Here is a 112,134-nt window from a genome sequence, read left to right as displayed (position 1 = left end):
GTTTCATTTTTATTATTATTATTTTATGCTACAAACGGTAGCCAACGTGGAAGCGAAACACAGGTACGTCCATTTTATTGTTGTGTCGTATTTATTTATTTATTTCACAAACCAATAATTCGTTAAAATTTTATTGCGATTAAAATGTTGTGTACACCGGCTCTAAATACGGTGTTGAAAAGTCATAGTTTGAGTGACTCATTTTAAATACAGTAACTATAAACAAAATCAAACACTCAAACAATTTATTGCCACGTAATAATTTTCTCTTTAATTTCAATGAATGAAAGTGGCTTGCTCTAAATTTAATGCAAAGAAACATTTTTTTTTGGTTTCTTTTTTATTATTATTATTTTTTATGCTACAAACGGTAGCCAACGTGGAAGCGAAACACAGGTACGTCCATTTTATTGTTGTGTCGTATTTATTTTTTCATTTCACAAACCAATAATTCCTTTATTCCCTTCATTTGAAATAATCATTGTTTACCTCATCCTTATATCCATTTTTCCTGGCAAGAATGCTCTAAACCTCCTCGTGGTTCTTGCCGGACAAATTAGTTATTGACTAATTTGACCAATTAGAGCAATCCTTAAATATAACATTGTTGACTGTTTTTTACAGCCGTAAAATTATGTCGCTTGTTGTAATTTTCATGCAAATAAAGATTTTTTATTGGTGTTGTTTTTAATTTTTTTTAATGCTACAAACGGTAGCCAACGTGGAAGCGATATGAAGGTAGGTGTATTTTATTGCTGTGTCGTATTTATTTATTTCACAAACCAATAATTTCATAAAACTTAAATGCAATTAAAATCTTTAAATTCGGTGTTGAATAGTGATATTTTGAGTGACACATTTTAAATACAGTAACTATAAATAAAATAAAACACTCAAATAATTTATTGCCACGAAATTTTGCCTTTAATTTCAATGAATGAAAGTGGCTTGCTCAAAATTTAATGCAAATAAACATTTTTTTTGGTTTCATTTTTATTATTATTTTTTTTAATGCTACAAACGGTAGCCAACGTGGAAGCGATATGAAGGTAGGTGTATTTTATTGCTGTGTCGTATTTATTTATTTCACAAACCAATAATTTCATAAAACTTAATTGCAATTAAAATCTTGTGTACACCGGCTCTAAATACGGTGTTGAAAAGTCATAGTTTGAGTGACTCATTTTAAATACAGTAACTATAAACAAAATCAAACACTCAAACAATTTATTGCCACGTAATAATTTTCTCTTTAATTTCAATGAATGAAAGTGGCTTGCTCTAAATTTAATGCAAATAAACATTTATTTTTGGTTTCATTTTTATTATTTTTTTATGCTACAAACGGTAGCCAACGTGGAAGCGATATGAAGGTAGGTGCATTTATTTACTGAGGTATTGAATTTGATTTGAATTTGAATTGCCACATATTGAAACGTATTGTGTATTTTTTATTTTGTTTAATATTGACAAACGTTGCTTGTTGTAACTTTCATGCAAATAAAGATTTTTATTGGTGTTGTTTTAATTTTTTATTAAATGTCTTGCTACAAACAGTAGCCAACGGAGAAGCCATATGAAGGTAGGTGCATTTTTTTGCGTTTTATCTTGTGATGTGTTGAATTTAATAGCTTGTGTGCCATATATTATACCGTATTGTGTATCCTTTCTTCTGTATAATATTTATTAAAGATGCTTGTTGTAACTTTCCTACAAATTAATTTTTTTGTTGGTTGTGTTTTTAATTTATTTTTTAGGTTTTGCTACAAATGGTAGCAGATGCAGTACAAAAGGTAAGAGCATTTATTTAACGCAAAGTGAAAAAGGTTTGATTTTTATGTACTATTTTTTCATTTCACAAACCAATAATTCCTTTATTCTCTTCATTTTCAAATAATCATTGTTTACCTCATCCTTATATCCTTTTTTCCTGGCAAGAATGCTCTAAACCTCCACGTGGTTCTTGCTGGACAAATTAGTTATTGACTAATTTTTAATTTTTAATTAGTTATTGACTAATTTGACCAATTAGAGCAATCCTTAAATATAACATTGTTGATTGTTTTTTACAGCCGTAAAATTATGTCGCTTGTTGTAATTTTCATGCAAATAAAGATTTTTTCATTGGTGTTGTTTTTAATTTTTTTTAATGCTACAAACGGTAGCCAACGTGGAAGCGAAACACAGGTACGTCCATTTTATTGTTGTGTCGTATTTATTTATTTATTTCACAAACCAATAATTCGTTAAAATTTTATTGCGATTAAAATGTTGTGTACACCGGCTCTAAATACGGTGTTGAAAAGTCATAGTTTGAGTGACTCATTTTAAATACAGTAACTATAAACAAAATCAAACACTCAAACAATTTATTGCCACGTAATAATTTTCTCTTTAATTTCAATGAATGAAAGTGGCTTGCTCTAAATTTAATGCAAAGAAACATTTTTTTTTGGTTTCTTTTTTATTATTATTATTTTTTATGCTACAAACGGTAGCCAACGTGGAAGCGAAACACAGGTACGTCCATTTTATTGTTGTGTCGTATTTATTTATTTATTTCACAAACCAATAATTCGTTAAAATTTTATTGCGATTAAAATGTTGTGTACACCGGCTCTAAATACGGTGTTGAAAAGTCATAGTTTGAGTGACTCATTTTAAATACAGTAACTATAAACAAAATCAAACACTCAAACAATTTATTGCCACGTAATAATTTTCTCTTTAATTTCAATGAATGAAAGTGGCTTGCTCTAAATTTAATGCAAAGAAACATTTTTTTTTGGTTTCTTTTTTATTATTATTATTTTTTATGCTACAAACGGTAGCCAACGTGGAAGCGAAACACAGGTACGTCCATTTTATTGTTGTGTCGTATTTATTTATTTATTTCACAAACCAATAATTCGTTAAAATTTAATTTAATTTAAAATGTTGTGTACACCGGCTCTAAATACGGTGTTGAAAAGTCATAGATTGAGTGACTCATTTTAAATACAGTAACTATAAACAAAATCAAACACTCAAACAATTTATTGCCACGTAATAATTTTCTCTTTAATTTCAATGAATGAAAGTGGCTTGCTCTAAATTTAATGCAAAGAAACATTTTTTTTTGGTTTCTTTTTTATTATTATTATTTTTTATGCTACAAACGGTAGCCAACGTGGAAGCGAAACACAGGTACGTCCATTTTATTGTTGTGTCGTATTTATTTATTTATTTCACAAACCAATAATTCGTTAAAATTTTATTGCGATTAAAATGTTGTGTACACCGGCTCTAAATACGGTGTTGAAAAGTCATAGATTGAGTGACTCATTTTAAATACAGTAACTATAAACAAAATCAAACACTCAAACAATTTATTGCCACGTAATAATTTTCTCTTTAATTTCAATGAATGAAAGTGGCTTGCTCTAAATTTAATGCAAAGAAACATTTTTTTTTGGTTTCTTTTTTATTATTATTATTTTTTATGCTACAAACGGTAGCCAACGTGGAAGCGAAACACAGGTACGTCCATTTTATTGTTGTGTCGTATTTATTTATTTATTTCACAAACCAATAATTCGTTAAAATTTAATTTAATTTAAAATGTTGTGTACACCGGCTCTAAATACGGTGTTGAAAAGTCATAGATTGAGTGACTCATTTTAAATACAGTAACTATAAACAAAATCAAACACTCAAACAATTTATTGCCACGTAATAATTTTCTCTTTAATTTCAATGAATGAAAGTGGCTTGCTCTAAATTTAATGCAAAGAAACATTTTTTTTTGGTTTCTTTTTTATTATTATTATTTTTTATGCTACAAACGGTAGCCAACGTGGAAGCGAAACACAGGTACGTCCATTTTATTGTTGTGTCGTATTTATTTATTTATTTCACAAACCAATAATTCGTTAAAATTTTATTGCGATTAAAATGTTGTGTACACCGGCTCTAAATACGGTGTTGAAAAGTCATAGATTGAGTGACTCATTTTAAATACAGTAACTATAAACAAAATCAAACACTCAAACAATTTATTGCCACGTAATAATTTTCTCTTTAATTTCAATGAATGAAAGTGGCTTGCTCTAAATTTAATGCAAAGAAACATTTTTTTTTGGTTTCTTTTTTATTATTATTATTTTTTATGCTACAAACGGTAGCCAACGTGGAAGCGAAACACAGGTACGTCCATTTTATTGTTGTGTCGTATTTATTTATTTATTTCACAAACCAATAATTCGTTAAAATTTAATTTAATTTAAAATGTTGTGTACACCGGCTCTAAATACGGTGTTGAAAAGTCATAGATTGAGTGACTCATTTTAAATACAGTAACTATAAACAAAATCAAACACTCAAACAATTTATTGCCACGTAATAATTTTCTCTTTAATTTCAATGAATGAAAGTGGCTTGCTCTAAATTTAATGCAAAGAAACATTTTTTTTTGGTTTCTTTTTTATTATTATTATTTTTTATGCTACAAACGGTAGCCAACGTGGAAGCGAAACACAGGTACGTCCATTTTATTGTTGTGTCGTATTTATTTATTTATTTCACAAACCAATAATTCGTTAAAATTTTATTGCGATTAAAATGTTGTGTTCACCGGCTCTAAATACGGTGTTGAAAAGTCATAGTTTGAGTGACTCATTTTAAATACAGTAACTATAAACAAAATCAAACACTCAAACAATTTATTGCCACGTAATAATTTTCTCTTTAATTTCAATGAATGAAAGTGGCTTGCTCTAAATTTAATGCAAAGAAACATTTTTTTTTGGTTTCTTTTTTATTATTATTATTTTTTATGCTACAAACGGTAGCCAACGTGGAAGCGAAACACAGGTACGTCCATTTTATTGTTGTGTCGTATTTATTTATTTATTTCACAAACCAATAATTCGTTAAAATTTTATTGCGATTAAAATGTTGTGTTCACCGGCTCTAAATACGGTGTTGAAAAGTCATAGTTTGAGTGACTCATTTTAAATACAGTAATTAAAATAAAATCAAACACTCAAACAATTTATTGCCACGTAATAATTTTCTCTTTAATTTCAATGAATGAAAGTGGCTTGCTCTAAATTTAATGCAAAGAAACATTTTTTTTTTGGTTTCATTTTTATTATTATTATTTTATGCTACAAACGGTAGCCAACGTGGAAGCGAAACACAGGTACGTCCATTTTATTGTTGTGTCGTATTTATTTATTTATTTCACAAACCAATAATTCGTTAAAATTTTATTGCGATTAAAATGTTGTGTTCACCGGCTCTAAATACGGTGTTGAAAAGTCATAGTTTGAGTGACTCATTTTAAATACAGTAACTATAAACAAAATCAAACACTCAAACAATTTATTGCCACGTAATAATTTTCTCTTTAATTTCAATGAATGAAAGTGGCTTGCTCTAAATTTAATGCAAATAAACATTTATTTTTGGTTTCATTTTTATTATTTTTTTATGCTACAAACGGTAGCCAACGTGGAAGCGATATGAAGGTAGGTGCATTTATTTACTGAGGTATTGAATTTGATTTGAATTTGAATTGCCACATATTGAAACGTATTGTGTATTTTTTATTTTGTTTAATATTGACAAACGTTGCTTGTTGTAACTTTCATGCAAATAAAGATTTTTATTGGTGTTGTTTTAATTTTTTATTAAATGTCTTGCTACAAACAGTAGCCAACGTAGAAGCCATATGAAGGTAGGTGCATTTTTTTGCGTTTTATCTTGTGATGTGTTGAATTTAATAGCTTGTGTGCCATATATTATACCGTATTGTGTATCCTTTCTTCTGTATAATATTTATTAAAGATGCTTGTTGTAACTTTCCTACAAATTAATTTTTTTGTTGGTTGTGTTTTTAATTTATTTTTTAGGTTTTGCTACAAATGGTAGCAGATGCAGTACAAAAGGTAAGAGCATTTATTTAACGCAAAGTGAAAAAGGTTTGATTTTTATGTACTATTTTTTCATTTCACAAACCAATAATTCCTTTATTCTCTTCATTTTCAAATAATCATTGTTTACCTCATCCTTATATCCTTTTTTCCTGGCAAGAATGCTCTAAACCTCCACGTGGTTCTTGCTGGACAAATTAGTTATTGACTAATTTTTAATTTTTAATTAGTTATTGACTAATTTGACCAATTAGAGCAATCCTTAAATATAACATTGTTGATTGTTTTTTACAGCCGTAAAATTATGTCGCTTGTTGTAATTTTCATGCAAATAAAGATTTTTTCATTGGTGTTGTTTTTAATTTTTTTTAATGCTACAAACGGTAGCCAACGTGGAAGCGAAACACAGGTACGTCCATTTTATTGTTGTGTCGTATTTATTTATTTATTTCACAAACCAATAATTCGTTAAAATTTTATTGCGATTAAAATGTTGTGTACACCGGCTCTAAATACGGTGTTGAAAAGTCATAGTTTGAGTGACTCATTTTAAATACAGTAACTATAAACAAAATCAAACACTCAAACAATTTATTGCCACGTAATAATTTTCTCTTTAATTTCAATGAATGAAAGTGGCTTGCTCTAAATTTAATGCAAAGAAACATTTTTTTTTGGTTTCTTTTTTATTATTATTATTTTTTATGCTACAAACGGTAGCCAACGTGGAAGCGAAACACAGGTACGTCCATTTTATTGTTGTGTCGTATTTATTTATTTATTTCACAAACCAATAATTCGTTAAAATTTTATTGCGATTAAAATGTTGTGTACACCGGCTCTAAATACGGTGTTGAAAAGTCATAGTTTGAGTGACTCATTTTAAATACAGTAACTATAAACAAAATCAAACACTCAAACAATTTATTGCCACGTAATAATTTTCTCTTTAATTTCAATGAATGAAAGTGGCTTGCTCTAAATTTAATGCAAAGAAACATTTTTTTTTTGGTTTCTTTTTTATTATTATTATTTTTTATGCTACAAACGGTAGCCAACGTGGAAGCGAAACACAGGTACGTCCATTTTATTGTTGTGTCGTATTTATTTATTTATTTCACAAACCAATAATTCGTTAAAATTTTATTGCGATTAAAATGTTGTGTTCACCGGCTCTAAATACGGTGTTGAAAAGTCATAGTTTGAGTGACTCATTTTAAATACAGTAACTATAAACAAAATCAAACACTCAAACAATTTATTGCCACGTAATAATTTTCTCTTTAATTTCAATGAATGAAAGTGGCTTGCTCTAAATTTAATGCAAAGAAACATTTTTTTTTGGTTTCTTTTTTATTATTATTATTTTTTATGCTACAAACGGTAGCCAACGTGGAAGCGAAACACAGGTACGTCCATTTTATTGTTGTGTCGTATTTATTTATTTATTTCACAAACCAATAATTCGTTAAAATTTAATTTAATTTAAAATGTTGTGTACACCGGCTCTAAATACGGTGTTGAAAAGTCATAGATTGAGTGACTCATTTTAAATACAGTAACTATAAACAAAATCAAACACTCAAACAATTTATTGCCACGTAATAATTTTCTCTTTAATTTCAATGAATGAAAGTGGCTTGCTCTAAATTTAATGCAAAGAAACATTTTTTTTTGGTTTCTTTTTTATTATTATTATTTTTTATGCTACAAACGGTAGCCAACGTGGAAGCGAAACACAGGTACGTCCATTTTATTGTTGTGTCGTATTTATTTATTTATTTCACAAACCAATAATTCGTTAAAATTTTATTGCGATTAAAATGTTGTGTTCACCGGCTCTAAATACGGTGTTGAAAAGTCATAGTTTGAGTGACTCATTTTAAATACAGTAACTATAAACAAAATCAAACACTCAAACAATTTATTGCCACGTAATAATTTTCTCTTTAATTTCAATGAATGAAAGTGGCTTGCTCTAAATTTAATGCAAAGAAACATTTTTTTTTGGTTTCTTTTTTATTATTATTATTTTTTATGCTACAAACGGTAGCCAACGTGGAAGCGAAACACAGGTACGTCCATTTTATTGTTGTGTCGTATTTATTTATTTATTTCACAAACCAATAATTCGTTAAAATTTTATTGCGATTAAAATGTTGTGTACACCGGCTCTAAATACGGTGTTGAAAAGTCATAGTTTGAGTGACTCATTTTAAATACAGTAACTATAAACAAAATCAAACACTCAAACAATTTATTGCCACGTAATAATTTTCTCTTTAATTTCAATGAATGAAAGTGGCTTGCTCTAAATTTAATGCAAAGAAACATTTTTTTTTGGTTTCTTTTTTATTATTATTATTTTTTATGCTACAAACGGTAGCCAACGTGGAAGCGAAACACAGGTACGTCCATTTTATTGTTGTGTCGTATTTATTTATTTATTTCACAAACCAATAATTCGTTAAAATTTTATTGCGATTAAAATGTTGTGTTCACCGGCTCTAAATACGGTGTTGAAAAGTCATAGTTTGAGTGACTCATTTTAAATACAGTAATTAAAATAAAATCAAACACTCAAACAATTTATTGCCACGTAATAATTTTCTCTTTAATTTCAATGAATGAAAGTGGCTTGCTCTAAATTTAATGCAAAGAAACATTTTTTTTTGGTTTCTTTTTTATTATTATTATTTTTTATGCTACAAACGGTAGCCAACGTGGAAGCGAAACACAGGTACGTCCATTTTATTGTTGTGTCGTATTTATTTATTTATTTCACAAACCAATAATTCGTTAAAATTTTATTGCGATTAAAATGTTGTGTTCACCGGCTCTAAATACGGTGTTGAAAAGTCATAGTTTGAGTGACTCATTTTAAATACAGTAATTAAAATAAAATCAAACACTCAAACAATTTATTGCCACGTAATAATTTTCTCTTTAATTTCAATGAATGAAAGTGGCTTGCTCTAAATTTAATGCAAAGAAACATTTTTTTTTTGGTTTCATTTTTATTATTATTATTTTATGCTACAAACGGTAGCCAACGTGGAAGCGAAACACAGGTACGTCCATTTTATTGTTGTGTCGTATTTATTTATTTATTTCACAAACCAATAATTCGTTAAAATTTTATTGCGATTAAAATGTTGTGTACACCGGCTCTAAATACGGTGTTGAAAAGTCATAGTTTGAGTGACTCATTTTAAATACAGTAATTAAAATAAAATCAAACACTCAAACAATTTATTGCCACGTAATAATTTTCTCTTTAATTTCAATGAATGAAAGTGGCTTGCTCTAAATTTAATGCAAAGAAACATTTTTTTTTGGTTTCTTTTTTATTATTATTATTTTTTATGCTACAAACGGTAGCCAACGTGGAAGCGAAACACAGGTACGTCCATTTTATTGTTGTGTCGTATTTATTTATTTATTTCACAAACCAATAATTCGTTAAAATTTTATTGCGATTAAAATGTTGTGTTCACCGGCTCTAAATACGGTGTTGAAAAGTCATAGTTTGAGTGACTCATTTTAAATACAGTAATTAAAATAAAATCAAACACTCAAACAATTTATTGCCACGTAATAATTTTCTCTTTAATTTCAATGAATGAAAGTGGCTTGCTCTAAATTTAATGCAAAGAAACATTTTTTTTTTGGTTTCATTTTTATTATTATTATTTTATGCTACAAACGGTAGCCAACGTGGAAGCGAAACACAGGTACGTCCATTTTATTGTTGTGTCGTATTTATTTATTTATTTCACAAACCAATAATTCGTTAAAATTTTATTGCGATTAAAATGTTGTGTACACCGGCTCTAAATACGGTGTTGAAAAGTCATAGTTTGAGTGACTCATTTTAAATACAGTAATTAAAATAAAATCAAACACTCAAACAATTTATTGCCACGTAATAATTTTCTCTTTAATTTCAATGAATGAAAGTGGCTTGCTCTAAATTTAATGCAAATAAACATTTATTTTTGGTTTCATTTTTATTATTTTTTTATGCTACAAACGGTAGCCAACGTGGAAGCGATATGAAGGTAGGTGCATTTATTTACTGAGGTATTGAATTTGATTTGAATTTGAATTGCCACATATTGAAACGTATTGTGTATTTTTTATTTTGTTTAATATTGACAAACGTTGCTTGTTGTAACTTTCATGCAAATAAAGATTTTTATTGGTGTTGTTTTAATTTTTTATTAAATGTCTTGCTACAAACAGTAGCCAACGTAGAAGCCATATGAAGGTAGGTGCATTTTTTTGCGTTTTATCTTGTGATGTGTTGAATTTAATAGCTTGTGTGCCATATATTATACCGTATTGTGTATCCTTTCTTCTGTATAATATTTATTAAAGATGCTTGTTGTAACTTTCCTACAAATTAATTTTTTTGTTGGTTGTGTTTTTAATTTATTTTTTAGGTTTTGCTACAAATGGTAGCAGATGCAGTACAAAAGGTAAGAGCATTTATTTAACGCAAAGTGAAAAAGGTTTGATTTTTATGTACTATTTTTTCATTTCACAAACCAATAATTCCTTTATTCTCTTCATTTTCAAATAATCATTGTTTACCTCATCCTTATATCCTTTTTTCCTGGCAAGAATGCTCTAAACCTCCACGTGGTTCTTGCTGGACAAATTAGTTATTGACTAATTTTTAATTTTTAATTAGTTATTGACTAATTTGACCAATTAGAGCAATCCTTAAATATAACATTGTTGATTGTTTTTTACAGCCGTAAAATTATGTCGCTTGTTGTAATTTTCATGCAAATAAAGATTTTTTCATTGGTGTTGTTTTTAATTTTTTTTAATGCTACAAACGGTAGCCAACGTGGAAGCGAAACACAGGTACGTCCATTTTATTGTTGTGTCGTATTTATTTATTTATTTCACAAACCAATAATTCGTTAAAATTTTATTGCGATTAAAATGTTGTGTACACCGGCTCTAAATACGGTGTTGAAAAGTCATAGTTTGAGTGACTCATTTTAAATACAGTAACTATAAACAAAATCAAACACTCAAACAATTTATTGCCACGTAATAATTTTCTCTTTAATTTCAATGAATGAAAGTGGCTTGCTCTAAATTTAATGCAAAGAAACATTTTTTTTTTGGTTTCTTTTTTATTATTATTATTTTTTATGCTACAAACGGTAGCCAACGTGGAAGCGAAACACAGGTACGTCCATTTTATTGTTGTGTCGTATTTATTTATTTATTTCACAAACCAATAATTCGTTAAAATTTTATTGCGATTAAAATGTTGTGTTCACCGGCTCTAAATACGGTGTTGAAAAGTCATAGTTTGAGTGACTCATTTTAAATACAGTAACTATAAACAAAATCAAACACTCAAACAATTTATTGCCACGTAATAATTTTCTCTTTAATTTCAATGAATGAAAGTGGCTTGCTCTAAATTTAATGCAAAGAAACATTTTTTTTTGGTTTCTTTTTTATTATTATTATTTTTTATGCTACAAACGGTAGCCAACGTGGAAGCGAAACACAGGTACGTCCATTTTATTGTTGTGTCGTATTTATTTATTTATTTCACAAACCAATAATTCGTTAAAATTTAATTTAATTTAAAATGTTGTGTACACCGGCTCTAAATACGGTGTTGAAAAGTCATAGATTGAGTGACTCATTTTAAATACAGTAACTATAAACAAAATCAAACACTCAAACAATTTATTGCCACGTAATAATTTTCTCTTTAATTTCAATGAATGAAAGTGGCTTGCTCTAAATTTAATGCAAAGAAACATTTTTTTTTGGTTTCTTTTTTATTATTATTATTTTTTATGCTACAAACGGTAGCCAACGTGGAAGCGAAACACAGGTACGTCCATTTTATTGTTGTGTCGTATTTATTTATTTATTTCACAAACCAATAATTCGTTAAAATTTTATTGCGATTAAAATGTTGTGTACACCGGCTCTAAATACGGTGTTGAAAAGTCATAGTTTGAGTGACTCATTTTAAATACAGTAACTATAAACAAAATCAAACACTCAAACAATTTATTGCCACGTAATAATTTTCTCTTTAATTTCAATGAATGAAAGTGGCTTGCTCTAAATTTAATGCAAAGAAACATTTTTTTTTGGTTTCTTTTTTATTATTATTATTTTTTATGCTACAAACGGTAGCCAACGTGGAAGCGAAACACAGGTACGTCCATTTTATTGTTGTGTCGTATTTATTTATTTATTTCACAAACCAATAATTCGTTAAAATTTTATTGCGATTAAAATGTTGTGTTCACCGGCTCTAAATACGGTGTTGAAAAGTCATAGTTTGAGTGACTCATTTTAAATACAGTAATTAAAATAAAATCAAACACTCAAACAATTTATTGCCACGTAATAATTTTCTCTTTAATTTCAATGAATGAAAGTGGCTTGCTCTAAATTTAATGCAAAGAAACATTTTTTTTTTGGTTTCATTTTTATTATTATTATTTTATGCTACAAACGGTAGCCAACGTGGAAGCGAAACACAGGTACGTCCATTTTATTGTTGTGTCGTATTTATTTATTTATTTCACAAACCAATAATTCGTTAAAATTTTATTGCGATTAAAATGTTGTGTTCACCGGCTCTAAATACGGTGTTGAAAAGTCATAGTTTGAGTGACTCATTTTAAATACAGTAACTATAAACAAAATCAAACACTCAAACAATTTATTGCCACGTAATAATTTTCTCTTTAATTTCAATGAATGAAAGTGGCTTGCTCTAAATTTAATGCAAATAAACATTTATTTTTGGTTTCATTTTTATTATTTTTTTATGCTACAAACGGTAGCCAACGTGGAAGCGATATGAAGGTAGGTGCATTTATTTACTGAGGTATTGAATTTGATTTGAATTTGAATTGCCACATATTGAAACGTATTGTGTATTTTTTATTTTGTTTAATATTGACAAACGTTGCTTGTTGTAACTTTCATGCAAATAAAGATTTTTATTGGTGTTGTTTTAATTTTTTATTAAATGTCTTGCTACAAACAGTAGCCAACGGAGAAGCCATATGAAGGTAGGTGCATTTTTTTGCGTTTTATCTTGTGATGTGTTGAATTTAATAGCTTGTGTGCCATATATTATACCGTATTGTGTATCCTTTCTTCTGTATAATATTTATTAAAGATGCTTGTTGTAACTTTCCTACAAATTAATTTTTTTGTTGGTTGTGTTTTTAATTTATTTTTTAGGTTTTGCTACAAATGGTAGCAGATGCAGTACAAAAGGTAAGAGCATTTATTTAACGCAAAGTGAAAAAGGTTTGATTTTTATGTACTATTTTTTCATTTCACAAACCAATAATTCCTTTATTCTCTTCATTTTCAAATAATCATTGTTTACCTCATCCTTATATCCTTTTTTCCTGGCAAGAATGCTCTAAACCTCCACGTGGTTCTTGCTGGACAAATTAGTTATTGACTAATTTTTAATTTTTAATTAGTTATTGACTAATTTGACCAATTAGAGCAATCCTTAAATATAACATTGTTGATTGTTTTTTACAGCCGTAAAATTATGTCGCTTGTTGTAATTTTCATGCAAATAAAGATTTTTTCATTGGTGTTGTTTTTAATTTTTTTTAATGCTACAAACGGTAGCCAACGTGGAAGCGAAACACAGGTACGTCCATTTTATTGTTGTGTCGTATTTATTTATTTATTTCACAAACCAATAATTCGTTAAAATTTTATTGCGATTAAAATGTTGTGTACACCGGCTCTAAATACGGTGTTGAAAAGTCATAGTTTGAGTGACTCATTTTAAATACAGTAACTATAAACAAAATCAAACACTCAAACAATTTATTGCCACGTAATAATTTTCTCTTTAATTTCAATGAATGAAAGTGGCTTGCTCTAAATTTAATGCAAAGAAACATTTTTTTTTTGGTTTCTTTTTTATTATTATTATTTTTTATGCTACAAACGGTAGCCAACGTGGAAGCGAAACACAGGTACGTCCATTTTATTGTTGTGTCGTATTTATTTATTTATTTCACAAACCAATAATTCGTTAAAATTTTATTGCGATTAAAATGTTGTGTTCACCGGCTCTAAATACGGTGTTGAAAAGTCATAGTTTGAGTGACTCATTTTAAATACAGTAACTATAAACAAAATCAAACACTCAAACAATTTATTGCCACGTAATAATTTTCTCTTTAATTTCAATGAATGAAAGTGGCTTGCTCTAAATTTAATGCAAAGAAACATTTTTTTTTGGTTTCTTTTTTATTATTATTATTTTTTATGCTACAAACGGTAGCCAACGTGGAAGCGAAACACAGGTACGTCCATTTTATTGTTGTGTCGTATTTATTTATTTATTTCACAAACCAATAATTCGTTAAAATTTAATTTAATTTAAAATGTTGTGTACACCGGCTCTAAATACGGTGTTGAAAAGTCATAGATTGAGTGACTCATTTTAAATACAGTAACTATAAACAAAATCAAACACTCAAACAATTTATTGCCACGTAATAATTTTCTCTTTAATTTCAATGAATGAAAGTGGCTTGCTCTAAATTTAATGCAAAGAAACATTTTTTTTTGGTTTCTTTTTTATTATTATTATTTTTTATGCTACAAACGGTAGCCAACGTGGAAGCGAAACACAGGTACGTCCATTTTATTGTTGTGTCGTATTTATTTATTTATTTCACAAACCAATAATTCGTTAAAATTTAATTTAATTTAAAATGTTGTGTACACCGGCTCTAAATACGGTGTTGAAAAGTCATAGATTGAGTGACTCATTTTAAATACAGTAACTATAAACAAAATCAAACACTCAAACAATTTATTGCCACGTAATAATTTTCTCTTTAATTTCAATGAATGAAAGTGGCTTGCTCTAAATTTAATGCAAAGAAACATTTTTTTTTGGTTTCTTTTTTATTATTATTATTTTTTATGCTACAAACGGTAGCCAACGTGGAAGCGAAACACAGGTACGTCCATTTTATTGTTGTGTCGTATTTATTTATTTATTTCACAAACCAATAATTCGTTAAAATTTTATTGCGATTAAAATGTTGTGTTCACCGGCTCTAAATACGGTGTTGAAAAGTCATAGTTTGAGTGACTCATTTTAAATACAGTAACTATAAACAAAATCAAACACTCAAACAATTTATTGCCACGTAATAATTTTCTCTTTAATTTCAATGAATGAAAGTGGCTTGCTCTAAATTTAATGCAAAGAAACATTTTTTTTTGGTTTCTTTTTTATTATTATTATTTTTTATGCTACAAACGGTAGCCAACGTGGAAGCGAAACACAGGTACGTCCATTTTATTGTTGTGTCGTATTTATTTATTTATTTCACAAACCAATAATTCGTTAAAATTTTATTGCGATTAAAATGTTGTGTACACCGGCTCTAAATACGGTGTTGAAAAGTCATAGTTTGAGTGACTCATTTTAAATACAGTAACTATAAACAAAATCAAACACTCAAACAATTTATTGCCACGTAATAATTTTCTCTTTAATTTCAATGAATGAAAGTGGCTTGCTCTAAATTTAATGCAAAGAAACATTTTTTTTTGGTTTCTTTTTTATTATTATTATTTTTTATGCTACAAACGGTAGCCAACGTGGAAGCGAAACACAGGTACGTCCATTTTATTGTTGTGTCGTATTTATTTATTTATTTCACAAACCAATAATTCGTTAAAATTTTATTGCGATTAAAATGTTGTGTACACCGGCTCTAAATACGGTGTTGAAAAGTCATAGTTTGAGTGACTCATTTTAAATACAGTAATTAAAATAAAATCAAACACTCAAACAATTTATTGCCACGTAATAATTTTCTCTTTAATTTCAATGAATGAAAGTGGCTTGCTCTAAATTTAATGCAAAGAAACATTTTTTTTTTTGGTTTCTTTTTTATTATTATTATTTTTTATGCTACAAACGGTAGCCAACGTGGAAGCGAAACACAGGTACGTCCATTTTATTGTTGTGTCGTATTTATTTATTTATTTCACAAACCAATAATTCGTTAAAATTTAATTGCGATTAAAATGTTGTGTACACCGGCTCTAAATACGGTGTTGAAAAGTCATAGTTTGAGTGACTCATTTTAAATACAGTAACTATAAACAAAATCAAACACTCAAACAATTTATTGCCACGTAATAATTTTCTCTTTAATTTCAATGAATGAAAGTGGCTTGCTCTAAATTTAATGCAAAGAAACATTTTTTTTTGGTTTCTTTTTTATTATTATTATTTTTTATGCTACAAACGGTAGCCAACGTGGAAGCGAAACACAGGTACGTCCATTTTATTGTTGTGTCGTATTTATTTATTTATTTCACAAACCAATAATTCGTTAAAATTTTATTGCGATTAAAATGTTGTGTTCACCGGCTCTAAATACGGTGTTGAAAAGTCATAGTTTGAGTGACTCATTTTAAATACAGTAACTATAAACAAAATCAAACACTCAAACAATTTATTGCCACGTAATAATTTTCTCTTTAATTTCAATGAATGAAAGTGGCTTGCTCTAAATTTAATGCAAATAAACATTTATTTTTGGTTTCATTTTTATTATTTTTTTATGCTACAAACGGTAGCCAACGTGGAAGCGATATGAAGGTAGGTGCATTTATTTACTGAGGTATTGAATTTGATTTGAATTTGAATTGCCACATATTGAAACGTATTGTGTATTTTTTATTTTGTTTAATATTGACAAACGTTGCTTGTTGTAACTTTCATGCAAATAAAGATTTTTATTGGTGTTGTTTTAATTTTTTATTAAATGTCTTGCTACAAACAGTAGCCAACGGAGAAGCCATATGAAGGTAGGTGCATTTTTTTGCGTTTTATCTTGTGATGTGTTGAATTTAATAGCTTGTGTGCCATATATTATACCGTATTGTGTATCCTTTCTTCTGTATAATATTTATTAAAGATGCTTGTTGTAACTTTCCTACAAATTAATTTTTTTGTTGGTTGTGTTTTTAATTTATTTTTTAGGTTTTGCTACAAATGGTAGCAGATGCAGTACAAAAGGTAAGAGCATTTATTTAACGCAAAGTGAAAAAGGTTTGATTTTTATGTACTATTTTTTCATTTCACAAACCAATAATTCCTTTATTCTCTTCATTTTCAAATAATCATTGTTTACCTCATCCTTATATCCTTTTTTCCTGGCAAGAATGCTCTAAACCTCCACGTGGTTCTTGCTGGACAAATTAGTTATTGACTAATTTTTAATTTTTAATTAGTTATTGACTAATTTGACCAATTAGAGCAATCCTTAAATATAACATTGTTGATTGATTTTTACAGCCGTAAAATTATGTCGCTTGTTGTAATTTTCATGCAAATAAAGATTTTTTCATTGGTGTTGTTTTTAATTTTTTTTAATGCTACAAACGGTAGCCAACGTGGAAGCGAAACACAGGTACGTCCATTTTATTGTTGTGTCGTATTTATTTATTTATTTCACAAACCAATAATTCGTTAAAATTTTATTGCGATTAAAATGTTGTGTTCACCGGCTCTAAATACGGTGTTGAAAAGTCATAGATTGAGTGACTCATTTTAAATACAGTAACTATAAACAAAATCAAACACTCAAACAATTTATTGCCACGTAATAATTTTCTCTTTAATTTCAATGAATGAAAGTGGCTTGCTCTAAATTTAATGCAAAGAAACATTTTTTTTTTGTTTCTTTTTTATTATTATTATTTTTTATGCTACAAACGGTAGCCAACGTGGAAGCGAAACACAGGTACGTCCATTTTATTGTTGTGTCGTATTTATTTATTTATTTCACAAACCAATAATTCGTTAAAATTTTATTGCGATTAAAATGTTGTGTACACCGGCTCTAAATACGGTGTTGAAAAGTCATAGTTTGAGTGACTCATTTTAAATACAGTAATTAAAATAAAATCAAACACTCAAACAATTTATTGCCACGTAATAATTTTCTCTTTAATTTCAATGAATGAAAGTGGCTTGCTCAAAATTTAATGCAAATAAACATTTTTTTTGGTTTCATTTTTATTATTATTTTTTTTAATGCTACAAACGGTAGCCAACGTGGAAGCGATATGAAGGTAGGTGTATTTTATTGCTGTGTCGTATTTATTTATTTCACAAACCAATAATTTCATAAAACTTAATTGCAATTAAAATCTTTAAATGCGGTTTTGAAAAGTGATATTTTGAGTGACACATTTTAAATACAGTAACTATAAATAAAATAAACCACTCAAATAATTTATTGCCACGAAATTTTGCCTTTAATTTCAATGAATGAAAGTGGCTTGCTCAAAATTTAATGCAAATAAACATTTTTTTTGGTTTCATTTTTATTATTATTTTTTTTTTGGTTTCATTTTTATTATTATTTTTTTTAATGCTACAAACGGTAGCCAACGTGGAAGCGATATGAAGGTAAGTGCATTTATTTACTGAGGTATTGAATTTGATTTGAATTTTAATTGCCACAAATTGAAACGTATTGTGTATTTTTTATTTTGTTTAATATTGACAAACGTTGCTTGTTGTAACTTTCATGCAAATAAAGATTTTTATTGGTGTTGTTTTAATTTTTTAAATGTCTTGCTACAAACAGTAGCCAACGTAGAAGCCATATGAAGGTAGGTGCATTTTTTTGCGTTTTATCTTGTGATGTGTTGATTTAATAGCTTGTGTGCCATATATTATACCGTATTGTGTATTCTTTATTCTGTATAATATTTATTAAAGTTGCTTGTTGTAACTTTCCTACAAATTAATTTTTTTGTTGGTTGTGTTTTTAATTTATTTTTTAGGTTTTGCTACAAATGGTAGCAGATGCAGTATAAAGGTAAGAGCATTTATTTAACGCCAAGTGAAAAAGCTTTGATTTTTGTGTACTATTTTTTCATTTCACAAACCAATAATTCCTTTATTCCCTTCATTTGAAATAATCATTGTTTACCTCATCCTTATATCCATTTTTCCTGGCAAGAATGCTCTAAACCTCCTCGTGGTTCTTGCCGGACAAATTAGTTATTGACTAATTTGACCAATTAGAGCAATCCTTAAATATAACATTGTTGACTGTTTTTTACAGCCGTAAAATTATGTCGCTTGTTGTAATTTTCATGCAAATAAAGATTTTTTATTGGTGTTGTTTTTAATTTTTTTTAATGCTACAAACGGTAGCCAACGTGGAAGCGATATGAAGGTAGGTGTATTTTATTGCTGTGTCGTATTTATTTATTTCACAAACCAATAATTTCATAAAACTTAAATGCAATTAAAATCTTTAAATTCGGTGTTGAATAGTGATATTTTGAGTGACACATTTTAAATACAGTAACTATAAATAAAATAAAACACTCAAATAATTTATTGCCACGAAATTTTGCCTTTAATTTCAATGAATGAAAGTGGCTTGCTCAAAATTTAATGCAAATAAACATTTTTTTTGGTTTCATTTTTATTATTATTTTTTTTAATGCTACAAACGGTAGCCAACGTGGAAGCGATATGAAGGTAGGTGTATTTTATTGCTGTGTCGTATTTATTTATTTCACAAACCAATAATTTCATAAAACTTAATTGCAATTAAAATCTTTAAATGCGGTATTGAAAAGTGATATTTTGAGTGACACATTTTAAATACAGGAACTATAAATAAAATAAACCACTCAAATAATTTATTGCCACGAAATTTTGCCTTTAATTTCAATGAATGAAAGTGGCTTGCTCAAAATTTAATGCAAATAAACATTTTTTTTGGTTTCATTTTTATTATTATTTTTTTTAATGCTACAAACGGTAGCCAACGTGGAAGCGATATGAAGGTAGGTGTATTTTATTGCTGTGTCGTATTTATTTATTTCACAAACCAATAATTTCATAAAACTTAATTGCAATTAAAATTTTTAAATGCGGTTTTGAAAAGTGATATTTTGAGTGACACATTTTAAATACAGTAACTATAAATAAAATAAACCACTCAAATAATTTATTGCCACGAAATTTTGCCTTTAATTTCAATGAATGAAAGTGGCTTGCTCAAAATTTAATGCAAATAAACATTTTTTTTGGTTTCATTTTTATTATTATTTTTTTTAATGCTACAAACGGTAGCCAACGTGGAAGCGATATGAAGGTAGGTGTATTTTATTGCTATGTCGTATTTATTTATTTCACAAACCAATAATTTCATAAAACTTAATTGCAATTAAAATCTTTAAATGCGGTGTTAAATAGTGATATTTTGAGTGACACATTTTAAATACAGTAACTATAAATAAAATAAAACACTCAAATAATTTATTGCCACGAAATTTTGCCTTTAATTTCAATGAATGAAAGTGGCTTGCTCAAAATTTAATGCAAATAAACATTTTTTTTTATTTCATTTATATTATTATTATTTTTTTTAATGCTACAAACGGTAGCCAACGTGGAAGCGATATGAAGGTAGGTGTATTTTATTGCTGTGTCGTATTTATTTATTTCACAAACCAATAATTTCATAAAACTTAATTGCAATTAAAATCTTTAAATGCGGTTTTGAAAAGTGATATTTTGAGTGACACATTTTAAATACAGTAACTATAAATAAAATAAACCACTCAAATAATTTATTGCCACGTAATTTTGCCTTTAATTTCAATGAATGAAAGTGGCTTGCTCAAAATTTAATGCAAATAAACATTTTTTTTTGGTTTCATTTTTATTATTATTTTTTTTTGGTTTCATTTTTATTATTATTTTTTTTAATGCTACAAACGGTAGCCAACGTGGAAGCGATATGAAGGTAGGTGTATTGTATTGCTGTGTCGTATTTATTTATTTCACAAACCAATAATTTCATAAAACTTAATTGCAATTAAAATCTTTAAATGCGGTATTGAAAAGTGATATTTTGAGTGACACATTTTAAATACAGTAACTATAAATAAAATAAACCACTTAAATAATTTATTGCCACGAAATTTTGCCTTTAATTTCAATGAATGAAAGTGGCTTGCTCAAAATTTAATGCAAATAAACATTTTTTTTGGTTTCATTTTTATTATTTTTTTTTTGGTTTCATTTTTATTATTATTTTTTTTTAATGCTACAAACGGTAGCCAACGTGGAAGCGATATGAAGGTAAGTGCATTTATTTACTGAGGTATTGAATTTGATTTGAATTTTAATTGCCACAAATTGAAACGTATTGTGTATTTTTTATTTTGTTTAATATTGACAAACGTTGCTTGTTGTAACTTTCATGCAAATAAAGATTTTTATTGGTGTTGTTTTAATTTTTTAAATGTCTTGCTACAAACAGTAGCCAACGCAGAAGCCATATGAAGGTAGGTGCATTTTTTTGCGTTTTATCTTGTGATGTGTTGATTTAATAGCTTGTGTGCCATATATTATACCGTATTGTGTATTCTTTATTCTGTATAATATTTATTAAAGTCGCTTGTTGTAACTTTCCTACAAATTAATTTTTTTGTTGGTTGTGTTTTTAATTTATTTTTTAGGTTTTGCTACAAATGGTAGCAGATGCAGTATAAAGGTAAGAGCATTTATTTAACGCCAAGTGAAAAAGCTTTGATTTTTGTGTACTATTTTTTCATTTCACAAACCAATAATTCCTTTATTCCCTTCATTTGAAATAATCATTGTTTACCTCATCCTTATATCCATTTTTCCTGGCAAGAATGCTCTAAACCTCCTCGTGGTTCTTGCCGGACAAATTAGTTATTGACTAATTTGACCAATTAGAGCAATCCTTAAATATAACATTGTTGACTGTTTTTTACAGCCGTAAAATTATGTCGCTTGTTGTAATTTTCATGCAAATAAAGATTTTTTATTGGTGTTGTTTTTAATTTTTTTTAATGCTACAAACGGTAGCCAACGTGGAAGCGATATGAAGGTAGGTGTATTTTATTGCTGTGTCGTATTTATTTATTTCACAAACCAATAATTTCATAAAACTTAATTGCAATTAAAATCTTTAAATGCGGTATTGAAAAGTGATATTTTGAGTGACACATTTTAAATACAGTAACTATAAATAAAATAAACCACTCAAATAATTTATTGCCACGAAATTTTGCCTTTAATTTCAATGAATGAAAGTGGCTTGCTCAAAATTTAATGCAAATAAACATTTTTTTTGGTTTCATTTTTATTATTTTTTTTTTGTTTCAATTTTATTATTTTTTTTAATGCTACAAACGGTAGCCAACGTGGAAGCGATATGAAGGTAGGTGTATTTTATTGCTGTGTCGTATTTATTTATTTCACAAACCAATAATTTCATAAAACTTAATTGCAATTAAAATCTTTAAATGCGGTATTGAAAAGTGATATTTTGAGTGACACATTTTAAATACAGTAACTATAAATAAAATAAACCACTCAAATAATTTATTGCCACGAAATTTTGCCTTTAATTTCAATGAATGAAAGTGGCTTGCTCAAAATTTAATGCAAATAAACATTTTTTTTGGTTTCATTTTTATTATTTTTTTTTTGTTTCAATTTTATTATTTTTTTTAATGCTACAAACGGTAGCCAACGTGGAAGCGATATGAAGGTAGGTGTATTTTATTGCTGTGTCGTATTTATTTATTTCACAAACTAATAATTTCATAAAACTCAAATTTGTGAAATTTGTGACGTTTGTGAAATTTTTACTTGTCAGCCGCGCATCGGCACCACGTTTTTCTTCAATAATCTGAAATTTTAAATCCGCCAATAGGATTTCTTTTTCCCGTAAAACACTAGGGCCATCTATCCGCATCATCAGTAAAACCTAATTCAGTGAGGGCTCGATTTGGCTATATCCATGGGGGTGAAAGTGGGATACGCGCATTGGCAACACGAGAGTATAGGCGAGGGGGGTTTTGCACTCCCGGGGAGATGAAAAGGGACGACCAATGACGACTGCTTATTTTAAAACAAGCGCGTATTTATTAGGGATTTCATTAAATTATATTTTTTGACGTAACAATGACATCTACGCTTGCGCGCAGATCGCACCGAAAATATCGCGCCAAAAGTGTTGTTTTGTCACTCATCGTTCAACGTGTTACCGGAAGTATGTAGCAATTATTTGTTTAATCGTTTAATCAAAGCAAAAATTCTGATTACAGTTCGTTAGTGAGTCAATTCCTGGTGTTGAGCGCCGACCAAAAAGATAAGTATCTCTTATTTTATTAATATAACCTCATCTTTTTGATTGGTGTTTCTTTCTATTTTAAAGGCATTGGTCTGGAGTGACGGATTTTTGATTTCTACTACTCAACTGAACTTTAGTCATGGCTGGTTATCGCAAATATTCCTGCAAATACCCCGGATGCACCAGTGATTATGTTCCCAACAAAGGACAGTCCAATAAGCATTTCTTCACCTTCCCTAAGAATCCAAAGCTTCAAGAATTGTGGAGGAATGCCTGCAAAATTGAGGATCCTGTAAGTTCAAAATTTTGGCGTTTTCGCTATTTAGGGTATTTCAGAATTTACTTTTAAGTTTCTTATTTGCGCTCGAGTGTGTCAGTGCACTGCATGTACCTCCTCGTGGTCGTAGCGTGGGCAACTGTTTGCTGACAGACAAGGTAAAAGTCATTGCAAAGCAGACCTTATTTTGTTTTAAGTCTCGAGCAGACAGGCAAAACATGCCAACACTGACTGATTTAATTTTTTTATAATTTTTGTATAATTAAGAAATAATACAATACTTTAATTTTTTGAAAAATTTAATTTGTTATGTTACTCAAGTGTACAATAAAAATGTTAACAAAATCTGTGTTTTATTACCCCAAAACAACTTTTTTTGTAAGTTTCATTTCAAATTTTGTTTAAAATAAATATAAAACGTTTTCATTTTGTTTAAAATGAAAATATATTTTTTTATTTTAAACAATTTGCAATGAAACTTGTAAGATAAAAATAATAAAAAACAATATAAAAGGAATTTATTCAAACGTGGCACTTTACCGTGGTAGTAACGCACTTCAGCACCAGAGGCGCTGGATTCTCGTGTTGCCAGTGATTTACTAGGGAATTATCACTTCTTAACCCTTTCTGTTCTGTGGCTATATCAGTTCGGGATGCCTGATGTCATCTGTCGTTTTTCAAATCGTAATAACGTTTTTCCAAGATTTGTACGCTCTTTTCGAAATAAAAATGTGCGAGCCCTCTGTTTTCGAAGATTTGAAGACAAAATATCAACAGTTGCAAGTAGAATGTGAGCAGGTGAATCAGCACTTGCACGATTACCGCCGACAAATAAAAATAGCGCAAACGCTTGAGGCCGAATACCAGGAGGAAATCAGGCTTTTGCAGTCTCAGGGGACTCTCGAGGCGCAGAAACTGAAGGAGAAAGTGCACCAGTTGGAGGAGAGTATTGTGGAGCTGAAGTCGTCCCACAACGAGCGAATTGAGAACTTGGAAAAAGAGCTGGCAAAAAAGGAAGAGGAAATCGATGGTTTGAAGAAAGAGTTGAAGGATGTTGAAAAATTATCACAGTCGCAAAACCCGGAAAGCGACAGTAAGCTACTCGACCAAATAAGCAAACTGGAACAGCTGAATTTCGATTTGAACGAAAAACTTTGTGAGCTGGAGCAGTCGCTTGAATCGAGCGAACAAAAAAACGCCACCCTCCAAGAAACGGTAAAAGAGCTGGAAGCACTAACGGCTGAATACAAAGAGAGTCTCGACTGCAAAAGACAGGAGCTTGCGGAAGCTAACATTTTATTGGAAAATCTCAAAGATGAGAATCTGGCCATCAAGTCCCAGCTGGATATGGTTACTAGTAAACCTCTAGATGATAAAAGCCAGGGAAATTCGCTATTTGCGGAAGTTGACGACAGGTAATTAATAGTTTTCTTCAAGTTGTAATAAAACTATTTTAAGCTAAGAAAGTACGGCTTTTGCTTAAAAAAAATGTTATTAACAAATTAAATACAGTGTGAATATAACACAATTTCAGACGTGTCCAATTGCAACAAAACATGAACACGATGAAATCACAATACCTGGAAATGAAGCGCGAAAGGGCGTCTTATTTGAAGCAAATCCGAGCATTGCGTAACGAAAACGTGGAATTAATGGCGAAAATGGAAGCCGAAATTAAGGGTCGCCAAGAAGATGAAGAAATGATTTCGGAAACTTACAAGTAGTTTTTTCACCTTGATTTTTAGTGTTTTATTGACACTGTTGCAGAAATCAAATTAACGCTTTGAACGAGCTGATTGCAAGCTATCAAAAGGAAAGGGAAAGCTGTAATTTAAACCTTAAAGATGTCCCACCTTCAGCTTCCGGCATGATGAAGTATTTTGACAACATGCTTGCAATGAAAAAGTAGGTTTTTACCTTACAAAATATCAGATGTCGTAATTGTTGTTTTTAGTAAAGAAATGGAAGACTTGAGGCAACTGTTAAGCAGCGCTTCGCTGAATACAATTACTCAGAGGCACAACTTAATTGAAGCTCAAAGAGAGATCAGAAAAAATAATTTAGAAATTCTCCAGCTGAAGAATGAAATTGGACAACTTAATATGAAAATAGAGGAAATGCAAATGGTCAGTCCGACTGAAAAAACACCTGAGATCAAACAAATTGAAGAAATTAAAAATGTGAATAAAACCAACAAAGAAAACGAAGGCGACAAAAATGTCCAGTTCAGTGAAGACACCCTAGACCCGAAAGTGACCGACCGGAAGAAATTGAGGAAGAACGCAAAAACGTTTGTTTTACAATCTATCCATTATGATTAATTTTATTTACATTGTACTTATTAATAAATATTTACGCGTTGCTATTTGTCTTTTTGACCTTTCTGGTGCTGTAAATAATTCAAAAGATCGTTCAGTCCGCTGAATTCAGTCCTGCCTTGCGGCTCATTTTTGGGTATTCTCGGCAAAATGCTGCCAACCTTGTATCTAAACTCCTCAAACTACAACACGAATTAAATAGGGTTGTTAAAGTCGGCTTTACCCACATTTTGCGCTCCTGAGACTTTCCAAATAGTGTAGAATAAAATTCCGCACCCTGTCACAGCATACAAGGTGCCCCACCCGAGAGCCCGTAAGGCCAAACTAGCCCCAGTTTCGCCCATAGCGCGCGACCCTTCCATTCCTTTCCCAAAAAACTTGGGGTCTTGTTTCTTTGCGGCGGCCAAAGTGGTCCCAAAACCAACCAGGGCTGATATGCCCGAGACACCGGCCAGAAAAAATCCAGCTTAAAATAGATCGATGTGAAAGTGATTGGGCAATTGGGAGAAATACCTTTCAGTTTAAATTCGGGAGAGTAGCGCGGTTTCGTCTCGGTGTCCATGTTGAGGTTAGAGTCGCATGGCCAATTTTTGAAGGAAGGTCAACGGTAAAATAAGTACGGCAGGTTTAAAAAGACACGGTAGTTGCCTTGAGTGCGGTTATTGTTATTATTGCCTTATTTTGAATAAAAATATGCCCCTGACATAGTTTTGGGATGACGTAAGTGGGAATTTTGGGCGGTATGGATCTTTCGGACGTGAATTATTTTCCCAATTTTGGTTTCAAAAAAATTACAATTTGAAAAACTGAGTGAGGTTGTTGGTTGTAGTGGCAAAAAACTGGCTACGGTGTGCATATCTCGTTCAAATCCAGTTTAATTAGAGATTATGTTTTTTGTGGTTTCGGGTTGGCGCCCTCGTCCTTGCTGTTTTCTCAGCTGTCAAGAGATGTCAAAGTATTTTGATTAGATTAGAGCGAGTTTTTTACGTTTTCCGCTAATTGTTCCGAAGTAAACCGTGAGATAAAACTTAATAATGTCCCGTGAAGCAATTTCTCGACCCCTTCGAGTTTTGTTCATCCACTACGACAGAGATTACACGTAAAAGAATGAGTTAGGGCCACTGCGAGAGTTCGTTTAGTTTGTAGGCTCATTTTATTTTGTTTCGGTCATTTCCTGTATTTATGACATTGAATTTGGAGTATCATTTAGTCGACTTGAAGCCACAAGGTACGTACCGAGCCCGTAATTCCCTCACCTGCAGTGCAAATCGTTCCAGAAATGGCACGAGACAGAATCACGAAAAAGTGGGAAGTCTTCGCGGGCCGTAACCGATTCTACTGCGACGGCCGGCTGATGACGGCCCCCAACGGGGGCGTGTTCCTCCTGACTGTGTTTCTGATCACGGGAACCTGCACCCTGTTTTTTATCTATGAGTAAACGCCACCAACCCTCTTTCCAAATCGTGTTAACAAAAAATTTCAGCTGCCATTACTTGGCGGAAAACGTAACGATCGCGATTCCTATCATTGGTGGCTTGTTGTTTATATTTACGATGTCTTCCTTGCTGCGCACCAGCCTTTCAGATCCAGGTATTATTCCAAGAGCGACACCAGAAGAAGCTGCCTATGTTGAAAAACAAATCGGTACGAAAGCAACCACAAATGAACTCAATCATCGATTTGGTTTTAGAAGTCACAAATTCGGCAAACAGCCCCACTTACAGGCCCCCGCCTCGGACGAAAGAGGTCTTAATCAAGGGGCACACAGTCAAGCTGAAATACTGCTTCACTTGCAAAATATTCAGGCCCCCGAGGGCCTCACATTGCAGTCTTTGCGATAATTGTGTCGACAGATTTGACCATCACTGCCCTTGGGTATTGTAAGGCACCGCAAGTTTATCTAATTAGGGATTTTTTCAGGTCGGAAATTGTGTCGGTAGACGAAATTACCGATTTTTCTACATGTTTATAGTATCGTTAGCTTTTTTGGCCGTATTTATATTTGCTTGTGCCATAGCTCATTTAATATTAAGTAAGAATTTGTTTCTGGTAATTAGTGTAGTAATTGTTTTTTTCAAGTTACTAAAAATGAGGGTCAGTTTCTTGACGCCGTAAAGCAATCACCACCAAGTGTCATAGTAGCAACAATTTGTTTTTTTAGCGTTTGGAGTATTTTAGGACTTGCAGGCTTCCATACTTATCTTACGACAAGTAATCAAACAACAAATGAAGACGTAAGTTTTGCGCAATTTTAGGTCTCTAATTAACTCATTTTGAACAGATAAAAGGTTCGTTTGCGAGTAAGCGCGGCCAAGAAAACATGAATCCTTACTCGCAGGGAAACGTCTGTTTGAATTGTTTTTACATACTTTGTGGTCCAGTGACGCCATCTCTCCTCGACAGGTGACAAAACCCCCCCCTTAACTAATCCAATAATTAATTTGGCGTAATTATTTATTTAGGCGAGGGATCGTTACTGATGATTATCGTGCCGAAATATCACGAAACGTCATGCCTGAAATCAATCAACCGATGAAAAACTTCGGAATCCCTGTACAAGTAATAAGTCGGACCGCAGACTAAACGTTTCATGACGTATGTTTCGTTTCAGAACGGTCCCAGTCAGGTGACACTAAACGCGTCGGAAATGCCCGGAATTTACCGACAGACGACGGAAACAACCGGTATGTACAGTCCGCTTAAAAAGCATCTCTATCGCGCCCAACACATGATACCGTCCAAGAACTGTGCCAGTCAGAAAATCATACCATCCCATGCCCCCCTATTGCCTCCTTATGACTACACTCCAACGCGTAAACCCCCCGATCCTCCATTGGAGGTGTTCAAGAACAGTCGTTCACTTCCACAATTGAAATCGCCCCCTGAAAACGGGGGCTATTATCCGACTTTAAGGCCCTATACACCGCCCGAAAAACGCTATAATGCCAATTTCGGGCGACAGGGGGCCAAACCGAGGCCGAGAAGTTGCGTGTATGAGAACGTTCATGTCCAGGAGGAGTTTTGTATGAATCGGGTTAAGAGCGATAAAGTTAATTTGACGCCAAAAGTTAAGAATTTTCCAACGCCCGAGTTCAGTCGGATGTATATTCAGGAGGGTTTCCAGGGGGGTACTTGAGTGCGTTCTGGGGGAAGGGGCGTTGAAACGAAAATAAAGGTCAAGGGCTTTTAAATTTTTCGAAATTTATTTTTCTCTGGTGGTTCGATCCTTTACGAGCAGAGGTCTTAAAATGAGTGTCAAATTGGTCAGTGTGGCCAACTTAAATTTGTTACTCGTGCCATGGTTTTTTTTAAATCGTAAGCAATAAAATTAGCGCTTCCTTATCGTTGACTGAGAACAAGACACCAACAGGCCCTTGCCCTTGCGACCTTTACGAACGCACCCCTTGTGAACGTGGAAGTAAATTAGCATTTTGATCTTTTAACCATGACATTGTGATTAACCTCAGTGCGATTTCATAGGTGATAGAAATGGAGAATATTTTATTATTAGAGTACGGTTGTATTTATTAATCGTTGAAATAAATCAAAAGTAGTTAGTCCTCGTAATGTGAATAAATGTAATCAAAACTCGAACATCCAACTGTGTTTCTCGCTTTTTTATATCATTTCCAACCTGTTGCTTCGAGTTTTTATTTCGTGTCTGTTATTTAGTTTGTAAGTTTATTTATTGTTGCATTGACGCGCGACGCATTGGCGGAGGTTGTCTTATTCGGTAAGTTTAGTTTTGTGCATGTTGAAAAAGCAAAGGAAAAGTGGCTGCACATCTACGCTTGTTTGAATTAATTTTTCGTTTGGCTTTTTAGAGCTTCCGATTTAGTTGGATTTTTAGTCGCAGTGTTCTTTTTCTGTTCGAGAAATTGTGAAACTTTACTGAAGGTGATGATAATTTTTCAGATAGCAACGCCGGTAGTGTGACGCATCTAGTGAGTAACGAGCAGCCGCTGGCCATCGCCCCGGCCCTGCAGAAGTCCTCTGAGCACCAGTACATGTCTCAGACGAGTCTGAATCAGGCGCCGGTTTACAGCAATATCCTGAGTCACGGTCAGGTCACTCTGAGCAAGTCTCAGAGCTACGCGAATAATTTGAACGTGACGGATAAGAGTGACGTGGGGGACTTGCATCTAGATCCCGTGGTTTTAAGGGACACTAGCGCGGAAAAACGAAAGGACGATAAGTTAGACAACGATATGACTCTGCAGGAGAAGGAGAACAGTTTGTTGAGTGCGAGTAGATTGAGACTTTTGCAAGATACGACGATGATTGAAAGTGCGTTAGATTTAGATTCGTTGGACGATTCGAGTTTAGGGACGAACAGTCAAGCGGGGCTTATGAAAGTTGTTGTGTAATTTGGTTATTTTTTAGTTCGTACTTTAAGCGAAATATATTTATTTTTGTAAAGTGATAATAACATTGTAGCGAATGTTTTACGTTGTATATTACGTTGGGGAGTAAAGTCGCCCGGTCTTTGTCGTTTTTTTACAGTTTTTAGAAAGATCGGGGACTTTATCGATGCAATTTTTTGTTACTGCTGTTGTATTATTGCTTGAAATGGTGCAAATTTTCTAATTGTAAGTTTACAAATTCATATTTTTGCTATACGTCGATATTTAGATGAGAGTAGATAAATAAAAGTATTCATTCTGACTTGTCGTTTTATTATCCTTCGCCAATTCTTTTATTAAGGGATTAATTTTTCCTTTCATTTTGCCAAAGGCAAAATATAAAAAAAAAATCATTACCACCCTAAGAAGTGATTATTAATTCACTATTTTTTACATTCGAAAGCCCTTCGAAAAATCTTTTCTTCAACGAAAATCTGAAAAATTCTACGGATGATTCGCCTAAAAATCATCCATTGTCAAAATATTTTGAGAAGCCAAAAAACATTATTACCACCCTAAGAAGTCAAAGACTTTTCTGATGAAATGATGATTGGTTTCAAACCAGCCAATGCCAAAATATTTAAAAAAAATCCTTATATATTGCCATAAGAAATTACAGTCAATTATCAATTTTTTACTCTTGAAGGCCCTTGAATAAGCTGTGTTTTTAGTACAAATCAGAAAAATTTTACAGATGATTCGTCTAAAAGTATTTTGAGAAAACAAAAAATATTATTGCCCTAATTCAACAGGTGAATCACCCAATTACAGAAAATAAAATAAACATGCTGAATTTAAAATGAAACAATATAAAGATAATGGAAATAGAAAAAACTAATACTGAATTTAACCAAGTCCTAAAAAACTAATCATAATACTTTATTAAATCTACTGACTGCGCCAATTAAGTTTGTGAAAGCAAACCTTGCCTTTATCGAAAATGATTAATCGTCATTTGGTTCAAGTGACGTTGAAAACCCAAATGCCAAAAACTGATTTTTTTTCTAAACCTCCAAAATGTCGCGAATGTGGGAATTCCAAAAATTCAAAGGACTGCGTTTCACCGACACGTTCCTCCAACTGTTCTCGGAGAAAAACTCCGACGGGACGAAAAAACTCCGCTTCAAAGCCAACGAATTAGAGCAAAGATTCCAGTAAATCCCTTCACCTGGAGCTCCAAAATCTCAATTTTTTTCAGAGAGCAGTTACTTCCAGCTGACATGGTGTACGTCTCCACCTTTCTAAACGCTCATCCTGAGGTGGTTGAAGTTGATCTGAGCTACAACGGGATCGAGGATGAGGGTTTAGAGACCTTGTGCAACATCACCCTCTCTCATCAGAATAACTTGCAACACCTGAACTTATCCCACTGCGACATTACACCAGCGGGGATCAAAGTCTTGTATTTCATTGCAGAGAAATACGGTTTCGTCAAGTTGAAAACATTGAGACTCACTGGAAATAAATTGGGACCCACTGTAAATTCACTCCGTCTTGAACTTTCCAGTTTAATTACGATTACAGGGGGGACACTTAACTGCCCTTTTCGCCCCTTTTTGCCCCACTTTGGAGCACCTGGATGTCGGAGACACCGACCAGACTGCGGACAGTGTCGACTGTCTTTTCCTCCAACTGTACCGCAGCCAAATCAAAATCCTGGACGTATCTCGCGTGATCCCTTGCAATAACATGACTCAAGTCAATGCTGTTTTTTTGAGCGAAAGCATCTCCGAACTGATCCGAGTCAGTTTGCTTCAATTTCGGTGAAGTCCCTGATGGTCTTTTTCAGCTGAATGACACCATTGTTGAAATACATGCCCAAAAATGCAGTTTTGATGCTCATGACGTTGAAAGTTTGATTCTGGGATTAAAGCTTAACACTTCGTTGAAATTCCTCGATATCGGGTATAATAATATTTGTTGTGTCGGGGTTGAGTTTTTATCAGAGTGGCTTAAAACCCGCCCCCAGCTCTTGGGGTTGTGTATTGCGGGAAATAATATCAAAAATCACGGTGGTGTTGCGTTGAGTTTTGGAATGCCGTTTAGCAAATTGCGATATTTGGATATCAGTTATAACCACATCGGTAATGAAGGAATCATTGCTATTTTGAACAGTATTAAGAAGCCCTACATGCTAAGGTATTTCCTCCTGTGGGGGAATTCCTTCAGTCACCCTGCTAATAAAGTTAGGTTTAATAATCCATTTTGCTATTACGATTAGTTGCCGGTTTTAGATCATACAGAGGATGATGTTATCCACAGTTTTCGAACAAAGGGGCATAGATGTGAAGATTTATGAAGTTGATGGGGTGTTATATGCCGCACGATACCCTGTTGATAAATATAAACATCGGTATTATGGGGTTATGGATCATGGGTGTGCCGTGGGACTGAAGATTAAAAGAAATAGGGTCGAAACACCGGACGATAAACCGAGAGCGTTGGTCAATTTTGCGCACATTGATAGGTATCCGGAAATTGAAAAAAAGTCAAAACAAGGGCAAGCAACTGATGAGAAAGAGAAAAAAATTGCAAAATGCGAAGACGTGGTGAAAAATGAGGAAAAGAGTGGAGGCGTTGACGAATCAAATTAAAGATTGTGCACAAAATTGAATATTTTTTTGCTTTCGTAACGCTTTTGTAACGCAAACTCGTGAAATAAATAAATGACATCCTTGAATTTTTCAAATTTCGGTGACTGTACTAAATTTTAAAGAAAAAATTCAGAGAATTGGTAAAAATTTAATAAAATAACCTTGGGATTGAAAACCTATGTAAAGTGATCCGGGGAATCGATTGGTGTTGAGAAAATCGTCAAATTCTCAATAGTTTTGTAGTTATGAATTTATTTTATTTTACCAATTTTTTCATTTATTTCCAATTTTCTCGAAAACTATTAGTCGGAGAACAATAATCTTTTTTGAAAAAAAATAGATAATAGAAAGAGCTTTCCAACGATAATAACCGTCATAGGGTATTTCTAAAATTCCGGGAGTTATTGCTCGATAACTGTTCCGGATACCGAAAATCGACAAAAATCTCGCAAAAATTGATGATAAATTAAACCTTAAAAAATCGAACCTATGGACTTGTTTGTGCTTTTAACAACTCGAGAGGGTTGTATTGGTACAAAAAGTTCGTAAAATTTTGCTAGAGTGAGTTTAAAAAAATATTTTTTGTGAAAATAAGTGCTTTGATCATTAAAATTTTAAGCAAAAAAATTCCAAAATTTGAAATCTTTTGGAACAAACCGTTGTACTGTACGACTTTTAGTTTTTGAATTTTCAGTTTTAGTGTTGAGTTATGAAATTTTAGTGAAAAAAAGTTAAAAAGTTTCAATAGCCGAGACCGGCTTCGGGTTTTGGCGAAAAAATACATAATTTCAAGCGCTATCAGGGTGAAAACTCAAACTCAGTTCGTTGTAACCGAAGTGTTTTTTAGCAATTATTTTTAATTTACATATGAAATAAGACGAAATAAATATAAGTATCTACTGTAAATCCTTTGGAAAACAGTAATATCTATACTGTGTGAATTTTATACTTGGTCAAATGTTGTAAAGAGTGATAGTAGAGCTCAAAAGAAGTGAAAATAACAAACCAGAATATCATAATTTCTGAGATAAACAGTTTTGGTCGGCGAATAAATTTGTGACCAACAAAAAATTTAAATCAATCTGATCTCTGAGCTTAGTTTCTCAAAATCTATTGTACTCCGTTAAAATTAGCAAAAACAGCGGCAAAAAAAATCCTCCCACAAAAAAATTTGCACCGATTTATTTATTATTATTTTTTTTGGCAAAGATAATTAATATTGGGTTTTTTTGACGAATTTTCAGACACTCAAGTGGAAGTTGCACTTCTCAAAAACTAGTAAAAGTAGTAAAAGTTCGCATGAAGCAAGTTGATTTATTTTGACTTCCTTTGAGCTTTACTACCATAAAATATTTGCACAACTATAAAATTCGCACTGCAATTAAGTTTGAAAGCATAGGTTTTACTGATAAAATTGTTTTTAGTTAGTAATTCAATACCTAATATGTTCAGTTAACACTTTTCTTGTTGTTTTGTCATTCCATTATCAACTCAACATAAGTATTCCTCAAAATTCGGTAAAAAGTTTATTATATACAGAAAATGCGTCACATTTTAAATCAAATTAAGTTCCTTATAAGCGAGTTTGTTATAACCAGACTCCACTGTAATAAAAATCTTGAAGGGAAGACATTCCGTTGATTCACAAGAATCACACTTTCCCAAATTAAAGATAATTCTTGCCATTTAGAACTTTTTATTTAATAAAGCACCCAAGTTCCCACACTGTAATATTGTTAAATTACTGGACCGAAAGCCCAATTTTTGTTTTATTTATTGACAAAAACCCTGAAATAACACAACCACTTCCTTTCGAATAATAAAATTGTTCTACAGAAATAAAACTAGAGACGTATGTCGGCCGCATTTGATCCGCCAAAAAATAATTAAACCCGATATTTTTCTTCAATTATGTGTGTCCCCACTCAATAAGGGCCGCATCCCGGCTTAATTAACTCGTACAGGAAGTCTCCGTTCTCTTTAATTAGGGCCCGATTCCGCTTCGGAGGCCATCGCGTCGTCATTTTGGCATACCTTGAACCCCATTTAAATATAGACCGTGAAAGTCTCGACAAAAACCCGGCCCGAAATGGCTTTACCATGTCCACTGGGGTGGGCACCCCACCGAGTGGCTTTCGACTTAAAAACGCCTGTGCACGTCATTACTCTCTTAACTAAATAAAAGGCCGGCCCTAGGACAACAAGCGTGACAGTTCCGAGTATCGGTCAATCGCCATTTTGACGGCACGGAACAGGTGTGTCCAGGTGCGAGCATTGGACAGGTGTGAATGGGCTCGGGCGGGGCCAAATTCGGGAAAAATGGGCGAATGCGGTTCTGAAGGCGATCAAAAAGGATAATGGGGGTCCATTCATCGGGCGCCGTGAATGGAGCCGATTTATCCGATTATTTTCGAGTTAATTGATTTGAATAAAATACGAAATCGCTGGGGACGGAGGAAAAACGGCGACAAAGAGCCCATTGAAAGGAAATCAATCTCGGGGAAAAGTGTCTGCACGCGTGCACAATCACTGACGTTATTTTTAACGCCACCGGAGAGAAAGAGACGATTCATAACGTGAATTTCTACTAATTACATGATGCTTTATACTTCATTATGCCTTGTATACACGAGGAGCAAATATTTACAAATCAAGGCGTAAAAATGTTGTAAACAAGGCGAAATGTTAACACAGGCTTGGGAATAGGATCTTACCCAGCCAGCGAAATAAAAAGCAATTATTTTATTGCGTTGTTTCCGCACTTATTGTTTCAGCATCAGGTACGGTTTTATGACGGTGCGTTTCGCACGTTTTACCTGACAAGTGTGTGCCAAATGTTGGAAAATTGTCGATCCTACAATAAAACTATGAATGAATTAGACGGTCGGGACGTCCAGATGGTGATGGTGCACTTAATTGCATTATTTTTACTGGTGGACGTGCCCGAGCAAAAATTTCAAAGGTGTGCAGCATGTGCCGTTTTTCCAGGATTGATTCGATTATGCCGAGGTGGCGGAAGGTTGTAATAACACCAGGATTATGGGGAAGTCCGAGCAGTGTTTATATTGGGGGAAAACCCGACAAGGGGACCGAAAGGCAAATGCTAATTTGAAAGGCTTGCGTTGTCCCATGACGGGACTGTCATGGGACGATGGGCGAGAGCCCAGGGCAGCTTTTAATTAGCATTTAGCAAAATGCAATTTGTTTTACATCTAAAGCTTATTTTAACTCTTTAAATCTTCTTAAATTTATCCTAAATCTATTTTTTTAAACTCTTGAAGGACTCAAGAAGGTGCTGACATACAAAATTTATTGCAAAGCTAACAGTGATTTGGAACGAGAAAGTCAAATTAATGACGAAATTAAAAAAGTTATATAATATTTTCATAATTGATCAAACTGCTGAAAGTTTTCTTGAAAAGATAAAATCTGTAAAAAATTTCCTTGACTAACAGCTTCACAGTTCTTGCAAACACAGTTGGAGTAAACCCAAAAATTGCAAACAAAAAATGAGAAAAAAACTTTGTCCGGGGAAAAGAATGCGAGAAGCTGAGCTCTGAACGCGTCAAATACTAACTTATAACACCGCATTTTCAACACAATTTTTTGGTAACTTTTTGGAAGAAATTTGCCAAATATCTAATTTTTTTTAACCAAAAACATGCAAAAACAACTGGAAAAACGCAAATTCGGCGAATTTTTGGCTGAATTTAGTGTACTTTCGCAAAATATGTAATTTTATTTTCCAGCAAACTTTCGTGAAAATCTGCTAAGAAAACGTGATTAGACACTCGAAAAAGGCAAGTATAACACCATTTTCGACATAATTCTGCAATTTTCTGGGTAATTTTTGGCGGAATATGCAAAATAATTGAGTTTTTAGATGAAAAACTTGCATTAACGTTCGTAAAGCTCTTCCAAAATTTATTCAATTTGGCAATTTTTCGGTTTATTTTTAAGTTTATTTTTATTTTTGTCGCAAAATAATTGCGTTTCTAGATAAAAAGGTAATAAAATTTTATTTCCGATTTCGCCACAATTTATTAGTGAATCTTTTCTGTGAAAAAAAACTGTATCTTTATCTTAAAAAGGTCCTTAGATGCAATGGCTTGTTTTGAACAAAATTACTCGAACTATTGCACTTCTCTTCCTGCATAAACTCCTCCCTAGACCACTCGATAAAGGCTAATATAGCACCATTTTCGACTCAATTCGGCAATTTTTTGGTTAATTTTTGGAAGAAATATGCGAAATAATTGATAATTTAGATTGAAAATGTGAATAAACGCTCGAAAACAACTTCCGAATTTGCTTCAATTTGTCAATTTTTCGGTTTATTTTTCACGAACTGTCGCGAATTCATTTTCGATTTCGCCACAATTTATTACTGAAAAATCTGTAATTTCTCGAGAAAACTATCTGTTAACGTGTTTAATAATGTCATTTTCTACACACTTTGGCGATTGTTTGGTTAAATTTTCGCAAAAATGAAATCAATTTTTAGATCGAAAACATCCAGTTTAGCGATTTTTGGGCTTATTATGACAAATATTTGTAAAATAATTGCGTTTTTTGATCAAAATAAAACACTAAAGCGGCAAAACATTTTTAATTTCGACACAATTTTATGAATTTTTGGTTTATTTTTGACGAACTATCGCGAATTCATTTCCGATTTCGCCACAATTTATTACTGAAAAATGATATTAATTACTGTAATTGCTCGAGAAAAACTATCTGATAACGTGTTTAATAATGTCATTTTCTACACAGTTTGGCGATTGTTTGGTTAACTTTTCGCAAAATCGAAATCAATTTTTAGATCAAAAACATCCAGTTTAGCGATTTTTGGGCTTATTATGACGAATATTCGTAAAATAATTGATCAAAATAAAACGCTAAAGCGGCAAAACAATTTTAATTTCGCCACAATTTTATGAATTTTTGGTTTATTTTTGACGAACTATCGCGAATTCATTTCCGATTTCGCCACAATTTATTACTAAAAAATGATATTAATTACTGTAATTGCTCGAGAAAAACTATCTGATAACGTGTTTAATAATGTCATTTTCTACACAGTTTGGCGATTGTTTGGTTAACTTTTCGCAAAATCGAAATCAATTTTTAGATCAAAAACATCCAGTTTAGCGATTTTTGGGCTTATTATGACGAATATTCGTAAAATAATTGATCAAAATAAAACGCTAAAGCGGCAAAACAATTTTAATTTCGCCACAATTTTATGAATTTTTGGTTTATTTTTGACGAACTATCGCGAATTCATTTCCGATTTCGCCACAATTTTTAGATCAAAAACATGCATAAAGGCTTAAAAAAGCAAAATTACCTACATCTACCACCCAATTCAGCGATTTTTCGGCTTATTATTAACGAATATTCGTAAAACAATTGCGTTTTTGGAAAACGCTAAAGCGGCAAAACAATTTTAATTTCGCCACAATTTTATGAATTTTTGGTTTATTTTTGACGAACTATCGCGAATTCATTTCCGATTTCGCCACAATTTATTACTGAAAAATGATATTAATTACTGTAATTGCTCGAGAAAAACTATCTGATAACGTGTTTAATAATGTCATTTTCTACACAGTTTGGCGATTGTTTGGTTAACTTTTCGCAAAATCGAAATCAATTTTTAGATCAAAAACATCCAGTTTAGCGATTTTTGGGCTTATTATGACGAATATTCGTAAAATAATTGATCAAAATAAAACGCTAAAGCGGCAAAACAATTTTAATTTCGCCACAATTTTATGAATTTTTGGTTTATTTTTGACGAACTATCGCGAATTCATTTCCGATTTCGCCACAATTTTTAGATCAAAAACATGCATAAAGGCTTAAAAAAGCAAAATTACCTAGATCTACTACCCAATTCAGCGATTTTTCGGCTTATTATTAACGAATATTCGTAAAACAATTGCGTTTTTGGAAAACGCTAAAGCGGCAAAACAATTTTATTTCCAACACAGTTTTATGAACTGTAAGTGGAATACTTTCGGATGTGAAAATCAGTCTGTTTTTGCCGAAACGTGAAACAGAAGCCCGAAATGTTGTCTTTCTGTTATTTAAATCCGGCGTTAATCGTGAAATTCCTCGGCGGAACCGACCCCTTGACAGTTACATCTTCCATAATTCATCAATTCGGCGAACCTTGAGAAACTAAATGAACATTTTTCTGCCAACTCGCCCATCTGTCTCCTTCAGCTCGAAAAATATTTGTCTTCAATTGAAGTCAAGTAATCAGAAAGTGTTAAAAATCGTGCTCTGGAGACAAATGGGCAACAAGTGTGGCGGGGGGCTGGGCCCGCAGACCCAGGGGCCACTAACGACAGGATGTGCGCCTCCTCTCTCAGCTGCTCCATGTCCATTAAGTCCCTTCCGAATCCGTAAACCCATGATGGAACACAATGGCGCCAGAGTTCCCGCGGGATTTGACGTCACCGGAACCAGAAAAATGTCGCTGGTGTTTAATTACTGTAATGAGTAATCTCGATGAGAATTGTCGTGGAGTGTTGATACCTCTTTCGAGCGGAGTAAAAGCACCATAACTCATCGCCAGCCACCCCAGCGTGACACATTCACCATGTCGCGGTCCCCTCGAAGACTAATCTATCTTATCTAGTGTTACACTCGTTGAAAAAACATTATTTCTTGGAGAGGGTATGCGTTTTTTACGGCGCGATCGAATCAAAGCCGAAACTCTCTTTGATAATCGCTTCGACGGATTACAGAACTAATTCGGGTTATATTGGGCACCTCAAATAAATTGCTTTGCTAAAATCCCGCTCTAATTGACTCGAGACAAATTATACAGATTTATTTTAAAATTAGATAATGTTACGCTTGCCAATACAAACAATCGCAGTGAAATTATCTAAAGCAAGCACAAAAGCCCATTTACTTCAAATGGGAGGGTTCTACAACGAAATGGTCAGTCTATTATGAGACGCAAAATCAGTGATTTATAACTGTTTTAGACAGCTTTGAAGAGCTCCACAGGCCTGACAATCACCACCAATTGAAAAGTTTAATGTTTCCTGTCTCCAACTCCTTTTTCCCTCGTTTTTGCTATTTTTTTTTAAATATTAAAATATCACTATACCTACATATCCACCATTTTATTTTATTTTAAACACCCACACTTCCGTAAATAACTCCATTCAATGGCTTACGGCAAAAATTATGTGTTGGGTACTCTTGAGTTTTTTCTATTGTCCATAGAAATTTCTAACAATTACTCTCACATATTTTTATTATAAAAATATCGGAGTTTGTTGAATATATTTGCTTTATGTGAGAAAATCACCTAAGTAATGATGGTACTTAGTGTTTTCTTCATATTTAAAAGATTTTTTCGTTTATTATTTCATTTAATTTCGCCCGCTTTGGATACATTTTGAACCAGAACTTACTTTGGTATGTTAAAACTTAAGAGATTTCGTCAAAACAAGTTAAAATATAATATTTTACAAATGCTTAGATGGTTAAGGAGAATAAAGAAGTACAGGCCTTATAAAAATATCAAATAAACTAATAATAGTTATTTATTTAATGAGTTTGAGTGTAAATCGGACGCTTTATTTCACGAGGCGTAATAAATGAACCGATTTACACAAAAACGAGTTGAATACAACATTTTATTCTTCGAAATAGACTCAGCAAGGCTTAAAATTGCTTTAAATTTGTTAGAAATAATCTGACGTTTCGTACTGAGAAATGCCAAACAGTTGTCAAAACTTCCTTACACAGGAGAAAAACCGTAAATTTTGACAGTGTTGAAGAATAAATAATATTTACGTGATTTTTTTACCTATTTTTTATTATTCACTTACCAGTAAGTACTTTGTTTCAGTCATGTCTAAGTGAGAAAAAATTCTTACTATAATATTGATGTGATTTATCTAACAGCAAATTATGTGAAGGAAATTGAAAGTTTAAATAATAAAAATTAAGGGAAAAATTATTAATTTAATTATTAAATTTAAGTATTTTCACATCGTTTTCGGGCGCATTTGAAAAAGAAAGCTTAGATCTTTCTTTTGGTCAACTGCTTAAAAGTTTAAAGTTTGGAGAACTTCAATATAATGGCATATAAATATATATTCAATATAAAAACACAATTTTCGACATTGTGACCCTAATAATAATTGATTGTTAGCGTTTTTTTTACCAAAAAATCCAGTTCAAAATCCAGTTAAATGTAAGATATAATAATAAAAAATAATAAAAAAATTAATAATAATTATAACGATTTTTTTTCACAAAAACTCTCATTACCGAGAAAGTAGCCATAAAAGAAATCTGTTTGGGAAATAGTCCTTATTCTGTGTTTTTCTATAAAGAATTCTTACGCTCTGTTATACACAGAGTGAGTCTGTTAGAACAATATTTTTACTGGAAAAACAGAAATTACACAGAAACCAACGTTTTCTGTTTCTCTGCGAAAATTTTCCACAATTTCTTAGATATGTGATCAAAATTAATGAATTAATACTGAGTCTCGGAAAATTTTTTTTTAAATTATTTCTTATAACCGTGTTTAAAAGCAAATGTTTATTGAGCTCTTTGGGATTTTCCGCTACTTACATTAAATAATACATAAATAAAAAATAAAGCAATATTTCTAGAACAACAAAAATGATTTTCGACATTTCGACCTCCAATTATTTTATATGTTTCTAATCAATTGGCGTTAACAACACAATATTGAGTTGTTGATTGATGAAGCCGCCAACATAGTTTTTGTCTTTGAATTCAAACTGTTTGATTATTTTATTAATCGAATTTACGCTCTAGTTAAGTTTCATTTCAAACTGTTACTGTTTGTTGGCACTACAAGCAATTAGGTGGTATAGTACTGCATCTTTGTCAAAAAACTAGGATCCCGATGTAAATTTTGTAGCATTTCGATTTACTTAAGTGAAAAAATTCACAAGAAAACGAAATCATTTCATGAAAATTTGGCTTGAATTCATAGATGTTTTTTTTCCAATGCGAAAGTTGGGTACTATACTATTCAATATTTATTTGAATATGATGTAACTTTATTTTGATCTTCATATAATAAACGTAAAGTACCGGATGATTATTAATAAAATGAAGACAATTTAACATTTTTCACTGTAGTTTTTACGTTTCCGCACCCTTTCCTATGTCTGTTGTAGAAAAGCGAACAAAATCTTCGAAAATTGTGACTGTTGGGACGATTGAATGAAATAAAACTGAATTCGGTTTTCATTGAAGCCATATTTATTTATAATCTTGAAATTAAGTATCGTTTGATTTTGTAAACATTCCGTTATGGATATTGGGTCTCATTCAAGCCCAAGCGCGCTTTTGCACTAAACCCAAGAATGTACTTGTTCCAATTCCATCAAAAATTGTTTAAAACAATTTAACAACCCATAAAAACCGCGTAAACCATCGCGAATTCTGACCTTTCCCTCCCATTTAACGAAATTTCCTCTGTAATTTTCTGAATCATAATCCAAGCTGGCAACAAGTGAGAGATATAAATAGTCCCCCATCAATGGAGACAAGCGAGACGCCACTACCCAACAAAAAGTCCAAACGGGATGAGACCCCATATCCCACATCCGGCGAATCCCACGAGATGAAACGAGACAACCGAAGACAATTCGAAGAGTAGGGGGCCGCTCCCCGCACTCCCATTGGCTCAAGTTTATTTAAGTAAAGTCAAGTTTTTGGAAGAATCCTGCATTTAGCAGTAAGTTTTCTGATGCCAGGATGTATGAAAGTCGCGACGGTGACAGTTCGTATTACCCCCCAGGGAAGCTGATGGACCTGACCAACTCCACCGAGAAATTCCTCCCGACTGTGCTGCCCCACCAGGAGGTACCGCCGCCCTTCGGGTACTACCACGAGGAGCCGCCGCTCTTCTACGAGGAGCGCCCCGACTTCGTGGCGCCCTACATCAAGGTGGAGGCCGACGAGGAGGCCCCCGTGCTCAAGTCGCGCTCCTTCGGCCGCAAGCGCAAGAGCATCTCCTCCGACGAGGAGAACTCCTTCCAGGGCAAGCACAAGTCGCGCAGGAAAGCGCCCCAGAGCTTCGAGGACATCCAGCACCAGAGGGTGATGGCCAACGTGCGGGAGCGCCAACGCACGCAGAGTCTCAACGAGGCGTTCGCCTCCCTGAGGAAGAGCATCCCGACCATGCCGTCGGACAAGCTCTCCAAGATACAGACGCTGAAGCTGGCGGCCAGGTACATCGACTTCCTGTACCACGTCCTCTCCAACGAGAACGCGCTGGACGTGGACCTCATCGGCAACGTGTGCTCCTACGTGGTGCGGGACAAGCTCCTGAAGGCGTTCACCAGGTGGCGGATGGAGGGTGATTGGAGCGACTGTAGCTCGCAGTGATTGTGGGGTGGCCTAGTGACGCGTTGTGAAAGACAAAAAATGATAACTTGATATGATGAGAACGATCGGTACAGCTGTTGCCGTTTTTTACGGACAAAAAATTAACGACGGCTTGAATTTCGGTGGAAAAGTTTCGAATGGAAGACGATTACTACAGTTGCCGGTTTTTTAGATTCTAGCTAGGGTAGGAACCGCAAGTATTGTAAGTTTTGTACCAAATTTATTATAGTGTATTTATTTTTGTTGGAATAAAATATTTTTTATAATTGGGGTTTTATTTGCCGACGGATGGATTTATGAATGGTTAGGGGTGGATTGCGGATTAGGAAATTTCGGAATTATTGCATTTCCCAGGTAAGGCCTCAGGAATTCCCCTGCAATAAAAGACCTCAGGCGAACTGGACGGAAAAACCGACAATAAGGGGTGCTTAAATAAAATTGTAATTGGGCATTGAAATCTACCAAATAACTTGTTTATACAAGAAAGTATCACAAGTGTCTCTCCGTTTTACTATAAAACAATTCCCACTTGTTCGTACAAGAGTTTACAGTAGATAATGAATTGAGTCTTTTCGTTGTAATTTTTTTCAAGGACTAACACTGTAAAATTAAAAATTTTACAGTTAGTGGTAGAACAGTAATTGAAATTTTACTGTCCACACCTTCTGTTTCCTTTGACAAGTCAATTTATCAGAGTTATAGAAAGATGACTAGTTAAAAAGTGTCGTAGAACAAAAATACTCTTTGCTTTGAATGTTTTAATTAATCTTTTTAAAAGTAAAGTTATTCGAATTTTGAAAACGAGTTCGTATATTCGGTTTTGATTTAAAATGAGTTTCTATTTTTACTAACTCTTTGTGAGACGATTTTAACGTGACATCTTTAATAAATTGATAAGTTCAAAAACTTAAAAACGAAGAAAAAACCAAGAAACTCATTTTGTATTTCAGCATCTCTATAAAATAATGGACGATGAAGATGCTTTTATGACTTCTTGGAACTTATGAGAATAATATTTTATTTGCAGGAAACTCCGAAAAATAAATTGTTAGGAAATATTTTTTGTGAAAAATAGATTGACGTGTGGCTTGGAAATGGGAAACTCACTTGCGTAGAATTATTAAAAAACTTTAGGAAAAACCGCTATTAGAGGGCACAAAATGACAAAAAAATTGCATATTTCAAGCTTTTAAGCAGGTTTTTACTCAATTTTTCAGCTAAAACTTAAAATTTTATCAAATTGGAACCGAAAAATGATCAAATTGGGCCGAAATGTTTTGGTGGTTTCAAGAGTTGTAGCTTTTTTTATCAAGAACCAGAAGCAATTACTTCGCAAAATTTCTCAAAAATAAATAAGAAAAATATTAAAAATGTAGTTTAAATTTGTCCTTTTCCAAGTGTTACTATTAAGGAACATTTTTGCTTCTTTGTGAAATTTTATTAAAGCGAATTAAAAATGCAAAATAACGTTATTTTGTCATTTTCGAGCGTTACTTGAAAAAAAATTCGTAAAAACTCAAAATTATTTAAAAAATGTCCGTCTAGTTCAACAATTAAAGCATGTTTTTCAGCTAAAAACTGAATTTTTGTCGGAGATACCACCGTTTTGAAATTACCGAGCGTTTCAGCTCGTTTTAATTTTTAATAAGGCAAGAAATTTACTTGAAAAAAGCTACTGAAAAATAAGTAATTTCAAATTTCATTAAAATAACTTGGAAAAATGCCGAATTGGGTAAAAAATCGTGCTATTTTTATATTTTTTTAGAGTTTAAAAGCAAAATAATTTTGTTTACTTTTTCTGTTATAAGTTTATAGACTTACAAAACGTGAATTAACTTTAGACAGCAAATCTGCGTTTAAATATGTAATTAAAACCAATTCAAGCCTTGACTGAATTTATTATTCAGAAGTTAAAAGTTAATATTTGCCAGTAATAATTAAATTCAATTTCTGCATTTTTTGACAAGAAATCTTAACTATTATTGAATAAATACTATCGTCAGCAAAAGCAAATGCAAAAGCCTAATTTTAAAGTGCTTGAATTTTTTTGTGAAAATTTTGTGAACACTAAACAGACTAATTGAGTTGGTATTCAGTGTGATACACTGGGAAGAAATTCACTTTTTATTTTATTTTTGTTAATTACCGTAAAATAAAACTGAAATTTGTTGAGTCAGAGGTAGCACTACCCATAAAATAAAATTAACAGCCCACATTAAGTAAAATTTTACAAACCTTTCGAAGTAATTGTGAAAATATAACTTTGATGATCTAATTAATTCCCCCTTTTATTACTAGAGTTTCCCTCTAAATGCAGAAACACAATAGATTAGAGTCCGAAATAAATCTTCAAAAATGTTTAAATTAATAAACCTCGAAAATAACACGACTTGTAAAATTTATGAATGACATAAATAACGTAAGCATTTATACGACTTGTGTAAAATTAAATCTGGGCCTTTGTCTCTTGTCCAATTAATTTCTGGCCCTTCCCTGTCACATTTTCCTCGTTAACGAGCCCAAATCCCTTAAACAACCAAACTGTAAATCGAGCCTGTTGTGTCGCTAAAGCCGCTCCTGATTGCATGTTCTTGAGAAAACTGGTAAAATTAGTGGAACGTCAATGTCCATAAGTCAAAAGAAAACAGACGTGAACGTTACGCGTCCTCTCACACCACCGCTTCTATTTTTAGTGGGTCGTTTTTACCCTCTTAATAGGTCAATATTAGCAGTTTGATTTCTTTTTGAAAAAATATTTGTCGGTGATATTTTTGTCAGTTTTCATTAAACCGCCCACATTTCTTGTTTCCAATTTTATTTATTTCTTCCTGTCTGCTTTATAACCGAAGCATATAAACTGTCAAGAAAATTTTATTTCGTTTTATTCGCCTAAACGCTCCGGGAAAATATTTTTTGGATAAATTAAAGGCTAGCTGTCGTGTCATTATTTTTAACGACGTTATGATAGATGATTTCGGTTAAATCAGGCCAGCGTTACTTTTCCAGCTAAAATTCGGGATTTTGGAATCTCCTAGCGCCATTTTTAGCCCGAACAAAGCCGCTGTTATTGTCTAAATTTACCCGATTTTTCATTTGGTGTCTTTGTTCCGAAACTGATCGAATTGGTGATAATTTTCAGCAGGTGCTGTGCGACCGAAATAATCCCACAATTTTTATTTTTGTCGTTTTGATATGACAAGACGGCGAAAGCGATACTCAAGCCGATGCGAACAAAAGCCCGGAGTTAATAAAATGATGTCTTGGAGTTTATTTTCGTTGTTAAAAGCGGTGTCAAGTTACGCATTACATCTTATTTGTTTACTTAAAAACGACGTCAGTTCATACAGGTCGGTGTATAACTAAAAAATTGTTTATTTTTGCTTGATATTCTCACACCCCAACCGGTGGCTTCTGTATATGTCGCCTGGGATGTTGAAATGTATACAACGGCGTTTTATGTTGGACGACATTTTTCTACAAGACATGAACACAAAATCAAAATAAATACGCTTTCCGGCTATTTCGCGGCATGGCGATAAATTATTGGTAATTTGCTAAGAGCTTCCAGTTTTATGGCGAAGGATGTGGCGAATTGCATCGTAAAGAAACGAAGAAAGGACTCAAGGGGGTAGACGAGTAACAGTTTTAAAATGTTGCACACAAAGGGGAAACGCGGAAAATCCTGAACTGAGCCGTGTTTAGTAAATTATTCAAACTTATCGTTCCTTTTTTACATCAAAGTTGGGTCAATTTAATTTTAAAACGACAATTTTGTCAAAAATATTTTAACTCTAAATAATTTGTATTTGTTTTCGTTGCTTCATTAGACAGTTTATATTCCTCTTTCATCACAAGTGACTGAAAATATGCCTCAGTGATGATAGTTTGCGCATCAAACAGTGGCATTTTGATTGAAATGAGGAAATAAAAAGATTAGTGGGGATTTCTATAAGTTCAAAACTAGGTAAACAGCTACAATACAAAATCCACAAACGCATAAACATTGAGCAAAACATGACGAAAAATTTCACATAAATTCAGCGCGTTTAAGAAGATACCAATATTTATTGCAAAATTTTCATTAAAAACTCATTATTTTTGCCTATAATACATCAAAGAACAACTGAAGTGTCTGCTCTTCAAACTTTTGCTTCGAATGATTTGTAAATTTTGTAGCCACTGTAACGTAATTTTGGGATATTAAATAAAACATTCCGACAAAGGATCTAATTACATCTAAAATTTTGAGCTAAAACTTCTTTTTTCCCTGCGATTATATTATATCGAAAATCATATTATATATTTCAAAGTTTCGTTGTATTTAATTGAATACTAATTCCTTGTTTTTAGTGCATATTTTTTTCATAATTTCAATGAAAAAACCAAAAAATCAAGTAATTTGTTTAAAGTCGTTATTTTTGGCTTTTTTTAGTTGCTCACGTTTCTCGCGTAATTTTCTTCAAACAAACCGAGAAATGATCAACAAAACTCTTAAATTACGCTACTTTTGCTTTTTTTCAAACGTTTCTAATCTTTTTATATTTTTTCGTTAGTTTTATCTTGTTCATATTAATCAATATTATCCTTCATTTTGTGAAATGTCCTCAAAAAAGGACTAAATTAGATCAAAATTGCGACGTCTTTTGAGAGTGATTTCGTTAAAACACGCCGAAAAATCATCGAATTATATCGAAAATAACGTAATTTTGAACTAAAAATTGAAGCTATTCAGCAATCCAGCCCTAAGAGGCTATTTAGGGTACAGTAAAATCAAAAGTTGCTTTTTGTGTTAAGTTAAGAATAAAATCTCTTGGAAAAGAGAAAAATCATTCAAACTTTAGAAGAAAATGAATTAAATAAAAATACAAAAAAAATACTGATTATCAAGTGAGTGGAAGTGAGTAAAGTACCTAATAATAGGTATAGACAGGATTTTTTTGTTTTTTGATTATTCATTTTAAAAGCGATTGAAGTTACATTACAAATTTTCTCCATATTCTAATTTCTTCTAGTAGTGTCAGAAACAATAAAAGTGGTGTCTAAAAGAGAAAACTAAATAAAGTTAAAGAAAAAAGGCAAGAAAAATTATAGAAGTATTCTTTGGAACAGAAAATTGTATTGTTATTAAATCATATCAAGAAGAAAACCATTGCAAATTCTTTGTGCACAAGAATCTCCTCATGCATTTAGCTAATACATCCCTAGAAACAATATTTCTAATGAAAGAATAAATTCACAAAGAAATTTAAAGATAAAAATATTTCTTCTAAGCCCTTCACCCCAGAGTGGATCTTTTACCTTTGACAATTTTTAAAGTCCTATTTATTTGAAAAAAAAAATAAATTATTTATTTTTCTTTTGAGTTAAAAGAAGAATTTGCTTTTTTACTTATTTTATTATTATTATTTTAAATATTTGTCCTAAAAACATTAGAAAAAGACTAAAAAACTCACATATTTTAGTTAGATGTCTTTTGTATATTACAGTCTTTTGTATATTACCAACCGGACTTTTAGAAAAACTTGCAGACTATGAGTGGATCAATCATTAACGAAAGAACTGATTTTTTTGTGCCGCTGGCACCAAAGGCGTTCCTCTCCACATCCCGTTTCAACTTTGTCGCACTTTAATTGTTGTTGGGTTCAAGTAACGCCACCGCCCTGTCGGCCTCTGTGGACCCATCGATTTAATGTCCGCATAAAATCGCTCCATTTTAATTTGTGTACATATTCGTTCGCCCGTCCATCATAAAGATTGCAAGATAAAAGCGCGTTTTTATGTAATTTTTAAATGCATCTATAGAGTCCCGCTTTATGGCCTATATAATAGTATTAGTTATAAAGTTAGAGGACTGTTAAAGTCACTGGGCCGATTTATATCTTCCTCATGTCTGCCAACTTTATGAGCACAGACATAGCCTTCCATTATCTGTCCTCACGAAACTTCAAACGGGAAATTTCCCTTTTTTTCCTCCAATTTTTCGCTCGCCGAGATAAACAACCTCGTGGAAAATCCTAATTTCATGCAACTATGTTTTATAGCGGGGCAATTAATTAGGATTTAAAGCTGAACGCGACTTCATAAACTAAAAGAGCGACGAGTGTATTTTGAGCCGATTGTCAAAGCAAACCAGTAACTGTCGGCTTTGACACACAAACGGCCCAATTATGTTGTGTTTATGAGATTCTAAATCCGGATAGAGCGGCCCAATTCGATGCTAAGCATGACATTTTATACGGATTTAATTGTGTCATCGGGCACTTTTTACCCCTTTTGGGGTTCAACAACTCGCAATTGCCAAGTTCTTTCATAAACAATTTCATTCTTGAAAACGCTTGGGGCACAGCCAAGTTTGCCTCAGTTTTGGGAGAATCAAAGGATTAGCAACGCAATTGTTGCTGTGGAATGCACACATGTGGAGAATGAAACCGTAATCCCCTAATTTATGTGCTTTTTGCGGTTTTTTAAACTTTGGCCCACTCGATATTGTAGGCAATCCAATCAGTGGCGTGTATATTTGGTCGCATAACCCACACATTTTAATCACAATAAATTATTTATAATTACAATAAATTAACATTTCGTTTTATTAGATTAAATAACAACACACCGCACACGCATAATTTCCAATGTATAAATACAATTAGTGTTTTTTTACAATTGTTTGTTTACTTTTTCCGTGTGAAATCCCAACTTATTTACGTAAAACATGCCCAAAAAATCTGTCAAGATTTGTAAGCACATTTGCTGCTTAATTAAAAAGGAAACGTTACTGATTTTAAACAGAACACGTCTAAACCATCCATTTGGTTCTATTTTTAGGCTAATTGAATTTGAAGGAACTAATTCTGCCATTACGCGGTTTCGGAAAGCTTTGTTTAAAAAGGTTATAAAGATCAATCATTTGACGGCTTTTATCTAGTCGTTTATCTCTTCCACTCAAACGTAATGATTTATTTCTAGTTTATTTTGTATTTGTTTGTTTTTTTTTCCTCGAAACTTATTTTTGTGTTTTTTTGGAAACCTAGTTTCCCAACCCATTGACTTCACACTGTTGTTACGTTTATCAGTTGAGATCTTAAGTAAAGTTTCAAAATCTTGAAATAAAAACGTAGGGTTTTTACGTAAAAATAATGAAACCGTGACCCGCCAACGCTTCAGTTATTTTGCTCCTTGGAGATCGAACATTTATTATTTAATCATTTTCCGTCCGAGGGACGTAATAAAATCGTAAAATTGTTTACTTTTCTGCGATTGAAAAAATCAAAAATTCTCAGTGTTCCAGTTAAGGTGTGATAAAGGCAATGCCAATAACCTCTATCACAAGAAAATTAGCATAAGTTCCGCGATAACGCCGATTTTTCAACCTGTTGCGCGATTTCTGTCCCAATCTTTCTCTTTTCATCACCTTCTACGGCGTACTGCTGCTTTCTCTTTTCCTTTCGCATGAACCCAAGTTATGTTTATAATTTTAGTTTAGTAACGCGGCGCGACTTACGAACATCGCTGATGTGCCGTTTTGTAAATGGTGACAATTTTTGGGTTTTTTTTTGGATTTGAGTGAGAGTGGGTGCACAAATGCATGGATTAATTCTAGACAGGTGGGTTTTTTCGCTCCCAAATTGATTTTTTAAAAGCCACCGGTGAATTTTCGTTTTTTATTATTCCAAAAAATTTTTTGAGAGGTGGTTTTAAATTTGAATGAAAATTTCTTGGAATGGTTTAAACGAACCGTTAGTTGTTATCTCATCAATGGACGCTTCAAAGTTGATTTATTTGACAACAATGGTTGAGACAAAGTAAAAAGGAAACTATGTAGGTATGTGATACAGGTTAGTCTTTCCAAACCAGTTTTTCCAAGTTTTCCGAAAAAGTTTTCTCGTTTCTTCACACCGGAAGGTTTTATGCAATTTCGTTACAAAACCGTGAATAATTAGCCGAAGGTTTCGATTGACAAAAAATTTTTCTCATGACATTCAAATTATTCATTATACTCCCGCTAACCCATTTTGGAGGTTTCGTGAAATCACTGTGACCCAGATGCAAGGTTCTGTACCAAAATTCGGCACATTCCGGAATCCTAATCAGTTGTATTTAGAACGCCGATAAATCCATTTGGTTGATATTGCGTTATTTGTTAAGAGACAAAGCTTTATTAGCTATAAAAATGCACGAACGAGCTAAACCCGTCTGACCTACAACCCGGAGGCAAATCAGTGGGTTTATTTACGGACCTACTACTCGACAAAGTAACTCGACGGCTAATTATCGGACGTGATTGTTTGGTCCGTGTAGATGTGACGCCTCTGTTCCAATCCAATCGCGAACGTGGTCCAGAATTTTGATCGCTTGATAGAAAGTCGGACGAAAATTTTTTAGATTGGACGATAGCGAAACTCATTCCAAAATTCCGACACAAAGAACTATCACAAAACTTAAACATTTGCTTAGATGGTTTAAGCCGTTCTCCTTTCTTTCAAGCTTTACTAAGTCTTTTGAATAAAACTCAAAGCATTTCTATTGTGTAAAAACCCAAAATCACGAATAACAAAATTTGAAAAAATTACCATTTTAACGTAAAACTCCAAGACTGCAGCTCTCAATTTTGATTAAGAGATTTCGAAAAATTCGTAAAGATTCGTAAAAAAAATCTCAAAGTTCAATAAACTGTTCAAAAAAAACTTAAAAAAATATATAATACCAATAATATGATTTTCTCATGCTCATGATAAAATCATGAAAAAATATTCCTTATGCCTATAAAGAAAATATACAGTTATTTAAATAAAAAAAGTACGAGTAGATGTAAGAAAAGTAACAATTCGAGGGTGCAAATGACCAAATTCTTGATAAAATTTTCACTTTGATTCATAAATCCTGTAGTTAAGTTGCAAATTAATATTCTTTCAGAAAAAAATTCCAAAGATATTTTTTTGTACTTGAATAGCATGTCCTTGTCAGGTGAGAAAATTCCTGAGTAAAAATATGGGTTATTAAGTTTATAAAATAAAAGTACAAAGACAAACTACAGTGTTCAAGAATTTCAATTGGTGACATATTTTATTCTTGTTAGCAATTTATAATACTGCAGTTGGTCACAGTTTTGGTTGTCAAATATTTTACGTACAATCAACAAGATTGTTTGATTGTTGTTAACCGGAAGTGTACTGTCATGGTGCCTTTTAAAAATAAATAAAATAAAATTCAGAATTGCCTACTGAAGCAGTCATACTAGACCATATCGTAAAATATAATTACATTGTATTAAAAAAAATAACATTAATTGGTCTCCTTATAACAGGAGGTTCTTTGGAAAGATATTATCTTCTTTTTTCCAAATTTTCACAACAATTTTTTCGTATTTTTTTAATCGTAAGGACCTAGTCGCCGTGTGCCAAGAAAAAGTAACTGTCAACAAGAAGAATATAAGTGAAATAAATTAACTAGAGTTTATAATTAAAAAAAATCATCAATAAACTTGCGAAGAACGTTCTTGTTTTATCTTATCTAAGATTGAAGTATTTCATAATTTTGTATATTTTTTTTAATAATCAAAAATCAGATTTTATTAAATCATATTTTTAGATGTTCTAAAATGATTTTTGTCCCAGGATGTCCCAAAACTCATGAAATAAATTATTATAAATGATTACCGACTGTTTTATTTATCCGTCCCTGTAATAATTAGATCAAGTTCATTATCATTAACGCTTTAGAGATTACGTTGAAAGTTTGGTAAGCTCGTAGTTTTACATGAACTACATTGTATCTCTAAGAAAATCATCATTTACACATTATCTACACATAAAAAAAATTGAAAACCTGAAAAAAAAACAATTAAAACATAAACAAAAAAACGTAAGACTACTTAAGTAATTTTTATCATAAAATATGTAGTTAATTATTTTTTTCTAAGAAAACCTGATGTTACTAGAGAGAACTTTTACGTTTTCAGATTCTGAAAAGTAAAAAGTTTTTCTATTTCACAAATGTCAGTTAAATTTACTTACTTTTCAGCTTAGTGCTGCCAATTTTTTTTGTTATGGTGAAGTAGAAAATAATTTGCAAAGTAAAAAGCAAAACTTGAAAAGTTAATTGGTGCTAGAAGCCCCAAGTTTCAAAATCTTCTTTATCATAGAAATGTTCCAATTGGCCAAATGCTTTAAAAAAAGTATTCCTGAGAAGCTTAGTTAAATAATTATACAGTCGGAGAAAACATTAAAAAGACTTTTCTATTGCCAATCTGCGCATTGTCATAGTTGTTTTGTTTGTAAAATAGTGAGTTTTTTTTGGAGAAATCAACTTTTGGTGGTGTTTCACCTTAAAATTTGCAGATGTTACCAGTAACATTATTATTCCATGCTTTATGTAACTAATATGAATGTATTATAATTTTTCTTGAGTCACAAATCTGCATTTCTGTTACGAAAATGTTACAAAAATTTCGATTGTACATTAAAATCCCCAAGCCAACTAAATTATGCATAATTTCCTGCGAAGAAGAGTATAATCATTAATCAGCAGCATATGCCTCGCATACGCGCGAATGAGGATGAATGAATTTATGTTTGGAACACCAACACGCCTAAAACTATGTCACAAACTCTGTGCAAACTCCTCTTTTCCGCAAACCTTCTCCCTTGTCAAAACACAAATAAACGCCTTTCTACCAAGAACAACGCACTCATTATTACAAAACCATTCTCCGTAATCGCGAAAGGCAATCAAACCTTGCGACCATTCAATTTTTCGTCGTCTTGCGGTGAAGAGCACCACGAACTGCCTTCGGCGATCGCCGGCCTCAGCCAGTGACCTCCTTCGAGGAAGCAGCTGATCGGCTGCATTGCCCACAACACAATCCGTTACGTATTTGGGTGATTTTTCGTCGCAGACCGATTCAGCTGCTTTTTTCTCGCCTAACGGTCGCTGTCGATCCGGGTCATGCAATAAAACAATCACGTTGCCTCCGAGACAAAAATGGTGGATGCGCCGGAATAATTCCGCCGGAAGTGAAACCAAGTCAAATAATTAGACCGTTTGAAAGTGAAACTTTCAATTACTTCATTTTTGCAGTGCGGATATGAGGGACCGTGACCTGTGGACAGTCGGCACCTTCTGCAGCCACTCGGAGGAGGTGGAAAGCGGGCTGCACTCGCTCTCCATCCAGAGGCTGGACGCACTCATTTACACCAGAGGTGAGTAGGACTACCGGCTGACAGGGGGCGCCCAAGGCTACTTTTTACCAAAGCCAGTAGATATACTAAAGTAACGACACGGACCTTGACAGGGCAACAATAACGATTATACACTCTACAGATGGCTCCACCATCAAAATTCAAAAACGTACGTCAAAAATGTCAAGATTTTCTCACGTTTGAAAAATTGGTGAATCAGAACAATAAATTCGGTGATTGTCTATAATTTCACCCTGGTTATTACTGTTTATGTGTACAGATACCATAAAACCTTCAAACCTGTGCTTCACTCATGTAAAAATAAATCATATAGTCTCTAAATTCAACTGAACATTGCAATGAGAAAGGCTTTTAGAATGCGCAGAATACAGCACCTTTTATGGACATTTCGAAGAAGGTGCCGACGCTTCAACAGTGAATTCATTTCTTAAAGGAATTTGAACTTTGTATTTAACGAAAAATCCAACAACACGTTTTTAAATAATAGTTGTTGAACTCAAAAAAGTTTGTTACCTACATTTCAAATTTTAATAAACTGTTCCCTTAGTGTTTTTACAGGTTATCGTATTTAATTACTCCAGGATTTTAAATTGGTCGATTTATTTTTTTTTAATTAAATTTAATTTTTTCCTTCAACACTATTAACAACTGCTATGAAACCAAGACATCTTTCGCAACAAGAAAAGTAAATGTTTTCAATATTACCCGAGAGGTAAACCGCAGAGGAAATCAGTGTACAAAATTGAGTAAATCAAGCAATTTTAAGGAAATCACTTTAAAAATTTAGGGAAAATCAGAAGGAATCATGATTAAATCACAGGAAACCATCTGGTGTACAAAATTTGGGGTACGGTTTACACCTTGATATTACCTAAGAAATAGAAATAATACAACCTGAATTTCTCTTTATTATTTAAATTTTGTATAAAATCGTTGCTGTAAATAAGTAGCTATAAAAAGTCCACTAAACTTCGATGCGCTACGATTCCCAGATTTAGATGCATTAAATTTTGTGAAACGAAGGTCAGTGTAAGCAGAGCGGTCTTAAATTCTTTCCCATCTAATCTAATAATTTAGAATGAATTTTCAAGGAAGTATTGTTTAAATCTACCTGAAATACTTAACGAAAATTTGGTATCTTAGAAATTTCTCTTTCAAGTTGATACCTACCACTTTACATTTCTTAAACAATTTTTGGTTGAATGAGTTTCCAGTATTCTCACACAGACGTGCTTTGTAATGTGGACGACTTTGAACAGTCTGGAGGCCCCTTTGTTTAATGTTTTTGGTGTCGATTTATTATTTACGTGATTGAAGCACAGGTTTGAAAGTTCCATGGAATCTGTTCATAACCAATAACCACAGTAAAACTACAGATGAACACCAGAATCACTGTACTCTTTACCAATTTTTCAAAAGTGAGAGAATCTTGACAGTTTTGACGTATGTCCAAAATTACTGACAATTTGACGAACCTTTAAAATTACAGCGTTATTACAAAAAATGTCGAGCCTTGGAAAAGTAAACTGCCTGTTTAAATACATTCTCGATTTAAATCTATCATCTAATGTGACCTTTAACGAATATCTCTTTTGAGCATCCCCTTTAGCAGTTTCATTTAGTGAAGATTAAACGTAGAAACAGAGACAAAACGCACTTACTAAGGCTTTTCAAGGCTAGGCATTTTATGTAAATAATGCGGTATATGTCGAATTTCGATAGTTGCGCCCTCTCTAGAGTATATAATCGTTATTGTTGCCCTGCCAAGGTCCGTGTCGCTACTTTAGTATATCTACTGGCTTTGCTTTTTACTTTATACAGGTGTCCCAGCTACCACACGGATTTAGCTGGGACACGCTGTACATGAAAGGAATTTTATCGAAAAAATGTGAATTAATTTTGGTCTTGCTACTGACGTTGACATTCCTCGTTGGTATTCTGTCTGAAATTCTTCCCGGCTCAGCGGTTTGGCTAAAGCCAGTGATTTCGGTTCGGTAATTGACGTAAAATATCAAAATGGCATTGTGTGACTTCCGCGAGAAACAATCAGTTTAGCAGCCGTGACCTCGAGTTAAAATTAATCTTATGTAAGGAATTTGTAAAAGTAAGATGGGAATAGAAGCAGGAATGCCATTCAAAACATGATTAAGTCATTTGGTGGGTTATTGGGCCATGAAGTATTTTTGCTAGATGTACTATAAAAAAAAGGATGGTGTGGAAGATAATGTTGGAAAAATAAATAGCTGCGAGTCGACGTCTGCATACAAAAAATGTGTACAATGGTAATTAGCTGGAACCCTTGTTTACGTAATGCAAGCTAATGTCTGTTGTTTTTCTCGTGATAAAATTTCTCTGAGAGAGTGCATAATCATGGCCGGAATATTTCCGGGCATTGTGACTGATTCGGGTGATAATCACCGAACTAACTTTGTGTTAGTTTTTAGACTAATACATATCTCAGATGAAGATATTAAGTAACAGAATGTTCCAAAATAAACGCAAGACTTTCCAATTCTTTTTTTAATTGACGAAAAAAAATTACAGGGTTGTCGTGAGGTAAGTCGTGAGTTGGTGTCCAAATTCAAAACGTTTTGTCATCTTTTTTAAATGTGACACTAAAAATAATTGTTACAGAATGATAAAAAAGTGATATAGTACTTGTTTATATGTTACGACTATTGATTTCTATGCAAGAATTTGGGCCATGAAAGTGTCAAACGCTTTAAACAATACCTTTCATGTCAATTGGAAAATCTTCTTTTTAAAAAAATTGTTTGAAAAATGATTAAAAAAATTCCATAATCCAGATTTATCCTTAAAAATACGTAGAATATACTATTAAGTCTTAGAAATATTATGACTTAGTGCTTAGTGCCTTAGTAGAATTAGAATTTCTCCTAGTACAGATTTTCACTCTTCGTCGGTATTTGTTTATTTACTCATTTACTTTTTTTTGTAGAAATTAGAGGAATTTGCAAATTGTATTTTAGAAAAAGTGATTTCTAGTTCATATTTGACTTTTTTCAGCTATACTTATTTAATAAAAGATAAGATGTAATTCAGTGTACCAATATTTAAGAAAACACCATAAAGTACATAGTAAAATCAAAATGTTAGAAGTTGTTAAATATTTTTCACTTCAAAATAGGTAACCCAAGTAAAGAAACGCAGCAACAATCAAGAAATAGTTGTTTATTATATGTACAAGTAAAGACACATCTGTGAGTGTTGTGGTTTTGAAACAAGTGCAGAGCGACGTTTCGATACTTTATTGTACCATCTTCAGGGGAAGAATTTTTGCTGGTCAAACATGAGGCCATTTTCTACGTAATTAACCTTCAAGATTTTATTCAAAGGCATGGACAATGAAAAAAAAACGAAAAAAGTAATATAAAAAAATAAAGATATGACAAAAATTCTCTTTCATTTCATTTCTCGTAACTTTTCTCAACACTATAGACAACAATCTGGTTAATTAATATAGTAATTTTTACCAAAATGTAACACAAAATTTTACATGTTTCAATACTATTCATGTTAAAATCAAAATATTTAAAATTGTTTATAACATAAATCATCCGCCAGCTCAAACCGTATTTCGTTCTTTGTAGAATTTAAAATATTTGCTTTTGTTACACCGAGGACCATTTCTTGATTTTGTCTCGAAACCTACATTTTTTTGTTAACTGTGCCTTTTTGGCTACATTTTCTTCTATATAGCACTTATTTAATAAAAGAACGTGATTATGAATCTGAAAATTATTTTTTTCAACGAGTGGTTGTATATTTAAAAAACTTGAAACTTCATGTAGATTTGTTATTTTTTTCACCAAAAATGTGTGAATATTCGAACTTTGCAACTATTCTCTTTGATGATGGGGTGAATATTTTGAACATTTTTAAAGTCGTAATAAAACGCTGGCCGTTTGGATATTATTTTCCCCATATTTTATAAATTGCAGCCATTAATTTGTCAAAGGATAATAAAAAAGTAATTTATTAAGGTTAAACGTTACGATTATCGATTTCCTCATGATAATTTAGGTCATGAAAGTGTGAAACAAATTACACCAACCCCTTCACAAATTGAGACATTCGGTTCTTTTATTTTAAAATTGCACGAATCCAACCATTAAAATATTCGCTGAGTTAGATTCCGCCGTGGTCAGCCCTAAACTGCACAAATCTCAATTACTGTAAACCCGATGTAGAAATTTTTCAGTGGTTTATTACTTTATTGGGGTTGAGTCAATATGGAGTAATGATCGAATAGCGGCATCGGCAGCCACATCCAATATTAATCTCTGGAGATTGGCAACATTTATCACCTGTCTCGACTCGTGTTAGTTTCACTCATGCAATAATCCACCTGTGAATTATAACTTAGTCGTATTTCGGATAATATCCGTAATTTAGTTTGAGACCCAGTTGCGCGACGATTTATTCGCCTTGTCATAATCGTTCGATTAATCCAACCAGAAGAACGGCGAACAAATATGAAAAGAGATATTTCAGAGGGAGTACTAATGTCTCCCCCACAAACATCAATTCCACTCCCTGTCATATCAACACCAACGGCGTACGAGACGTGCATTAACTTTGCAATCACTTAGGGAAGACGCCGCTTTATTAATCACCTAAGAGAAGACGCGCTTTTTTCCCCATTTGTTTAAAATCTCATGCACCTCCAGCAACTTTCCTCTCAGGGTTTTACGTTTTGTGGTCGTTTTGAAAGAAATAAAACTCGGTTCATGACTATGCCCCACATTTCGCAGAAAATAACAACTTTTCGGACGTGCCCCACGTTGCGGAAAATTTAATTTATAGATCAGAAAATAATTATGAAGACAAATCGCAATTAATGGACGCCACAACGAATTGTTTATTTGCAAACTTAATCCGCCAATTAAAGCGCTCCCGTGAAATGTTGTGACAGCAAACAGGCCTCGATTAAAAATGGAAATTAATCGAACATAAACACGGCGTTGTTTTCTTGAGGGAGTCCGAAAATGTGGGATTTGATAACGCAAGCGTCCAATCAGTGGTATTGTCCTGTAATGGCGTCCTTTGTCTTGTCAGGATTAACGATTCGATTCAGTAATTATGTCCCATTATTAATTATGACGTGCTAGCGCCGACAATAGGGCTTCCGATTGGTTTTCAAGGCGATGTCACAAATTTTCGCATTTCAGGCACACGGTGTGTGATAAATGGGCCGCAGTCAAATTTTCGCCAAACATTTTTCATCGACCCTTCGGAATTTCTCCTGGCATTTTATAAATAGACCAACAACGCTTCTGACCTTCGCTGCACAACGATTTTTATTTAATTTCGAAATGCGTTAGCAAAGGCCGTAAAACGGCTATTAGGAGAACGCACTCCTGGCGTCGTAAGCTCGGTTATTTCTTGTGATGTTCGCCCATCACGATTCAAAATTTACTCGTATTGATTTTTAGAGGAAAAACATCGCTGGAATAAGGAAATAAATAATCCTCGTAGTCGCATTATTAAGGAATAAAATTGCGAGAGAGGGAATTTACAATCGCGATTCTTTTTCTCCGAAATATGGATGTGATATTAAATACATAACCGCCAACAATTCACAATTAATGCCCTTGCTGGAGTGCGTCCATTACGTCCTTTTAATAACGGTGATATAAACTTTATTATTATGAAGCAGGAAATAGCGCCTTTGCGCAACTTCCACACAATCCATTTCGAATGATAAAGGGACTATTTGGGGCCGGCGGTTATCCTGTGATGCTTTTAAAATATCACCTGATAACGACAATTGATTCAAATAGTAATGAACTTTTACCCTCGTCTGTAAATCGGGGTCGTAACCCGGATTCCGCGCCGCTTCTTACCGTGCTTTGCTCTTTGGCAGAAGCTATTTTTAGGCGAAAATACGCAAGGTCATAAAATTTATGCATCGATCTAGCGGCCGATAAAAAGAAAAATTTACTTGGCACGGTCACGGAGCGAATATTGCTGACCATCTCTCGTGATTTTAATCACGAGGCATTAACGCTAGTCGTGTGATTATATCGCGATTATAACAGCTTGCGATGAGGGCTTTATCGATGGGGTGGAAGAGAAAGATTGATATCGGACGGTTTTTCAAAGCTGTGATGGAAAATTGAAACGTCAAAAACGCACGGAGTCATCTCGAGAGTGTGAAACAGTCTGAAAAGAAAAGAAGGAGGTGGGCGACAGGTCTTGAGAGAAATCTATTGCATTTCACAAAATGTAAAGCTCGTGTTGAAAAAAGGACGACACGTATTTACAGGCATAAGGAAATTTCTACGGATTCTGACAAGAAAACACCAGCTTGATTACTCCAAGGCTGGTTTTTTCCTAATGACCCCCAATTATTCAAAATTTAATCAAGATTTTTCATTTATTTTGATCAAAATAAATAAAAACAAAGTCTTGTGAAAACTTTTATAATGAGGGCAGAATTGAATTTTGGGTAATTTTTAACAAAATTTTGCCATATATTGAAAATTTGACACACTTTATTAAAGAATTTACAGCAGCATTTGGAACACATTCGCAAAAAAACTACGTCTATACCACAAAAAAGTGCTTAAAAATGCACAAATCGAACAAAATTTTACAAAATTTCTTAAATATGAAAAAACAATGTAATTAATGAGCTATATAATTTAGTAATTTTACGTTTCGCTTTAAGAAAATCTCGCAAAGGCTGAATTCTTAGTCAAAATTCGGCAATTTTTCAGTTATTTTTGACAAACTTTCGAAAAATAATTAAGTTTCTGCATGAAATTTTTAAGAAGACTATGCCATACAAAACTGCATCTAAAATACTACTGGAACTGAGTAAAAAAGCAAAAATTGTTCTATGTGTGCGATTCTTGGCAGAATTTTTATAATTAATTGCATTTCTACTAAAATAATGTGCTAGGATGGTCGAAAAATGGAAAAATAATTTAATTTTTTCCATATGTACTCATAATTCCGCAAAGAATTGAATTCTTAGCTCAGAAATGTGCTTAAAGAACGCGAAAAAGAAGATCTTAACACCATTTTCAACTTAGTCTGGAAATTTAATTTTTTTATTTTTTGGGGAAAATATCAAAATCTTCCATAAATACTCAAGAAAAACATTTTTTTTACTTCGTTTTCTATTTAGCAAATAATAGACTTATTTTTGACGATGTTTCTTGAAATAATTGAATTTCTGTTAAAGATTTAGAAGAAATGCCTCTTTCTCTCAACAAAATACCTACTTTCATGTTCGAAAAACCCAAAATTTGCTCAATATTTTTGCAATTCTTTAGTTTATTTTCCACTAAACAACCGTATTTTTAGTTGTATTGAAAATATTTTATGTCGTAAGCTAATTTTAGCAAAATCATGTTTCGTTGAAGAAAAAATTACATGCAATAAATTCGATTCTGACTGAAAACTTCAGAATATCATTTCTGGTTCCTCCAGATTGAAACCAGGGTAGGGACAGAAAGGCACAAAACCATCTTAAAAAACCCTGACCTGGATTTAAAAAAAAATACAAATAAAAAAATTTATACTGTTTATAAAAAAGACGTTTAATGACTTAAATTAGGCTGTGAAAAAGAACCAATCAAAAAATTTTTTTTATTTTACTATTTTTTATGAAGTTATATTAAACGTGTAACTTTTAGAAGTTTGAAAAAATTCTCCGCAAGGTTAAAATGTTCCAGAAATTGGATTGGTTCTACATTTTTTGACCTATTGTCTATTCAGGTAGGAGAGACTGTTCGTATTTTTTTATTATTTTTAAAATTAAAAGTTAAAATTTTTTATTTTTTTTCAGCACTAATGCCAAAACCAATTTAAAAAAAATGCAGAAACATAAAAGCAACTAAAAGGGTACGAATATCATCCTAATGGACACAAAAAATAATACCATACAATTAAAAATGTATCATAACGATACTTTTTTGGGACATACTGTATAATCAAAAATATGTTTTCGATCTGGATTAAAAAAAACGGAATTAGATAAATGCGGAGCAAACAGTTTAATTTTTATGGTGTAAATTTATGATTCTAGTTTATCTATCTTCATCACTAATTAACTTTTAAGTGTTCCATTTTTTTGAAAAGATGAACAAACTAGAGAAGACTGTCATATTTTTTAAAATTTGCAATCGAGTTCTTATCTCATTGATTCATTTCACTGACTCAGGCCGCGTAAAATTATGAGGAACACCTGTAATATCAATTATAAATTTTTTTTTTTCTGACCTTACAATTTAATATGACTTCGATCTGAACTTGAATTTATCAATAATGTTGTGCTTTATAATAATTTTCTTTTTGTAACTTATTTATTACGTTAAACAGAAATCTCGCAACTTGTGACTGTGACTGAAAAAAGTTTTATTTCGAAGACCATTTTTCTAAAATAATTTTATCGCCCCGTCCAGGTCTCAAAAATAGCCGTCCTTCCTCGCCCATAAATCGCTTTCTTTACAACCCCCGCCATGTATATTAATCGCCGCATTATCATAAAATCAACAAAGTGTTAATTATCCCTTCCGAAAAGTCTGCAACTCCTTTCTTGTCGACTCGATTCGTCCCTCATTAATCCACCCTGAACCACTTTGATAAGCCTCGCGTCGTTTCTCCTTTCCTCCTCCTCCAACCCACACGAACTTCTCCCTCGTCGTCTACCTATGTGTATGAAATTCACCCGCGTAGCGTAAAGTTTACTTTATTGCGCTACCTGGCACCTGGTAGATCCACGACCGTGTAGGCCAAGTAAGCGACGTGAGAGCGTGTCTGGTTGCGGAGTTCCCGTGAGTGATAAAAATGTGCGGATTCTATCGGCGGAGAACATCAAAAATGTAAAATTATTGCACCTGCAGCGGCACGAAACGATTGAGTACTTCCCCGGTAAGTGAGCGAGGCCTCGGATCTAATTGCCGGCAATCTAGAAATTTAATTACCGACACCTGCCTCACCCCCGGGGCCGCTGCCATGATTTATAAATAAAAATTAATTAAAACGCGCTTGCACTTGTTAATTTAATAAATTCAATCCAATCCCGGTGCTTGAATTTTTTACTGTCTCGAGAGTCTTAAATTTAAATTCCATGTCAGTGCTATAATCACTCCCATAACTTTATTCTTATCATAATAACATTATAACGCTTTTAATAAATGTACTCCCGTCTGCAATAATTTACGTCTAACGATCCCAAGGCTCATTATTGCTCGTTATAGTTTTATATTTAAAATAAAAACTGTGTCATTTGTTGGCGCAATTAATCACCCTTTCCGACTGTTGTCCTGTTTGATTTTGCAATAAAGGACAATTTTCCTGACGAACGTTGTCTATCTTTTTAAAATATTTTAGTGCACCTGCTGCTAAATCCATTATGTATACTCGGGTCCGATTTAATCAATAGAGACTAGGCTTCGTTTCGTATAGAATTTATTATTGGGCTTTGAAGAAAGTCGGCGCTTGGTCATGGTGCCATATTGACGTTGATGAGTTGCAATTTTTGTAATAAAAAAAAACGAATAGAACGAGGAAAAAATATAAAGCGAGTAAAACATAATGAAACGACGTGACCTATTTTCTGCATGGCAAATGGCAGTCTGGGTTAATTTACGAGTTTACTTTGGACGACCACAAATCCTGATCTTAATTTAAACAGTATTGTTGTTGCAGCGGCTGCTGAATATCAACGAGATGATTACAGTCGAACCTCCACACAATTAACTTTTTATCCCAGAAAAGCAGCACCAAGCGATCGATTTAAAACAAAGGGACAAAGTGAGAGACAAAGTGAAACTTTAAGTCTTACTGGCTAATATCTTGGCCACTAATGAGCCAGATAATGAATGAAAACACTTGAAATTTAGAACTTAACGTAGGCAGCAAATCAAATATTAAGTCTCTTTGAACGGACACCTCCTATAAGCGGACCCTTCGGACAAACGGACATTTCTATTAGCCCCGTTTTGAGCTAACGTATAGTTTCTCTTTTAAGCGGACTCTCCAATAAACGGACACGTACAATGCAGTTCAGACTCTTAAAAACAAAATCTCTCCTTTAAACGGACAGTATAGTGTATGTGTTATTATTATAACAAACCGGCAGAAAATTCAGGGAATCACATAAGCGGATTAAACTGATTCAGTTATACGTGTTATTATTGCACAAGTTCTTATTTGTAGTCTTACGGGGTTGGGCAAAAGTATGGAACCAAGCGTGCCTTCACTTTGTATCTTACAAGAAAACTAATCAGTACTTTATTAAGTACTTTACAAATGTGATCTTTTTTCAAGAATAACTTTTTTCGAAATTTTCTTTAGTTTTCGAGTTTTTTCGCAGATAAAACATCCAACAGCCATCCATTTCAGCCAAGTTCGGAAAACCTTCATAATAAACTGTGAACGTAACTTTAAAAATGTATTAAAAAACACTGTTTCAAAAACAAAATTATTGAATTAGAAGTCACGTTCAGAGCATAATCTCTTACAAAAAAAAGACGTATTTTTAAATGACTCGAAAACTAAAAAGAATTTCGAAATGCATTTGTAAGTACATAATTTTATTCTTTAGACAGCATTATCAAGGTAAAAACTAAAAAAGCATTTTTTTAATTAAAATGAAATTTACAAAAAAATGAGAAATAGGATTAATAGGAAGTTCCAATAAGAACAAATATTTTTAAAAATAAAGACGATCTAGTGAAAAAATGGCATGGAAGTGAAAACGTTTGGGAAAAGCGAATTTTTTTTAAAGACTGACTGATGAAAGTCTAAGGAGTTTGCGGAAACAATAAATTAAATTTTTAGGGCACCTGAAGGTTGTCTAGGAAAGTATACATTTGTCACCATATAAATTTTAATTTATGGCGAATCTGCGAGTATTGATGAACAAAATGTAGCAAAAGAAAAAGAAAAAAAAGTTGATAATAATGTTGTTATTAATAGTATCATGCTATTAACTCTTAAATAAATTAATTTAGTTTGTGTCTATTAATTCTCTTAAGAGGACACCTCCATTAAACGGACAAAAAGCGTGTCACCGTCAGTGTCCGCTTAATGGAGATTTCACTATATACCACATATACGAAAACAAGGTTTATTTTTTTCCGTCTTCCAATAATAAACTGCGAAACAGTTTAAAGGTTCTAGACCATTTCATTTTTTATCAAACGTAAAACCAAGTTTTTTCTTGAAATTACCTAATTTCAGGATTTCATAAGTTGAGAATTTTGATTCCTAACGGACACTTTAGTTAATATTTGCTTTAGTTATTAACTGTTTTTTTGATAACCCGCGATCTGACAGCGACTTGTCAGTTGTCGCTATAAATATTCAATATAAAATTGGATTAGAAATTGGCTAGGAAAGCAATAAAATGGAATCCCTTTGTTATCGATACACGATTTATCTCTTTAACCGAAACACCAAACCCCCAGAATCAGATCCATTTCCCGTCATATAAGTCCTCCCCTAATCCCCCTCTGAAAGTGAAAACGCTGAAACAAACCGTTTTCCTTTTGTAGAATATTTCCGCAAGGTCGACAATCGTATTGTCCCCAAATCCCCTTTGCTAATCACCCCTTTATTCATGTTTCTGTTTTATTTTCCAGACAAGAAAATCATCGTCCCACCACCACCGACCGTCGTCTGCAAGTCGGCTTCGGTGAGGGTAAGTTTTCCTCATCATAATTCGAAACGAAAGCAAATAGCCAAATAAACCATCACGAAACACGCGATTCAACCGGAAACACGTGATCATTCAGAAAAGAAGCTAACGTGCATTTCGACCGGAAAAACACTCCACAGATAAATTGTTATCGATGCGAAGTTTTTGCGGCCTCGTAACGGGGGCGTTATTTATACTACTCATTAAATTATCGAGATCGATCTACACGAAGATGGTACTTGCTTGGGAATCGATTCTGTGGCGTGCTGCACGATTTTTCGACCGAATGGCGTGCCCGAATCATACAGGGAGGCCCAATGAAGTAATAACAGACAGGCTATATTTAACCCGGAGGGAGCCATTCCATCGATCCGAAAATTATTATTAGATGAATATTTGCCGTGCACTGTGCATTTTTCACATTTGCATTTAGGCGAAAAGTGAAACGCTTCCGTGAGACAATAAACCAACAATAGCAAACTGTTGTCATTCATTTCGCCCACTTTTCCAAAATTGAACAAAAAATAAGAGAAAAAAATTTGCTTCACTATTTGCGTTTTTGTGCGGGCATTATGGCTTGAGCTAGAGCCAGACATGTCTATAAAATGTAAAGAACACTAAAAATGCCAATCCTCAAAGATGAACGACCCTTTTTCCGATTATGGAGTAGTTTCTAACCGTAATCATACTTCGCCATAAATTCGCGATTTTACTACCTTTATCTTTATTTCCGTTATGTCGCAAAATAGTCCCACTATGTTCGAATTTTTATTTGAATATTTGTTCCCTGGAGTAGAAACCCGCCTTAAACTTTCCAGACTTACATCCTTTACCTCGCTAGGGTCCTTGACCCAGAAAAAAGTCGACAGGAAGTAATTTTTAAGCAGCGAAAGTTGCAAATAGAAAGAAAACTTGGAGCGAATTTGTTATTCCCGAGTCTCTTTTAGTTAGATATTGACTTGGGAGATACCGTAAAATACATACATCACAATAAAAGGAAAATGAAAGAGCCGGGAGAGGAAATATGTATAACTTTATTAAAAATGCCATCAGATGTAGTATCTTTAATTTTAATAAGGTCGAATTTTGATGAGCTGGGGACAGGTGACGCTGCTGAAAGATGATTTGTTTTTCAGGACGCTGCTATCGATTTTGTTCGAATCTTTTGAATAAAAATGAAACTGCAGCGTCCGCTGTATGGCGTAATTCGAGCCGCATTTGTGGGTCTTGGGATAATTAATTTCGGTAATGAAACTCGAGGTTTGATTTTTTTCAAAAACTCGGTAATTATTGTCTTGGAACTCGTCGGTGGTCATTACTGTAATATGTTATGTCTAAATTATCTTGGATGCGTGTTGATGTGGATTCTTTGCTGTTTTTGGCATTGGCTCAAGATATCTTGGCAAAAACATCCGACAACAAATAGACGACCACTTGCATATTTTACAAAATTTCAGATTAAAGGTCGTGGGGAAACTAATTGCGGATTTTTCGAGAATCACTTCCGATTCTATTTCTGGCCGATTGACTTGTTCGAAGTGCTGATTCATGCGGTTTTAAAATGTTTACTTGACGGGTCACGAAATCCCATTTAATTGGAAAAATGTAATTAGCAAGATGACAAATTTGGGTATTATTACAGAAGCGATAATTAGGGGTGTTTTTGAATGCAACCCCCAGGGGGGTATTGCCAACAACCCGCCTCTTGACACGATATGTACTAATGGGAAAATGCGTTTGAAATAATAAAGGAAAACATTTAATAAAAGTTCTGTTCTATTTCCCATCCCCGTCAAAAAATGTTGGCAAGGAAAAATTATAATTTTAGGCGCATTTTTGATAAATGACTCACATAAATTTCTCTATATAAAACGTTTCAAGATCTTTTCGGAGCAAATTTTTAAATAAAATTCTCTATTAATATTTTTGCGTATTCTTGGCCAGTTATTATTTTTTCTCTTGACTATAGCAAAAATAAATAAACCTGATAATACACACAGGCTGTCCCAGTATTAAAAAAACACTAAAGTTATGTTTTTTCAAATGGAACTTGAGAAAATTAAATGGAACACCTCATTTTTGGTTTTTACTCTCAAAGGTTATTAAATTGTCTATCTAGAAACATAAAGTTTGTGTCTAAAGTTAATAACTAAAAAGATATTTGACTTTGGAAGTTAATTATTTCACAATGCACATTATTCATGAGGATTGTTGTTACGTTAATAAACCATACCATAACCATGGTATCTCCATCAAGAACTATTTAAAAAATCGCCATAAATAAATAAATGGCTAATAATTTTTTACTGTTTAAAGTTAAAGTCTTTTGAGTAATCAGCAAGAAACACTTAACTGTTAACGTTTTTAGACAGACAATTTAAAGGTCTTTTGGATGCAAAAATAGAAAACTGGGTGTTCCATTTAAATTTTTTAATTATTCAACAACAAACCTTTTTTTTTATTTTCTTGACTGCAGTAAGCTCAAAAAATATATTTTTCTATGTTTTTATGTAATTTTTTTGACACGTATTCGTCAAAAAGTACAATTATTTTGAAAACTTCGCAAAATCCACCAATAACAATTTATCTTAAAAACATCAGTGATCCCTTTAAAGAAACAAATTTGTATTGTAGCTATTTTCGGAAACAGCCTGTATTTGTCGCAAAATAGGAAGTCATGACGAAAACAACAAAACAGAAATAAATATATTCAAACAAAAACATAGTTTAGTGCATGTAAGAGAAGAAGAAAGAGTTTTTTTCCATAAAGATTGCAACTAAATACTCTAATACACCTAGTTCATTAAAAAATATATTAAACACAACTAGTACTTTTTGCTTTACATTTAATGCTCAGAAAAAATATTCTTTTCGTTTCAATTATTCTTAATTAATTAAGTATTTCCCAAAGTCGATTCAAGCTCATTTGGAACGTCATTGAAAATTATTTGCCTTATTAAATCAAAATTTTACAAAGAAAGTAAATTTTTAAAACTATAGGTCGGTTTATAAAAGTCCAAAAAAAATTAAAGTTAATTTTGTGAGGTAATGTTTTAACAAAAATTTTCGCTTTTATTTAGTCTGTTTAATATTTATTTAGAGTTATATTGGGCCCTAAAAATTTTTTTCTTGGAGCTTTAGCCCTCCTATATTCGACGTCCATGGATCACAGAATTTGCCGTTGAAACCAAAAAATAAAAGCGGTCAGGGACGTCCGTCACTTTTTTTAATAATTTGGTTTCTATTGCATTAAAGTTCCTCGTTACACAGTTTAGAAAAAAATCCAATTTGTCGTAATTTGATTTTTCGTCTTACTGTAGCAGAAGATTGGCTCGACTCCCACCCCTTGTTAACCGACAACCTGAGCCTTTCCTAGCTTCGTTCCCGCACAATTAATCCTGCCATTAGTAAAACTGATTGGAAATTCAGCTCATTACTGCTTTCCCAACAACACAAAACCTTGAGGTTACGCTGCTTATCGGACGATTTTACGAGAGACCCTCCACGTGTCTTATCAACATCGATGAAGATCGCAATCACAACAAATTTCCTCGTACTCAGAGCAGGAAGGATAAATAGACAGTAAAAAGTAGCAGTCAAAAAACACCAGCAGTGGTTCGATCACAAGGTGGGCCAAGTCGAGAAATTAAAAATTGACTTGAAGCCAACAGAGGAAAAACAAGAATTTGAACTATAACGTCATCTGTGGAGACAGCGGTGTCAATTCACGGGGAAAAACAGAGAAAAGTTGTTATGATTATTGCTTACATACCTTTTTCTATTTCATTTCTCTTTTTTGATGTTTATTCATATCTTTTATAGAGATGATAACAGTGTCAGAAAATCCAAAAAAAAACTGTGATCCTGCAAATCTGGGCCCAGGTTGCGTTAATTTGTCGCGAATGCGTCGCGACTAAAAGTGAATTGTAGATACGGCACGGCTACGTGGGTTGCGATAATCCCACCTTTTTCTAATCACATGGTACGCGATTGGACGCGTTTTTGTTACCATCACATGGCGAAAGACCGTCGAATTTTCCCCGTCAGTGTTTTCGCGATCGGCTTTGTGTGTCCACTTCGGGTAACAAAAACGGCAACAAGTTTCATCATTTCGTTCTAATTTTACCGGCCTTTCGGCGCCGCTAGCGCACGGAAAAAATCCGCGGTTAGTGTGGCGTCTGCAATCGATGCAAAACACATAAATCGGGCGTGTTTTGAGCGCACTTCGCTGATAAATAGATAAGGCAAAGTCTATAAATCCGGCAGGACTTTGGTCTCGCAGGTGCGCCAACTTCCACCAAAGCTCATGCTTTAGAAAGCTTGTCGCGAAACTTTGTTATTCGGCCCGATTATCGAGTGTCAAGACGGAAAATCCCAAAATCAACGCGATTTTTCGTGCGAGAAACTCGGTAAATTGCTACAAATTGCGAGGAAGTGTCGCCGCGACAACATGCAGTTATTTCTCAATTGATCTCTTTCATGCATCGAGCAATTACCTTTTTGCAAGGAATGAGTAATATCGACTGCTCAAGGACGGCAATTGGAGAAATAGAGCGATTGCAGCGACGCGAAACTTTAGATAAATGATTACAGTTTGAATTTTTTTCATGCTTTGAATGCGATGCCAGATGCAAACTCACAATGGAGTTTCATAAATCAAGAGAAATTATTATTGTACATTTTATTGTATCGATTTTGATACCAGTGAAAGCAGGAACCCAGCCATTAGATACGATTTTTATTGTGATATAAATCGTTAAAATGTGTGCTGAAAAAATTCACTCTTAGCGGCCAAGTGGAAAGTTGCGTTTTTCTTACGATCAATGTGGACAACGATCTATTGTCTCTCTAAACATTCTTAATTGTTGTGATATTAAATGTTTATTCATTAGGCGCAAAAAATGAGAAATTGTTTTGTTTTCTCCAAGCACTGTAAAGCATTGAAGCAAAAAAACTCTTGAGACTAATAATTTATCAAATGAACTGGAAATTTCTTTCTACTAAAAATATTAGTGGCATTTGATACTGCGATAGTATGTTTTCCTTTAGGAAAATAGAAAAAAGATTTTCTCGTTTTTTAGTAAAAACTGAATGATGTACTTAAGTAATTATTTAACTTGCTATTTTCTTAGCAATATTTTATTTAAAAAGCTTCAGCTTTTTTATTCGAATTCAAATTTGTGAGCTAGTTTTTTGGTAATCAATCAAAATATTAGAGCGGCCGCCATTTGATACTTTAATAATATTATGCTTTCTTTTAGAAAAATATATAAAAAAATTTCCTGTTTTTAACTAAAAACTGAAAGATGTAATTCATGTAATTCATAAATAATTATTTAAGTTGCTATTTTCTTAGCTATATTTTATTTAAGTTTTAGAGAGTAGAAATTTAAAGCATCTTTTTTTATTCAAATTTGTGAGCTAGTTTTTTTGGAAATTAATCAAAATATTAGAGCACCATTTGATACTTCGATAGTATTATGCTTTCCTTAAGAAAAAAATAAGAAACGACTTTCTTGCTCTTTAGTGAAAACAGAATAATAAACTTAAGTAATTATTTCACTTGTTATTTTTTAGCTATATTTAAAAAAAGCTTCAAAGAGTAGAAATATAAAGCATCTCTGTTTTTATTCAAATTTGTGAGCGAGTTTTTTTGGCAAGTCATTAAAAATATTAGAGCGCCATTTGATACTTCGATAATATTATGCTTTCCTTAAGGAGAATTTAAAAAAAGATTTATGTTTTTAGAAAAAACTAAAGGTTATACACAAATAATTATTTAACTTGCAATTTTGTTAGCTATATTTTATTTAAAAAACTTCAAAGAGTAGAAATGTAAAGCATATCTGTTTTTATTCAAATTCAAAATTGTGAGCGAGTTTTTTTTTTGGCAAATCAATAAAAATATTAGAGCGCCATTTGATACTTCGATAATATTCCCTAAGAAAGATATAGAAAAAATTAAATGATATACATAAATAATTATTTAACTTGCTATTTTTTTGGCTACATTATTTAAGAAGCTTCAAAAAGCATTTTTTTGCATTCAAATTTCTGAGCTATTTTTTTAAATAATTCCTCGAAAAGTTATTAGTGAATCCGAAATTAAAAAATACTTATTTGGGATCTCAAAAACCCACAACGACATGTTTCGTCAACCACGTTTGCATCATCAGAACATTAAATTTAATTGTACGTGGACGTTTAATAAAGATTGTGCGTTGAAACAATTCTATAGACACGAGCTGAAAAAAAAATGGTTTTCCTTTATTTCTGAACAAAGGACAATCACGACAACACCTTTTATATTGATTTGGCATTTCTTATTTCGTGTAGGAGGAATTACTGGCAATTATTTGCGTATCGCTGCCTGCTATTTGCTTTCCAGTCAACTAATATTTGAAAAACTATTAAATTACACTGATCAGAATCACCAGTTTCAGGGTCGATTTAGAGAATATTTAATTGCAGTCAAAGTAAATGGCAACTTAATTAAATTCTAGTTCACATTTTTCCGCCAAAAACTTTCCACTTTGTCTTCTAATCGGAATAATAGATTTAGTGATCGCATCTTTATCTCCAAAGCGTTGGTAAGGTCGTGGCCAGCCCACGAAAATGCGCTTATTCTCGTCGAAAGTGAGCGAAATGTTGAAACTTGTTCCTTCAGCCTTCGAGCTGTCACAAACGACGCCGCACAACAAACACCCTTATCAAATGTTATCAGTTTATTAAAACGCGATAAAGCTGCCACGTCTCGTGATTTACACCAAGTTTTCCAGTCGCGACCATCCGCCGAAATGCCGAAAGTAAAAAAATGGTGTCGGAAGAAACGTCGATGATTGACGGTGGTATCTATCCGAGCTGTTGTCCCGCCGATAAACTCTGGTTATCAGATGATAATAACGCGATTAAACGCGACAGTAGCGTGGAGAGTGCCAGTGATGTGGAAAGCTTCGTCAGAGAGCTGATTCGGGAGATTTGTGAGCGCGTTTGTGAAGTGATGCCACGTGACCGCCAGATCCTGGCCGACGAACGCTCATTGAGGAAAAACCACAGAAGGATCTCAATCGTCGATGACGAGCTCGTCTCATCTCAGCTCAAGCCGGCCCTAAATCTGGTCGACGAGAATGACAACAGTGTCTGCGAGGCTGTTAACCCGGAAATCGACCGGAAGCCAAAACGCAAGAAAAAACTTTCGTTCAGCTTTTTGCGGAAAGTGAGCAGGGACAGTGAAGACCACCATGAGGAGACCTACGACCAGTTCGACCCGCACGCCAAGATTGCCACGCTGCGGAAGAGCAAAAAGTACTCCTCGGCGGTGGAACTCAACCAGAACAAGGGCACTAAGCTGACCAGAACCACCTCGCTCCTGAAAAAACTGGGACAGGAGTCGAAGAACTTCCTCAAGCGGTCTGTGAGTGTGAGGGAGCTGACTCGGAGGTCCAGGGAGAGGCTCATCAGCGAGGAAAAGGAGTCGGAGTGGAAACAGTCGCTGCAAAGTCTCGTCGAAACCGACGTTAGTGTTAGTTACAATGACCTTAGTTATGTGGACTATGACGCGCTCAATAACATTCAGTACGATTATTTGCCGGATAAAGCCAATATCGGAAGGACTCAAAGTATGTACGAAAAGGTGAGTGAGTGACTACGACAGTGACGAATCAGCAATTAAGATAAAATTCCTTTCCGAATGCTTTATTTTGATGGGTGTGATAACAAAACTATTATTTTTTACTTCTAGTTTGGCGTAATTCGCAATAAGCCTTCTTCAATGAAACAATTTCAATTGAACGTCAATTAAAACCAACATAAAACCACCTCTGCAACGACCACGTTTCGATTATCCCAAGCGAAATTGTTGGTTTGGCGATCAGTTGGTTAAAGTGCCTCTGGTTTTTTTAGTGAAAATGGCTGCGAAAAGATTACATTCACTTAAATTTTCTCTTGTGAGTTATTTACTTCTTATCTCGCGGATTAGGAATCTATTGTTGCTAGTGAGAGTGTGAAAATTTTACGAACAGGGATTAATTCTTATTCACGATTTTCGTCTTGTCATATTGGTGTTAAATATTAAACTCAACCGGAGGCTGGCTACAAATAAAGAGAAATAAATCGCGATTGATGGTAGTTATCTATCAATCGTGATTTACAGCTTTATACGGAAAAAATGACACCACATGATGTTCGCTGCTTGTAAAATCTGACAGTTTGTACAATCTGCTGCAATAAAAGTGTCTACACGCGTCTTTTTGGTTTTATTTTTCTAGATAATAGGAAAAATTGACGTTGTTGGACTTTAAAACTCACAAATATCAGTAGAATAGGTCGTAAATCATTAAAGTTAATTTTTGCACTTGAAATAATGAAAATCCAAGCCACTGATAAGACTCACCTTGACATTTGCATACGGTTGACATTCACTGATAAGAATCAATAAAAAATAGACTCAAAGTAAATATCTGGTTCAGTCTTGTTCACCAAATTATTTCAGTACCCCACATAAAAAGTAAATAACAGTTTAAAACACCTAAAAGCGAGAGCGTATTAAATTTTCCCATATTTACGAAAATTTATTAAATTTTTCCTTTTTTTTCTAATTACGGCAAAACTATTCGAAAAAGTGGAACTATTGTGATGTAAACCTGGGTAAAAAAATCCGCGGAATTGATTGGCGTCGAGAAAACTGCCAAATTCCCAATAGTTTTTTAGTTATGAATTTTTGTAAATTTTACGTTATTTTTGCTTTTATTTCCAATTTTCTCGAAAGCTAATAGTCGGAAAACAATGATCTTTTTTGAAGAAGATAGACTATTAAAAGAGCTTTCCAACGATAACATACTTCATAGGATTATCTCTAATAGTTCCAGAGGTATTGCTCGATAAATGTTTTAAGTATCCGGAATTGCCCAAAATCGCGACAAAAATTGAAAAAATCAAACATCAAAAAATCGAAACTATTGACTGTTTTGAACTTTTAACAACTCGAGAGGGATGTAAAGGCATAGAAAACCCCATAAAACTTTGCTAGAGTGGGTTTAAAAAAATATTTTAAACAAACCGTTCTGCTCTGCAACTATTAAACACTGATACGTGTTTTTTGTTTATCAAAGAATGGCCAATGTATTAATAAATACTTAAATCAAGAAACGACAAGTAGTAGGAAATAAGTAACATGGAAAAACAGGCAGTAACATTGAGCATCAAATTTTTAATAATTTGAGAAAACCTGACGGCTAAAATTTTTACCATGTAGGTACTTATTATCTAATACACGTAAAAAAATAATAAAAATTCAGAATCTGCATATTTTTTAAAATGCCGCGAATATGATTAAAGCTAAAAATAAAATGTAAGACAAAAAGAAAAACAACAATGTTTCCTACAAAAAAGAGGCCATGTAAGGGTTTGAGCAAACTTTAAAAACGTTCACTTGATGCTAGTGCCAAAGTAACATTGTGATACATGAATATAAAATGTGTATAATTTATGGTAAATAAAAAAATAAAGACAAATAGTTAAGATTTATTTTCGAAGTTCATTAAAATGAGCTTCTTGCTGTCTCCTGTTAAGACCCTAGTGGCGCAAAATGCGCTTTCGCGGTTTTACAATTTGGCTCGTTTTCCGTTCAATTTCTCCAAAGTTTGTAGAATAAAGGAAACTTTCTAAAACAATTCATTCCGCCGTTGATTGGCGGAATTCATATCGGACATAAGAGCTTCGCGTCAAAGCCCTAATTTCAAGCTAATGTTGATTGTTCTCGCTTATGATGCGCTCGTTGCTCCCATTCGAAAAATAGTTGTGAACTCAAGTACCCGAACTGCTTTATAAACTTTATCAAGCAAGTTTTTGTCTCACTTTCACTCAATTGTATGCAATCATGACCATTCTGAAGGTCCCACAATGCCATTCATTCATTGTTTCTGCTCCTCGGGAAAAATTACACCACTGGAAATTGAAATTAGTTTGTTTTTGATCGATCATGTAGAATTTATCGGGCGATCTTTTAATTTTGGCAAAAATAATCCACGTTAAGATGCGGGCTTGATAAATAGAAACTGATTTTTGTTTTAATTAAAATTTGCCTATGCTCCGTCCTTTATGATTCCATTGAATAATTTAATCGCAAATTGGCTGTTTGATTACAATCTGTATAATTGACATAGTTGCGACCGCCCGAACGAAAATTTCATAAAACCAGTTAGCGATTTTTGCCTTTGACCTAATCTCGGCGAAACTAAGTTGTTTCCCTCTCTCGGATGAGATTATTACCAAGTCCGGTAATTATAATCGATGTTGTTAGCTAAACTAGCAACTCCGGGTAAATCAACTACTCGATCAAAAAGCTAACCCTGGGTTTTGTTCCAGAGATCTCCCGAATTCCGGCGCCCCCATTACTTCCGCGGAATTTCCTCCACGAGCGAAATCCTGCAGGAGAACTCATGTAAGACTTGACGCGCGTCCTGGAAATGTTGATTTTCCGCGGGCTAATTTGCAGGTTTGGCTGAACGGTCTGGAGCCTTATCGCTCCCATCTCTGCACCACCTCAACCAGGAAAATGGGGAGACTACCAGCAGTCCCGCCCACAGATAGTGAGTATCGGAAAAACGGCCGTAAATTTCGACACCAATTAAGCGGTGCCGGGATAAATTACTTTTAAAACAACAATAAATAGGGAGGCGATTTACGATTCTCGCCCTTCGGGGATAATATGGACAAGCGAGGACGACATAAATCCTGACACCTAGACCAGGAGTCGTAAAACTGTCCTTTGATACGTTGAATTATCGCTGATTCGAATTAATTTCTCCGTCGTAAAATATGAAAAGGTGCTTTGGCCACAGTTTGTTTTTTATTTATTACAGCATGTCGCCGGCTAATGTGCCATTTCTAAAACCAGACCGCTTCAAACAAAGACCTTGGAACGATTATTAGTCCGCTGGGCTCTAATTAGACGCAATTTTTGCCAAGTCTAGTTTATTAATAAACTGGATTTTTTCAAAGCGGAAACAGCCAAGATGCGCTTAATTAACTTACCCCCTTTACACTCGAATTAAAATCATCTCGCCCCACAAACATGCAAACTCACTTAATTTCTTAACCCCGTGGAGATTTCGGTGTTTTAAGACACGTGCATTTGCACATAAAGTGTAATTTTCAGGTATCTCTTCCCAAAATCTGGAGAGACTTAACCAGCTGAGTGCTCTCGAAACTCCCCCCTCGAAGATTGAATTATTCAAGACACTCGGCTCCCTCGACACTACAAATTTAGCATCCTTTAGATAAATATACGCGAGAGAATTCGCCACATTTTCAAAACAGGCTGATCGGGGCTGTGCACTGCATTTCACAAATCAGTCAGTAGTTTAAATAATTTTGCCACCGAGCTACCTCTAGTTGATTTTTTTAGTTAATTAAACGTCAGGTGGGAGTGTTAAATCGCCTCCTCGAGATTGCACGTCTAATTCTCATTTTGATGTTTTTTCCGATTTAATAAAATTCCCGTCTTCCCTCGACGCTGCGTCGTAAAAATCCCGAAACTATGTCGCGAAATAATTACACAGGCTAATTCGCTCCATTTAGATTTAATTATTTGCGAATTTTATTACCCAACTATCGATTACAAGAATGCTAATCAGTCTGAAACACCCTCCATTTTTTTCGGTTAATAAAACAACAGATCGCATGATAAATGTAGTGCATTTATCTGATGATTGTTTTCCAATATATTGTCAAACCAGTTTAAACATGACGACAGTAATTTATCTCCATTCTAGTCTTTTTCAGCGGGTTTGTAACACATGGCAGCCAACTAATTTCATTTCGAGGTATGATTATAGTAACATCGGGTTTTAGGGCAAATAAATGTCGCCTGTTCCAAGAAAATAAAACAATTAATTTCGTTACGTAATGACGCTTTTATGGATGATTTTTTTTCAGACGGTATGTTTGATTGTCATTAATAGCGAACGCATTAAGAATTAATGATTGATGTCCGCGGTGGAAATCAATCAATTACGAACAACTGCCCGGCGCATCCACCATTTTCAATGAAAAATTGATCGTCTCGGTGCTGCGATATATTTAATAAATCAAATTTTAACTAAACATACAGAGTGGTCATCACTACGGTAGACTATAAGTTAGGAGGCGAAACGAGCAGGGTTTTCGGAACCCAAGAAATAGTACGGCAGAGGAAAAATGAGGGCGCTCCCAGCGTTATACCGCCCCGGAGCCAAAGCGTTTTAAATTAATTTGAATTACTTGGAAAAAAATGCAGAAATGTTGAGATTTGCATTCTTAGCAGACAGAAAAACTGACAACTGAAATTGTCATAAGAAACATGAGAAAAAAATATTTAAAATTTGAAATTTTAATAAATAAATCTCTACAATTTTTGTTGCATCTGTATCCGTATTCGCAGCGTTTTGAAAAATATGGGACAAAAAAATTGTTTTTTTAATGTAGTTTACGATTGTGATAAACAAATTACCTAGATTTTTGGGTTTCTAGAAGGTAAGTAAACATAAAAATAATAATTTGGTTAAAGTTATGAAAAAAAAATTGTAAATTAGTCTTATCACGGTCAGGTCAGGTCAGGTCAGGTCAGTTTAGTTTAGCACAAATAAATTTTTGAGTATAAAAGAATAAATTAGACGATTTTCAACGCGGAATAAAAGCACAAAAATTGATCTTGTTCCTGTTTTTGTTGTAGGATATTTATCAAGTTTCAGCAAACATTCAATGGCTGCATTATGAAATTCTTTTGCTTTTTGTGCCGCATTTTTATTATCCCGAAATGTACTCCCAGTTCGATTTACGCGTTTTTCATTATTGCAGCCGTCGTCGTCCGCAGAGTATCAGTTCAGAGGATGGCAGATACCGTCCCCAGTCCTCCGAAGGCAGTTTCAGGTCGGCTGGAAGTGGCTGTGCCAAGCTGAAACGGCAGAACGCTTGCCGGCAGAAAAACCGCGATGTCCTCATTCAGGAAAGCAGACGGACCGAGCAAACGGTAAGTGTCTGAAATTCCTGAATTGTGACTATGTGGCCGCTAAAGCGGATCTGCGGTTGCACTCCCTCCCTGGCTGGGAAATCTTGACACATAATGGAGTGTAATGGCTATCGATTGCGCGGAGATTACGCAGCTGAAAATTCTAATCAAAGATTGGAAAAGCGCGCACTGATTACATCCGACACTCATCGCGTGTTGGGGAAAAAACGCCAAGAAAACAGGAGGTGCGTGTCGATTCGTCTGGGCTTTAATTACGTTTTAATTAGGAATTTTTGGGTACGGCAAGTCGACCTGGAGGTTTGAGTGCTCGCTCGCGCGCGTTATTGGGATTATCTGCTCGGATCGGCGAAACTGCGATTTGTTTTTCTAGCTAATTCTTGACGATTGTTTTTCGTTGAAAGAAGATTGGAATCTCGTGAACCGCATTTTTCTTCATGAGCGGACGCTTACGTTATAATAGTTTTTTAATTAAACAAACTTTCGGCGAGGAAAATGGATTTGTGAATTAATTCAGACGGAATCTAATAAGACTGAAATAAAGTTCCAAAGTACGGTATTTATTACAACAGAGTTTAAATTGTTTCTTGTCGTGTAGAGCGACATGTAATATTTGTTTGATTCAATTTATGACGCTTTTTTCTCGCATGTTCAAGAGAATGATAATTTTTCACTAGACTAATTTAATTAGGATTTGTGTTAATGAAGTTCAAAACTCGGGAAGTATTTTTAAAATTAAACAAACTTCCGCTAAATCAAAGTATGAGGATAACAAAGAACTCGTAGATTAACCCAGACGGAAAACTTGTGGCTTGTTTTAATTTCTGTATAAAAGCAAGTTTAAAACTTTACTTTCTGTCAAAATTTTACCAGGAAATAATCCGCGTGTTGTTTTACATTTTTTTTAAAGACAAAGTTTTTTATGGACGTATATTTCTAAATAAAATTCAGGCAGTGTTCATATAAAATGCCTCGTGCTGAAATAATTGGTTGTAAAATGTTCGCCTGAACCAATTTACGACACAATCTTCGTATTTCGTGACAAAGATAAACAAAAAATGGAGCAATAAAATTCTTTTTTTAACCACAAGAATTGGAAATATTTTATTCAACGTTGAACTGTCCTAAGTTCAAGCATGTAAGTCGTTTTACCGACCTCCATAAGTGAGAAATTCATTGTAATTATTTCAAATTACTGTCGAAACAGGATTGACCATTTTCCACAATTTTTACGCAGAAGAATAATAACAAATACTATTTTATAAAACTATGCAAAAATTTGGGTTTTCAAATACAATGCGGCACAAATGAAGTTGATCATTAAAAAATGTAGGTATTTATTTTGTATTTTTTATGCGGACACAATAATGATTTGTGTGTGTTCGTATTCATTGCAAAGCAAGGACATATAACCACTTTTTATGATGCTTTTGTGAAAATATTTTGTGATATTGTGTAATAAAATTCTATAGTTAAAGAAATTTATAATTTTTGTTTGGCCACCTAATTTTTTCATACTACCTACTTCACTTCAACGTCCAAAACGTTGCCCGAAAATTACATTTTTCATTGCTAAAAATCGGGTGTTAAAAAATTGAGTCTGAGGCCAAATAATATCGATTCCTAAATACTGCATGTTATTTATTTACTGCATAACAGTCTAGTATGAAGAAAAACAAGTTAAAATCTATATCAGAATGTACAAACATAACTTAAACAGCAAATACGTGAAATAATGTGGGACGTATCAATGATTCTCGTATTGGCGTTTAAAGAAAATTATAGCAATCACATGTTAAACTGCGTTAGATAAATATTGAGGAAAAACAACTGGTCATAAAATAACTACAAATAAAAAAACACTGCCTTGGCTTAGTTCATAAAAGAGAAAATACAGGAGGATCGTGCTATTTATTTTTAAAATTGCATTTGTATGGTGGTAAAAGTTTTTGTTGTATAGACTATCGAACCCATAAAAGAGTGAATGAACATTCCATTATTGTGAATGACAAGATAAAAACGAAACATTTCATTAATGGCAACACAAATTTTCATTTTCGCCACAAGAACTGAAAAAAGGTTATTGCCACTTACTCTCTAGTATGGATATTTATGGTTTTGATTTTATCCAATTTATTACAAACGAAAGAAAAACCCCGAGTTTGGCAACTTTCATCTCCTCTCGCCTCGTGTCTAGTTGTGTAATAGCCACTTTTTTCAATTTGATGTCTCCATTCCGCCAGAAGTTTAATTTTCTCTATCTTTACGATCAATTCTATTATACAATATAAGCGCAGCTGTTCATAATTATCTCATTACACGAATGAAAGTTGCAACAGTTACAATACCGCTACATAAACTATCACTCTTAAAACGTTTTCATTATCCTGCCGACAGCGCCGCATTAATTATTTCTCGTCGACTTGAAGTAAACAATAATTGTTGCCATCACGCAAAAGTGACTTTTCGCGTGTGCCCATCTCCTCTTGGCACAAAGCGGTACAAATTAACATGTGGCCGTTTAGACCCGCGCCTCTTTCTCCATATTTTTGCAATCCGGAGGGATGTTACGCATCCGTGCGGCGCCTGCAAGGGTGAACGGACGTCGGGACGCCGCCGCCGCCAGTCTTTCAGTACGAGCCGTTCGGTTAGCGTCGCTCTGCCGTCACGACGCGCGCGTTTTCACGCCATGAAAGTGCTCGACGATGAGATTTTTTTCGAGTTGATTTAAACGTGTTTCAGTTTTCAGTGGTTTATGTAAGGGTTGGCAGATTTTGCGCGGCTTTTGCCCGGTTGTACGGACTTTTTTCGAAATTTTCCGAAAACAATCGCATGACATTTTCGCGAAATGTCAACTTTGCTCTAATATTGATTGATTTTCGTACGACATTGCGAAACTTTGGGCTATTAATACGGGACTTGGCCCTTGTTCAGCTAAATGTAACTAATTATACTATTCGGGAAAGGTCAGAAATATTCACGACTTATCGAAGTCGAGACACGCCACAGGCCCGAAAAAGCGGTCGGAAATATCCCCGAAATGTCAATATTGCGTTAGATTATTGCCATCTTGGAATTTTTTTATTAACATAAATATTTACCTAATCGATTTTCAATATCATTCCTTGCATTTGGCTAATTTTTCCGGTGAAAATGCGCCCGATAAATCACGCGAAAATCCCCCACAAGCTTGGGCTCGCGAGGCCTTGGTTAGCTTAATTGTGGGCTATAATTTATAGAAAAAGTTATAAGCCGTACAAGACGCAGCGAAATAAAAGTTGCTCAAGTGTTGGACTCACCTTAGCCGTTATTTATGATGGTTTATAACCGATTGGACTTACGCCATAAACACAGGGGACTTTGTTCCAACTTTGTCGCCAAATAAAACGAAACAAATTTACACGACTTGCGGAAATAAAAGATAATAATAGTGTTAGGAAACAATCCCAACTTTGATGAAATATTACCCTGTTTGGAACGAAAACAATCGCACGCTTAATTGCACGAAGCTATCGATTTTTAACACCCCTCGACTTTTTTCCAAAAATCAAACAGCTTAATTTACTCGAGCTTCGCTTTAATCGAAACTCTATCAAAGAATAGCTACTTAACTAAAGCTTAATTCTAACCGAGGTGACGATATAATTAAAAGCAGCTTTAGTCTCGAAGCAACAAAGACGCTGACGTATTCAGATCTCCGGCAATTATCGTCGCTACTCCGACAATTCCAAAGCTCTTTCAGAAAAAGCCTTATTTATTCAAGCACGCACGTATTGACTCTATTCTCATTACCTTAATGTGAACACTGCTCATTGAAAAACTGCTCAAAAGGGAAATAAAACAAATTTTCGCACGTAAACGAGAGCGCTCCAGATTTGTAGCCAATTGAATTTACATGGGGCGCGCTTCACACAATAAAATTAAGCAGCCATTCCAGGAAAAATGAACCTGAACCCGAAATTTCAAAATAATTCAAAATAGAGTATTTTTCTAGTTGCTGGTAGTTTAGAAAATAGAAATCGGTAAGTAAATTGATTAGTTATATTACTTCTTTATTTTTATAACTTTTGATGTCCCGTCCGTTATCGCAAACATAAAATTTCGTACGTTGTTAAACAAGACCAAGAATTTTTAATTTCCACTGTCAATTTTGATTTATTAAAGTGTTTAAGAATTGGAACCTGACCGAATAATTTTTTAGAGCTCTTTTCGCACAGAAGAGTTTTTTGTCCCGTCCGTCATGTGTAAAAAAAATTTAAATTAATCAGGATTCGATGTGCATTGCCTTATTTATTCGTTTTGTGGTATTTTAAATTAACAAAATTTTATACAATTGTTCAATGAAAAACATGTGAGGTATTTCATGTGTCCCGTCCGTCATCGATTTTTTTCTGCTCGTATTTCAAATTTTAATAAGTGAATGTTGCAACCAATTTGACTGAAAATAAAATCTAAAAATTTGTGCAAAATGTCCCGTCCGCTAAAGTGGAATGTCTGTAAAAGTATGAGTTTTTTCAAGACAGATAAGGTCTCCAGATTTGGGTCCGATTGAACGCGCTCATTTGCATCGATTCTTGTCAGATTTTGACGGATTAGCTGAACTAGTTCTCAATCATTTGGAACAATAGCTGTCTGAATATCTGCGAGCGCACAATTGTGCGTTTTGATGTGGGTGTTTATATTTACGGTTTTTCATTTAGTTCGCTCTCTTATCGGGAATACAAGATAAATTCATTATCGGTCGGGAACCATCCTTCTGAAGTGAATTAGCTCCTCGATTCGCTCGATAATCCGAAAGTTGTCGGGATATGCGGTTTCCGGGATAATTTCGAGCATTCCACATCAAGTCCACATTCCACAAGACTCTGATCGGACAACAAATTTAATTTAATGAATTCGTCTTTTTCATTAAAAAGAAAAACCAGCGAGTTATTGTACAACATGAGTTGATTAATTCGAGCTTGAACAAGATGATGGTAAAGTAGCAATTATAAAGCTTCTCGACTCGAGTGGCACACGTCTTCGGGAAATAAAATAATTAATTTCCTTTCAGCCGCTCTTTGAAAATGGTAATTGAGCTGCAACGCAGGCGGGGGCGGAGGCGCCCTCGGTATTTAACGAGTGGTGAATTTCGCTAATCGCAAGTGCAGCGCCGTATCATTACCAATTAATGCATTCGGCTGAAAGGGACTTGAATTAGGTCACCATATTGTGGTTACAATCCACAAACTATAAAATAATTTGGTGTGTTTTATTGGGGCGTAAATCTATTAAGGAGTGATACTTTGTCTCGCGCCGTATAATTTTTTCTCTCCTCAGTTCCCTTCTCCCCATAAAAATGTAATTTGAGGTGTTGTATAAAAATGAGCTATATTTCGCCGCTTTATTACCGCTGGCCAGCCCAAGATCCTATTATTTTTTCCTCTTTAATAAAATTTATGGTAGCAAATTCGTCAAATAGTTTTCGGTGCAAATACCTGAGCTTGTGTTTTGCGACGTCGCTCGATTCCGCTCGACTGAAAGCGCACTAAATTAGACACAAGTTCATATATGTAGCGCAATTTAATTAAAATTCGGTCGCGAGTGAATTAGTCGGACCCGCCGTGTGATGTAAACACTGACGTTTCGATCAATGACAAAAACACTGAAAACTCTGTTTATTAAATGCCTCCAGCCGAGATGAATTTAAATTCGATCAGCATCTCGGCCTTCCCTCAACTTCAATTTATTCGCCGCGAAATCCGTCACTGCAAAATTGACGGCCGAAACGCCCCCTACGTCCTTAATAAACTATATGTAAATGCAAGTTAGTGGGACCTTATTTGTCTTGCAGCTTACAACTACTGCAAACACCTCGTACACACTCAAAGTGCCACTAGAAATTGCGTTTTATGCCCCGGCGCAAATTACAACACAATCCCGCTAATTCCAACACAAACAACCAAATGCGCCTTTATTAAAAACGGGCCAAATTGGCATAATATGTGCAGCTTGAGACGGATAGTGCCCAAGCTAGAGAATAACGGCAAAAAATAAAACCAAGGCAGATAATCACAAACAAATAACTCAATTGAAATAATAATCAAGATAAACTTCAAACAACAAACCAAATAAATAATTGTAATAATAATCGTATTATTACACTTCCAACAAACAAAACTCTCGAACGAAATTTATTCAGAGAGGAGTTCCACAAGGTTCTACCCTAGGACCCATTCTATTCATTCTATACACAAACGACTTGCCAACGGCTGTCAATTCTGAAATAATCTCGTATGCGGACGACACAGCATTAATAATAAGTATAATAGAGACCCAAGTGTCTCTAGAAAAATGGTTTAAAGAAAATGCATTAACTTTAACATAATCCCACGATTGTAGTGGAACTTAGGTACCCTAGCTCCTAACTAAGTTCTCTATGTTATCAAAATAGGACCATTCTAAAAAAATTACGGTATATCTTCAGTAATAAAATACGGAATTATTTTCTGAAGAAATGCTTCTGGAATAACTAAGAGACTACAAAACGCTGTATAAGAGCAACGTTTGATCTAAGAAGTACCAGTTCTTCTAGACCATATTTTATCACAAAAATAATTTTCGGAAAGCAAAGTCCCGTTTGATCGGTCCAACGGCTCGTTAGCATTGTCTGCCGGCGTTTTCCTGATTTGTGTCGATTCGGTTCAAGTTGTTCGTTTTGGAGAAAAGCAAATGCGCTTATTGTAAATAGAAATTCCTCGTCGCCCCCATGTACATATCTCGGAACGATTGATTCGGATGCCCACCGCAAAACCGTGTTCAACATCGTGAAAATCTTCACCTCGAAGCCGCTGAAGATAGCCCGCGAAGGCCTCACCATCGAGGAGCCGCCGCCGGAGGGAGGCCAGCAGGAGTGGCGCAGATTCGTGGGCTCGATCCGCCGACGGGTGCAGAGGCATGCCTCTAGTTCCGGTGGCACGGATCAGCCACCTTCCGGTCAAGCCGCGGGAGAGCCGCTCGCTCGAAAGAATTCCTTAACGCAAAATCTGTTCAAAAAGGACGAAAAGAAACAGCCGGTAACGAAACAGAAGAGTATTGGCGACAAAACCGATCTCTTCAAAGCACTCGCGTTCAAGGACAAATCCAAAAGTGTTTCTGTGAAACATGTTGACTCGCTGGCGGCGCCCAAAGGCGATCTCCAGAAAGGTGTTCGAAAGAGTGACAAAAAAGATACTAGTGATAGATCGCTTAAACCTAGTCTTAGCAAGAGCAAAAGTAGCGCAGCGAAGCAGAAGAGTAAGGAGGGCAGTGTCAAGCAGGACGATTTTCTAAAGGCGACCATGAGGATCTTCCTGGTTGTCTCGCCGCCCGTTGGCAAACTCCAGGTAACGCAAAAACCACTTCAAGATAAATTCCATCATTCACTAACGGTATTTCTGGTTGCAAAAATTTTTTTTGGTACGTTATCAACTATTAATTTTTGTAACTGTTTATTATTTTAGCTGTTTTGCATTTTTGTACACTTCTTGAACTAGCCTGTGTTAAAAGTTTAAAGAAACTCTTTAGGAAAGTCGAAAATGTTACTTATCCAATGAAAGTGTAACAATTGAACAAAATATATTTTGGCCTGTTTTAAGAAGACAAAAAAAAGTGTTTTACCAAAGGAAACTCAATCTTGATGTCTTTGAAAAAAGTCAAAATGATACAAAAAGAAAAGACAAGGTGACAACAACATAATAAATTCAATTCAGCGATCATTTATTGGCAAAAGCACATTTTACTCTAGTTGAGTTTTCTTCATAGTATCTTCTAAATTCAAACCAATTCTAGTTTTCTAGAAACTGAATTGGCGCAGTCAGTAGGATTCACAGAACCGTTTCGTGGTCGTATTTTTCTGAATATTTTATATCTTAAGAGAAGTGTGTTTCCAACATAACTGAACAGAACAACATCAACAGAAAGAAAATTTTTCAAAATTATGTACAGCACTTGGAAAATATGCTCACAGACATTTCATATTTTCAAAATCTCCTTTTCTGTCAATATAGGACCTTCTATTAAACGTTGGTTTATTTTGTCGTACAAACGCTGAATGAAATTATTCCGAATTATGTTTCCCAGTACCTGTTTTCCTTCACTTTTTCGGCATTTATATTCATTAGGTCTGCTCAATTACACATTGTAATTGAAATTGTTTTTGTATTTTTTCATGTTGTTTCACCCCTTTCTCGCATTAGCACGTGTTGATCAATTTAAAAGCTGAATTTTCTGACGTAAAGTGCAGCTTTTCTCGCTAAAAACCCGGTTTAATTTGGTTGAGATGGTGTTTTTAAATAAAATAAAGTCCTGTATTACTACAATCATTTGAGATCTTTAGTAGTTGTTGACTTTCGTCCTCCTACTAATGTCCAATCATGGATTTTGACCTTTCCTTTGTTGTTTTTGGCTATTTCTATTCTCACCGTTCTATTCTCGTCATTTGGAGAAAAAGTGAAATTTATTTTTCTGTTTTTTCAACATCCTTTCACCCACCCCATCGTCATTAGGTACCATGACGAACATCCGTCCGCCTCGAATTGGCACGTGTTGATCCATTTAAAAATACTCGCAACTTATTTCTGGAAGTTGTCGCATCACGAAATATCACAATGTAATAAGTGAGTCCACGCTGACAAATGCATCCATTTCGCATAAAGCCTCGCAGATATATGCACTAACGACAGCCGGTTCTTATTAAAACTCGAGCGATCTGTTCGTTGTCATGTAAATTAAATAAACGTTGAATTTTCCACATAATTCACCTAGAGTTGGGAAAATCGGACGCCCGCCAACAACCTGATTCAATAAGCAACGATCCCAGATAAAGCTCGAGACAGTGTCTTAATGAAGTCGAGACGAGCTTTGATGAGGAGCGTCATCTGGCTGCGGCCAAAACTGCGCCATGTGGGAAAGTCACTAGATCCTATCAAATAACGGGCCTTTACCTTCCAGGACAATGGGGGTAATGAGGGACGGTCCCTGGCGACCGACTTCCTGGTTTCGCTTTCCTTGAAGAATTTAAAACCTAAACAAATTCAATATTCACGTGCAAATTATTAAGCGCTCGTGAAAAGTTAACAAGGGCAAAGGAACGCTAGAGTCGTGTTTAAATTTGTTTTATTTCTTTCGTGACGTCGAACTAATGAAATTGTTTTTTGCCTCTTTTCCGAACTTGAAACTGATATAGAGAGGGCAAATCTACTTAGAGTTTCTCCAAATCAAAATCAAATAAGAAATTCCGGCCATCATTGAATTTGTTTCAGCTCAACTTTGTCGTATATTTGTATTCAGACTAGTTCCAATTCCTAGAGCCCATCAAATGTTTACACGGCCATAACATTTATTTATGTCGCAATTTTAATAAAATTTTATCTTCCCCGCAAGTGGTAATCCCGGCATACAGTTCAGATCCCGCCCACGTTTCATTTAATCCTTAATCCATTCGTGAAAGCAGAGCACTTTTCAGCGGTTTGATAATGACTTACGTGGTTTCCAAGGGCCACCCCCTTATTTGACTAGTCGTACGGCCCGATTTAATGCTTTCACGTCATCGCTCAAGACGAAAAACTGACGATATCGACCACCGAAGACTTAATAAACTTGATAAAGTGCCTCGTTGCTTCGATATAAATCTTTGAATCCCTTAATTACTTTTTGCACCGAACGAAGAACGCTAATGGAATCACCTCTTGCGGTACAAATTTGATTTCCACGCCAAATGGCGGCGATAAACGACACGGGATTTTTTTCGGGAATCGATCCGGATTGACCCCAGGCAGATGTCCTGGCGATAGGCCAAATAGATGCACAACGTGACACTCTAATGCAGGATTGTTAACGAGCAACACCGGGGGGCAATTAAACACTTGCCGGGAAAAACAGCGAAAAACAAGCGAAAAGAAACAAGAAAAAATCCCGATCCTAAGATAAGGAGGAAATATTAACTAGAAAACAAGCATAATCCTCTTAGGAAATTTGTAATTTTCGTTGGAGTTAATGCAGACGGTGATCCACCCTGTATGGCGGGCAGTAAGACGCGGAATTTTTCCTGCAGGCTTCACTTAAGTTGTAAACTCGAGTCTAAGCGGAAAGTTTGAGAGCACTAAGACTGGGGGCTGTTAAAAAAGTCAATAAAACTTCCCGGGTTCAATTCATATCGAATTTGATCATCTGGTGGATGCAAATACCAAGTCTGCGAGTGTGTCGTTGTTAAGAAATAAATTGGGTCTCTTTTCCTATTTATGCGCGTCCTTTTGGCAATGAAGATTAACGACACGTTGGTGGTGTTTAACCCTCTTCACTGAATCAACCGATTCCAGTTAAAGCGGTCCGGGTGACACAAAATCCGTCAAAATGAACGATAATTTAGCGCCGCTGCGGCCCCCAAAACAATTTTAATTTTAAATTACGTGTATGAGTTTGCAAAAAATCAAAGCGATTTTTTCAGATCGTTCAAATATGTATGTTTAGGGTGCGTAATCAATTGGTTGTAAAAGAAACGGATTTTGTTAATGAATCCCGAGTGGAATTTCGATTGTCGCGATGTCATCATTCTTCGGGTTTAAAACGTCGGAAGGGATTTATCCTGACGTCGGTTTTAATAAGTTACAAGAAATAACGTAGCGAGAAAGGCGAACAAACAAAAATATATCGCTTTAAAATAAATAAAGGAAACTAAAGGCTGTTTGCTGAAATAAGTACAATTTATGGAACAATGAGTTCCGAGAGGAAAGTTTCTTGAAGAATTGTTGTTTTTATTTTTGGGTTTGTATTGGCGTGAAATGAAGTTTTTGCGTTAATCGAGTTGTGGTGGAAGTTGCTGCCGGATCATCGCTTTTTCCCCCATTATAATCAATTAGTGAATTATGACGGGAAGTGAACAGGGTCGGTAAGTGCGAAACAGGAAATCGAATATGTTTCCTCTCGGGGAAATATAGAGATTGCGGTATTTTAGGGTCGCTCAAGTTGCAACCGATATCACGTTTTATAGTCCGCCTGCACTTTTCCTCATCGAGTAATAAAAAGTAACTTGTCGAAAGGCCACGAACCGTGCAGCATAACCAAACCGGAGTCATAATCCGGCCTTTCCTCTCACTTGTTTCAATATTAGTCCGACTTGGAGCGAGTTAAACACTGGAATTGGGAGATATGTCTTTGGAGTGGGAAAATATCGGCAAATGTGATGATACGTCGAATTTTGTAAAGCTTTCATGTCCCCTCTCTGATGGATGTATTGAAATGTATTTTCGTACGTCACATCGAATGTTATTGATGGTTTTCTGTTTACTTTTATTGTCGCTCGTCTATTTATAAAGCCGGAATTAAGGCCGGACTTACGCCGTTAGCAAGCGAACGGTTTTCGGGATAATGGCCTGAAAAACGCTGAAATTTCATAAATGCTCGCTTCCCCAGCTACCTGTTTACAACTTTGTTTACCGTTTGCGATAGTTGGAAATGTAAACGAGAACAATTAAGTAATTCCACATGTTTGCACCTGGCGAAAAACTTTACACGCGCTTCACTCATTAAAATGATAATTCAAATGCGGGAGATGCGAATTTCGCGAAAATTATTCAAACCTTAATTAGCTAAAGCTACGACTCCAAATAAAAAGTATTACTCGGATTATGATTCTCCCAGTTATTTCTAAAACTTCTCGTGTAAAGCTCGGAGAAATTAATAACGAAATGTTTGATGCCAGTAATGACGCTGTATTAATTTTTAATTCTCTCAAACTTCGGATTTTCAATTAAAAATTTTTCATTTGTTTTCATACGCTACAAGTGCACTGGAACAAAAAACACATCATTTTGTTTCGCTACAAAGCCATTGAGAAAATGAGATCAGACACTCAACTCGTCTAGTTTGAATACTTATTCCGCTTTATGCTATATTTCGTTAGACAAAAAGTTGCCATCTCCGAAAGTTGATATTTTTATTCGAGCCGGCTTTTGAACCCAGAAAAGCAGCACCAAAGTCAAGACCAACCCTCGTGCAAATATTTGCAAAATTAGGAAAAAAGGTCGGAGAATAACACTTTACCGCATGTTTACCTACTAAAGCTTAAATGTTGTGTTCCTGATTCAACTTGCAATTTTACGTACGATTAGGGTTCAAGCATTAGAGGATTACAGTTTCATTTGAGGGTGGAAATTATGTCGTTTTTTGTGATTACTGTTTTCGCGCGTTGGTCATGAAGAATTCAGTGAAATGCATTTGCTGAGTGAATCGATCGAAGATTAATGGTGTAATAATTGAGTACATTCTAGTGGTTGCTAAGGCGGTGCGACCTTTGAAAAAACAAATTCTTATGACGTCACTTCACCTCGAATTAAAAGCGTAATTTAAATCTCAGACAATGTTTTATTCATAGGTCCCGGCGTCCATAAAAGCTCCCGAAAATGTAGGTCCGTTTTGTTCGACATGCCTTTCGTTTTAAAACCGTCCATAAATCATTTTCAAAAGCACTGTAATTTGAAGATGTAGGCTTGAGGCGTCTTTTGTTACCTTTCAGAAGCCGGCAATAAAAAAGTCTCGATTTTTCTTCGATGTTAATTGAGGAACAAAGTTGGCGAATCCTGCGAGGCACTTCCGCTATTATTATCCTCATTAAATGGATTATTCTGTCTTCGTGCGGCTGTGGATAAACAGATCCTGAATGCATCGAGTGATAAATAACATGTTGGCGGAGAGAGGATGTGAATAATGCTTATCGAGCGCGGGTTTTGGCGAAGATGTACGGCATACAAAGTACAAAAAAGGAGATGTGGGAAATCATTGTGTTCATGACAGGATAAGACGCCAGTTTCGATCCGAAATATCGGGCTCTAATCGCGAAAGTCGAATGCATCAGGTTAATTGATGGAATTGGCGCAATTTCCGGTCGGTTCAATCGACTTGTTTGGAAAAATGCGCTTACAGCTCGATTATTGAATTTCTGGGAAAATCCATCATTGATGAGGGTCATTCCAGAAACAACGATAAATCAGAGTACCATTTTGGATTCGTGTCATGAAACACGGCCAATATTCACAAATTTCCACCTTTCAATACACCTACACGGCAAGAAACAGCCAAATGTTTGCTCTTTTAATATCGCAAATCGGATTAGAAAGGTATCGCAAACTCGGCGAAAAATTCTCAGAGTTTGAAATCGCCACATTTGAGGGATTATTGAATAAAATTCCATTTGTACCTAATAGAAACCTCCATTATGTCGATAAAGGATCTATTTCAATTTCAATAGCCCGAAACTTTTGTGATTTTCCCCACAAAAAGGCATTGAAACTTAAAAAAATCATCAGCGGTGTAATTAGCTTTGAAAAGTGAGTTTTTGCACCCCCGTGTTGATAGCCATCGCATTGAAGCCCGTCATTGGTATTGACGTTGCAGAAAGTTTGATAGGGCCCCACAATGCCTTCTGACGTAATTAACTTTATATTTAGTGAAGCCATGCGGAAAGATGCCGAGATAAACCGAATAAGCTATTGATTCCCCAAAGAAAATCTGATAATAATTTTTCACCAAAGCATCGCGTGTTGTTCCAGGTCCGGTCCCGGAGCTTAAACCATTTAGACACTTTAGAAATGAGGCAAGGCGTCGTTTCGACCACAGATCCGGCTTTGAAGGACTCGAGATCCGAACCGGACTGCACCCGACCCCTTCTAGCCCCACCCTCGGTCACCCCGGAGCCGGTAACACCCACCAGGGAAACGCCGCCGGCCCGGAAACACATGCTTAGTAGATCTCAAGTAAGTGAATTGTTTATAACCGGAATTTCCAGCCTTTTTAGCGCTGTCTAGAGCGCCTCCATTCATATTCACCAGGGATGCCGATAAAAGCTTTCCTCGCTTAATTAAAGCCCGCTTATGGCCATCCTGACACGTCATTTTTATATTTCCGGACAAGTTTCGTCCCTTGATGTATTGACCTTTCTCTCTGCCACTTCCGTTCGCCTCCCTCGGGCGATATGGATTTCCTTGGACTTACACAAATGTCCACGGAGATTACGAAAAACAACGCGACGAATTGGGGATCTCGCACGGCATTTTTTACTCGCAACTAACAGAAACGATTTCTATACGCGGAGTTTTTTCAGAAAATGAAACGCTCGCTGAATTATAGCGACAAGTCGACGTGCGGTTGAATTAAGTTTCTTGAGCAAATAACTCACAGAGGGTTCTACAGAAGGGCACGACCCTCGTAATTTTGCATCTTTGAAGTGATTTCAATGAGACCTAAAATCATATAACTATGCCGAGACGTAATAAACAGGTTATTTATGTAGATAGGCCCGAGAATGACACTTTACACACCGAAATAACTAAAATGATTAATGGGACTAAGAAAATAACGTCGTCTAAGCCCACATTTATTGTACTACAAGCGTTATTTTTAATTTCATTTAACATCTTAAAAATAAATATATTATTGGTTGATTCACACAATTATTGTAAAAAGACTTGTTAGAAATCTTATCTTCATATGAATTGTTTGAACAAAATAAAGTTAAAGTATTGCATGATGTGATAAACTAAATAATCATGCTCAAATGAACAGCAGTAAAAAAAATAATTTTGTTCATGTCCTTTAAAAACTCCCGTATTCCCCGAACCGGACTTTGGATTAACCAGGATAGTCCGTTCCACATTATTCCTGATAACCAAATATCAGTCGAAATGAGAAATAATTTTCAATCTAGAAGTACCAGTTAATTTCATTCAAATCTTTTGGCAGAAAAATAATTGCGTACGTCTTATCATAAATTGCATGTAAATGTGCAAAAACAGGTCTCAATTCGCCAGTTTTTGGCGGTTTTTGGGGGAGATATTACGTGGTGTAAAGCACGCATAAAAGCCGTGTGTTTACATCAGAGTTAATAAAGCGTCGTAAACATAATTCCCAGCATTCCAGGAATTGTTTCCGTCTCGAAATCAGTGTCTATGAATCCCATTAATAAAATCTCGATTAACCTAATTGTGTTTTCGTTTTCAGAAATCGAGCAGTGAATGTTTCAGTGTTAATTTCGAAGTAGGAGATGAAGCTACTTGGGATAATGAATTGTTTTTTATCGCTCAACACGGGATCTCGTTACAGTAAGTGTTTTCCTATAATCTGTTTAACCGAATTATTAAAATAAATCATCGGCTACGAAATTATCTCGTCAAAAGTTAGCGCCTCAATTTAACGCTTGTAATTTTGAGTAATCGAAATTTAAAAATGAATCCGTTTCGAGTTTGAATAAACCCCGGCATAATCTCCTGGTAGTATCATCAATTCGGCGCTAAAGCTCCTCGTGCGATATTTATCTGTTCGTCGTGAGTAATGGTGTTTTTGAAGAAAAATATAATTTAATGAAAGCGCGCTATCTTTTTCCATGTTACATCCATTCGCATGAAAGCGTTATGGAGTATACAGCGAAGAACTAAAACGCTTTTTATGTTGGGAATGTGTAATTTTTTATCGGCCCGCTTCTACATCATAAATCGGGCGCTCGCGCGTATTTCGCCCTTAATTGATTTAAAAATTAGCCTTGTCGAACTTTTCGTCCTAGTAAGGACAACGGTTGTGCCGTCGTCCTAGCAACAGGATTTGCCTAGCTGAAGGCTTATTAGGGCGGCTGCGAACTAAAAGACAATCCAATTAATTCCGCCCGTTTTAATTACCGTTATTTGACTGTAGCGAAGCCTTGGCAAAAATGTGCGATCTTCGGAACATCGATCTGTCACAGTGCGAAGCCCGGCTTTTGGACAAAGAGACCAACACCGAATCGTTCGTCTCTTTCACCCTAGACACGGGACACCTGGTCGGGAGACACATCAGAATCATAGGTAAATAATTCAATTTTGGTGGAGGCGCCGGTTCTAATCTTATTCGCAGCCAAAGAAACCAGCAATAAAAAGGGCACGGGCGCGTTCTACGGTAACCATTCGCGAAAACAATCGGGGGTAAGTCGCAACAGTTGGGCAAACTTGTTTTATTAATTGAAACAAACAGAGTTATCGGCCGCGGACGAACACCTTCTTTAGTTCAAGCACGGAAGAGCCGAGTGCTGTGGCCAGTTCCACCTTATCCCTCCATGACGGTGATCAAAGTAAAAAACAGATCAAACAACGGCTTCATGCCTTCTTTGGGAATAGTAAAGTAAGTCTCCCGGAGATTTTACGGGATGGAGATAGGAATAGTCATTTCAGGATAATAAATACGAGGCTTTGATTGAACAATTGGACAAGTATTCGAAGCAGGGGATTCCCAATAATGTGAGCTATCCGACGGGACAGTGTCCTTCGGTCGATGCGTTGCACAATTTGGAGGACGATTGGAGAGAAATCGTCGATTGCAGTGGTAAGTGAAAAATTGCTCAACACTTTTTAATAAAAAAGAAACCAAGTAATCTCCTAACTTATCTCGCCCATTAATAAGACTTGTAGAAATAAAACAAAGCAAAAATAAATCAAGATTTATCAAAGCCGGGTCACAAAGACTGTTTGACGTGTTTACATTTAAAATCAAAGCCAGAAAGAACCTTCTGGTCGGGATAAAAGCCCGTTTTTGGTAATATTCGTGCAAATTTTAGAGCTGAACGAGAAGCAGCAGCAGCAGCAGACGGCCTTATGGGAGCTGATAACCAGCGAGGTCTCGTACATCCGTACTCTAAAAGTCGTAACGGACGTAAGTGATCCGTCTCGTGTCGGCCTCAATTTAACTCCCGCTCATTCCAGTTATTTCTTGCATGTTTGCGAGACTTGCAATCGCACAAACTCCTCATCGAAATAGACAGGGAGAAACTTTTCTCCAACATAACGGAAATTTTAGACGCGAACGTGATGTTCTGGCGGAACACACTGTTCCCCTTGATAAGAGACATGCGACAACATAAACGAACCACTTGTATCGAAAATATGGCTGAGGGTTTCTCGAAAATACACGAAACTTTCCAACCGTATTACAAGTATTGTGCGGAACAGTCGCGGTGTCAACATTACTGCCGCGAAAACATGGACAGCGAGGTGTTCACGGCGTATCTCACGTGGTGCGAGAGCCAGAAAGAGTGCAATAGGTTGCGGTTGATGGACATTTTAGTGCAACCGATGCAAAGACTGACGAAATACGGGCTTTTGCTGAAAGCCATTCTGAAGAATACGGACGAGGACGTCGAAAGGGAGAGTCTACAAACGATGGTTGGTGAGGAATTTGGCGGAGGGTGCGATAAAGGAGTTCAATTTCAGATTAAGATTGTCGATGATTTTGTTATCAACGTTAATGCGAGTTTGAAACACAAACAGGACAAAGAAAGACTCAAGGGGATAATAGCGAGGATAGAAAGTTATGATATAGTGGTAAGAGTGATGATTTATTACAGATTGAAACAAAGTTTGAAGCTTACCTGGATTACCGGTCTCGACGAGCTTAACCGTCGTTTCATTTTTCTCTTCCAGGACACAAAAGACGACGACATTGATAAAATCCTAAAGAAAGAAAAAATCTACACCCACCTTGATTTAACAAGACCTATGCTGAACTGTCACCCCGAACGTAAAAGGCATCTGTTACTTGAAGGCGACTTAAAACTGAAAGACACCGGGGCTTCCAAGGTTTGTCGAGGCGCACTTTTGTGTTTGAAATAAAATTCGTTCTTTCCTAGTTGGAAGTTCATTGTTTTCTCCTCACCGACATGCTCCTGATTTGTAAGCCTTCGACGAAAAAAGGGGGCGCGACTATGCGAGTGGTGCGTCAACCTTATCTAGTTGATAGATTAGTCGTTTCGGAATTACAAAGAGAAACCCCAAGCTTGGCCATAATTTACAAAAACGAATTTGACATGGCTGTGGCTGCGTTCATCCTTCAAAACAACGACGCGAAAAAAATTAAAGTACGATTCTGGACTAAAAAACACGATAATAATCATATCGATTTCAGGGTTGGAAAGACGGAATTGCCAAAGCTCAAGCCTTGTACGCTCAAGCCAAGCAGATGACGTTTATTCCGGACGAGCAAAGTCTGGATGTCGACTACGGATTAGAGTGTAACTTAGAGAGCGACTACCACAGCCTGCAGCTAGCCCCCAGGTCGCCCCTCGCCACGTCTTCCCGTGCCAGTAGAGTCTCTAGTCTTGCCCACAGTCACAGGTACACCCTCCACTTTTCCCAATTTTTTTTTCACAACAAATTCCAGCGGTTCTGTCGAAATGAACGACCAATCGTCTGTCGGCTCGCCGAAGGAAGCTTCCCGCGGGGTCTCCATCGAGACCGAGAACCGCACCGGATCGATTTCCAGCGACGAAGGAGTGCAGCCACTTCCCCCGGACAAGAGTCCCGTCTCCCAGAAGAACTCCTTCAAACGCAACCTCTTCAGCAAGACGCCCAACACCCTCTCCGTTCAGCCCTTCGGCAGCCTGGGCCAAAGTTTGCCCAACTTGACCCTCGGCTCGCCCAACGTGGGCAGTATGAGCCTAAGTCTCAACCAAAACACCCTCTCGGTGCCCAATAACAAGAACGGGGGTCATCTACTCAGCCCCACGCATCGAGGGATCTCCTACCCGCCGCCGTCCCCAACCCGAGGCAATCTCAGACGGGGACTGGCGATCTCGCAAAGCAAAAACCCGCCCTTAATTAAGACACGACATGTGAACTCGACGGCAAGCACCAGTCAAATACCGGCCAGTTTTGATTTTGACGTGCCGGTGATTGCAGGTTAGTGTGGCAGTGATTTTGACTCGTTCTGTACAAAATGTAACATTTTTCCGTTTTTTCTTTCGTTCACTCTAGAAGAAGAACACTGTGAGCCTACGTAATTTCATTTATTGTGAGTCTTTTGAATGTGAACAATTAGTTTTAGAAGTTTTGTATGAAGAGGGTGAACACTGGTCGGATCACCTGAGTGTTGTAATTCGAAACTAGTGGCACACCCTGTATTCAATTTGAGCAAGAGTTGCTTTGATACAAAACTTTCCAAAACTTATTAGACCACTTAGGGTAGTTTTCTAGCGCTATAGCACTTGCATAAGCTTCTTCCTTTGTATACGACACGTCGTACTGCAACAAGGCAGACTATGGTTGCAGTTTTTATCCATTTTTTACTCGCGTATTTTTATTTCTAGTGTTTTATGGTTGGTCTTGTTTAGGTGTGTCCCCTTCCGAGGATCAGTGCGAATCTTTTAGCAGAGGACATCACCGCCAAGCCATGAAACGAATTTATAGAAATGATAAGCGATATCATACTGCGGGTGTCGTGGATGATATAAAGGTGACCACAGATTGATTTTGTACGATTTTGTGATTACTTGAATTATAGAAAAACGGTACGAGAGATGCAAGCATCCACAAACGTTTGTCCTGGAACTGCAGTAGTCAGGAGCAAAGGCCCCCCAACGAGGACCACACCTAGCATACATTTATAAACTCCCTTGTGTCTTGTATAGTGATCCTTTTCTTCTTCTACTTTATAGTCTGTACAGTGCTAGATTTACTAAAATGTCTAGTTGATTGAAAGAGAATCGAAAACTCGGCTTGGGTTTATACGGATTGTACAAAAACCACTGTGGACCAAAATGAACCCACAATATCACGAAAACAATAAATTTATTAGATGTCAAGAAGGTTTGGCACGTTTACATTCCTATTACATTCCAAGATAAACCTAAGCAATACTGTACCTAATCAAAAGTTCTATCTGGCCTAATATTTAAAGATTTTGATAATACTTTAAGTAGGGATTTAGAAATTTAGACCGCTTTAACTGAATCGAAGTGTCGGGTAGGTTCTCGAAAAACAACTTTTGGAAATTTTTGGGTTTTTCCAGGAATTACCGACGCTGCGGTTATGCGTGGACGACCGCTTTATAAAAGAGAAAATCGTTTGTTTTAAACGAAATAGTACAATGAATTTTATATTTTGGTATAAAATTTTATATTTATTTTTTGCTTAAGAAGTCTATATTTATTTTAGTTACGCTATTAAAGAAATAAGAAGTTAAACGAATGTATCTTTGTTATATTTATTGAGAACATCTAATAAACAGCATTACTACACCCCGTGTTCGAATTCCCCGCTCCTTACATCACCAACCAAAAAATCAAAATGTCCTAAAAATGTCAAGATAACCTCAAATATGGGTTACAAAATTTGGTAATTTTATCAATTTCATCAATTAAATGCGTTATCAAACATACATTTTAGTATGGTTTCTGATTTTTTCTTCCCCAACATGGGCGGGGTCGAGGAACACATTTATAACCTCTCCCAGTGTTTGCTCCTTGAGGGGCACAAAGTTGTGGTTATGACACACAGTTACGGCGATTGTGTCGGAATTCGTTACAAAACCAACGGTCTGAAGGTCTATTACCTTCCAATTAGGGTGTTTTATAACCAGTCGATTCTGCCGACAATGATATGCAATGTGCCCCTAATTCGCAACATTTTGATAAGGGAACAAATTGAGATAATTCACGGCCATTCGGCATTTTCAGCCCTTGCACACGAGGCGCTGGTAATCGGAAATTTAATGGGATTAAGGGTATACAACCCTCTCAATACGATTCAAAATTATTTATTTATTTGCAGACTGTCTTTACGGACCACAGTTTGTTTGGTTTTGCTGACGCTAGTGCGGTTATAACAAATAAATTGTTACAAATGTCGTTAACAGATTGCAATCACTGGATTTGTGTTTCACACACTGGGAAAGAAAATACGGTGCTGCGGGCAAAAGTCAGCAGTAAAAGGGTTTCTGTGATTCCAAACGCAGTTGATACATGTGCATTTATGCCGGATCCCAGCCAAAGATCGAGCGAATTTAGTATAAAAAAATCTTCTAATTATAAAATTAAACATTTACGAAGGTTTTTTTTAGTCACAATAGTCGTGGTTTCAAGACTAGTTTACCGCAAAGGCGTGGATTTGACGGCCCAAATTATTTCAGAAATGTGCAGTAAACACGATAAAATCAACTTTTTAATCGCAGGCGACGGACCCAAGCGCGGGTAAACACAAAAACCCTATTTTTTAGCCTCAAATATCATAATCAATTTCATAGATTGCTTGAGGAAATACGGGAAAGGCAAGGGTTGCACGATAGGGTCACCCTTTTGGGTAGCCTGGAGCATTCCCTTGTTCGCAATGTACTAAACCAAGGGCATATTTTCCTCAACACTTCCCTGACTGAAGCGTATTGTATGGCTATAGTAGAAGCGGTTTCATGCGGGTTTGCTTCCCAAAGTCACAATAAACTTTGGTAACTTGGCTAATTTTTATAGATTACAAGTCGTTTCGACCCGAGTTGGGGGAATCCCAGAAGTGTTGCCTGAAGATTTGATTTACTTGACTGAACCAAACGTCCCTTCTCTTATTAAAACCCTCGAAACCGCAATTGATGATTTGAAAAATAACAAAGTTAATTGTCCGTACTTGTGTAATTTGAGGATAAAAAATTATTACAACTGGGAGAACGTTTCAAAACGGACGGAAATCGTGTATCAGAAAGTTATGCAAGAAAGGAATAAAACATTACAGGAGCAATTATGGAGGTGAGGTTGAACTCATTAATACTCAATTTAACTTTTCTGTTTTTATTTTAGTTACAAAACAAGTGGTGTTTGGCCATTTTTACTGGCGGTCTCTTTGTGTTATCTAATGTTGCAGTTTTTGGAGTACATATACCCAAGGGAATACATCGATATCGCCAAGGATTATAATTATAAGAAAAAAAGTAAAGAGAAGATTTATTAGTTGTGTCCTGTAAATAAAATTTTTTATTACCAAACTGTCTTTCTCTCATACTTATAATTAAAACATAAGTTCAAGTCTCAGAGTCAACTGTCTTCAGTTAGTTGATGAAACTATCAGGTGAAGAAATTCTTAACATCATTGTAGATAAATAGAAAAAACAAAAATATTAAACATGCACACTTACCTCAGAGTTTTGTAGTACAGTTTGATTTTTCCTCATCGTCAATGAACTGCAAAAAAATTAAACACATTATATCAACTCAAACCAATGGTTTTTGTTGAGAAATTGCTTCCCAACTCAGTCTTACTTTTTTGGTGGTAGTAAAGGTTATCTGCACAGTAACTCAGATAGCAAATACTTGATCATCATTTAAAATTTAGTTTATAAAACAAAATAAAATATTACAACCTACCGTCTAGGCCTAAGCTGGAATCATAGTAGTTGACAACTCTTTTGTTCAGGCCTCACTTTAGGAACAATCTAGAGCAAAATGTAAATTAGATGAAGTTGTAACAATTAAAAAACAAAAAACCAAATAATATCAGTACACCTTTGCAAGTATAATAAAAACAACTGCCACTCACCTGAATGCACTAAGTGTCATGATTTTTTCCACTTCATTTTCACGAAATCTGCAAATAGATCACAGAAATCAACACAAATACATATCGTAGTTGAAAAATGAATGAATTTAATGGAAAAGTCAGTATTAAAAAGCTCGTTTTTGAATCAACAGAGACATTCAGGTTATAAAAAAAATCATCATAATGATGCTACTACCGCAAAAATACTAGAATCAACATAACAAATCCATAACTCACCTTCATTTTCTTAATTTCTAGTTGTGTAAAATCAGTAGATTGCATTTCTTTTGCAAGATTTTTGCGGATAAACATTGTAAACGAACGAACCAGACAAAAACTCACCGGAAAATAGCACCATTGCCAACGTAACGCGACTTTTATACCTCTTGCACCAACCCTCATCATGAAATCCCCTATTTCGATGACATTTAAACTGTGACGTGTTTGACACATGTCAACAAAAAATATGGCAGATGTGTCAAAAGCCCAAAAATTGGCATCTGCTAGAAAAAAGGTAATTACCAAAAAATGCCATTTACGCTTGTTTAGCTTCTAACACGTCTAGGTAATGAGAAAATGCACACGCTTTTTTTAAAACCCCCTAGTCCAATTAGGCCACATCATTGTTTTGCTTCTAGTTCAAGGAATTAAAAAAGGAAAAAAAGAAGAACACTGCCCAGAAAGCACCCGAACTTGTCGAGTCACCACCCACAAGTCGCGAGCAGACACCTGTGGAAGGTCTCACAAATGAACCAGCGCAACTTCCAAATTACTTCAGTAATGTAAACTTCAACAACGGCTATCAGCAGCCAACGGCATTTTTCGATAATTTTTCACAAAATAACGACCCTTTCGCGTGCATCACGCCCTCAAATAATCTCAATGGTGACCAAAACCACGCGTTTTCAGTACCTGAAGACAATAAAAATGACGAAATTTCCAACTTCCAAGCCTTTGACAGCGTCAAATTTGACCAGAAACCTTCCCCACGCCCCCAGTTGTCCACAGTTGAGAGTCTGCGCCAGTTGCAGGACCAAATGGCCGAATTAATAAGCCCCCCTGAAAATGAGCCACTGGGGGGCGAGTCACCGCTAGAAATTCGGAATCAAGAGTTGGCGGAACTGCTCAATCAGGAAAAGGTGAAAAATGAAGAACTGAACGCTAGTTTGAGAGAATATCAAACGAAGCTCAGCCAATTAGAGGCCGAGCTTAAAGACAAACAATTGAACACCGATACTAGAGTAGAGCACGAAGTTAGCACTCTTCGAGAAGAGTTACAATGTCATGTCCAAACTGTGGGAATTCTCGTGGCGGAAAAGGCCGAATTAGTTGCAAATCTCAGCCAATTCCAGTTGGCGGCGAAACAGAAAACAGCCGAATGCGAGGAGTTACAAGGTCGCTTGAAAACTTCCAGATCACGTGTCGCAGACCTTGAACGTGAAGTTGCGCTCCTTAAGAACGAAAAGTCGCAATACGACAACATGGGACGCGAACAAAACTCCGAGTTGGAAAAGTTGAAACAGAGCTACCAGTCTGTGAAAGATGAAAAAGAGGAACTGCTCCAGGATTTGCTTGAAGCTCGAGAAAAACTCAAAAGTAGCTCTGAAAGTTGCGTCGAGTTCCAACAGCAGATCAAGGAGTTGTCCAATCAACTGTCCATGGCCAATATTAAAATCCAGCAACTCACAACTGGGGATCAAGACAGCAGTGAGATCGAGAAACTGACTCAGGAGAAGTTCGCTCTTGAGAAACAAGTCGCCGATTTGAGCCAAACAGTTAAAACTTTATCGAAAGAGAGGGAGGAGTCTAGTCTACAGTACCAGCAATATGCCCAACAGTTGAACGCGCAATTGTCGAGTCTGGCGACTCGATTAGAGACGTCTCAGAAGGAGAACGAATCTCTGGCGATACGCGAACAGGACAGGATTAAACACATCGGCGAGTTGGAGAAACAACTGCAAAATTTGCAGAACGATCAAGTGTCCTTTGCCGTGCAAAAACCCACCACTGAAACAAAAGCCGAACTCGAAGCCGCCCTAGAATTAGTCGAGAGACTCAAAACCGAAAACGTGGAGTTGCAAGAGGAGAATGTTAAAGCAGCAAACGAAAAGGAGTTGCTTTTGAAGGAGTTGGAAGCCAAAGGAGAGAGTATAAGTGAGCTGGAGCGGATCGTAGAGGAGTTGAGGACCAATCAGCCCGACAGTGGAAAATTATTAGCAATTATGGAAAGTGACAAAGTCGCAGCGGCCAGAGCCGTGTCTCAAAACACCGAATTGAAGAATCAGATGGACAGTATGCAGGAAGTTTTCATGAAGTTGGTAAGTAACGCTCGGTTTTAAAGGAGTTGTCTTTATTATTATTGTTACAGAATAATGACAAAATCGAATTGACCGAAAAACTGACAATCGAGCAGCGCAACAATAAGGAATTGTTCGAAAAATTGCAAAAAACAGAGCTGCATTTGCAAACTTTGGCCGACGCGATTGAAATCAAAGATAAGGAGTTGTCGCATCTTCGGGAGAACTCGTCCGAGCTCGACAAACAGTTGCTGCAGAGTGAACAGTTGAACGATAGGTTGAGGCATTACGAGGCACAGGATCATAGTTCACAAGCGTTACAAAACGAGCTGTTTCAAGCCAATCAAACTATCGAAAAACTGAACGAAGAGATAAAACAATTGAAAGTGTGTAGTAGTGACGTAAAAGAGTTACGAGAGAATGAGACAAAAGATGCCACTGATAGCAACCACAATGGAATTGTTTTGGACAAAGAGGCGGCCATGAAACATTTGGAAGAGAAATTTTTGAAGACGATGGAAGACATTGCCAATTTAACAGAGGAGAAGCAACGTCTCGAACACCTGGTGTTGCAATTGCAAGGTGAGACCGAGACGATAGGAGAGTATGTGGCGCTCTATCAACAACAGAGGAGTCTATTAAAACAAAAAGCGATTGAAAAAGACCAGCAATTGTCACAGTTAGCCAATGACCGCGAATTGATGAAAGCCAAGCTAGACAAATTGAACGAATTGGTGAAAAAGCTGGTCCTTGAAAAAGGAGCCGTTCCGTCCGAATTGCTGGAACATCACCACGACAATCATCTATGCGAAGAACACGCGAAAATCAGTAACGAAATCAATAAAATCGCGCAGAATACGTTCACAGTCGAACCGAGTGATACTCAAAGTACCGAAACAGCAGAAGAAATAATCGCACTCCTGTCGGAGATTAAAACCAGTAACTTGGTACAACCGGCTGAGAATATACATCATTGTCCGTGGTGTTCGGGCCAACTTATTACGGTGTAAATGGGATATTGTGATTATATTGTTATTTTAAATAGCTTGATTAAAGTTTATTACATAACTGCACTCGTGTGTGTTGACTGGGAATAGTTAAGAAATGAGAAACGCGCTCTGATTTTTCATATCAGAATATATTAAGTTTATTCATAGATTCTTAATAGTAAACACGAACTGACAAATATACATTGATCAGACTATGAAAACTGAATCCGAACTGGCGCTGTAGTTCGAAACTACTCGTACTTCAAACTGGCACATCAGTCACGCGTGTCGCCCTCTTATTTTTCAGACACTTCTTACTCAAACACACAATAACTAAGTTATCACTTAAATTACTCTCCTATTCAACCGAAATTCTGATAATTGCTATAATCCGCGGCCGTGAAAGTCGTCGAACTCGCCACGGGCGCCACTATCGAGTACGTCACGGCGCCCCCTTGCCCAAACCCTTGAACCTTCTCCCCCTCACTCTTCACCTGCGACACCACAAACCCGCCCTCTTTGAACTTCACCTCCCCTGCACCCATCAAATTGATCAAACCCGAATTTTGCAATTCGACAATTTTCGGGTCAATCACCAGATTCTCCCCTGAGACGTTCAACGGCCCCATCAGGCCCATCGTATGGGCCAGAATTTTGCCCTTGGCTTCGTCCACCTCGTCGTCCTTTTTCTTGCCGTGGGTTTTGAACCGAATGGGGGTGGGCTCCATCACGGGGGTGACAGGCTCGACCCGGTGGCCCCCTTTCAGGTCCGGCTGGGTCTCCACCCAATGGCCGGTGGTACGTCGGTGGGTTTTCAACTGTCCGGATTGGATAAAACGCGCCGGACACATGCCACAGGCGTAGGGCCGCGCCCCCGTGTGCCGGCGCATGTGGAGCGCCAAGTCGTTGGACTGGGTGAAGGCCCGTCCGCAAATGTTGCACACGTAGGGGCGCTCGCCGGTGTGGACGCGCGTGTGGCGTAACTGGACAAAAAAAAACACGCTCATTCAACTCTTAATTGTTCAATTATTTTTCTTTAAAATTATATTCAGAAAAAAATTGTGATATTTTGAATCACCAAATGAAGAGAGTAATTATATAATTCCTTGTGTTTTCGGCACTTAATTTTTAAAATTGTTCATTTATTTATAATTTTTTATAATGTTTAGTCTGCGGTCCGCTTCAAGACTTACCAACTTATTGCTCTTATTGAATGATTTCCCACACAACGCGCAATGGTAGGGTTTTTCCCCTGAGTGTGTCCTTTCATGACACTTGAGATCATGCGATCTGGGAAAGCCCTTACCACACTGACTGCATTTATACGGTCTTTCCCCCGTATGTCGTCTCATATGAACAATCTAAAATAAACCAGTCAAAATAAGTGATTTTTTACGAAACAATCCTCACCATATTGCTCGAATTATTAAACTCCTTGCCGCAATAAATACAAAGATGCAATTTCGTAGTATCTTTGATACCCGTATGGATCCTCTGATGAGTCTTGAGATTATCGAGTCGATTAAACGCTTTACCACACTCGGAACAAACATGTCTCTTGTCTTGCAACAAATGTATTTTAATATGGCGCGCTAAATGATCCGACCTGTTTGAAAAAAAAAAAAAAAAAAATTAAAACACGGCTACCAATCGCCAAAACATGTAAATACCTGCTGAAAGTCTTTTCGCATATTGAGCACGTCAAATTATCCTCTTTCTCGTTCCCGGTTTGATGCACCTTCAAATGTCTTATCAAATGTTCCCCTCTACTGAACGGTTTATTACAAATCGTACACGCATACGGCTTATTAATATGGTCCTCCTCCACATGTTTGGCCAAATGCTCCAAGGTCGCATAGGCCTTGTCGCACCTGTCGCACTTGTGTATCAAGAGTGCCCTGTGCAAGGTCATGTGTCGTGTCAAATGATTGGCTCGTGCGAACGCTGCCTCGCACACGTGACACACGTGGACCTTGTGGTGGACGGGTTTCGCCACCGGCGGAATTTCCTCTTTCGTGTCTTGATCCGAACTCGGCTCCGCCTCGTCCGTCTTTTCGGGCTTTTCGCTCGAATCCTCTTTGGATTCTTCGGGCTCTTTCATTTTTGAAATGTAAGCACTGAGAGGAACGTCGCTTTCGTCCGACATCCCGTGCTCGGTTTGCATGTGGTGGTTGAAACTTTTCTTGTATTTGAATTTTCGGTCGCAGAATTCGCATTCCATTACTTTCTTTTCGGCGGGTTTCGGCTTGTCGAGCTCTTTGATGCCGTGGGTTTGGAGGTGGCGCTTCAGGTGGCTGGTTTTCGTAAAGCTTTTGTCACATAACTACAAACACAATAAAAATAGCCGATTTGTTTAAGGTACAAGGTGTGTAGAAAAATAGAAAAAAGGGCGGTAATTCAAGTTTTTTTGGACTTTTAAGAATCCGAGAGAGTTCTACAGGTATAGACAATTGCATAAGGAATTTATTAGGCAACGAAGACGCAAATCGGTTAAAATATCGCTGGATTAAACTATCAAACAATATTTGTTAATGTTTAGTCTGCAGTCCGGCTCAATAAACCATAAACAGTTTCTTGCTAATTAGACAAAAAAAAATCAATGTCCAAGGTGTGATAAGCGAACTTACTTTACACTTAGCCAAGTCTGACCCCGTATGCCTCCTCATGTGTATCTTAAGCCCGACAAACGTCGTCATAATCTTAAAACAAAATTTACATTCATAAGTCCCTTTATCTTTTTTCGACGTTTTCGTCTTTGGCTTAAAATACTCCTCCAAAGCATCATCATCGTCGTCGTCCTCATCCTCGTTGATCTCCAACGTTATATCATTATCGCAATCACTGTTATTATCCGCAGCCGTGGACTGCTGCCCGCTTTCGCCCTCATCGCTCTTATCCCCCTTATGAGTCTTCTTGTGCGAGAGCAAGTGACTCAGTTTCATGAAAGACATTCCGCATTCGCCGCACACGTGCCCCGTGTCGCCCCCCTTCACGTGCGTCTTCATGTGCCTGATCAGGTGATGAGTCCTCGTGAACTGAGCGTTGCACAAATGGCAGGAGCGCAGTTTGTCCCCCGTGTGGCGCCGCTGGTGGATGCGGAGTCCCTTCTTCGTCCTTAGCACCTTCTGGCAGAAGGGGCACGTGAAAGACTTGGGCTTCGAGTCGTCATCTTCGCTGTCCGTGTCATTGTAAAGCTCTGGGATGTTGAAGTCAGGCTGGACGACTATATCGCAGGTCTCCTCCTTGATCACGGAGTCTGACTGGTTGGTGAGCTCCCGCAGAGTCGTGTCGGACTTCTGGCACTGCTGCTTGAACTCGTAGGCGAGGTTGAGCTTGTCTTCGCAGGTTATGCACAAAAGGTTGGGAAGGCCGTCCCCTGAGGCAATCTGGAACGGAAGGCTGTGGCTGCAAGTGGGTGCCGATAGGGGTACTTACAACAACGGCAGCGCAGTCCATTAGCATCTCAGCGAGTTGTAAAGTTTGGCCGCCGAGCTCTTTGGAATCGAACACATTTCGCATATTCTCATTTTGGCACATACATGAACGGCAGATTTTATCGATAACTAACTCCGTGGTTTTATTAATCATTATAAAAACACCCGATCTTGTTAAATAATAACAGTTTTTTGCATAATTGCCGAAACTATTTCAGGCACTATTTGTTGTTGGTTGGGGTAAGCACAGGACGCGATCCGCGATTTTGCGCAATGAATTTATCATTACTCTGGCGTTTTCCCACACGAGGTTAAAAACGCACGAAAACGGGAAGGTAAACACTCGTCTACAACAATATGAATTTATTTATACAAGTGATTAAACAATAAATTAATAATTTAAAAGTGACACAAGTTTGACGATTGGTACAGCTGTCAAGGCGCCAACCTTGAATCCTGTGGTTGAATCATTTACTATTTACAAGAAAAACTATTTTGGAACTAATAACTACTCAATCGTCCCATTTCGACTTCCGTTTCACATATTCCTCTCGTCCGTCCTCCTGAATTGCAGGGTAATACCCAAGTGCGTCATACTTGTTCCTCATATATGCAATATAGCCCAAACACCCCGTAAAAGCCACTAGTCCTAATCCCATTATTACCAAATTCTGTCAAATAAAAACACAATTTAAAACCCATTTATCGGAAAAGATCAAACGTTCACTTACTGGTTTTACGTATAATTCAAAATTCACAGCTCTAAACAATGTTGTACTTCTGAGAGATCTAAGGCCTTCGCCAGGCGCCGGGGCTTTTTTCTCACTCATTCTAATTTATTTTTGTTTATTGCAATTTAACTCAAAAAAATCTGAAAGAAAAATAACCTCAAACGACGTTCAAGAGGAGGTGACTAACGTGCCGCTGACGTTAGAATCCCAGTGTTTGTTGAATGAGAAAATAATTGTTTTGGAATCATGTCGAGGTCTAGGAAATCGCAAGTAGCTCACAGAAATAGAAATTTCCTGGAATTTTTAAAATTGAGGAAATTTTGGAGCACTTGTGGCTGCAGGCACGTAATTCAACAATCACTGTATTCCTGGTTGCATAAAAAATTTACTGACTAAAATAAACACGGAATGTCTCAAAATTGGCGAATTCCGAGATCAGAGCGTTATAATCACTTCAATGGTCCAAATGTAGAAACTTTTTTTTTCGAAAAATTATTTTTTATTATTATTCTCCACAACCAATGTATTTTTGTTGGGAAGCCCCGAATTTTTTTTTTTCTATATTTAGACTACTGAAGCGATTCTCTGCAATGCTCTAAACTCGAAATTCGCCAATTTTGAAAAGTGACCAAAACTTTTTTCAGTTTTGTTCTTTATATTTTTTGCCCATTGATTGGTCTTTACCAATCAAAGATAAAGTCAGAAATTTGCAAAAAACGAAATTCCGCATTGATAAAGCAGATAAAATGGACCGCGAACCCAGTAATGAATGTAAAAGCAATTGAGATGTTTATCTAATCGCGTGCAAAAAATATTTAAGGATTAGTGTTTATTAATAAATTTAAAGTTCCATTCGCTGTTTGCATGTCAGCAATAAAACGTGTATCAAAGTCTAAAATCCGATTAAAATTTTTGTGGCGGAAGTAGTGGCAATTAGCATTTTTAATTGCAATTTCTATATTTTCGGTATTTAGAATAAGTTTTACGGTGCAAACACGGTCATAAATAATATCTAAAATGGGTGAAACCAGATTGAGCTTGAAAAATCGGTCGAATTCCCACAATGGGTGTAAAGCGGCTCAAGTCGAAATTTATTAATCCCATGTGGGCAAATAAAGCTGTCATCGAGTCGTCAAAAGCAAATAAACATTGTCAATTTGAGTAGAATCTCGCCAAAGGTCTCTCGCGTTTGTTGGTCGTCTCGATGAAGATATTAGTGTGTAAATTCGGTGTTTAACTACGTGTCTTAGCGCCACTTAGAGGGAATGAGAAAGCAGTCGTTATTTTTTCTCACGCAACACAAATAAATATATCGGGATTCTTCAGAGATCCGTCCTATAAACTCTTTTATCCCGCTCTGTCCACTAATAGGTCGGGCAAATATTATCTCTGGCTCAGAACGTGACACTTTATTAATGCTTTTAGGAAACAAAGCAATAATTGACGTGAGAAAAAATCGCCACTGGGTACTTCCCACACCTGGCCCCAAATCGGGGCTAAACCCTTCAAAACCTCTGACAGCTAGGGAATTTCCGCCACTTTCATCCTCCTAATCCCTCGAGCCCTTCACGGCGGCACGACCGCACTTCCCACCTGTTGTGTGGTCGCCACCGCATTATTATTGTTTCGGGAAAAATTTTATACAAAAGTGCTAAGCACATGTGCAAAGTTCCGTTATTCGGGGAAATTAATGACATCGTGGGACATTTTCGCCGACTCAATGTCACACGAGACACCCTCCGACATGAAAAAGCGAGCCTGAACTCACCTCCACCATATTAAGCTCTCTAGCATCGGAGACGGCGATGCGGTACCGTTATGTTATTGTTTTGTGACATTTGTAATTCAGATGCGCGAATGTCTGTCACGTGACTTGGATTAAACGCAGCCGACTCGAACTGAATGCATTTTTTCAGAGGGTGACCACCAATAGAGCCATTTTTGGGACAGAAAATGTGAACACTTCTTATAACGACAAAAACCACTCTCGCTGCACAGTGGCGTAGCCGCTTCCAGACCAAAGCACCGCAAAAATGTTTAGTAGACAAACACTACATCGTAAACAACAAAAACCACCCTGTATTTTGTTTATAGAATGCGATCTGTATTGATTTACTGCAAAATTAGCGAAAAACAAATAAAACATGTACCGAAGTTGTTGCAACTCAAAAAAACAGCGTTCGATCCCGGGCACCGGCTGTACTTTTTTCCGAATTCTCCTCAAAACATAACAATAACAAACATGGCAGGATCTGTTACTAAAAATAATTAAAAGAAATCGAAATAATATAAAAAAATAAGCGTTACTTCGATTATTACCCATTTGTTGATTAATCGTCAATTAATTGTAGCTAATTAATCGATGACTAATCCGTAATTAGTTATAGTTATAGTTATAGATTTTTTTAAGAAAAAGTACAAATCAAAAAGCTTTTTGTAAAAAACTAAAAAACGGCTAAATTTGCTAAACTGACTGAATTTGAATAAGCAGAAAATGCATTAGGAAATAATAATAATAATAATAATAATAATAATAATAATAATAATAATAATAATAATAATAATAATAATAATAATAATAATAATAATAATAATAATAATAATAATAATAATAATAATAATAATAATAATAATAATAATAATAATAATAATAATAATAATAATAATAATAATAATAATAATAATAATAATAATAATAATAATAATAATAATAATAATAATAATAATAATAATAATAATAATAATAATAATAATAATAATAATAATAATAATAATAATAATAATAATAATAATAATAATAATAATAATAATAATAATAATAATAATAATAATAATAATAATAATAATAATAATAATAATAATAATAATAATAATAATAATAATAATAATAATAATAATAATAATAATAATAATAATAATAATAATAATAATAATAATAATAATAATAATAATAATAATAATAATAATAATAATAATAATAATAATAATAATAATAATAATAATAATAATAATAATAATAATAATAATAATAATAATAATAATAATAATAATAATAATAATAATAATAATAATAATAATAATAATAATAATAATAATAATAATAATAATAATAATAATAATAATAATAATAATAATAATAATAATAATAATAATAATAATAATAATAATAATAATAATAATAATAATAATAATAATAATAATAATAATAATAATTTCGAATAAAATCACTCGATAAAAACATCTAACTCTACGTAACTTTAATAATTTATTTGTCATTTAAACAAACAAAAAATAACTCGAATATTAAAAAAAATCGAAAAAAAATTCTTGAAAAATGA

The 112,134-nt window shown here is 34.9% G+C and overlaps 10 protein-coding genes, 2 long non-coding RNA genes and 1 other non-coding gene across 18 annotated transcripts; 7 read left to right on the top strand and 6 right to left on the bottom strand.

Moving 5' to 3' along the window:
* Positions 1 to 23,070: 23,070 nt before the first annotated feature.
* LOC135266270 (uncharacterized) lies at positions 23,071 to 23,951 on the bottom strand. Its single transcript, XR_010334170.1, has 2 exons — positions 23,484 to 23,951; positions 23,071 to 23,430 (listed from the first exon to the last, which is right to left on the bottom strand). It is a non-coding gene; the product is annotated as an uncharacterized LOC135266270 (long non-coding RNA).
* Positions 23,952 to 24,034: 83 nt separating this feature from the next.
* Spindly (spindly) lies at positions 24,035 to 25,778 on the top strand. Its single transcript, XM_961371.5, has 4 exons — positions 24,035 to 24,832; positions 24,952 to 25,137; positions 25,185 to 25,322; positions 25,372 to 25,778. Exons 1-4 carry the CDS (start codon positions 24,078 to 24,080, stop codon positions 25,736 to 25,738), a joined length of 1,446 nt encoding a protein of 481 aa, XP_966464.2. The 5' UTR covers positions 24,035 to 24,077; the 3' UTR covers positions 25,739 to 25,778.
* Positions 25,709 to 26,476, bottom strand: LOC654993 (uncharacterized protein). The gene is made up of 3 exons (XM_961462.4): positions 26,249 to 26,476; positions 25,963 to 26,201; positions 25,709 to 25,917 (listed from the first exon to the last, which is right to left on the bottom strand). Exons 1-3 carry the CDS (start codon positions 26,295 to 26,297, stop codon positions 25,780 to 25,782), a joined length of 426 nt encoding a protein of 141 aa, XP_966555.1. The 5' UTR covers positions 26,298 to 26,476; the 3' UTR covers positions 25,709 to 25,779.
* A 207-nt stretch (positions 26,477 to 26,683) lies between these two features.
* Positions 26,684 to 30,400, top strand: app (approximated). The gene is made up of 10 exons (XM_961554.4): positions 26,684 to 26,963; positions 27,013 to 27,169; positions 27,219 to 27,379; positions 27,426 to 27,610; positions 27,656 to 27,767; positions 27,815 to 27,969; positions 28,017 to 28,138; positions 28,198 to 28,294; positions 28,347 to 28,419; positions 29,651 to 30,400. The coding sequence occupies exons 1-10, from the start codon at positions 26,918 to 26,920 to the stop codon at positions 30,100 to 30,102; spliced, it is 1,560 nt and encodes a 519-aa protein (XP_966647.3). The 5' UTR covers positions 26,684 to 26,917; the 3' UTR covers positions 30,103 to 30,400.
* A 673-nt stretch (positions 30,401 to 31,073) lies between these two features.
* LOC655129 (leucine-rich repeat-containing protein 34) lies at positions 31,074 to 32,808 on the top strand. Its single transcript, XM_015980697.2, has 5 exons — positions 31,074 to 31,292; positions 31,337 to 31,616; positions 31,663 to 31,881; positions 31,928 to 32,323; positions 32,373 to 32,808. The coding sequence occupies exons 1-5, from the start codon at positions 31,156 to 31,158 to the stop codon at positions 32,730 to 32,732; spliced, it is 1,392 nt and encodes a 463-aa protein (XP_015836183.1). The 5' UTR covers positions 31,074 to 31,155; the 3' UTR covers positions 32,733 to 32,808.
* Positions 32,809 to 42,512: 9,704 nt separating this feature from the next.
* Twi (twist bHLH transcription factor) lies at positions 42,513 to 43,405 on the top strand. Its single transcript, NM_001039407.2, is given in 1 exon segment — positions 42,513 to 43,405. A coding segment is annotated over 1 exon segment (582 nt). The 5' UTR covers positions 42,513 to 42,557; the 3' UTR covers positions 43,140 to 43,405.
* A 7,221-nt stretch (positions 43,406 to 50,626) lies between these two features.
* LOC655365 (uncharacterized protein) lies at positions 50,627 to 99,064 on the top strand. Of its 5 annotated transcripts, XM_008195999.3 has the most exons (21): positions 50,627 to 50,740; positions 54,213 to 54,334; positions 65,956 to 66,014; positions 76,377 to 76,452; positions 76,507 to 76,600; positions 78,849 to 79,020; positions 92,583 to 92,786; positions 94,030 to 94,130; positions 94,717 to 94,865; positions 94,915 to 94,982; positions 95,032 to 95,178; positions 95,229 to 95,379; positions 95,612 to 95,706; positions 95,757 to 96,215; positions 96,264 to 96,374; positions 96,474 to 96,629; positions 96,680 to 96,907; positions 96,955 to 97,163; positions 97,210 to 97,727; positions 98,159 to 98,280; positions 98,329 to 99,064. In XM_008195999.3, the coding sequence occupies exons 1-21, from the start codon at positions 50,718 to 50,720 to the stop codon at positions 98,419 to 98,421; spliced, it is 3,357 nt and encodes a 1,118-aa protein (XP_008194221.2). In that variant the 5' UTR covers positions 50,627 to 50,717; the 3' UTR covers positions 98,422 to 99,064. The 5 variants fall into 5 exon arrangements, with proteins under 5 accessions (XP_008194221.2, XP_008194220.1, XP_008194218.1 ...); XM_008195998.3 differs by lacking the exons at positions 50,627 to 50,740; positions 54,213 to 54,334 and adding an exon at positions 63,061 to 63,238; XM_008195996.3 differs by lacking the exons at positions 50,627 to 50,740; positions 54,213 to 54,334; positions 65,956 to 66,014 and adding exons at positions 69,974 to 70,092; positions 72,783 to 73,644.
* PIG-A (Phosphatidylinositol glycan anchor biosynthesis class A) lies at positions 99,048 to 100,794 on the top strand. Its single transcript, XM_008196001.3, has 7 exons — positions 99,048 to 99,161; positions 99,213 to 99,549; positions 99,597 to 99,831; positions 99,886 to 100,015; positions 100,069 to 100,236; positions 100,289 to 100,558; positions 100,610 to 100,794. The coding sequence occupies exons 1-7, from the start codon at positions 99,145 to 99,147 to the stop codon at positions 100,758 to 100,760; spliced, it is 1,308 nt and encodes a 435-aa protein (XP_008194223.1). The 5' UTR covers positions 99,048 to 99,144; the 3' UTR covers positions 100,761 to 100,794.
* On the bottom strand, positions 100,585 to 101,717 carry LOC103313238 (uncharacterized). Its single transcript, XR_511480.3, has 5 exons — positions 101,583 to 101,717; positions 101,346 to 101,393; positions 101,174 to 101,241; positions 100,945 to 100,990; positions 100,585 to 100,767 (listed from the first exon to the last, which is right to left on the bottom strand). It is a non-coding gene; the product is annotated as an uncharacterized LOC103313238 (long non-coding RNA).
* LOC135266420 (small nucleolar RNA SNORD36) lies at positions 101,460 to 101,532 on the bottom strand. Its single transcript, XR_010334481.1, has one exon. It is a non-coding gene; the product is annotated as a small nucleolar RNA SNORD36 (small nucleolar RNA).
* Positions 101,718 to 101,741: 24 nt separating the features above from the next.
* Positions 101,742 to 104,715, top strand: LOC103313237 (Golgi matrix protein 130 kD). The gene is made up of 3 exons (XM_008196000.3): positions 101,742 to 101,859; positions 101,984 to 103,663; positions 103,714 to 104,715. The coding sequence occupies exons 1-3, from the start codon at positions 101,797 to 101,799 to the stop codon at positions 104,650 to 104,652; spliced, it is 2,682 nt and encodes an 893-aa protein (XP_008194222.1). The 5' UTR covers positions 101,742 to 101,796; the 3' UTR covers positions 104,653 to 104,715.
* A 46-nt stretch (positions 104,716 to 104,761) lies between these two features.
* LOC100141811 (zinc finger protein ZFP2) lies at positions 104,762 to 108,343 on the bottom strand. The gene is made up of 6 exons (XM_001809535.4): positions 108,067 to 108,343; positions 107,259 to 108,017; positions 106,302 to 106,954; positions 106,042 to 106,237; positions 105,825 to 105,992; positions 104,762 to 105,614 (listed from the first exon to the last, which is right to left on the bottom strand). Exons 1-6 carry the CDS (start codon positions 108,217 to 108,219, stop codon positions 104,994 to 104,996), a joined length of 2,550 nt encoding a protein of 849 aa, XP_001809587.2. The 5' UTR covers positions 108,220 to 108,343; the 3' UTR covers positions 104,762 to 104,993.
* A 70-nt stretch (positions 108,344 to 108,413) lies between these two features.
* Positions 108,414 to 109,140, bottom strand: LOC103313240 (uncharacterized protein). 2 transcript variants are annotated; one of them, XM_015980174.2, is made up of 3 exons: positions 108,988 to 109,140; positions 108,797 to 108,936; positions 108,414 to 108,736 (listed from the first exon to the last, which is right to left on the bottom strand). In XM_015980174.2, exons 2-3 carry the CDS (start codon positions 108,893 to 108,895, stop codon positions 108,578 to 108,580), a joined length of 258 nt encoding a protein of 85 aa, XP_015835660.1. In that variant the 5' UTR covers positions 108,896 to 108,936; positions 108,988 to 109,140; the 3' UTR covers positions 108,414 to 108,577. The 2 variants fall into 2 exon arrangements, with proteins under 2 accessions (XP_015835660.1, XP_008194225.1); XM_008196003.1 differs by lacking the exon at positions 108,988 to 109,140 and having other exon boundaries at positions 108,797 to 108,981.
* Between the last annotated feature and the right edge of the window lie 2,994 nt (positions 109,141 to 112,134).

This window comes from Tribolium castaneum, chromosome 5 (genome assembly GCF_031307605.1).
Source record: "Tribolium castaneum strain GA2 chromosome 5, icTriCast1.1, whole genome shotgun sequence".
Taxonomy (NCBI): Eukaryota; Metazoa; Arthropoda; class Insecta; order Coleoptera; family Tenebrionidae; genus Tribolium; species Tribolium castaneum.
The sequence above is the reverse complement of the archived record's forward strand: the minus strand, read 5'-3'. Positions and strand labels throughout refer to the sequence as shown.

Bases quoted from the DNA above. Each gene is read 5' to 3' on its own strand.
- Spindly (XM_961371.5), top strand. From the start codon at position 24,078: ATGTCATCTGTCGTTTTTCAAATCGTAATAACGTTTTTCCAAGATTTG. The intron at 24,833-24,951 runs GTAATTAATAGT...ACACAATTTCAG, and splicing joins TTTGCGGAAGTTGACGACAG to ACGTGTCCAATTGCAACAAA. The intron at 25,323-25,371 runs GTAGGTTTTTAC...TGTTGTTTTTAG, and splicing joins AACATGCTTGCAATGAAAAA to TAAAGAAATGGAAGACTTGA.
- LOC654993 (XM_961462.4), bottom strand. From the start codon at position 26,297: ATGGACACCGAGACGAAACCGCGCTACTCTCCCGAATTTAAACTGAAA. The intron at 26,202-26,248 runs GTATTTCTCCCA...ATCTATTTTAAG, and splicing joins TCCCGAATTTAAACTGAAAG to CTGGATTTTTTCTGGCCGGT. The intron at 25,918-25,962 runs GTGGGTAAAGCC...TTCGTGTTGTAG, and splicing joins AAGTCTCAGGAGCGCAAAAT to TTTGAGGAGTTTAGATACAA.
- app (XM_961554.4), top strand. From the start codon at position 26,918: ATGACATTGAATTTGGAGTATCATTTAGTCGACTTGAAGCCACAAG. The intron at 26,964-27,012 runs GTACGTACCGAG...AAATCGTTCCAG, and splicing joins AGTCGACTTGAAGCCACAAG to AAATGGCACGAGACAGAATC. The intron at 27,768-27,814 runs GTAAGAATTTGT...GTTTTTTTCAAG, and splicing joins CATAGCTCATTTAATATTAA to TTACTAAAAATGAGGGTCAG.
- LOC655129 (XM_015980697.2), top strand. From the start codon at position 31,156: ATGTCGCGAATGTGGGAATTCCAAAAATTCAAAGGACTGCGTTTCACC. The intron at 31,293-31,336 runs GTAAATCCCTTC...AATTTTTTTCAG, and splicing joins GAATTAGAGCAAAGATTCCA to AGAGCAGTTACTTCCAGCTG. The intron at 31,617-31,662 runs GTAAATTCACTC...TTACGATTACAG, and splicing joins GAAATAAATTGGGACCCACT to GGGGGACACTTAACTGCCCT.
- LOC655365 (XM_008195996.3), top strand. From the start codon at position 72,826: ATGGTGTCGGAAGAAACGTCGATGATTGACGGTGGTATCTATCCGAGC. The intron at 94,983-95,031 runs GTAAGTCGCAAC...TGAAACAAACAG, and splicing joins ATTCGCGAAAACAATCGGGG to AGTTATCGGCCGCGGACGAA. The intron at 96,375-96,473 runs GTAAGAGTGATG...TTTCTCTTCCAG, and splicing joins TAGAAAGTTATGATATAGTG to GACACAAAAGACGACGACAT.
- PIG-A (XM_008196001.3), top strand. The intron at 99,832-99,885 runs GTATAAAAAAAT...GGTTTTTTTTAG, and splicing joins CCAAAGATCGAGCGAATTTA to TCACAATAGTCGTGGTTTCA. The intron at 100,016-100,068 runs GTAAACACAAAA...TCAATTTCATAG, and splicing joins GGCGACGGACCCAAGCGCGG to ATTGCTTGAGGAAATACGGG.
- LOC103313237 (XM_008196000.3), top strand. From the start codon at position 101,797: ATGTCAACAAAAAATATGGCAGATGTGTCAAAAGCCCAAAAATTGGCA. The intron at 101,860-101,983 runs GTAATTACCAAA...TTTTGCTTCTAG, and splicing joins TGGCATCTGCTAGAAAAAAG to TTCAAGGAATTAAAAAAGGA. The intron at 103,664-103,713 runs GTAAGTAACGCT...TTATTGTTACAG, and splicing joins AGGAAGTTTTCATGAAGTTG to AATAATGACAAAATCGAATT.
- LOC100141811 (XM_001809535.4), bottom strand. From the start codon at position 108,219: ATGATTAATAAAACCACGGAGTTAGTTATCGATAAAATCTGCCGTTCA. The intron at 108,018-108,066 runs GTAAGTACCCCT...CTTCCGTTCCAG, and splicing joins TGGACTGCGCTGCCGTTGTT to ATTGCCTCAGGGGACGGCCT. The intron at 106,955-107,258 runs GTAAGTTCGCTT...TTGTGTTTGTAG, and splicing joins CAGACTTGGCTAAGTGTAAA to TTATGTGACAAAAGCTTTAC.
- LOC103313240 (XM_015980174.2), bottom strand. From the start codon at position 108,895: ATGAGTGAGAAAAAAGCCCCGGCGCCTGGCGAAGGCCTTAGATCTCTC. The intron at 108,737-108,796 runs GTAAGTGAACGT...TTTATTTGACAG, and splicing joins TTGAATTATACGTAAAACCA to AATTTGGTAATAATGGGATT.